This window comes from Lycorma delicatula, chromosome 2 (genome assembly GCF_047948215.1).
Source record: "Lycorma delicatula isolate Av1 chromosome 2, ASM4794821v1, whole genome shotgun sequence".
In the NCBI taxonomy this organism is placed as follows: Eukaryota; Metazoa; Arthropoda; class Insecta; order Hemiptera; family Fulgoridae; genus Lycorma; species Lycorma delicatula.
In genome coordinates, this window is record NC_134456.1 from 230,738,830 (window position 1) to 230,883,008 (window position 144,179).

General features: G+C 31.4%; 2 protein-coding genes across 3 annotated transcripts; one reads left to right on the forward strand and one right to left on the reverse strand.

Annotated features, from left to right (window-relative positions):
• Nucleotides 1-16,797: 16,797 nt before the first annotated feature.
• On the forward strand, nt 16,798-32,008 carry Spase25 (Signal peptidase complex subunit Spase25). Its single transcript, XM_075357318.1, has 5 exons — nt 16,798-16,953; nt 19,759-19,833; nt 27,856-27,989; nt 29,120-29,281; nt 30,945-32,008. The coding sequence occupies exons 1-5, from the start codon at nt 16,927-16,929 to the stop codon at nt 31,129-31,131; spliced, it is 585 nt and encodes a 194-aa protein (XP_075213433.1). The 5' UTR covers nt 16,798-16,926; the 3' UTR covers nt 31,132-32,008.
• Nucleotides 32,009-37,822: 5,814 nt separating this feature from the next.
• Nucleotides 37,823-104,930, reverse strand: LOC142320385 (ATP-binding cassette sub-family A member 17-like). 2 transcript variants are annotated; one of them, XM_075358090.1, is made up of 12 exons: nt 104,728-104,930; nt 100,477-100,621; nt 95,938-96,085; nt 86,337-86,476; nt 81,330-81,446; nt 73,303-73,425; nt 67,891-68,088; nt 56,334-56,468; nt 50,011-50,207; nt 45,955-46,195; nt 41,434-41,554; nt 37,823-38,057 (listed from the first exon to the last, which is right to left on the reverse strand). In XM_075358090.1, exons 2-12 carry the CDS (start codon nt 100,582-100,584, stop codon nt 37,909-37,911), a joined length of 1,677 nt encoding a protein of 558 aa, XP_075214205.1. In that variant the 5' UTR covers nt 100,585-100,621; nt 104,728-104,930; the 3' UTR covers nt 37,823-37,908. The 2 variants fall into 2 exon arrangements, with proteins under 2 accessions (XP_075214205.1, XP_075214206.1); XM_075358091.1 differs by lacking the exons at nt 100,477-100,621; nt 104,728-104,930 and adding an exon at nt 97,751-97,875.
• Nucleotides 104,931-144,179: the final 39,249 nt, after the last annotated feature.

Here is a 144,179-nt window from a genome sequence, read left to right on the forward strand (position 1 = left end):
TGCTGTTCACAAATAGAACTACCCTAACAATTTACGAATGAAATTTATTTAGTACATTATCTCTTTCACTTGTAGTCTAACAGTAACTCACCGAAACATTCTTATTTTCTGTACTGGAATTACTTGTGACATCACCTAATCATGTCGGATGTGTACACACTGACCTTGTTGCAGAATACTCTCACTTCAAACTTGTTTAATAACTCCCCTTTCATAGCACTCTCGCAGACACATCATAACGTCTTGCTTAGAGTGATTTTGCAGAACTCAAATCTCACAGACTGACATCATAACATCTTGCTCAGACTGATTTCGCAGAACTAATTTCAACTGGTCTTCATTGCATTCCTAACCTGGATCCGATAACTCTTCTCACGGAAGAACATCTGTTTACGTGTGTCAGCGGGCAGTATCTAAGAAACCCTTACTAAAAGGGTTCCTTTTAACCCCTTCCTGGATTCCTACCATTATTATATTTTCCACTACTTTCTTCTAATTGGTAGGAATCTGTTACTCAGGTCCATTATACTGGTCCTGTTACAATGTATGTCATCATCATTTTCAGTTCCCTTTAATCCAAGTTTCTTTGGATTGGGTCTTCTACAAAAATTTCTCCATCTCTCTTCCATTACTCTCACCACATCTCCTCTCTTGTGTACTTCCTCCATCACTTTATTTATCAATTTCATTCTTGGTCTACTTGCTGTTTCCTCTACATGCATCATCCTATTTGGTAATCTTTCCTCATCCATCCTTTCAATATGCCCGAACCACCTGAGCTTTGATATTCCATTTGACTCGACACAGCTCCCAAATTCAGTCCTCCATCATACTGTTCCATGTCCCTTCTTGTCTTCCCTAGAATGTTTCTCTCAAATGTCATTTCTTCTGCCTGTACTCTACCTTCCATCTTTCTGCCATACAGGTAAGAATTGGTATAAAGGAGGCATTATGCATAACTCTCTTACATTGGAAACGTACCCCTTCTAATCCCAGATAGCACTTCTTACACTGATTAAATCCACTTGCCTTCTGTACGCTTATACTTATACTCCTTAATCATTCTCTCTTTCTTAGAAAAAAACTGTTTCCAGATAAGTAACTCTTTACTGTTTCTATTTTTCTACCATTCATAGTTATGTCCATTGAATTTCCCTTTTTTCTGTCTTGCACAATCGCTTTACTCTTCTCAACACTAAACTGCCTACCACATTCTGAATTTTTTCGCTCCACACACACATTTATTATATACTCTAAATCCCTTTCAGACTCCTCCCACATAATCTGGTCATCTGCAAAATCAAGTTGCTCATTCCTTCTACTATTCCTCATTAATTTTTTTGACGATTCTATCCATAGTTATATAAACAAAATTGGAGATATCACATTTCCTTGTCTCAATCCATTCTCAACCTCAAACCACTCTGACCTTCCCAGCCTTGTCCTGGTGCAACTCTTACTCACCTCACATAACTTTGACCATCTGGATGTCCGCTTTAAAAGCAATTCTTTTATCTAGCACCTGCCACCTACACAACATCCATATCCATGCTATCATATGCCTTTACTATGTTCAGGAACGCCATTACTAATTTCTTATTATAATCTCACTTCTTCTCCCTCACTTGTCTCAACACAAAAATTGCATTGTTAGTGGATCTACCATTTCTAAATCTCATCTGTTCCTCTTCCAACCTCCCCTCAGCCTTCTTTCTGATGAGGTTCTACAATACCCTTTCAAATAACTTTGCCATGAGTGGAAATAGTGTAATATCTCTGTAATTCTGTCCCCTTTTTTGGGGGTTATTATTCCCTTTTTCCAGTCTTCTGGAATCACCATTTTTCATATACCTCTGAACAGTCAACCACAAACTCCTGTAGCCTTCACCATCTCGCTGCTTACCTCAATTCCTAGTGCTTTGCCTCCTTTCATCTTTTTAAAAGCATCCTCTATCTCCTTTGTTGTTATATAACATCCCTCTTCTGTCCTCATACCCCTCGCCACTGTCCTGTCCTTTTCCTTCCAATCAGTTCAAATTTAGGAGTTCACTAAAATATTCTTTCCATCTACAAAGTAGTTTTACCAAATGGATATAATATATTAATCTAATATATATATATATTTACAATCTACATAGGTTTATATATATAAAAATGTATTTTAAATGGCATCCTTCATTTTTAACATAATGGAGTTTTAGATTTTATTTAGCACTTAATAAATATTATAGTCTTTTAATATTATATTAAAAGATAATAATATTGTTCAATATGTGTACTACCTTTATTCCTTATTAAAATCATACATAATTTTTTCTTACTGTTAGAATTCTGTTCTGTGAGAAGATATTCAATGCTTCTATTCACAGTGAGGACCTACATTCCCCCATGTTATAAAGTTAGAACAACCTCTTTATAAACCTGCTTTTGTGACATTAAATTTTAATGTTACATTTATATTTACAATGATACAGATAATTAAAACTATCCAGAGTTTCATGTTAAATAAAAATATGGGTATTTATTCCTTTTTAAGGTTAAAGATTTTGTATCGTAAGTTGTATATGCAAATGTGTAGAAAGATTTGTCTAACGTTTTAGTAACACATCTTAAAATGTACACTAGAAATAAGTTAATATGAACACAGATCCAAAAATTTTTAACTTCCCTCATTTGTTTGTTTTTTATTTATTATCAAGATAACTTCATAAAATATGGTTCACATATCTAAAGTAAGAATCTGTAATAAATTTTTATTTTTTAAAATTTCAAAATGGCCACATGATTTACCATAAAAGGGTATATTAATTAGTTGTTTTACCCTATCTGCACCAAACTTATTACTATGCTGCAGTGAATTGTTTGAAATATGAAAGGTATTAAGCCTTGAATTCCTTTCTTGGAAAAAAATGATTTTAATTAAAGTCAGTATAATTACTCGGCGATAGAAATACCAGTTCATTCTGGATGAACAAAGTTAAGATTATTTCACTTACAGGTTTACATATCTTCTGCATTTCAGTTGGTTTACATATTTCAGTATACAGGAGTACAATAAAGAGTATTGGGGATTTTAAAGCTATTTAACACCTCTCTTAAGTTTGATTAACAGTAATGAATCACAAATAAAATGAAAGAGCAACCTTTACAGTATTTCCCTGCAAGTGTTCAATGTGAGCACCTTTTGCCACATAGCACACATCCAGCCAATAGGAGAGTCATCTCATACTTTAACCTGGAAAGTCTGGAGTAATGGAAGTGACAGCTGTTTCAATCCTAAGTCTCAAATCAAATGTCTACTTCATCTGATTTGTGCCTTTACTACTGTACAAGATCCTTTATAAAGACCCAAGGAAAAGACCACATGGGGTTAGATCTTGGAGGTCATCACAAACAAGCTCTGTAATTGTGTCCACATCGACCAATCTAGCAGTCCAGGAAAATGTAATTCAACCGATCCTGTAGTCATGCTAGTGAGGAGACACATCATCTTGTTAAATAAAATTGTCTGGTCTGTCTTACATTTGGTAGAGCCATGTATGCAGCATATCCAATAAGCAACTACTGTTACATTTGCTTCAGCGAAAAAGAGCAACCTGTAAACTTGCAATCAGGATATCCCACAGAGATTTAATTTTGGGGAGTCTCTTTCACATTGTTATAGTTAATGGATATTTTCTGAACCTAGACACAGACATTCTGTATGTTAACTTTTCCATTAAGAAGAAAGTACTGACAGCACTAAACAATACAATGAAGAAAATTGTCATCTTAATGCCACAACATTTCGATTGCAAAGTTGGCACACACAACAGTAGTTGGTAGGCTTCAAATTATGCAACAGCTGTAAATAGTATGGATGCATACATAAATATTTCCTTAAAATATCTCTTACTACCATCACCAATATAGTTCGCAGCTGGTATTACTTTCTTTTTTTTCCTGTTTAGCCTCTGGTAACTACCATTTAGATAATACTTCAGAGGATAATACTTCTCAGTTCGACCATACCTGAGATGTGTGGTTAATTGAAACCCAACCACCAAAGAACACCGGTAACCACGATCTAGTATTCAAATCCGTGTAAAAATATCTGTCTTTACTAGGACTTGAACACTGGAACTCTCGACTTCCAAATCAGCTGATTTGGGAAGACGCGTTCACCACTAGACCAACCCGGTGGCTTTAGCTGGTATTACTAGCAGAATTTTTATTTTTTTGTTGGAAAGGTTACTTGACAGCCTCAGTGTCTTCCTTTACGTAGACATCTGGCCAGATGTTTCAAACAACTGACTGATTATGCTATTGACAAACATTGTTATTTGGAAGATCACAATTTAACTATTTTTTATTTATTAATTTTTTGTTGTATTTATGAATTTTTTGTAAAGTTTATTTTACATTCATATTAAGTCTGCCTACTTCAACTGACTATTACATGTGTATAATTTATTTGTTGTGTAGTATAATTTGGTGCTATCTTTTTATGCTTGAAACGCATAGCAATAAAATAACTTCAACATGTATTATCCAAGTAAAATGTTATATAGATGTTCAGTACCATTTATTAGATGATTTCTGCCATAAAAAGTCTCTAAATATTTTTTGGCACTAAGCTGGAACAGGTAAGCGTGGGTTAGTCAATCAAGCTAACATTATTTAAAGAAAAAAATAAATAGGTAATGACATATCTCTTAATACACAAAAATAAATGATTAAATGAAATTCAATATAATAAACACAATTTAAATGGAATAAATTTATATTTATTATAAATAATTTTATATTTATTCAAGATAAATATAAAATTTTAAATACAGAAAACATACAACAAAAAATAAATTAAATGAAAATAATAATAAAATGATAAAGTTTTAAAAACACATCAGAATATAAATAAAAATTATGTAATTAATAAAATTTGGAAAAACAGTACAATAACAATTTTCTCATTCAGAAATAAACTTTGTGCTGTGTGCTACAACTTATTGCACTATAATAATAATAATAATAATAAAAAGAAAATTTATAATGAAGTTGTAAATTTACTTTTTATACCTACCTTACCTTAATGAATGTTTAGTTGATCAAAATTCTTCAGAGCAAATAAAAATGTTTTAAATGATATGATTCTTTTCTGACTGAAATTAAGTTAAGAATAAACTTATAATGCAGTTACAACAGATAGCATCAATCTTGATTAAAGTACTTTTTTTTCTATTTATATAAATTTTTTTTACCTTATATTTTTCTATTATTTTAAAACCTTTATCTGTGTCGCTGAATGTATGAATTTACTTATATAAATATTTTCATACACCAATTCTATAAAATAATATTTCATGTTCTTTAAATCTTGTAAAAAAAATTTTAGTCAGCAATAGAATATTATTAATCCTTGCAACTGCATTAACCATCTATGAGGGTAAGTCAAAAGTAAAGGAAAATTTTGATTTCCTTCCCAGTCAGATGTACGGCAGCAATGATTGTTCTGCTGTAACTCATAACCACTATCAGCTTTTCATTGAAAGTCTATACTTTCAATGTTAAGCTATTTAAGTTTCATTGTTAGCTATTTGTAATTGTGTTTCAAAGTCTGTTTAAAATGAGTGCTCCTTCGTCTGTTCACACCAAGGAAGATGCGAGCAGTGATATGTTTCCTCAGATCGGAAGGGGTGAAACCAGCATAGATTATTCATCAAATGCAGTCCTAGCAATATGGAGAGTTGTTTGAGTGGAAGCAAGATCTACAAATGGATTGATCACTATAAAAGTAGTAGGATTTCTCTCTGTGATGAACAGTGACAAGGTAGGCCTTCCATTTCAAAGACTAAAGACAGTATTGAAGCAGTTAAGCAAATGATTCTTGGTAGTTGACGAATTACAGTTGATCACATTGTGAATTGAATATAAGTCACGGTTCGTTCGTTTTCGATCATCCATGATCTTTAAACTTTTGAAAAGTCTGTGCTCGCTGGGTTTCACATCAATTGACCAGCATTAACAAAGAGAATCATTTTAAAATTTCCCAGAAGCTTTTGAAATGTTACAAGGATGGAGACTTATTTCTTAAGCAAATAATAACCATTGATGAGACATGGGTTCATCACTTTGAACAAGAGAGTAAATGACAAAGTTTAGTGGGGAAACAACCTTCATCTCCCACAGCAAAAAGTTCAAAACTCAGAAGTCTGCAGGAAGGTGATGACAATATTCTGGGATTAGAAAGTTCACTTTTGGTTTACTTCTCACCTAAAGGTCAATCAGTAAACAGTAACAACTACTGTAAACTACTGCATTTACTGAAGCAAAAAATCAAATCCAAAAGATGTGGTAAACTTTCTAAAGGCGTGATTTTGCTTCAAGATAACGCTTGACCTCATACAGCCAAAAAAAGTCCTTTGCCTTCAAGAACTCAGTTTTCAGATGCTGGAACACCCTCGATACAGTCCGGAGACCTGACTCCAAGCAATTTTCATCTTTTTTGCCCATTGAAAGAAGAATTACTAGGGAGTCATTTTCGATCTGATGAAGAGGCCATAGAGAAGTGGTGAAAAATTTTCTGCACACCAGACCGAAAACTTTCTTCCAGGAAGGAATTCAAAAACTCATTAAAAGATGGACTAAGTAGGAGGGGATTATGACGAAAAATAACGCATGCATCACTTATGTAGTAAAAATAAATATAGATATTTTGAATTTCACTTTACTTTTTGACTTGCCCTCGTGAAATATACATGTACAATACTCATGTATATACATCTACTCGTGAAATATACTTCTGAAATATGCATTCTCAAACAGCAATTAACAAGCATATTCAAGCTCCATTTTCCCTGGTAGTGTATTTCCTTATTGATATATCATGATGAAAGCAACCTCTGTGCTAATCACTTTCATATAAAAAAAATCCAAATGTGAATGCAACATGTGTATTTTTAGAGACATATTGAATTCCACTTTTCAAGAAGTTCACTCACCAATTCTACATAGTTCTCAGGCTTCTTTGCCCAGGAATAATTTAATAATATTTTTAAAAGATGTCATGCTGCTTTCTCAGATTTAATCAAACTCCTCTCAAGTCTGAAATCCTTCATTAAGCTACGTGTCTGTGGTCCAACAAATTTTTTTTTTGATTTTTCCCCCGATGAATCTCAGCCATTATAACCTACTGCATTGACAAAATTTTTCATCAAAACCAAGTTTATCTGTAATGATGGAAGATACATATTATTGAACTTGACAAAGAAAATTTTTTTTGCTCAGCTCCAACTGTCTCGCTTTCATCAGTTCTTTTTGATGTAATGGTTTTTCCTGTGTTCCACTATTCCACTTGCATAAGAAACAACATTATTTACTATTATAACCAATCTGCAGTCATAATAAAATGGTTATCACCTTTAGATCTTCACACATGTGCCAAGAATACTTGTCAAATAGTATCATTATCAATAAATATTTAATCTTTGCATATATCATTTGTGCTGCATAGAAAAGAAGAACTGATGGTTTGCCATTTTCACTGTGAAGAAGCAAGGGTTTCAAATTCATTTTAGATGAATCTATAAATAGGATTGCTCTGTAGGATTGTGACGCTGTCCTAGTAAATCCAATAAAGAGTATACATCATTGCAGTACACTATATTATTTTGTAAGAACAAGTTCTGAAATTTTTGGCAGAACAAGTTCTGTTTGAGTAATTTTGTGAAGTCAGTGGTCTTACCTTGAACATCTGGATTCTCTTCTCTTCAATACTTTCTAAATCATCATAACTTCTCTAAGCTCCATGTTCACAGCTTCACTTTTTGGAACTGGTATTACAGCTAAAAAAACAATTAACGACTTTACTAATGATATAAAAATAAGTATGTCAAATGATCCTCAGGTTCTCCCCACACCATAGAAATAGCAAAAGGCACATGTCATGGCCTCCTGCTTAGTCTGTGGCTTAATAAAGTTATGTAAGAATTACAATAGATATGAGAGGACTAAGATTTATCCTGATATATTTCATACTCAAAAGAGAGTTAATATGATTTTTTGAAGGAAGAAGTAATACTTCTTGTTTGAGATTTAAAAAGTTAATTCATCATATTTGTAGCAAATATAGTTAGGATGATTTACAAAAATTTAAGACATTTTTATATAAATTACTAATAGCATACAAAAAAGTAATACGGCTGATTCAAAGAAACGGGAAACTTTGAAAGTTGTGTTGGTAGCCGTGGGCGATTGGTACCACTTGATAAGTGGCGCCAACCTCTCTAGCCTAACCTGCCATTTAGTAGTCATGGATCCTTGGAGTGGTGTGCAACGTGAATTTGCTATCAAAGCGTTTTACAAAAACAATGACAGTGTGGAGGGAGCGCGTAGAGAATTTCACCGTCATTTTAATCTGTGACGGCACGACCGTGTTCCATCAGCACATGCAATTAAAACATGGATATCTAATTTTGAGGAAACTGGTTCGGCAATGAAAAAGAAACTTCCAGGACGTGAGCGAACCGTCCGTACACCACAGAATGTTCAAGCTTTACAAGATGCTGTCACACGAAATCCACATCGGTCAATCCGTCGTCTCTCAGCATCTCTACAATTGCGTAGTTCAAGTGTTCGAAGAATGTTAGTGAAGGACTTGCAATTCCATCCATACAAGTTGCTGATCGTCCAGGAACTGAAACCGTACGATGCAGTTGTGCGACCACTATTCTGTAATGTATTGCTTCAGAAGATAAACAATAACGAAGAGTTAGTTCACGAACTGTGTATGTCAGACGAAGCGCATTTTCACCTCAGTGGATTTGTTAACAAGCAAAATTTCAGATACTGGGCACAAGAAAATCCTACGCAGCTACACCAGCATCCGTTGCACAGTCAGAAAGTGACCGTGTGATGTGCTATGTCATCTTACGGTATTATAGGCCCTTATTTTTTTGAGAATGACAACGGTCTTGCGATTACAGTGACGTCGGCTCGTTACGTAGCCGTGCTTGAAACCTTTGTTGTGGAACAACAAAAGAGATTTCCACTAATTCTTAGCACAGCCTGGTTTCAACAAGACGGAGCAACGTCACATACTGCACGAATATCGATGGCAGCTGTACGCCGATTGTTTGGACAACGTGTCATTTCACGAAACGGTGACATTAGATGGCCTCCCAGATCGCCTGATCTCTCAGCTTGCGATTACTTTTTGTGGAGTCACCTTAAAAGCAATGTGTTCCACAGTAGACCTGCTACAACGGAAGTACTGAAGGCAAAGATCCGAGAAGCAATTGCGGAAATTCCAGTTGAGATGTTACGTCAAAACATGAACAATTTAACGAAGAGACTTCGTGAGTGTTTACGTAGAAGAGATCACCTGCAAGATGTCATCTTTAAAAAATAAACTAAAATATAAGTATCCTAAAATGGCAACATTTGTACAATTACATGAAATAAAATTCATTTTCTAAAAAAAATTTTTCATTAACGTTATTTAATTTTTTAAATTTCCCGTTTCTTTGAATCACTCTGTACTTGGCATATATAGACCTAGAAAAGGCATTCTATAACGTAAACTGGAAAAAAATGTTCAGCATTTTAAAAAAATTAGGGCTCAAACACAGAGATGGAAGACAAACAGTAATAATTGAAGAACATAAGAAAGAAGCCATAATAAGAAAGGGATCTTCTCTATCCCCGTTACTTTTTAATCTTTACATGGAACTAGCAGTTAATGATGTTAAAGTACAATTTAGATTCGGAGAGTAACAGTACAAGGTGAAAATATAAAAATGACACGATTTGCTGATGATATAGTAATTCTAGATGAGAGTAAAAAGGATTTAGAAGAAACTATGGATGGTATGGATGAAGTCCAACGCGAGAACTACCGCATGAAAATAAAAAAGAACAAAACGAAAGTAATGAAATGTAGTAGAAAAACAAAGATGGATGACTGAATGTTAAAATAGGAGGAGAAAGATTACGGTTGTAGAAGAATTTTGTTATTTAGGAAGAAGAATTACTACAGATGGACGAAGCAGGAGCGATATAAAATGCCGAATAGCACAGGCGAAACGAGCCTTCAGTCAGAAATATAATTTATTTACATCAAAAATTAATTTAAAAATCAGGAAAAACTTTTTGAAAGTATATGTTTGGAGCGTCGCTTTATATGGAAGTGGAACTTGGACGATCGGAATATCTGAGAAGAAAAGATTAGAAGCTTTTGAAATGTGGTGCTACAGGAGAATGTTAAAAATCAGATGGGCGGATAAAGTGACAAGTGAAGAGGCGTTGCAGCAAATATATAAAGAAAGAAGCAGTTGGAAAAATATAGCTAAACGAAGAGACAGACTTATTAGACCACATATTAAGGCATTCTGGAATAGTCGCTTTAATATCGGAGGGACAGAGGAAAAAATTATATAGGCAGGCCACGTTTCTAATATGTAAAAAAAATTAATAGGGATCTAGGAAGTAGGGAGAATACCGAAATGAAACGACTAGCACTAGATATGGAATCTTGGAGAGCTGCATCAAACCAGTCATATGACTGAAGACAAAAAAAACCGATTTAAAATGTAACACATTATGAGAGCCCGCTTATAACACATACAGTACCTCATTTACAGTAAGCACATTTACAGAGTGCTTATGATCCTTCCAAAGACGTCTGCAATTAACACAAGTCCAGCCGTCCACGTAGCATGCAGTAAGTAACATGCAGGATACTCGAAATAAAGCGTCATGCGGGGAATCGGCGTATCGAAAACGAAATATATTCTATGTCCTCGAAGAGACAATTATAAGTAATAATCCCCCAAAAAAATGTTCGCCAGGCCAAGCATGCCGTTTCTAGGCGTTTCAATTTTTTTTGGGTAGTGTATCTTAGATCAGGGGATCGGATAAGTCTAAAATGGTGTGCAACGGCTAGAAACGGATGGATTTAACGAAATGAAGATTTTTAGATGGTGGGAGGTAATTTTTGGGGTTTTTTGGAATTGGGGTCTATTATTTACCCCATACATAATATTGTTGATGTATATTTACTCCATACATCACGTATGGAGTATTTGTTATTTTCAAATTGTTTAATTGGTGAATGAAAAGTTTGCTGATTGAAAAAAAGCATATGACAACTTGTGGTATATTATAGTGGAGTTATAAGGGAAGAAATCTCTGGGCAGGTTCAGAAAGTTAACCCACCGGGTCAGTCTAGTGGTGAATGCGTCTTCCCAAAATCAGCTGGTTTGGAAGTCATGCGTTCCAGTGTTTAAGTCCTAGTAAAGTCAGTTATTTTTATATGGATTTGAATACTAGATCGTGGATACTGGCGGTGTTCTTTGGTGGTTGGGTTTCAATTAATCACACATCTCAGGAATGGTCAAACCAAGACTGTACAACACTACACTTTATTTACACTCATACATATCATCTTCTGAAGTAATATCTGAATTGTAATTACCGGAGACCAAACAGAAAAAACAAAAGTTCAGAAAATTACAATGAAGAAAAATTTGAAAAACTGGTCTGTAATTGTAAATATTATTTTTTTTATTAAGCCGAGATTTATTTCTCTCTTGTTTTATTGCAGTATACTGATAAGTAAAAAAGCTTATGTAAGAATTATACAGTAAAATTTGCTGAAATCCTTGTTTTTAACTAATTACTGTTTGAATTAATACTTTACAAACCAGAACTATAATGTACATTGACTTCTTATTTTGTAAGTGATTCAAAGAACTTGCTAGATATGTGATAAAAATCGTTTTTTACAGTCTTTGTATTGGTTGTAGTCTTCTATCAAATTTTTATCCTCATTACGCTCATCACCATGTACATTAGGCATTCAGTATATTCTACTATATATACATGCTCAAAAATACTTAGGAAGATGTAATTTTTTAAAGTTTTTGTAAATCTAAATTGTAAATGTATTGAATATATTTTAGATCCAGATTAATAAAGTACATTTAAATGTATCTAGCAATAGCTTTTAGAGGTTGTAATGGTATTTTCATGCTTGTTGATTAAATGAAATTAAAAAAATAACAACAAAATAATAATTAACAGATTTTAATGCCCAATTAGTAAATATTTTGAGGTGTATTTGAGCTAATTTAATACTATTTAAAGATCTGTATTTGAAAATTGTATCCAGTTAAATCATAATTAAAATTAATCTGAAAACCATCCTCCTATTATTCCTTTTAGATCACTAAGGTTGGTAGGTGTTGGGAAAGAAATTAGTGAGGTATGGTCCAAAAAATCACCCTGAAGATTAAGAATATCACTCAGAACCTGGGAATATAAGGTACCAACCAGGTAGGGCAAGAATTCATTTGTACTCTGCATGTGATGTGTCACTGCTTTTCAGAAGCAGAACGTTGTAAAAAATAATTTTTCAAAATCTTAACATTGTAATTCTAGGAAAGAATAGTGCCTGGAAGATTTTATAAGTTTTTGAAAAGAATATTCTTTTAAAATTTTTATTAAAAAAAGAATGATTTGAAACATCAAAATATTTCACTTATTATCAATTAAAGGGATTTTGATGCTTGAGGTATAAGCGATCCCAAAAATGTTCATTTTGACAAATTTTCTGTATGTCATTGAAGAAAGAATGTGTTTTGAAAAAAACAGTACAAATATCTCAACATTTAAATTAAGAAGGCTATTAAGAAGATTAAGGGGTTATTATGACATATTTAATAAACAATATTGACTAATTTACTTGACCTTGAAGATAGAGATTCATTTAAACAAAGGGTTTGAACGTAATATTTAAATTGGTATTTAAAGAGGGATTAACCTTATTTTTCACATGAATTAATGTAGAAAGGGTGTTTTATTAGAAAATAACATTTTCTAAAAGTTGTATCTTATTCTTTAAGATTTGACATAGAAATTTGAAAAGAGAAGTATCTACTTTATAAATATAAATATATTAAAAAATTATTGCATTTTTTCAGAATTTTTTTCGGCTGGTAATATTTTATACGATGAAGATGATGATTTAGAAAACAGTGACAGCGATGATGATACAGATCTACAATCTACCAGTTCTGATGAAAGCGATGTCATCAAAAAATTTTTTTCAAAGCTTTGTTCCCCACATTGAATTTAATTTTCTTCTAAATAAAATGTAACTTCAGTAAATTAATTTTTGTAAATTGAATAAATGTAATATGGTTATTACATTTTTTATGCAAGATGAAATTTTGAATTAATTTTTATTAGCTTTTGAAACTATAGTTTAGATAATATTTGTAAACTAGGTCATCTTTTATTAATTTGACAGGTATATATATATATATGTATTTTTTTTTTTTAAGTTTCTAACATTTAATAATAAAAATTAAAAATAAGAAAATAAAATTAATTGAATTAAAATAATTTATTTTTAATGTTTGCTTTTAATTATAAATATCTTTATTTATGTTTTTAGTTAACAGTAAAATAATAAAATTTTAATTATTAACTTAATTGGACTAGACTATATTAAAATGAATAGAAACTCATTTTCTTAGTTTCAATGATACTGTACAAATAATATTAATAAATTTTTAAAAATTAGTGCTTCTGTGAAGTGGAGCTCAATAGTGCTGTCAAGAAAAATGTGTTAATGAGCTGAGTGGATCTTGATGCGGGTGGGCTTGTTATACAACTAAAGATGAATGATTGCCCAACATGATATTTGGCTGATTTACTAAGGTTTTTTTTTAACTGATTTGGATTAAAATGTTTTTTATGCAGAATCTCTGTTGTGAGTCCTGATTAAATTATCCATTGCAATCTGAATTATGCTACAACTCTAGCTAGCTGTAACACTTGCCTTTCTGGAAATATGATAAGTCTTTACTATGCCATTTTGTCATTTCATCTTTGAATGCTTTTCTCATGTGCTCATTACTTATCTATTTTCACTTACAAAATAGATCTAGAGACATGAGAGATTGGCTCTTGTTAATTTTTACAAATTGTACTTTTAAAATTAATTACTAGTGTACGTAAGATTTAAAAGACAATATTAATGAGTCGTAGAACAATTGTAAGAATTCTTATTTTCTATCTTTTGGTCTACAACAGTCTGCAATGACTGGAGAATTATTTATGTTTTAATTTTTCCTTCAATTTACATTTTATATTGCATCAAATACACCAAATTTAGAAAAAAAAGTTGCATAATAAACAACCATGTATACAATATGAGATCAGTCTAAAAGTTTGCCATTTCACTCCATTAGCTATCATTATTTGGTAAATAATTATATGGCTAGTGTTTTTCTTCACAAGACATTTAAAACAATAGGAGAAAAACACACCTAAAAAAGCATTTGATAAATTTTTAACAGATCAGATGTATTATATTTACTTAAAGGGATTTTTTGAACATGCCAGTCAGCAGAATTTATATTTAATGCTGCGGTTGGAGAAGGTGATGGAATGGAAGAAGGAAAATTAGCAGAATTTTGCAAAGAGAAAAAATTATTTATAATCAACACTAGATTCAAGAACCATAAAAGGAGATGTATATATGCAAGTATCCCCTAGGGATACGGTAGACCAAATCTTATTAGGTATGGTAACAACAGAAATGGTAAGGAAATAGGAAGAAAGAAGGCAGTATAAGAATACACATAGGCAGGAGAAAATTAAACAAATATATATTCCAAATTAAGCAATGAGTAAGGAGGAGAAAGACAAAAAGCTAGGGAAAGGTGGTTAAAGGAAGATTACAATGATATTGAGGATCTAGAAAAGAAACGATTTGACGTTGAGAAGGTGAAGAGCATTCACTACTTTTGACAAATGTAAAGCAAATAGTAAAGAGAAAAAACGCTACAAGTAGAGAAAGGTGAAAGGAATAATTAGAGGACCTGTAAATTAAGGAAAAAACCTGAGGAACTAAACATAGAAAAGGAATGGGATCCAAAAGGGATAAAGAACCATTGTTATTAAGATGTGAAGTATAGAAAGCAATTAAAGAATAAAAAATCAACTGGAGTTGATGAACTTCCCATTATATTTTATAAATGCTTAAATGAGGAAGGAGTAGACGAAATGCAAGGAATATAGAGCACAGAGGAAAGAGTAGGTCTGTGGGTTATACTGTACAGTAGAGTAGTCTGTTACAGGCTACACAATACAAATTCTGAAGAAAAGTGGTACCTAAAAATATCCAGAAAATAGAATATTCAGTTCATGGTGTTAAAATAAATAAGAATTGTAAATTGGAGGATGGTAAGAATTACAGAAGAGAATGCAGAAGATTAACAGTTTGGCTTCAGGGAAGAGAAAAGAACCACAGATGCCACTGGGATGCTAAGGAAAGTTGGAAAGCTTCCTGAAGGAAAGAATGAATGAGTATGGAATTAAAATAAATACAGGAAAATGAAAGTAATGGAAATAAATAAAAAAGAGGGTTAGTGGTAAGGACATGTGAAGGTAAAATAGAAAAAGTAAAATATTATAGATATTTGGAGACAATGGTGGAGGGCTGGAAAAGTGCAATGGACTTAAAAGGAAAGATAACAATGGCAAAGCAAACCTTTAATTAGAAGAGGAAAAATCAATCTGAACTTAGAGAGGTTAGCCGAATGCTATGTATGGATGTGAAGCATGAATGATGAGGAGTAGGGAGAATGGCTGGATTGAGGCTTCATATTCGGAGAAGGATAGATGAAGTTCGGAATGAACAGTAAATAAAAAGTGAAAGAAGAATGAGCACTTATGAAGAAGGTATATAAAAGAAAAGGGAATTGGTTATGACACGTGGTTGAGGGAGTGGAATCTTGACAATTGCATTGGAAGGGTCAGTAGAAGGAGAAAGAAAGCGAGGAAGAAGTGTGAAGTTAATAGATGAGATAAAGTTCGGAAACTACAAAGGAGTACGAGCACTAATCTATATATAACTGGATAGAGTATCCCATGTATTGAAATTTGTAAAATTTGAAGCATAAACTAGCGCCACCAAATGAGTGGCTAGAAGTAAATAACATGAAACTGCGCATGCGCAGTAAAGAGGGGATAAAATCACGTAGTTAATATTATAATCGCACAAGCGTACAATAGTTTTATTTAGTTCCCAGCCATCCTAAATCCTATTTCAGCGCTGAAATAGGATTTCTTTATTTTCTGTTTTTAGCCATAGGAAACACTGTAAGATATTATTTCAGAGAATGATAACTATGAATGTAAATTAAGTGTATAGTCTTGTATTGATCGACCATAACTAAGATGTGTGGTTAATTGAAACCCAACCACCAAAGAACACCAGTGTCCACAATTTAGTATTCAAATCTGTATAAAAGTAACTGCCTTTACTAGGATTTGAACCTTAGAACTCTCGACTTCGAAATCAGCTGATTTGCGATGACGAGTTCACCACTAGACCAACCCGGTGGGTTGGGGGTGCTTCAATATTGAATTCTACATTATGCGTTAACAGGAAACATAGTGTGAAATTGAACCTCGGTAGTAGGAAGTAAATCTATCACAGATTCTAAGTGATTATTGTAACCATTACTGTTAAAAAAGAATGTATATTTCTCTTAATTACTTATTCGTTTCTGAACTGAAAAATTAGAGAGTTATACCTGCCAGAAGTGGTTTCTTTTATTGGATATGTTACATTTTTCCGTTTTGCGTGGTGTAAATGTTTTTATCATTTTACACTAAAGAAAAAAGTATTTGAAGATGGTTGTTCTATTAAACTAAGAACATATTTCTGCTGTGATCTTTATTTTTCCCCTAAAAAATGATTTCCGTTGGAATTGCTGTCAGTCTAATTGTTAGATTTACTGGAGTTCAATGGTCAAAGGTGTATTGCGTTAGTGGTGATGATATCTAGAAGTTCTTAGCTGTGTTGTAGATATTGATATCTGACACGTCTTGTAAACACGTCATTGTAGTTTTGTTGCAACTGAAGTTAGAGCTATGACAACAAAATCGAAAGATGCTACTGTGAGTATATTTTAACTTTGTTGTTTGGTATTTTTTGTTTGTTTTTTTAATTGATACTAATGATTTTTTGTTGATGAAAACGTCTGTCGGAGTGCTAACCTAAAACTATAGCATGGATAAAAACCGGTAGATTGGTTTTTTGTTGTAAATATATATATATATATTTTTTTTTTTTTCCAGTCCCGTTACATTAGATGAGCTTTAGATGCTGTTAGAGAGTTAAAAAACATTCTTAATTACCATCTTTACGATTATAATTATATTTACCACTTTGTAGGGTTACAAAATTAAACAATGGTTGTCTTAAATTAAAAATTAGTTAAGATGCCTGGTAGGGTTATAACCCGATGTGTTGAGTTCTTTAACATATGTAAAATAACCCAATTTCTGAATATCCAGAAATATGCATTCTAAATATTTTTTGGGACAATTGCTTCATCAACTCATTCGTCGTTATTATTTTAATATCAATGTATTAGCCCTTCAAAAATGTTCTTGTAAACCTTATTTTATATTCAAAAGATTAATTAAAAATATTTTATTATATTTTTAAATTATTTCCATTCTGATTTCTCAGGTATAATATTGTTTTCAGTTTATTTTCTTTATAGATAATGATTTATTCGTATTTTTAAATGCTTATAAAATATACAGCCAATGAAGTTTTTATAAAATAAACAGTTATTTTTTTTAAACATGTTAACTAACCTAACACTGATAGAAAAAAATTTTTTTTTCTAAGTGTGATACCATTTCTTGAATTGCTTTTTTGTATACATTACAGATCTGTAAATACAATTTTTCTATCACCCTTAGTTTTAAATAAATTTTACTTAAAGAAGTTAAGGGGAAACTTTTTTTTTGTCTTAAGTCATTTGACTGGTTTGATGCAGCTCTCCAAGATTCCCTATCTAGTGCTACTCGTTTCATTTCAGTATACCCTCTACATCCTACAGCCCTAACAATTTGTTTTACATATTCCAAATGTGGCCTGCCTACACAATTTTTCCCTCCTACCTGTCCTTCCAATATTAAAGCGACTATTCCAGGATGCCTTAGTATGTGGCGTATAAGTCTGTCCCTTCTTTTAACTATATTTTTCCAAATGCTTCTTTCTTCATCTATTTGCCGCAATACCTCTTCATTTGTCACTTTATCCACCCATCTGATTTTTAACATTCTCCTATAGCACCACATTTCAAAAGCTTCTAATCTTTTCTTCTCAGATACTCTGATCGTTCAAGTTTCACTTCCATATAAAGCGACACTCCAAACATACACTTTCAAAAATCTTTTCCTGACATTTAAATTAATTTTTGATGTAAATAAATTATATTTCTTACTGAAGGCTCGTTTAGCTTGTGCTATTCGGCATTTTATATCGCTCCTGCTTCGTCCATCTTTAGTAATTCTACCTCCCAAATAACAAAATTCTTCTACCTCCATAATCTTTTCTCCTCCTATTTTCACATTCAGTGGTCAATCTTTGTTATTTCTACTACATTTCATTACTTTTGTTTTGTTCTTGTTTATTTTCATGCGATAGTTCTTGCGTAGTACTTCATCTATGCCGTTCATTGTTTCTTCTAAATCCTTTTTACTCTCGGCTAGAATTACTATATCATCAGCAAATCGTAGCATCTTTATCTTAATCATTATCTTAATCTTATCACCTTGTACTGTTAGTCTGAATCTAAATTGTTCTTTAACATCATTAACTGCTAGTTCTGTGTAAAGATTAAAGAGTAACGGAGATAGGGAACATCCTTGTCGGACTCTCTTTCTTATTACGGCTTCTTTCTTATGTTCTTCAATTGTTACTGTTGCTGTTTGGTTCCTGTACATGTTAGCAATTGTTCTTCTATCTCTGTATTTGAACCCTAATTTTTTTTAAATGCTGAACATTTTATTCCAGTATACGTTATCGAATGCCTTTTCTAGGTCTATAAACGCCAAGTATGTTGGTTTGTTTTTCTTTAATCTTCCTTCTACTATTAATCTGAGGCCTAAAATTGCTTCCATTGTCCCTATACTTTTCCTGAAACCAAATTGGTCTTCTCCTAACACTTCCTCCACTCTCCTCTCAATTCTTCTGTATAGAATTCTAGTTAAGATTCTTAATGCGTGACTAGTTAAACTAATTGTTCTGTATTCTTCACATTTATCTGCCCCTGCTTTCTTTGGTATCATTACTATAACACTTTTTTTGAAGTCTGACGGAAATTCCCCTTTTTCATAAATATTACACACCAGTTTGTATAATCTATCAATCGCTTCCTTACCTGCACTGCGCAGTAATTCTACAGGTAATCCGTCTATTCCAGGAGCCTTTCTGCCATTTAAATCTTTTAATGCTCTCTTAAATTCAGATCTCAGTATTGAAAGGGAAACATAGTTAATTATAATTTTGTGGTTTCCTTGATGTTTTTCTTTTTTAAATAACCTCAGGCACATTCCTAATCCTGATACAATAAAATAGTGAAAAATTAGTTTTGAACTACCAAAACATAAGAGAACGCACTTACAAAATATGATTTTTTTCTGAGATGGTCTAGCAACCAATTTTTTTTCTGGACCACTTGGAATGGATGACCTCTATATAAATATATATATATATATATATATATTTTAAGTAATTGAAAAAAAATAATTTTATATTTTCAAGAACTTTTTTTAAGAAGTGCACATAATATAGGTTTAATATCCCTTACGTTGTTTTATTTTAATTTCTTACAAAACCTTTTGAAAATGACAGAATATTTCAAGTACCTTGTGTGATAATGTAATTCTTTGTTTATTTTTTAGGAGGCAAAGCCCATTAAAGTTAATAAGTGGGATGGATCAGCTGTAAAAAATGCCCTTGATGATGCTGTGAAAGAGGTATTTCAGTGTTTTTTTTTTTAAGTAAATAATGCATTTAAAATATTAACATATTTATATAAATAAACTATATTTTGTAATTTTGGATAGAAAACATTTTTTTTCCTGGTGATAGAAATAATAAAGAGGTCTGTATAGCTTTTGTATGTTATGTCATTAGATCTGAAAACATCAGATGAGATATATATGTTTTTATTTATTATATATATTGTCACCGAATGACTTTGACGGCACGTTGCATTTAATAACTTTGTAGTACCCCTGAGAAGGGCTGTTGTTGTCATTTGGCTTTGATGGCTTGTTGTAATTAATAACCTTGTGGTAGCTCTGAAAAGGGCTATTTTTGTTGTTAGCTCTGAGAAGAGCTGTTGGGTTTGGAAGCTGGTCTCCGGCGAAGTCAACTTGGCTGTAGTCAGGGAGCTCCAGCTCGACCATTGAAATGAGACCAGGCTACCACTCAGCAGCAGTTGGGTCCCCACTACAGCGTAGCAGTGGTGGCCCCCAGAGCCCTGCAGTGTCGGTCTGTGTTTGTTATCTTTTGCCGGTGCAACTGAGGCAGTTCTCCCTGAGCAATCCCACACCGGACTGGCTCCTGCTGCTGAGTCTGCTGGCCAGGGCGATTGAAGCCCAGCGAGCTGGAGCGGAAAGGTAGTGGGGCCGGCCAGGCCGATGGTCCAGCGGAGATGTTGGCATCCGCTGGGAGGTGCCATGTTGAGACGGCCAGGGAACTTCTTCTTCTTGGTCTTCTCCAGGTGGCGGTCGATGATGAATTAAAAAAATTCCCTCTCGTGCATGCTCTTTTATTGGAGCCTGAGAGTGGTGGGGCTACAGCGCCGCTATGGTGGGAGAATTGTGCAGTCATCTGCGCAGCGGGAGTGACGCTTGTACCAGCACTTACCTATACTGTGCTCCCGCTGACATCTGAGCTGTTACAGTTGTCGCCTGCCAATATTAAGTTAGGTCGTTGCCAATATATGTGGTAACAATATATATATATATTTATATACATACTATATAATATGTTATCTAATATATGCTTTTATTTATATGTAGGAATTAATTGGATTATCAGTTATCATGAAGATTTTTTACTTTGTTCAAATTGATAACAATTAATTGACAAATGAGATAAGATAATCAATGGATAATCCCATTTTTTTATCGTAAAATGTTTAAAATTTTTTTGTTCTCCTACATTTTTAATCAGTTATTGATGTTATCTTCATGAAACAGTAGTCAAATTGTCTGCTTTGAGTGTTTTTTAATTTCTTAACAATTGTCTGTTAATATTTTCAGAGAGTAAGGTATGTGGTAAAGCAATAAAAAAAGATTGAAAACTTGTTAAAAAACTTTTTCTGAATAGATTAAAATACTATTATGAATAAATTTAGATTTCATAATAGGTTCACTATTATGAATCGATTAAAATATCAATAACTGTTTTTAATCGTATTAATCCGAACAGTGAAGCTTGTATTTAGATATTCCTTTGGGCATTCTGTAATGCCATTGATGCCAGATTAGCAGCCATCACTTTCAAATTTCATTTGGTAGTTCATGGATTTATTTTTAAATTGACGTTACGTCAAATTTTTCTAATTCAGTTTTGAATATAAACAGCTTAGGGTACCCGTAAAAGTTTTATTTTGTTTAAGCGAGATATAAAATTCTATTCTACTTAGAAGTTTTGCTGCTTATTATTGTTATTAATATGGTCTAATAATATGTAACTCAGGTCTTGGGTTTTTCTTTTATAATAAAGCAAATTTTATTTATTCCACCTCCAAAATTATTCTGATGATATTTATAAATACGTTAAAACAGTATACCAAGAGTATGCTCTGTATTATTTTTCATATAAAAGCAGGAAAAGTGCACTTTTAGAGCTCTTTAACTCAATCTTCAGTTTCAGATAACATTGTCAGTTATTAATAAAGATTTAATTTGTTTGATACCCTTTTACTCGTTAGTTTTTGTGTACTTTTGCTACTTCATCCTTCACATTTATCATTTTATGTTTACTTTTGTATTTATAAATAAAATATTCTTCTATTGCTATTCTTTATAGCAGTAATATTTTTTTTTTGCAGAAAAAATATTTTTCTACCGCTTCTATTTTTCAATTCCTGGAAGAATCACCTTCATTATTTTTTCTGATGAAATTAAATTTTAGTATTCATAAGGAACAGTCAAATTCTGTATTGTTTTATATCGCATGAGAACAATAGCCTATCATCATATTAAAACTAGCCATATCTTTTTCTTGTTGGTCTATATCCATCTGTATTGGTATATATTTACAGTTGAGCCGGAGCAAATGACAAAAATGCCTGTAAAGGTTAATTTAATCTTGACACCAGCAGTTAAAAATTAATTCTTATAGCAGTTGTTGATTTTCTTATGCGACGTACTTTATTATATGATATATAACTTGTTAAAGTTATAATATTAGAAAATAAAATACATCACAAAAATAAAGTTTTTAAAGGAAGAAGAATTTCCTTTATATTTTCCTTAATGAATAAGGATAGTCTTTAGTGGCTGAAACATTTGCACCTGAAGTTTCATATCTAGTATTTTAATGATATGTGATCTAAACAGCGTCTTTTTATATGCTTTTATTTAACTCTTCTTCATGTATTGTTATTCTGTCGGGAGTGGGATCATCAAAACTTTGCCATCAATTTTTAATGTACTTACTACAGAATATTGAGCTCAAAATTGGCATTCACATTCATCGAGTATGACAATACAATTTGATACAATTTTCATGAATAAATTGTTTTCAATCGAAGTTTATTTGTTTCACAGATGTAATTTCAAATGTGTATAGTCGAAGTTGGCTGATAGAGAGAGTTCATGTTGTCTGCTAACATAATTCTTATGTGTTACTATGTTAATTGCTCAGTTTCTTGATTGTGTGTATTTATGTCGGCTTCATGTCAGCAGAGAAGTTCCATGTAGTTCTTCATGTCAATGATGTGTTTACTGGTTTTATGCTAAATAAGCTATTTTCTTGTATACCCAACCTGAGGTTGACATATTCTTTCTTTTGTTGAAAAGTTCTTCAAACAGTGTGTCTAAATTAAATTTTACAGAAAATCTGTCTAACTTGTGAACGATGAACAATCTCATTCTAATATAGCTTTGCATTGTTCTGATGTTCTGCTAGTCTTATTTATGATTGATGCTAACGATGACGTTCTAATTTTATCTTTATGTTTCCGTTTTGAGTTTGAAACCGCTGTTTTGTAGAAATATTGTCTTGAATTTTTTTATCTACTTTTGCATTGTGCATGTGTTCTTTTAACTCTTTATTCGTTTAGTCTTACTTTTTTTCTTCAAAACTTTAACATTTTTTTCTTGTCATTTTTGAGCTCTTTCTTATTCATTGTTGTAAAGTTATCATTTAATTTAATTTAATTTATTTATTTTTAACAGAAAATTATAATTGTAATTTACGGTTATGCTCTGATTACCACCAAACTTTTGTTGTAAAATAGTATTTTTAATTGAAACATTTTTTCATATTGAAAAACAGTTATTAAAAAGTGAAAATAAAAAGAGTCTGTTAGATAGATTTTTATTAAAAACTAGCAGACCCGGCAATGCTTGCTATGCTAGATTTGAGTATTTATATAGATTAAATGAACACAGTTGAAAGTTTGATAAAAATGAACAAATTAAACATTATGGAACTTCACAAAATTTAACCTTTCCCTTTCTCCCTTTTCCCCCTTTCTCTCTTTTCTATTTCTCTCTCTTGACCTTTTCACCCCTTTCCCCCATTTTCATTTTTACATATTGTCTTTCCCAGTTTTCTCCTTTTCATTTCCATCCCCTTTCTCCCTTTCCTTGCCCCATTTTTATTTTCCTTTTCCCGTTTTCCCCTTCTTCCCTAATTCCCTTTTCCACTTTTTTCCTCTTTCCCTTTCCCCCCGCGCGTAAACAGTTCAGCAGTTTTTTGGTCTATAGCGGACACACATATCGGAAACATTAAAATAGAATCGTAAAATATGTAGTATAGCTTGTGTTGCTTTTACGTCCAACAAATAGCACTGTTTTTTAAAAAAAGCATTTTTTACCTGTACGCGCGTATTCGAATGCAACGTTATGTCAAAATTTCAAAGCAATCTGTGAAGAACTTTCGTAGATTTAGGATTTTGAACAAACGAATATTTACATTTTTTTTATATAAATGAAATAATATTTGCCCTAAAAAAAGAAAAATAATGTAGCTTAAATTCAATGGAAGCAAAACATTAAATTATTTTCTTTCTGAAATTAATCTTAACTAATGAAAAATGTATATGAAATGACTTTCTTTGTGAAAATTATGTAGGTTCATTGAAACAAGAAAGTAAATAATTTTCTTTTACAAAATTCATATACAATTACATTCCGTGAATAGTAAAAACATTGGGCACCTAAATAACCAAATCTAATGATTGGATTGCATTACCTAAAGTACAAACCATCATCATAAATTTGATGTTTGCTTAAAATTAGCTAAGCATTATTTATTTAGAATACATCTGGTTAGGTACGTACCTATTTATGTACGAGAGATATCTCTAAAAACCATTGGGAAATTTCTCTCCTTAAAGTTGGCGAACCTGTGTCGTTCATGGCCTCGTTAGTAATGTATACGCTGCAGTGTTGTCTATAAGTTGTCGCGTTGTATTATCTTTGATTACGCATGAGTTATTATGTTATAAAATGAATAGGAAAATCGATGTTGCCGCCGACTATGAAATACGTGGAGTCATACGGTTTTTAAACCAGAACGTTAAGTTGGCTGAAATTCGTAGGCGGTTGTTTGCTGTGTACGGTGATAATGTAATGAATAAAAGAAACGTACAAAAATGGTGTGAAAGGTTTAGAAATAACAGAATTAATGCGCACGATGAAGAGTTCGGGGGAGGCCCTCGATAATCACCGAAGACTTGTTAAAACGCGTCGATGATGAAATAAGAAAAGATCGTCGCTCAACGATTTCCGATCTGGCCTTTCTTTTTCCTGGTACTTTAAGAGCTGTTATCAGTCGTATCGTTCCGTTTAGACTTTAGAAAGGTTTGTGCACGTCGGGTGCCGCATGTTTTAACGGAACTTCACAAAAAATCCGTATGGGATCTGCTTTGAAATTTTTTATGTGCTACACAGAAAAAGGTGATGAGTTCCTTAATTCATTTGTTACCGCCGATGAAACATGGATTTCGTATTACACGCCAGGGAGAGAATGGCGTCATCCTCAATCATCAACCAGACTGACAAAGGTCAAGCCATACCCATTTTGATACAAACTGATGGTCACAGTCTTGTGGAATCGGTTTGTAATACTGTAATCGATTTCATACCACATGGAATGACTAGATGTAGAAGCCTACTGTGAAACTCTACGTAAGTTACGGCGCACCATTCAAAATCGGTGACGTGGACGGCTGACTGACAGCATCATTCTGCCGCACCATAATGCATGTTCACATGTTGTGGGTCTGACACGTGATTTACTGAGAACATTTGGATGGGAAATTTACAATCGCCCACCATATAGTCCGGACTTAGCTCCTTCTGATTACCATTTGTTTGAGAAATTGAAAAACTTTTTGAGCTGTAAGCAATTCGCGAGTGACGGTGAAGTTTAAAATGCTGTTAATCAGTGGCTAAATGGACTGCAGAAGAATATGACAAGGGTATATTGAAGCTGGTGTATCGTTACAATAAATGTCATAATCCGTGTGGCAATTATATAGAGATAAGTAGTATAATAAATTTCTTAATCCATGTGGCAGTTATATAGAGAGTAGTATAAGGTGTGTAGTTAAGGAGAAACAAAATTATTTAAAAAGTTTTCAGAATAAATATTTTTACAATGAAATCGTATTTAGTTTAGAGATAACCTCTTGTACATACCACTATGTTTTGCTTTGCTAAATATTGCATCCATTTCTCATTTTACTTAAGAAACGTACACAAATGCATGAAAATTGTTTGATTAAATTTCATATATTTCTAATATTTGAAATAAGGATTAGATATTTTGAAAGAACATATAAGTAAGCATAAATGTAGCCATTCAGTATGATAAACTTTATTGGAATGTTTTTAAATGAACCAAATGGAAACATTGGAAAAAATCAGATACGTTGGAACAAATTTTGCCGATCATCATGCAATACGATTTTGGAAAAATTCAGAATTACTGTGGTTTATTTACATAAAATCAACTGTTGACTAAAAATGGAAGCTGTCCTAGACTTTTCTTATTTGTATAATGAAATTGTAAATGAATATTGTAAAGAAAATAATTCAAAACTTTCTTTCTATTAAATTAGATTAATTTTGTTAAGAAAATTTAATTGCTTGTTTCCATGAACCTAGATGATTTTCATTAAAAGTTATTTCATATGTAGTTTTCATTAGCACAAATGAATTTTATAAAGAAAATAGTTCAATATTTTGTTTTTGTTAAATTTAAATGGCTTATTTTTCTCTTTTTTAATGCAAATATCACTTTATTTATTTTAAATAAAAGGATGTTTAAAAAAATATTTTTTAAATATTTTTTTAAATTCTAATTCTAAATTGATCAAACGATCCAATTTCATGCACTTTCATAGAATGTTTCCTCAGTTTCACATCACTATCGTACTGTTGTCTGAAATATTGGCAATGCTCTTGCAAAAACAGTTCCCTGCTTAAGAGAAACTCAAGCTGATTATATTTGGTAATTTATACAATCCTTTAATGTTGTTTCTAGTTTTGATGTAGAATTTTCACAACCTCTATTTTCTTTAACTTCTTACTTCTTTTACATAATTTTTTATTAAAATTTTTGAGATAAAGTTCACAAAGCATGTTTGACAACATATGAAAAAAGTGAAATTTAAAAAAAATCTTTTAATTGCTTCTGTAGTAATGTTAAAAATCCTGTATTTGAGATTATAAAATGAAGAAATGAAATAGAGTGAAAGAAGAAATATTATTAGAAAAAAATATATATATGTATGTGTATGGTTGTACAAATACATGAAAGTATCCACAATCAGATGGAAATATCAGAATTTGACAACCAGTCCAGAGCACTCTGAGTCACTTGATGTAAAGTCCCCAGATCACCATCAAGCGCTCGAAGTAGGCACTCCGTAACAATATGTTTTATTATCTGGTCCTTTATTCTGCAGTTGCAGTCAGCAGTCTGGTGGAAACCCAGCTCTCCAAGGTGTAATCGCACCTCCCTTGACCTGTCCTAATGCGGTTTAGCTTCGACCAGGTTTGGCACAGTAGTTGGAATCTCAATCTTCTTTATTGGATCTTGAACCAGGTTAGCATTGTTGGGTGGACGTTCATTCCAGCATTGCCACCACTTGGAGGCCACGTCAACAGAATTGATACTTTCTAAATCAGCCCAGGCTGGTTTCCATGACCTTAGCCGAGTTGTTGGTAGTTCTTGTAGGGCATTGTACAAGGGAGAGTTCTTATGAGAAGTGATCCTCTTGAGTTATTGTCTAGCTGCTTTCCTCCTCAGATCTTGTGGAGCAATATTAGCCAGGACAGGCAACCACTGAATGGGAGTAGATGTAACAGTACCAGTGATAACCCTCATGGCCTCATTGAGCTGCACATCAATCTTTGTTGTGTGGGTGCTGTTTTCCCACACAGGGGATGTAATATTCACCAACCGAATACACAAGAGCGAGTGCAGCAGAGCGTAGAGTAGTAGTTTTTACATGAAGGTGCTGCTACACAGTAAGTATGCAGGAGAATTATTGGAATGCAAGAGATTCAATTGAAAGGAAAGGGCAAGTTATGGGCCAAGGAAATACTTTTATAATACTGTTGCAGGTACACCTATACAGGTAACATTAAATATACCTAGTCTTTGTATCAATCTATCACTTTAGTAAATTACATGGATCATTATCAGATTCCTACTTATATAAGTAGCTCTGACTTATGACTAATATACATATATATTAGCTATAAAACATCTTGTACATTCATTTTTTTTATTTGTTGCAGGTACTAACAGAAAAATTTAATTATGTCGAAAGTTTTGCATTAATGGATGGACGACTCATAATGTGCGGTTTATCAGTTGGAGTTGCTATGTTTGCTTTACTCTGGGACTGGCTTTATCCTTTCCCTCAGTCCAGGTTAGTTTAGTTCTTTAATAATTTGTCTTATAAAATGAGTGTTTGTGAAGAAAGGGCAGGCAGAATCTTTTGGAATGTTACATCCTTGAAAGCTTTTTGTTCAGTGAAAAATTATTGAATAGTCTAGCAAAATAATAGATGACAATTGCATAAAAAAGATACTAATATATACTAAACTATTTTAATTTTGGATTAGTTTGCCACTTTTATTACTTTATCAGTAACATAACGTACGTTGTTAGATATAACAGCTATGACGTCTGTTTTAAAAGTAATCATATCTTACCTTATACTTATCTACCCACCATAATATAGGACATATGTACAAAAATGTTGGAAAAATTTCCTCGGGAAACTCCCAAAAAATAAAGATTATTTCACGAGATTGTAATTGGAGACATTTATTTCTGTTTTCAGAGACTTACCTCTTACACTGAAAGAATTGGTAATGGTTTTACTCAGAATTAGTTGAGGGTGCTTTCCTCTTCTTTCCAGGTTTAGTAGGTCGCCAGTAGTACTGAAGTTGGTGAAAGCAGGCAAGATGAACTCTGCAGTTACACCCAGGACACCATTAAAGTATTTCTTTTATTCTACTTCAATTATCACGCAAATTTTGATCCATTGTTAATAATGGGGTAATTAAAAATTAGAAATAAATCAAACAAAAGGAATAAATAATCTGTAACAACCTAGTAAACCAAATGCGAGACCAGTAGTATACATAACCAAACAACATGATACAACAATTTTACGAACTCGTAATAATGTATAGGAATCGACTTTCATCTACTATCGAATAGTAATAGTGACGATAGCAACTGAAAGTTGATTGGTACCATAGCTTAACAATCCGATCAGATGATGTTTAATGTTACTTAAATCGATAATTGTTAATGTGCACATAAATGTTGCAATTATAACGATTCATTTAACAAACAACATATATCATTGTACTTGCGACGTTTGCCAGTTACAGGGTTAGTATAAATGTGTGTATAGTTAAATTTTAAGGCATGTAAATAAATGATATCTTACTTTTTCCTTTCTCAAAATGTTTAGTTTATATGCAGTATTGGTTTTATAAATTTTTATTTTTTTGTATTTATGTAATAATGTAATCTCTGTTTCAGGCCAGTTTTAATTATTTGTGTTAGTTTTTATTTTATATTGATGGGTCTATTAACATTGTACACCACTTACAAAGAGAAAGGTATTTTTGTTGTTTCAATACAAAAGGATCCGGTGAGCTTTGAACCAGATAATGTCTGGGAAGCAAGTTCTTATCTTAAAAAGTAAGCATTCCTTTTATTTAAAACTATTCAAATTCTAAATAATGTTTTTTTACATTAATTCTTGGTAAAGTATTTTTTTTAACCTGTTTCATACTGATAGTATTTTTGGCTAGTAATATTAATCATGTTTTACTAAAAATATTTACAATGAAAATTTACAATTTTCTTACTTTTTATTATTTTTATAGTGGCAGACTTTTTTCAGATTAGCAAAGTACATTTGCTGTTTCTTGTAAACCATTAGTTTACTGAAAAATTTAATTGTCAGTTTTAAAAAAAAAGCTTATCTTTATAAAACTGCAGTAAAGTATTTAGCCTTTTGGTGGGGGTCGAGTCAAAAGCACTGTGCTGTAGTTAAATTTGATGTGCAGATGATCATGAGGCAATCTTTTACTTGAATGACTTCTATATAATGATATAGGAGTCACTGAAGTTAAAGAATAGTACTGCCCAAACATTGGTAAAATGTGATCAAAGTTTTGGTTGACCATTGACAAGTGGAAGGGTCAATGTTAAAATTAAATTATTAATGACTTAATTACAAAAGTTGAACAGTAGTTAAGTATCATTTACTTAACCTAACATTCTTCATGATGGTAATTAACTACCATTGAATACCTGACCTGTGGAAATCACGTAACTGAAAACTATTTTCATAAAACTACTATTCATTTCTTGAATCTTATGCAGAAATTGTTAATAAAATTATTATTAGGTAGATTTCATAAGAAGCTACCTATTGTAATGGGTACCATGATTCAATTTCTGGAAAATTTTGACATCTTCACGTTTCACATACCCTAGATCCCAAAACTCCATCATTTCAAAAGTTTATATATATATTTATATATTTTTTTTTTTTCACTTTCTTGTGGACACGGTAACTGTTGTAATTTTGTGGCCCAAAATCTCAGTCGAGGGGCAAAATCGGTCTATGGAGGGGGGGTGTTTTTGAAAAAACAAAAAATATTGCTATAACTTTCTCATTAAGTAAAATATCAGATTCATTTAAAGTTCTTATTATTCTTTGGATAAGGGTCTAAAACTTATCTAAAATTTTTTGATATCACCTACCATTGGAGGGGGTGGAAAAAATGGGGTTCCAAAGACAAAAAAGAAATCATACCTCCCTTAAGAAGCACAGTATTGAATTGGTTTAAAGTTGTCGTTTGTTCTCTAAACATTACCTAAAACTTTTGTCCAAAACAATTTTTGATATGACCAACCCTTATGGCAGGCGATGACCAAAATGTTGCTGGAATTGTAAGAAGATGGGGCCTTTTCATATGCTAAATGTGTGAAACTTTTTACACATGCAACCATCATCGTATTGAGTAAATTTGAAGTTTTCCTTAACTTTGAGGTAGAAATCTTTTTTATCCCCTACTTAGCACTGGTGAAATCTACCTCCACCTTCTGGCATGCCAAAAGTGTTTTTTTATTATTATCATCACCATCTCCATCTGCCATCCACCACTAAAATTATATTCTTTTTTGCTAGTGTAGATTTCATAAAAAAATTACCTTCTGAGAGATTGTTGGTTTCTTTTTGTTTTTTTTATTTTGTAACTATTTTACATTAAAGGTGTTAAAAATGAATGGCTGTTATTATTTTATTTTGTTTGAGTACAGTTTTTATTAAATTATTGTTTTTTCTATTTAGGTACGATGATAAATATAACTTAGTATTGACTTGTCGTGATGGTAAAAGTGGAGCTGTTAGAGAAGCAACTATGGTTAGATCTGTTGCTAATTTTTTTGATGAGAATGGAGTTTTAATATTTGATCTATTGGAGCCTGAAGTGACTAGATTACATAACAGTTTACTTCTTGAAAGGAAAGATAAATAGCCTTATTTATTTATTTTTTGTATTTTACTTTGTGCTAATATAGGCACGATTCATGTTTTTCAACTTAAATGATCTTTTTTGTAAAGTTACAAATTATTTGTACTGAAACAATTGTTATAAAATGTATAATATGAAATATTTTAGAGTAAAATTTTGAAATATTTTAGTTTTTTTTTTTTGGAGTGTTAATAAATTATTGGTTATATCATTGAACTAAGTATCAACTTTGATGTGAATTAACTGTGAACCACAAAAAAACTAAACTTCTATTTATTAATTACAAGTGTATAGATTATTTTTTATGATAGAATATGATTTATAATATTTGTAAAATAAGAGTAACTTGTATAAAGTTCGGCTTTTTTTTCACTATTACGTATTGTTAATGTAAGTAGTAGTAGTACTAAAAAAATATTTATTATTTCTCTTGAAAAATATTAAAAAAATAAATTTAAAAAGTTATCTGTTGTGATATTAAGTAAAATTTTAAAACTGAATAATATATATATATATATAGTTTTGAATTTTTATTATTAGATGATGAAAACATTACAAATCTTTTTTCAGTATTTCTCCAAGAATTTATGAATAAGATTTTATGTATTATTTCTAATTGATGTGAGTGTTTATGAAAAACTAAATTATTTATTAAATATTATTTTATTATGTTTATAAATTCAGTTAAGAAAAGAATATGTAAGTAATTGGTATATTATTTCATGTGTGGTTTAATTATTTTACAAATGTGAGATACTGTCCTGTTTAAATAAGAAAATGTTACGCAAGAAAATTGTGTTTTTCATGTGAAATTAGAATATATTTTTTCTGTTTGTTATACTGGATGAAATCTACCAATAAAAAATTTTCAGCAACCTAATATCAAGAGAGACTCGTTTTGATTTTTATGTAATGTTCCAAATTCATTAAAAAGCTGCTTACAGTGTTGCTGAATTTTCCCAGGATTTTCATGGGACTTAAAATCCAATCTTTAATTTTGATAAATTTGAAAATTAAAGATTGTGCACTTTATTTAATTTATATATCCGTTTTATTATTATGTTATAATTAAAGAACAAAGTTTAAAATTCTAGAATAATTTGTAAATAGTTAAAATAATTCAATAAGAGGATTGTGATTTTCCCAGCTGTTTCATCATTCATTTACATTTCAACATAAAATGTTGAAAAATTAAAATCACACACTTTTTTGAGGGAGGTGAATGAAGGCAGTTTTTGCAAAATTTTTCTATGCTTTTTTTTTGTAATTGTCGCTTGTAAAATTATTAAACCAATTTTCTACATATATACAAGGTGATTCAAAGAAATGGGAAATTAAAAAAATTAAATAACGTTAATGAAAAATTTTTTTTAGAAAATGAATTTTATTTCATGTAATTGTACAAATGTTGCCATTTTAGGATACATACATTTTAGTTTATTTTTTAAAGATGACATCTTGCAGGTGACCTCCTCTTCTACGTAAACACTCACGAAGTCTCTTCGTTAAATTGTTCATGGTTTGACGTAACATTGCTTCTCGGATCTTTGCCTTCAGTTCTTCCGTTGTAGCAGGTCTACTGCAGAACACTTTGCTTTTAAGGTGACCCCACAAAAAGTAATCGCAAGCTCAGAGATCAGGCGATCTGGGAGGCCATCTAATGTCACCATTTTGTGAAATGACACGTTGTCCAAACAATCTGCGTACAGCTGCCATCGTATTCATGCAGTATGTGACGTTGCTCCGTCTTGTTGAAATCAGGCTGTGTTAAGAATCTGTGGAAATCTCTTTTGTTGTTCCACAACAAAGGTTTCAAGCACGGCTATGTAACGAGCCGACGTCACTGTAATCGCAAGAACGTTGTCATCCTCAAAAAAATAAGGGCCTATAACACTGTAAGATGACATAGCACACCGCACAGTCACTTTTTGATTGTGCAACGGATGCTGGTGTAGCTGCGTAGGATTTTCTTGGACCCAGTATCTGAAATTTTACTTAACAAATCCACTGAGTTGGAAATGCGCTTCGTCTGACATCCACAGTTCGTGAACAAACTCTTCGTTATCATTTATCTTCTGAAGCATTACATTACAGAATTGTGCTTGCACAACTGCATCGTTCAATTTCAGTTCCTGGACAATCTTCAACCTATCAAGTGGTAACAATCGCCCATGGCTACCAACACAACTTTCAAAATTTTCCGTTTCTTTGAATCAGCCTGTATTACTTTTTTGTATGCTATTAGTAATTTATATAAAAATGTCTTAAATTTTTGTAAATCATCCTAACTATATTTGCTACAAATATGATGAATTAACTTTTTAAATCTCAAACAAGAAGTATTACTTCTTCCTTCAAAAAATCATATTAACTCTCTTTTGAGTATGAAATATATCAGGATAAATCTTGTTCCATAGAGAGCTTTGAGAAGTTATGATGATTTAGAATGTATTGAAGAGAAGAGAATCCAGATGTTCAAGATAAGACCACTGACTTCACAAAATTACTCAAGCAGAACTTGTTCTGCCAAAAATTTCAGAACTTGTTCTTACAAAATAGTGTACTGCAACGATGTATTCTCTTTATTGGATTTACTAGGACAGCATCACAGTCCTGTGGAGCAATCCTATTTATATATTCATCAGAAATGAATTTGAAATTCTTGCTTCTTCACAGTGAAAATGACAAACCATCAGTTCTTCTTTACTATGCAGCACAAATGAAATAGGCAAAGATTAAATATTTATTGACAATGATACTATTTGACAAGTATTCTTGGCACATGTGTGAAGATCTAAAGGTGATAACCATTTTATTATGACTGCAGATTGGTTATAATAGTAAATAATGTTGTATTTACTATATTTTGGAATTGGGGTCAGGTGATAGCCGATGCCCGGATCGGTGGTGATCTGGGGTGGTTTTACTCTGGGACGAACAAGAAGTCAGAAAAATTACAAAAAGTGATCCTCCTTATAATTGTCTCTTCGAGGACATAGAATATATTTCGAGTATCCTGCATGTTACTGTGGCTAACACGTCAGACGGCTCGACTTGTGTTAATTGCACAATTGCAATCCTCCCAACGTCTTCGGGAGGATCATAAGCACTCTGTAAATAGTAAGTACTGTACTTGTTATAAGCGGGCTCTCATAATGTGTTTGGTTTTCAGTCATTTGACTGGTTGGATGCAGCTCTCCAAGATTCCATATCTAGTGCTAGTCGTTTAATTTTGGTATACTCCCTACATTCTAGATCCCTATTAATTTGTTTTACATATTCCAAACGTGGCTTGCCTGCATAATTTTTTCCTTTTACCTGTCCCTCAGATATTAAAGCAACTATTCCAGGATGCTTTAATATGTGGCCTATAAGTCTGTCTCTTCTTTTAACTATATTTTTCCAAATGCCTCTTTCTTTATATATTTGCCGCAACACCTCTTCACTTGTCACTTTATCCGCCCATCTGATTTTTAACATTAACCTGTAGCACCGCATTTCAGAAGCTTCTAAACTTTTCTTCTCAGATATTCCGATCGTCCAAGTTTCACTTCTATATAAAGCGACGCTCCAAACATATACTTTCAAAAATCTTTTCCTGATTTTTAAATTAATTTTTGATGTAAATAAAATATATTTCTGACTGAAGGCTCGTTTTGCCTTTGCTATTCCGCATTTTATATCACTCCTGCTTCGTCCATCTTTAGTAATTCTTATTCCTAAATAATAAAATTCTTCTACATCCGTAATCTTTCTCCCCCTATTTTAACATTCAGTCGTCCATCTTTGTTTTTTCTACTATACGTCACTACTTTCGTTTTGTTCTTTTTTATTTTCATGCGGTAGTTCTTGCGTAGGACTTCATCCATACCATCCATACCATCCATAGTTTCTTCTTAATCCCTTTTACTCTCACCTAGAATTACTATATCATCAGCAAATCGTATCATGTTTATCTTTTCACTTTGTACTGTTACTCTCTGAATCTAAATTGTTCTTTAACATCATTAACTGCTAGTTCCATGTAAAAATTAAAAAGTAACAGGGATTGTCAGTAACATCCTTGTTGGATTCCCTTCCATATTACTGCTTCTTTCTTATGTTCTTCAATTATTACTGTTGCTGTTTGGTTCCTGTAAATGCTAGCAATGTTCTATCTCTGTATTTGAACCCTAATTTTTTTTAAATGCTGAACATTTTATTCCAGTCTACGTTATCCAATGCCTTTTCTAGGCCTATAAACGCCAAGTATGTTTGTTTGTTTTTCTTTAATCTTTCGTCTACTATTAATGTGAGGCGTAAAATTGCTTCCCTTGTCCCTATACTTTTCCTGAAACTGAATTGGTCTTTTTCTAAAACTTCTTCCACTCCCTCTTAATTCTTTTGTATAGAATTCTAGTTAAGATTTTTGATGCATTACGAGTTAAGCTAATTGTTCTGTATTCTTCCATTTATCTGCTCCTGCTTTCTTTGGTATAATGACTATAACATATTTTCTGAAGTCTGCCGGAACTTCCACTTTTTCATAAATATTACACACCAATTTGTATAATCTATCAATCGCTACCTCACCTGAACTGCACAGTAATTCTACAGGTATTCAGTATCTCTTAAATTGAGATCTCAGTACTGTTTCTCCCATTTCATCCTCTTCAACTTCCTCTATAACATCATTTCCTCTGTATAACTCTTCAATATAAAATCGTTAGATGTTAAAATTCGGCAATTAATTGGGTAGGAGGCTTAGATTGCACATATTGAATTAGGCGATATCACCATGCGTAGGGATTTGGATGATGTCTTGTTGCAGCATCCTATGTTGTGTCCAGTAAACTGCCAGGTGTTTCTCATTGGAAAGATTTTATTTTGGTTCTGTTAGCGTGTCTAGTGCACTGTGCAGAAAGGAATTTCATTTGACAGTTTACAAACGATCATCAGGTTTTGTACATGTAGATGATGAGAACTTGCTCATCGTCATCTTGAGGTCTGGTATCATATCGTAGGTTTCTCAGGTGCCAGTCGATTCTTCCTTTGTGCGGATGGGAACACTATTCGGATGGCAGTGAATTCATTGAGATCTTTTTCATACAACATAATCTGCAGGTATATAAGGTACCTGGTATGTTTTCTACATTAGCAGGTATGGTGATGGAAGTCGGATTTTTGTTTGGATTAACGAATAAATGGAAAGCATTATACTGGGGAAGATACTGTAAAAGGGTTGTCTGAAGGGCAGTGTGTTGTTCAGTTATTGTGAGTGGTGCAGTTTGTTCACTTCTGGGGCTGAGGTTGCACAACGGGTGATGCATCGTTGCTTATGATAACGATTGTCTCCTGCTGGATAAGAGAGGCACGTGGAAGTGGGGTGACTTACATGCAGGATACACGATCTAAAAGGTCATCAACATAAGTCTTTTTTTAGCTCAGGAAGTACTCGATGGTGCTCCACAAAGTCCGTTTTGCTGTGAGGCGGCCAGTCGGCATATCGATGTTTCGAACACGAAATATATTCAAGTCCTCACAGCGACAATTATTAGGGAGATCACTTTTTCTAACTTCCTGTTCGTCCCAAACAAAAACCCCTCCCGGAACTCCACCGATCCGGGCCTCCGCTATCTCCTGACCCCAAATCCAAAAAACCCCAAAAATTACCCCCCACAATGTAAAAATATAGATTTTGTTAAATCCATCAGTTTCTAGCCGTAGCACGCCATTTTAGACTTATCTATCCCCTGATCTAAGATACACTACCCAAAAATTGAAACGCCTAGAAACGGCATGCTTGGCCTGGCGAACATTTATTGGTGGGAGGGTAATTTTTGGGGTATTTTGGAATTGGGGGGTCAGGTGATAGCCGATGCCCGGATCGGTGGTGATTCGGGGTGGTTTTACTCTGGGACGAACAAGAAGTCAGAAAAATTACAAAAAGTGATCCTCCTTATAATTGTCTCTTCGAGGACATAGAATATATTTCGTTTTTGATATGCAGATTCCCCGCATGACGCTTTATTTCGAGTATCCTGAATGTTACTGTGGCTAACACGTCAAATGGCTCGACTTGTGTTAATTGCAGACGTCTTCGGTAGGATCATAAAGTGGGCTCTCATAATGTATTACATTTTAAATGTGTTTTTTTTGTCTTCAGTCATTTGACTGGTTTGATGCAGCTCTCCAAGATTCTATATCTAGTGCTAGTCGTTTCATTTCGGTATACTCCCTACATCCTACATCCCTAACAATTAGTTTTACGTATTCCAAACGTGGCCTACCTGCATAATTTTTTCCTTCTACCTGTCCCTCAGATTTTAAAGAGACTATTCCAGAATGCCTTAATATGTGGCCTATAAGTCTGTTTCTTCGTTTAGCTATATTTTCCATATATATATACCGCAACACCGCAAAGGTATATATATACCTTTCTTTATATATTTACCGCAACACCACTTCACTTGTCACTTTCTTAATTTTTATTTTTATTATTAAATTCTCATTTTTTTATTATTAAATGTTAGAAACTTGAAAAAAAATACTTAAAGTTAAAGGTGTTTTTTTAAATTTATTGTAATATATATATATATATATATATATATACATACACACCTGTCAAATTAATAAAAGATGACCTAGTTTACAAATATTACCTAAGCTATAGTTTGAAAAGCTTATAAAAATTAATTCAAAATTTCATCTTGCATAAAAAATTTAATAACCATATTACATTTATTCAATTTACAAAAATTAATTTACTGAAGTTACATTTTATTTAGAAGAAAATTAAAATCAATGGGGGGAACAAAGCTTTGAAAAAAAGTTTTTGATGACATCGCTTTCATCAGAACTGGTAGATTGTAGATCTGTATCATCATCGCTGTCACTGTTTTCTAAATCATCATCTTCATCGTATAAAATATTACCAGCTGAAAAAAATTCTGAAAAAATGCAATAATTTTTTAATATATTTATATTTATAAAGTAGATACTTCTCTTTTCAAATTTCTATGTCAAATCTTAAAGAATAAGATACAACTTTTAGAAAATGTTATTTTCTAATAAAACACCCTTTCTACATTAATTCATGTGAAAAATAAGGTTAATCCCTCTTTAAATACCAATTTAAATATTACGTTCAAACCCTTTGTTTAAATGAATCTCTATCTTCAAGGTCAAGTAAATTAGTCAATATTGTTTATTAAATATGTCATAATAACCCCTTAATCTTCTTAATAGCCTTCTTAATTTAAATGTTGAGATATTTGTACTGTTTTTTTCAAAACACATTCTTTCTTCAATGACATACAGAAAATTTGTCAAAATGAACATTTTTGGGATCGCTTATACCTCAAGCATCAAAATCCCTTTAATTGATAATAAGTGAAATATTTTGATGTTTCAAATCATTCTTTTTTTAATAAAAATTTTAAAAGAATATTCTTTTCAAAAACTTATAAAATCTTCCAGGCACTATTCTTTCCTAGAATTACAATGTTAAGATTTTGAAAAATTATTTTTTACAACGTTCTGCTTCTGAAAAGCAGTGACACATCACATGCAGAGTACAAATGAATTCTTGCCCTACCTGGTTGGTACCTTATATTCCCAGGTTCTGAGTGATATTCTTAATCTTCAGGGTGATTTTTTGGACCATACCTCACTAATTTCTTTCCCAACACCTACCAACCTTAGTGATCTAAAAGGAATAATAGGAGGATGGTTTTCAGATTAATTTTAATTATGATTTAACTGGATACAATTTTCAAATACAGATCTTTAAATAGTATTAAATTAGCTCAAATACACCTCAAAATATTTACTAATTGGGCATTAAAATCTGTTAATTATTATTTTGTTGTTATTTTTTTAATTTCATTTAATCAACAAGCATGAAAATACCATTACAACCTCTAAAAGCTATTGCTAGATACATTTAAATGTACTTTATTAATCTGGATCTAAAATATATTCAATACATTTACAATTTAGATTTACAAAAACTTTAAAAAATTACATCTTCCTAAGTATTTTTGAGCATGTATATATAGTAGAATATACTGAATGCCTAATGTACATGGTGATGAGCGTAATGAGGATAAAAATTTGATAGAAGACTACAACCAATACAAAGACTGTAAAAAACGATTTTTATCACATATCTAGCAAGTTCTTTGAATCACTTACAAAATAAGAAGTCAATGTACATTATAGTTCTGGTTTGTAAAGTATTAATTCAAACAGTAATTAGTTAAAAACAAGGATTTCAGCAAATTTTACTGTATAATTCTTACATAAGCTTTTTTACTTATCAGTATACTGCAATAAAACAAGAGAGAAATAAATCTCGGCTTAATAAAAAAAATAATATTTACAATTACAGACCAGTTTTTCAAATTTTTCTTCATTGTAATTTTCTGAACTTTTGTTTTTTCTGTTTGGTCTCCGGTAATTACAATTCAGATATTACTTCAGAAGATGATATGTATGAGTGTAAATAAAGTGTAGTGTTGTACAGTCTTGGTTTGACCATTCCTGAGATGTGTGATTAATTGAAACCCAACCACCAAAGAACACCGCCAGTATCCACGATCTAGTATTCAAATCCATATAAAAATAACTGACTTTACTAGGACTTAAACACTGGAACGCATGACTTCCAAACCAGCTGATTTTGGGAAGACGCATTCACCACTAGACTGACCCGGTGGGTTAACTTTCTGAACCTGCCCAGAGATTTCTTCCCTTATAACTCCACTATAATATACCACAAGTTGTCATATGCTTTTTTTCAATCAGCAAACTTTTCATTCACCAATTAAACAATTTGAAAATAACAAATACTCCATACGTGATGTATGGAGTAAATATACATCAACAATATTATGTATGGGGTAAATAATTTTCTGTACACAAATTAAAGATACTTGTATTTTTATTGATATAATTAATTTACCAAGCTCCTAAACTCAAGTAATGATAAGGAAATGAACTTAAAATTCATCATGAAATGTGCTGAAATAACAGTAAGTTATTTTTGTAATCTAGACATAAGTATTGAAAGCGATCTTGGATCCAGTTTAGTTGATAAACATCATTCACAGAGTAATTGTCAACACTGAGCTATGTTAAATAATCAAGAAACTTATAATGTTCTTGATTCTATTGTACATTCGTCTAAATATGAGCAGAGTTGGAAAGGCATTACATTTTTTTGGACCAACTACAAGATTAAGTTTTTTTGTTCACCAGAATAACTCCTTTGAAATTAAAGAAATAAAACTTACAAAGAAGAAATTTTGTATGATATTTGCAGAAATCGACTTTCACTATCTTGCAGAATTAATTTTGTCAAAAGTACTAGAAAGTACAGTAAATTTGAAAAAGAAAGTTAATACCCATTAATTTTCAGAGTTGGAAAATTTTTCTTTAAATTATAATAATGAACTCCATTCCTGAATTCATACAACCATTTCAAAACATATTCACACAAACTATTAGCTTGCACTAGTGAGTCCTCAATCACGTTCAGAGCACAAACATTTGGCTTATGGAGTTTATTTTAATTTAGGTTACTTCTTCAATCTTTGATGCTAACTGCTTGGTTGCAGCTCCCTTATCACAGTAGTGTTCATAGCGGCCAGTAAAATAAGATCCTCATTCATTACTATGCAATTACTTACTCTTTGCAAAGCAGTCAGCAACTTTACTAGAGCTGACAAAATAATTTGCCAGTTTACTAACCAAATTACTGTAGATTGCTTCCAAATGCAGTTTTCATTTTACTGAGAAATATGTTCTCAATGCTAGGAATTTCAATCAAAAACACTCTATGGACTACAATATTGTTTATGAACCTAAAATCCTATTAACTTCTGTCTTACTTCTGATATTTTCATATTTTTTGGTGAAAAAACAGGTGAACATTAAAATTAAAAAAATACTTTATATCTGGCCAAACTAACAAGGAAAAAATCTACTGCCCTACTGTGCAAAGCAATTTCACCCAACAGCTGTCATTTGTCACAAGACAGCAACTGAAGTTAGTTAAATTAAACCGTAACACAATATACACCCATATTCACGTTCCAAGAACCTTTTGCCAAGCTTAGCATAGACTGTAGTGAACCTTAACACAATTGAATATCATCGATTGTAGTAAGTTTTTACATCTTATCACAGGAGCTAAAAACAAGAACTTTTGCTAATGACCATCCCTGAGAATCAAGATGGATAATTTAAAAATCACTTTTAAAGCCTAATTATCACAAACATTACAATTATAACAGATAAATTAAACTAAAAATATTAACTTACTTAAACAAAGAAGGAATGAACAACAACTAAGAAGTGTTGGAAAAATATGTTTTTTTTTATCTTCAATTTCATCATCAATTTGTACTGCTGTTTGCTGATCAATAATAATCTTTGTAAATACCTATAAAAAAAATTCAATGTTTCAATTCAAAGTTTCATTACACAAACAATTGTAATTATTAATTTATTATTTTTATTTTATACTTACAAAAACTAACATAAGTACAAAAAAGGCAAATGAAATGTCTACCACATAACAAAATAAGACAGCAAAAAATTATTCTTTTTAATTTTCTAAAACTAATTACTCTTATTTCATAACATACTTTCATTGCCTACTCAAACATTTTTTTAACCATAAAAATTCCTTTCTGTAAGTGCCTTCAAAATGATGGTCTGAGAATTAATTTTTTATACTGATTAATATGCAGAGTGATTTAGCAGGAGATATGCAGATACTTTTGCAACTCATTCTACATTTAAAAATAATGAAAAAAGTACATATAAACAAACATAGGTCCCAAAACGGTTCATTAATAAGTTACAGCTGATGAAAAAGTTTTCCCAGATTTCTTCTCCTCCAGTGAAATGAGGCCAAACAGAAATTCTTGGGATGTAAAAATGTAATCTAATCTGATACTTTCATATGAAATTCGATCTGACAAATTGCATTGTAATCGTCCCAAGAATTTCTGTATGCGTTCATTTCACTGAAGGAGATGAAATCTGAAAAAAATTTTTGTCAGCCGTAACTTGTTAACGAAGCGTTTTTAGTCCTATGCTTATATGTATTATTTTCTTTACTTTTACATGTAGAATGAGCTGCTGAAGTATATAGATATCCTGATAAATTACTCTGTATAAACTGTATTCTTAATTTATATTTATTTTAAAAGACTACAACTAGTATTTTTTGGGCCAACAAAAAATAAACTTATTTCGTAGCTGCCACTGTGCATAATGATACATAGATTGCAAAATCATCTATGTACAGTGAACACATGGTCTTTTAAATCTTGAAATTAAATTTATTGATACATAAAAGTCATTTTAGAAATAGGATTTAAAGTATAGAGTTTTCAAAAGAAAATGGTTTGGAAATTTCTGACCCTACTTGAGTGTAGGCATTTAGATATCAAAATGTTCTGCAATAGACTGAATAAACTTTCATTGATAGGAGATTCCTAGTCCTGTCTAACTTTCTTTACAATATGTTTTTTATAGAATAAAAATGTGAACTTCTAAGATGCAAGGTAAAAATCACATTATTAAGCATGAAGATGGAGCTTTGGAGAAGTTATGGATATCTTTTTTATAATGGATTTTTTCATTATGGGTATCTTATTCATAATGTGATGGGACATACAAATTACATATATAAAAAAAAAACAAAAACAAAATGCATATATATCAAAAGGAACGGAAATGGCGAGTAGTAACAATGCGAGAAAGAATTCCTACTTTGTTACAACTTAAAAAATTAAGTACTCACTCTTTCTCAGCTACTAGCCATTATGATGAGAATCATAATAAATATCTTGTTTTAAGGTTTAATGGAAATAAAGAATTACTGATTATAATCAATAATTTAATATCTCTATTCTATTAGTTATCGCTCAAGCATTCCGTTGTACAATGTCCATTTGTTTTACTACTCTTTTTTTTACTTCTCTATTTTAATACTTGATAGACAGATCTTCAGCACTTACATCCTTAAAGGATTGGGATGAGTCCCTGGAAAAGTTTTAAACTGCTGTGATAACTTTGATTACATATTCTTAAGCTTCACAAGTGAAATAGATCCTTGATATTATATATATATTTATTATTTTATATATAATTTAATATATATGTACAAGTGGTGGCCTAAAATATAATGCACAGTCCACTAATAAATATGCAAATGAAAATTAATAGTCAGATGAAACATATCTGGCACAAAAGTAGATTTTATTTGCTACAAAAACAGATTTATTTTTCCATCTACTCACCAATTTCAGCTACACATTTCTCTGCAAGGTAAACTAGTTTTCTTATTCCACCAATGAAGAATGCTTGGCGATCTTCCTTGATCCATGACATAACTGCTTTCTTTAGTTCATGATCCATAGTGAAATGAATACCCTTAATATCACTCTTTACTTGTGGAAAGAAGTGAAAATTGCATAGTACCAAATCTGGTGAGTAAAAAGTGTGGTTATATGCAGTGTGTCGCCTTGATGGCTGGATGAAATATCAAATATGGCACATACATCTCCTAATCTGTTTTAACGTCTCTATGTATCACATAGAATTTAAAAATCAACCTTGCTTCTAGGTGGTTTCCTAAGGTGTGTTATACTTCTAACCTTGCATACACTGTGAGATTCATCCCCAATATTCACTTTTTAAAAGCTTCTGATGCAGAAAATGTTATTTGCTCACCTACTCGTAGTACTACAATCGATGTTTCATCACCGTAAATGTTTTTTAGATGATGAAACATTCACTTTTAATTTTAATTTTTCAGCTTTAAGTTGCTGATTCTGCTTTAGATGTGTTAACACAGCAGGCATACTTGACTCCGTAACAATGGTGACTAACAGAAAATGAGAATGTACAGTCAACAAGTTTTGGAGAAAATGTTTTCATATATATACAAATTTTTGAGCAATGCGAGAAGTTCTCACATTATGTTCCATTGTGCAGTACATTTCATCTGCCCCTTGCATATGGCACAGGAATAATTATCAGGTGTCCAATCAGATGCAACATCTCAGATTGCACTGAATGAGAAGTCTAAATAATTAACATTCTTAAGTTTTTATTTATTTTATAAGAGTATATTTGGTTTACACACATATACATACACTGTAAAATATATAACAGACAAACCAAAAATGCACACTAAAAAAAAAGAAAATAATGAGGTTTACTTAGCAGAAATCTTTACATTTATCAAAATTAATAAAAAAAATTAATTTGTAGATTTAGTTTTGTAAAATGTGTAAGGAGTCAATAATGATAATGTAAATGGAATACAAAAGACACATTTTAAAACTATATACTGATTCTTTTAAAACATGTCAACCTGCCTTAGGATTGGTGTTTGTTTATGTGCTGCTAAGATACATAATTTTAAAGAAAGTACTTTAGTAGAATTAGATTTTTCCTTTCACTCCACGGCAGTAGACAGAATCTGATATAATTCTGACTGTCTCCTTGTTATCAGCTTCCACAACCAGCCCCCTTCTTAGTTTCTCTTACGTTTTGAATTTTCAGGTTCGATCTCTTTGATCAAAGAATGACATGAAATTCATCCCTCATCTCTTTACTAGTGCTGGTATGTTCCTCTTTCAAATTAATGAACAGGACCCTGGTTGTTTTTGGGACAAACTGTCCTCTCATTTGTTCTTGAAAACATCTTCATAATATTTCCGCTGGGCCTTAGGAGGCTCAGTAATCGGCAAAGGAACAGTCTCATTAACCATCACTTCCTGGTGATGCACTGTGAGACCATCAAGTGTATACATCTCACTACTGCCATAGACTGTCAGTCAGTGTGTGAAGTGGCTCTGTCTTATTGAAACTAGGCTTGTGAAGGTAAAGATTTGGAAGAGAATGGAACCTAGGGGCAGAAAATGTCTCTAGCACGTCGACATAAAGTTGAGATGTCACATTGACAGCAGAACCCTCTTTATCTTCAAAGAAGTAAGGACCTATCACCCCACAACACGAAACTGCACACCATACAGAAAGTTTAGCACTGTGTAACGGATACTGGTGAAGCTGAACAGGGTTTGCTTGTGCCCAATAATGGAAGTTTTGCTTGTGCCCAATAATGGAAGTTCTGCTTATTCATGTATCCACTTGCGTGAAAATGGGCTTCATTTGACATCCAAAGATTTTCAATAAGGTTAGCATTCTCACTGATTTTAGACAGCAGTTTTTCACAAAACTGCAGACGCAATACACAACTGTTAGGTTTCAGTTATTAAACAGTTTGAATGAAAGTTTAGGTTATAGAGTATTCTTCACATGCTCCCAACGTCTGAGTTGTAATAATGAGGTAATTTTCTGTAACCGAACTATGAGGACTCCTTACCATTACAGCTTTCACGGCATCAATATTTTCTGGCATACATATAGACATACATGCCCACTAGGTTTTTTCAAAGTCAAACCAGTCTTTTCAAAGTTACATACCCAAGCTTTGATTGCACGTGAAGAAGGAACTTTACTGCGGGGTGGGAACTCGTAGTGTTGCTGAAACACTCTGTGCAACTGTCACATTTTCGCCATGTCAGTAAAACACCTTTCAGCAACCCCACAACATTCCACTGTTCCATCACAACTAAATATCCGTTACTGCTCTACAGTTCAATATCTTTCTCCCATTTATGGTACACCTACAGGACTGCCAACATCAATTTCAAAATTTCACATTTCTCTGCACCACTCTGTATATATAAGTAACACGTATACGTAATAATCCATTATTATTAACTAATATTAAGAAATAAATTAATTATATTTACTAACATCTCGTATCTTGGTTTTTGTAATAAAATAATCACTAATCATTTCTCTTTCAATTGCTTTTTCCACAGTAGTAAGTGCAATATATAGTTCTGGATTAGGAATATGATAATGAAGGCAATTGGATAATTCATCTAGTAACAGACAATTTGATACATATTTACGAAGATAATTTTTCATTTTTGTAATTTTATTGACATTTAATGAAGAAATTTGAAGATTCATATTGTATCCTTCACCAAATCTGAAAAACAAAAATAAATATTACAATGATGACTATGAGAGTCAACAATTAAATTTTACATATATATATATATATTATATATAGGGGTGTTCAAGTCAATCCAGGACTATTAATTTTTAATAAATGTAAAACACATTTAAAAATGCTTTTATTTCTCAATGTAATCCCCTCCTACATTTATCCCACAGTTTTACTAGTGCCTGGATACCAACAGTGCAGAAAGATTTTCATTACATCAAAACCAAGATAGGACTGACTGCTTCACCTCATTGTTGTTCTTGAAATAGTTCCTCCTAGGAACTATTTCAAGGGTTCGAAAGGTTACTTTTGAACCTGCCACAAAGGTGTGTTACTGCCAGTAACACACCAAGATTGGCAGTAACTCCCAGCCAAGATCTTGTAGCATGCATGTCGTGTGGTGGTCTGCAAACGGTAATGCATTTTCCTACAGAAACAGAACGCCTTTATTGATCGCACCAGGTCGTTTTTTTGCACCAGGCATTGTTCACATCTTGAAGAACTTCACAGTAGTACTCATTGTTAATTCTGACTCGGTCGGGTAGAAAATCGATGTGAATGATGCCATTTTTATCCCAAAAAGTTAAGGCCATAATCTTTGTTGCTCTGAACCACCTCTACCATGATCATCAACTCATTAAAGTACGGCCTTCTTTAAAATGTTTGCACCACTCAAATGTTTTACTGCAACTATGAATCACATCATTCGGCTGGCTGTGCAAGGAGTCATGAATAAATCTCACTGGGTTTTACATCTTCATTCATGAGAAATTTCATTTTAATGTGCGGTTCCACATATCCATTTACTACATCAGACACCACACTCTTCAAGAACAACTATTGTGTTTAATATTGCATCATTCCAGTGCTCCATGCACTTGAACCTTATGTGTACAACCAACAGAATGAGCAGGAACCTCCATTTACATTCTAGTCTAACAAAAGTCCTGGATTGATGTGAATGTCCCTCTTATAAAGCATTCTTTAATTTTGAATCACGCTGTTTGTCCTAAACATATATTTATTTACCAACCTTAGCGTACTTTTACATTAATATTTTAATGAAATAAAATATCAGTAAATATCAATAAATGACAGTGTGACCACGTTAACACTACATGCAGAAATAGTGTTTGTCATACAATTACAAGTACAGACAGGTAGCAGGTGTCTATTGCAGCTGTACATATATTGTATATTATTAAGCACTGTTACTTTCTTTTATTATTTACTAATGTAAAATAATAAGAAGATTACTTCAAATGCAAGCTGCTGGTTCACATTTTTCTCATATGTTAAGTTGGTCCTGTTTTAGAATAGTTGTGATCATAGCGCTGTGCCAGTCAAGTCCAGATGCAATATTAATTTGGTCATACAATAAACACACAGTTACAATCCATTATAGTAAACACAGTAGTCAAATTACATTATAAATATAATAATAAATACAGGATTTATTACAACTGCAAATGTATACAAATACACAAAATTAAAATAATAAGAGGATATAAATTTTTCTTTACGTAAACAAATAATCTTCACTAGTTGCAAAGCTTACTCAAAAAAGTACTTACATGAATCAAAATAAAATCATCCTGTAAACATTTTACAAACAAGACTGGAACTGCTAAGTTACAGATTAGCATCTGAAAGTTTTAACAGACAATGATATCTGCTTCACAGAGATTTAAGGTACACATTATCAGTCCCTATTCATATAGTAGAATATTTTATTAATAATTTCCAGTTTACAAGAATTTAACTTCTAATAAAAATAAATTATATTTTTCTAAATTGCTAAATGTCAATATTTTTATTATTTTAAAATTCAGTGTGGATTTATTAATGGTTTTGTAATTTATTATACTGCACTATACTGCAAGTCTGCTTTATATTTTTCTACCTGTTTTTTCTCAAATAAATAGCTTTTTTTATTTCTCTATCATAGTTCATAAAATCCCTTTCACATTAATTTCTATACTCTTTTCTCTTAATTTACATCTACAATTTTTCTGATTCCTGTGTACTGAATATCAAACATGAAAGATTTTATCTCTCAAAGTAAAATGTAGTGGTAAACAATATCAAGTGAGTTCTAAGCAACCCATATACTATAATATGTATGTACACAGGTTTAATTACATACAGTTTTAATTTATTATAAAGGTTTTTTACCACCTTATGGAAGAAACTTTTATGATGAAAAAGATAGTTTTTTTTTTTGGGACTCAACAAGACACTGAAGACCAGTTTTTGTTAGATTTATCTTCAGTTATTCTGTCTTTACCATGCCAAAACAAGTTTAACCCTTTGTAGTCCTTTTATAGTAAATTACCAACTAACCTGAAGTCAATTTTTCTTTCACTGATTTCCCAGCCAGGTCCAATTTTTATAGCAAGAGATCTGATATTTCTGTCTTGCCTGAAATTTAATTTCTGTGCAATTCCCAACATTTATTTTATTACATTATGACACTCGGAAGTTTCATTTTAAGTAAATAAATTTATTTATATTTAAAAAATTATTTTATTTTACTTGTTAGCAAGTGACATTTAAAAAATAGTATAATAAAATTGAAAAAAATCATAAAATAATGCAAACTAGTTTTACAAATAAAACGACGATTTATTGTTTATAAAAAATGTATGCAACATACAAAAAAATATATTTAGCCATATTTTTTAACACAGTGATATTTCTCAAAACCATATATAGAATGGATATTTAATATAGAATATTACCTAAGCAGCATGACTTTTACTTTTTCTTCTGCATATCAATAAGTTTCGACAATAATTTCAGACAATAATGAATCTCAAAAAAATAATAAACTACTGCAATTCAGTTTTCACATTATTGTTTGTTATACACTGGACCACATCGTGGAACTGTAAATGGAAATTTGGGCAAATCACTATCAATTACATTGAATTCTTCCTATAATGCATTATAACAAGTATCACCGAATGGCCCATTTCCCGAAGGGATATCGATATAATATCAAAATTATCTGTTTTACTCATGGAAATATTTTCAATATTAGCACAAACCGGTACATCACTAACCCCAAATTCACTATCACTCTCTGATCCTGAAGGCGAATTATGAGTATTTTCATTCATTAATTGTTGGATCGCTGTCACTACCGTCACTAAACAGACTTTCTGAATCGTCACTAGAAAACTCATTCATATTTTCCATTTCAAAATCACAAATACGATTACAACGAGAACTTACAATCATCTTTTGTGGCTTAACTTGTTTATTTACCATTCAGATAGGATGTTGGAACACAGCCTACTAGAAATTTTATCGCATGCGAGTTTGTTTACTGGTAACAGATTCAGATTCAGATTAAATAGAATACGATGTCAACCGAGAACTATCTAAATATCGAGCGATGGTCGGTTCAAGATTTACTGACGTCTAAACATTGTGTGTTGAGCGTTGCACGACATTGGACTGTTACGTGAATTACTTAATGTCGACTGGTTTATGCCACTTTACCTGACGTGAATTACTGAATATCGAGAATATTAGGTTAACCTTTCTGACAGCCAACAATAAACTAAACATCTTATATGGTTATCAATATAAACATACATTATGGACAAATGTATCAACACAACAAAAACAATTATGAAACATGACTTTTACACAGCCTGGGAAATTTAAATATTCTGCGTATTTTCTTATCAAACCTCGTATACATTCAACTTAATATCCTGTTCTGAATAAAAATTTTAACTTTCAAAATGTGTAATGACAATAAAATCAGATACTCTTTTTGTACTCACTTATTTTTAAGATTATTAACAGTACCAATGAATTTAAATCTTCCATGATTAATGATAGCAAAGCGAGAACATAATATTTCACACTCAGATATTGAACGTGATGAAAAAATTATTAAGTGTTTATCAACTTGCATACTTTTCAAAATATCCCATAACTGCTTTCTTGATATGAAATTCATTTCTTGAGATGGTTCATCCTAAAAAAAAATAATTTATTATCAGTCCAATAGAGAATAAATCAAATCTATAACATAGAAAAATGCTTTAACAAATATTACAAAATTCAGAAATGAAAATTTATTTATTTTACTTTATAGAATAACGCAAAACTTAATCTAAAAAAACCTTTGGTAATTATTTAGTTGAGGTGCCTCACCCCCACATCACAAAAAAATTCATTCAAAATTAATATACTCATTTAATGATGTATTTTGGGTGTCGGAAAATAGAAAATTAGTAAAAATTTACATAGTGATACAAGTAACACATAACGCAATGAAAATCGAAAAAAAATACTTATATCACAGTGAAACATTATATTTAAAGATATAAACATGAAAATAAATTAGAAATTCTTAATCTGAATCAGATTGCGATACTTCTGCAGAATCATCACACACGCGATTTGCCGAATCAATGTGTATCTCACTTATAATTCGCCATAATTGTGAAATCGTGTTTTATAATCACAATACTTCCTTTTAAATAAAAATTCGGCCATATGTCCGTGTAAATGGCGTTTGGAATTTCCATAACAAACATTGCTTCTTACTTCCCTCCATTCGATTGTCTGCGTATGTGCCCCAGTATCCGGATCTATAAAATTGTATGTATGATTTACAGTTAAGTGTTGGAAGCCTGCTGTTTCTAAACAATCATAAGATTTCCAACAGTCACTAATAATTATAGTATCTGAGTGCACGTAGTCCTTTATAATGCAGAGCAAAGTTTCCTTATCACGTGTTGGTACTAGAACCGTGAAAACTTCTTTTGTGTCTCGTATTCCACCAAATATCCATTTTCCATTTATAATTCTGCCGTAATTATATTTCCGTTTACAGATTTTGGCTTCATTGATTTCTACAACTTTGCCTACTCCTCCAACCTTTTTCGAATTAGCACACAAATATTCAAAGCAAACATCCCGAAAATAATTGCTCCATAAATTTAGCTCACTACACAACATTATCAAAATTGTCTCACATTATCAACCGACAGAGAATTTAATATGTGTAATAAATATAAATTCACAATTTTTACACATATATTTCAGGTCCAGCAGATTTTTTTTCATCCATTGTAGTTCACTCTATTTACTTACTGAACACTGTAAATTCTATAAAGAAAACAAAGAATAATTAGACGTCATGTGAGAATAGCAGACAACAATGTAATATAATGAATACGTTATAACAAAAATATTGTAGTGATTAAGAAGGAATTCTACATTATCCAGAGTTGAGAATCTGCATTATCGAGTGTATCAATATTCAAATATCTACTTTTCCGACACTTCATTTCCATCATAAAATACAATTCAGAAGATTTTACAATGATTTGATATGTTTTTTTTTGTGATTTCGGGGTGAGGCACCATAATTAAATAATTACCAAACCTTTTATTCCATTCAGCAAATTATGTATATAAGTATACAGAAGAATGTGAAATTTTTCTACAGATTAGTGATATGTGAATTGCAATAGACAGGAGAAAAATAGTTTGTGTTAATATTCTTTGCAGAAGCAATTCATTTCACAAGAGAATTAACCAAGGATGAAGTTAATAATGCTTGGATTCAACTAGACAGTGCTAGAGCCAGGCAGTCATGAAGTTGCTGCAAGAAGTTTTTAGAGATCAAATCTAAGAGCCTCTTCCTTCTCTGTACTTAAAACCAACAGAAAGTTTTACTTCTGGGGATATACAAAAGGTAATGTTTATCGAGGAAACTCCCACAGCCTTAACGAATTTCAAACTGCTACTCATGATTTCACCAAGAACATTCCATATTGAACAACATACACATATATCTGGATATTATGGGGATCATTTCCGATAACTACTGTAAAGTTACATTAATGTTACTTATTGTTGTACTAGTGTATGATAGTTGTATAGTAATTTTTTGAGCACCTGTATCTACCTTAACATTATTTATTTCATGTGCTTTTTTTTAAATAATTAACAAGAATTTAAATCACATGTATTTTGTGTTATATAATTTATATTTTTTTATGGCACTCCATCTTAATGATGTGATCTATTTAATGTTTTTTTTATTTACTGATCAGAATAAAAGATTTATTTATTTGTTAACATAATTTAATACAAATACCCTACTAACATGCATTTAAAAATATATGTGTGGTATAAATATTAAACTAATTTTAACATGCTTCACAAAACTTCTAGTAAACTGGTATTAGAAAATTTAATATGAACTGCTACTAAAAATTCTGAATAAAAAACCAGAAAGTTGATTTCTAATGAATGAAGATTGATTTAATAAATAAAAATAGTGCCATTTAAAAGATACGGTTAAGTTGTAATTTTTTTCCCCAAAATTGAAGAAAATAGGCTTTCAATTTTTTTAATCCTACAGCATTATTATTTACAATGTCTTTAATTTATTCCATCACCTTTATCAATTTTTAACTGATGGTTCCATGATGCTGAAAATCAACTGCAGGATCTTTCTTGTAGAGGGAAATTACTGCAAAAAATCCTCAAGTAATTTGAGATATTCTATTAGTGAAAGATTCATAAACTTATTTTATAGGGCAATAGTAAGTAGCATTTATAATAAATTTACAATTTATTAAATGGTATGAATTTATACTTCGTTACAGTTATTGTTCAGTTCACATGCTACAGAATCGGTGACAGTCAAAAAATATTATTTTTATTATGTATAGTTATTTGAAAGATCTTCTGCAAAATAAAGCTGAAGCAACTATTTGCGAAACATTTACATCTACCCAGTTAGCAATGACAACTGCTTGCTCATGTAGTCTTCGCAGTGTGCAAAGAATATTTGCCAAATCCTGCGAGAGTTTATCTGCTGCATCTATAATCAATGAAATTTGTAATGTCAATGGTCAAACAAACTCAGTTTCATTTAAATATCATAATGAGTAGGTTATCTATGTAGACAGTTTTGATCAGGAATGTATTCGCCAAACAACAATGGTGTTTTTCAAACACAGTGAGTACCCAACTTGCAAAAACGTGTGTGCAATTTTACAAGAGTAGATTGTGTTTATCAGAAGCATAAAATCTACATGTAAAGTTATGAAGAAATTGGGATATAAATCCAAAAAATGTAATGATGGTAGGCAGTTCTTATTGGAACGTACAGATATTGTATTATCACGTATTAAATTTCTACGAAAAATGCAGTCCCTGAGAAAAACCTTTCTTACGACTGAATATTTACCTTGAAAAGACATAGGTTTACCAAAACCATGCCAAAAAATTCATCTGAAGTTTTTGTCTCATCATTTAGCAATGGGCAAAAGAAAATGTGTGTTTAATGTTAACTTGCAACAGAAATACAAATTTTTGAAATTGTGTAATGTCAGTAACAATGAACGTGTTTATTGCACACACTGTACTAGATAATTTTCTGTAGCACATCAAGGAAAGGGTGATACTGAAGACCACATAAAAACAACTAAACATAGGAGTGCTATTAATGCTACTGCTTCAGTAAACATAAGAGATTTTTTTAAAGCCAAAGAGGGGAATAATAATAACAGTGATCTGGAGTTTGCTACTAAAGAAGCTACATTTTCATACCACACTGTTAAGACACAAAATCACTTTCAAAATATCAGAATGCACATTTAAACTGGTTAAAAGCTGTAGGACCCAAAATTTTCATTTGCTAGAACCAGAACTGAGGTAATTATTGTTAACATTATTTCGCCTTTTGTATTTGATAATATGTTGCATTCTTTGGAAAATATTAATTATATAACAGTAATGATGGATAGCTCAAACCGAAGTGAAGTAAGACTTGTTCTGATTGTTGTTAGATATTTCAATCTGGAATAGGGAATTCAAGTTAAATTTTTAAATTTTGATAAAGTGTCAGGTGGAACTGCTCAAATTTTTACTCAGTTTCTTTTGCAGTGTGTGAAAAAATACAAACTTGAGAAATGTTCGTTTGTTATACTGCTGATAACAGTAACAGTAATTTTGGTAGTGTGAAGAGAAAGGGAAATGAAAATGTGTTCAGAAAAGTTCAAAGTGATTTAGATAGACTTATTTTAGAAATTGGTTGTTCAGCCCACATTGAACACAATTCAATACAAATAGCATGTGATTCTCTACCCCTGGAAATAGAAGTTATTGTTATAAAAATTTATAAATATTTCCACATATAAACAGTAAGAGTAATGAAACTTAAAAGAGTTCTGTGAATTTGTGGAAACAGATTTCAAAAAAGTATTATCTCATAACAGCACAAGGTTCCTTAGTTTGTTACCTGCAATAGAAAGAATTCTTTCCATTATGATTAAGCCTAAAATCATAATTCTTATGTTGTGACAAATCCCTAAAATTATTATTTGATTTTTTTGAAAACATAGAAAGTGAACTGTTTTTGAAATTTTTATATGGTACTTTTTTATATGGTATTTTGGTATATGGTAGTTATTTAATAATGTAGTTGTGAAATTGGAAGCTAATTCTATCATAGCAACAGAAGTATTTTAGACATGTTCTAAATTAATCTGTCAACTTCAGGAAACAAAAACCCACAAATTTTTACCGTCTTCTGCCAAAGAATTTCTATGCGCAAGAAAATAATGTTGTTCAGGAACAAAAATTCTTCTCAACCATAGACAATTTTTATAATTCTAGTATCCAATACTTAAGAGTTGTGGAGAACCAGTTTTGATGAAGTTAGTAAGTTTCAGTGGATAAATTTACGAACTGAAATTACCTGGTCTGATTTAGAAGAGAGTGCACAAGTTGTTAATGAAATTATAAAGGATTTCATAAACATTGATGACCATTCGATGGACGTACATTATTGAACCAGGTAATTCAAAACCAAAGGGTAGGTTGTGGTTCAGGTTCTGAAAAAGTACCAGATACTATTGAAGAGAAGTGGAAAGCAATTTTTAAGTTGTTTCAAAAGACTGATATTTCATGTTGCAATATTTCTTAAATTGCTGAGTTTGCGATGTCTTTGTCTATGACATCTGCTCCAGTTGAGAGCGTTATTTCAATTACAGGGAAATTTGGTCTGCAGAAAGGAGTAGACTTTCAGTATCTACTGTTAAATATCTGTGAAATGTTAAAATTAATTCAGAACTTTCTTGAGAATTTTATGATGTAATGAAAACAAACAAACCATTTCTGAAAAAAGTCATGTCTAGTGAAAATACAACTGAATAAATAATTTAACACTTCAGTAAACTGCTAAGACTTTTAAGTAATTTCAAAAATATGTCCTGGGTTGGACCCAAAAAAATATGGTAAGCCTACTCATGTACCACCTTTGTCCGCTGACCTTGTTGAGCTAAGACTTCATTCAAATTAACACCACAGGTGCAAAGGTAACGCTCAACTTGCTGGCTACAGTCTGGAATGAAATCGACTTCAGGTGGGATGTATATCACATTAGAAATGGAAGAAGTATCAAATCAAAGTGAATAATTTAATAATGTGTTTTTCTATGAAATGAGATCTCAATGGAATGTAAGTTATGTCAATAAACTTTCATATGCTTTTAAAGTAGTGAAGTCCTTTTTGAATCACCCATTATAGTAAACATTGATAAATATAAATATATATTGACAAATCTTTCCACAATCAGCATAGATCATAAAAAGATCTACTAAAACAAAAAATTGACAACACAAAAAAATATAAACTACACTAAAATAAATCAAGATAGGTTTTTTTTTTGTATTCACACTAAAATTGACAAAGTCATATTCAAAAACTTCTCAACATTGTAGTGGATAGTGATTCAGTCAAGTGGATTTAAAATCTTAACTTTTATACATAATAATTACAAAGAAATTTCCAGATGAAAGCACTATCTTTTAAGTTTTTTTTTTTTTAAAGAGTATACCAATTTCATTAATGTCAATATGGTTGTTGCAACACTGGTAATGATTCTTAATGGCAAAATTCTTTATTGCACAAGCTTCTTATCATATTTGTTTTATTGTTATATCAAGGAAAAAATTAACTAGAAGTAAGTTGAATTAATAATATGAACAATGAAATATATATTTTAAATGATTTCTTAAAGATAGAAGATAAAAATTTTAGATTAAGATATAAAAAGAAAAACTGCAACACATACCAGCAGCAAAATGGGTGGTTTCCCTAAAATAGTCATTGCAATACACAAATTTCTTTTTTCACTTGCAGATAGCTTTCCAACAAGTGTATTAGCTGAATTGGTAAGGTTAAATTTAAACAGGCAAAATGATATATGCTAGAAAAAATAAAAGAATTTCACAAGTTTTAATTTCACAATATTTTAATAAATCATTCATTCAAAAAAAATAAGTTATTACAAATTAAATAAGTTAGGGATTAAATAATTTCCAAAAATAAATTTTATTAAAATGTTTAATGTAAATATAAGTAAGTTTTTACAAATATGAAAGCTTCGCTGCAAATTTTCTTTATCACTCTGAAGGATTATTGTGTCCTTGTAACTTTGGCAAATATCCTTCCAACATTTGTCATCAAACCACCTTTGTTTAACCTCAGAACTTTATTTATGTCCTTATTTAATATGTTAGATGCTGCCTCAATTATAAGATTTTTCATGTGTTCTATACCTTTGTTAGACCCACAGATGAAGGAGGTCAGAGAGTAAATGCAAACTATGCAATCTTTCACTTAAATAATTTTTTATTTCTTAAAGGTAATTCCAGAAGACTGGAAAAAGGGAATAATCCACATATTTAAAAAAAAGGAGACAAGATGTTTTATAGTAATTACAGAGTTGTTACATTACTTCTACACATGGCAAATCTATTTAAAAGGGTATTGGGGAAAATCAAATCAGAAGGAAGATTGAGGGGTCTTGAACAGATGGGGTTCAGGTATGGTAGATCCACTACAGATGCAATATTATGCTTGAGTGAGAAGTAGTATTATAATAAGAAGTTATAAATGGCATTTCTGGACCTAGCAATGGCATATGATAGCATGGATAGGGAAGGTGTGCGGTGAGTGCTAGAAGAAAGATATGTGGATAAAGTGGACATCCAGATGGTTAAATTTATGTGTAATGGTAGCCAAAGTTGTGTCAACAAGGTTGCAGAGGTCAGATTGGTTTGAGGATAGTGAATGGGTTGAGACAAGGACATGTGATATCTCCACTTTTGTCTATAATAATTACGGATGGAAGCTTTAAGAAAGTTAAAAATGAAATAGTTGAAGGAATAAGCAACTTGTTATTTGCAACTTGTTGTTTTGCTTGAATTGAGGAAAGATTACCAAACAAAATGCTGCATGCAGAGGAAACAAGTGGAAGACCAATGAGTAGACCAAGAATGAAATTGACAAATGCAGTGATGGAGGAAGTGCGCAAGACAGGAGATGTGGTGAGAGTAATGGAAGAGAGATGGTTCATGGATTGAGGGAGGTGGAGAAATTTTTAGAAGCCCAATCTAAGGAAACTTAGATTAAAGGGAAATGAAAATGATCAACCAGTTTAGGTTTGGAAGGAGTGGCAGGATCTATCCATCATTTTGTTCTAATGAATGGTAGTAAACTTTGAGCACAATCGGCATATGGTCTGAAGAAGTATTGCTCCCCAACCTAAAACATACAAGATATCAAGGAAGGCACATCCAAAATCGAGAACAGATGACCCCCTATCACCTACAAGGTCTACTTGCCTTCTATGTCACCCAAATTCTACCATACAAAATAATAAAATTAAAAAATTCATAATACATAAAAATTTAAAATACATAATACAATAATTATATTTCCCTTTTCATTGATAAAAACATCCTTAAATTGTCTTTTTTCCTGAATTCTTCCTTTCAAGCTAATTTCTTGTGGTGTTGTTTAACTCTTAGATATTCTCCCATTAATATACGATACATGCATTATGTCCTGTTTCCTTTAGCATGATCAGTAAAGAGAAAGTCTCCCACACTGCTTCATTAAAACTACTGAGATATATCGCAATAAAGGCCAAAAACCGCCTTTTAAATTTCAGCTAAAAAAGATTCATACCTCTCATTTTTATACAGCTTACACATTTATCAATGTTTAATTTAAAACATATGATGGTGCATCCTTTAGCCCTACCAAATATTGGCTCTCTAGATAGCATAAAGTATCCCTTAAAAAAAAACCTTCCCAGCGCTCTCAATGGCTTATCTTTTATATTGATCTCTGAGGGGAAAAAACATCAAATTTAGAAATTAAATTTAAAGATTCTATATCATATTTTTTATTCCTTAACCCTGCTTTATAAGTCAATATTTTAAATATATCTGGACAACAAAGTAATTATTCTGGCAGACATTTCATTCCTATTCATTGTTAAAATTTATATTCCTTATTCTTGTTGTAATTTAGCAATCATCAAGGCCATCTCATCCCTGCCAAACACTGCTGACAGTTCTTTGATTCCCTTCTTATCATTGCATCTCAAGTCATTTCCATCTGCAATTTGGGTAGATATATTCATGACTGGGTCAACCACCACCAGCTTTGAATTTTAGAATTAATTGCTTTCTAGATTTCATTTTACCTTCAACCCTCTTAACATTTCTGAAAATGTACATGATATCTTCATCTCTTTAGAAGATGGGCTATTATGGTGTAGTTCAAGCTACAAGTACATGGGCATAATAAATCCAAATGTTTTTCTCTAGTTATTAAATGATAAACATAACATTTTTTAACTAACTCTTTAACGTTATATTTTTTATAGTAGAATAGCAGTTCATTAAAAATAATACAGTCTCACCTACCCATATTTTTAATATTGTTTTAACTTATTTTCCTCCCTCTGTCAATCATGAAACCTTGCCGTTGGTGAGGGGGCTTGAGTGCTCAGTGATAACAGAATAACTGGACCGAAGGTGCAACCATAGGTTTCTGTTGAGAACCAGAATAAAGAATGATTCCTGAAAGAGGGCAGCAGCTGTCAAGGGCATAAGTCAGAACGACTTAACGGCCATATCAACATCAGTCAATCCTCTGAGTACTGTGCAGCTGAAACCAATGGAAAACTACAGCTGCTTTTTTTCCAAGAAAATGTGCCCACCTCTGGGTGGTGACTACTAAGGAAGGAGTCACCAGAAAATTAGAAAATAACATTCTACGAGTCAGAGTGTGGAATGTTAGAATTCTAAAAAAGGTTGGTAGGTTAGAAAATTCAAAGAGGGAATTGGATAGGATAAATGTAGATGTAGTAGCAATTAGCAAGGTTCGGTGGGAAGAGGAAAACGACTTTGGGTCAGGTGATTTTAGAATAATTAACTCAGCTTCGAATAATGGGCAGGCAGGAGTAGGTTTCATAATGAACAAGAAGATAGGGAAGAGAGTAGAGTATTTCAAAACGCATAGCAATAGAATCATTGTAATAAGGATAAAATCAAAACCTAAACTGACAACGATTGTTAACGTCTATATGCTTACAAGCGCCCATGATGATGATGAGGTAGAGTGTGTATACGAAGAGATTGATGAAGCAATTAAACACGTAAAAGCAGATGAAAATTTAATAATAGTTGGAGATTGGAATGTAAGTATTGGAAAAGGCAAGGAATGAAAAATAGTGGGTGAATACGGGCTGGTCAAAAGGAATGAAAGAGGGGACAGACTTATACAGTTTTGCATGAAGTATAATTTAATTATTGCCATCTCCCAGTTTAAAAATCCTAATAGAAGAATATATACACGGAAAAAGCCAGGTGATACTGCAAGGTATCAGACAGCAAGGTATCATGGTTAAGCAAAGATTTAGAAATCAACTAGTCGACTGCAAAACTTACCCTAGAGCAGACATTGATAGCGACCATAATTTAGTGTTGATGAAATGTAGATTGGGGTTTAAAAACCTGAAGAAAAGGAGTCAGATGAATCGATGGAATTTAGAGAAGCTTGAGGAAGAGGAGGCAAAGAAAATTTTTGAAGCGGACATCGCAAGAGGTCTGAGTAAAAAAGATAAAGTAAAAAATGTAGAAGAAGAATGGGAGTATGTTAAAAAGGAAATTCTTAAATCAGCAGAAGCAAACTTAGGCATAACAAAGAGAACTGGTAGAAAACCTTGGCTTTCAGATGATATATTGCAGTTGATGGATGAACATAGAAAATATAAGAACGCTAGTGATGAAGAAAGTAAAAGGAACTATCGACAATTAAGAAATACTATAAACAGGAAGTGCAAACTAGCAAAAGAAGAGTGGATTAAAGAAAAGTGTTCAGAAATTGAAAGAGAAATGAACATTCTTAAAATAGACGGAGCATACAGGAAAGTTAAGGAAAATTTTGCGATACATAAATTAAAATCTAATAATGTGTTAAACAAAGATGGTACACCGATTTATAATACGAAAGGAAAGGTCGATAGGTGGGTGGAATATTTTGAAGAGTAATACGGAGGAAATGAATTAGAAAATGGTGTTATAGAAGAGTAAGTTGAAGAGGATGAAAGAGGAGAAACAATACTGAGATCTGAATTTAAGAGCATTAAAAGATTTGAATGGCAGAAAGGCTCCTAGAATAAACGGAATACCTGTAGAATTACTGTGCAGTGCAGGTGAGGAAGCAATTGATAGATTATACAAACTGGTGTGTAATATTTATGAAAAAGGGGAAGTTCCGTCCGACTTCAAAAAAAGTGTTATAGTCATGATACCAAACAAAGCAGGAGCAGATAAATGTGAAGAATACAGAACAATTAGGTTAATTATCCATGCATCAAAAATCTTAACTAGAATTCTGTACAGAAGAATTGAGAGGAGAGTGGAAGAAGTGTTAGGAGAAGACCAGTTTGGTTACAGGAAAAGTATAGGGACAAAGGAAGCAATTTTAGCGCTTAGATTAATTCTAGAAGGAAGATTAAAGAAAAACAAACCAACATACTTGGCATTTATAGACCTAGAGAAGGTTTCAATAATGTAGGCTAGTATAAAATGTTCAGCATTTTAAAAAATTAGGGTTCAAATACAGAGATAGAAGAACAATTGCTAACATTTACAGGAACCAAACCGTAACAGTGAAAATTGGAGAACATAAGAAAGAAGCAGTACTGCGGGGGATGAGGTCATGGGCATGCCAGAAGAGGGATGTCTGTGGTCTTTGTCGATACCATGGGGACCCCATCGGGAGAAGCCCTAATAGAAGGGCCAAGCTAGGGGGTGGTAGTCTGCTGCCACGGCATGCCTATGGGAACTGTGTTTGCTTAACGGCGGGGACCAGTTACCATAGGGGTGCTTAAAAAGAAAAAAAAGGAAAGAAGCTGTAATAAGAAAGGGAATTTGACAAGGATGTTCCCTATAGCCGTTACTTTTTAATCTGTACAAAGAACTAGCAGTTAATGATGTTAAAGAACAATTGAGATCCGGAGTAACAGTACAAGGTAAAAATATAAAGATGTTACGATTTGCTGATTATATAGTAATTCTAGCTGAGAGTAAAAAGGATTTAAAAGGAATAATGAACGGCATGAATGAAGTCCTACACTACTACCGCATGAAAATAAACAAGAACAAAACGAAAGTAATGAAATGTAGTAGAAATAACGAAGATAGACCACTGAATGTAAAAATAGGAAGAGAGAAGATTATGGAGGTAGAAGAATTTTGTTATTTGGGAAGTAGAATAACTAAAGATGGACGAAGCAGGAGCAATATGAAATACTGAATAGCACAGGCGAAACGAACCTTCAGTCAGAAATATAATTTTTTTACATCAAAAATTAATTTAAACATTAGAAAAAGATTTTTGAAAGTATATGTTTGGAGCATAGTATATTATATGGAAGCAAAACTTGGATGATCAGAGTACCTGAGAAGAAAATATTAGAAGCTTTTGAAATGTGGTGCTGCTATAGGAGAATGTTAAAAATCAGATGGGTGGATAAAAATATAGTTAAAAGAAGAGACAGACTTATAGGCCACATATTAAGGCATCCTGGAATAGTTGCTTTAATATTAGAGGGACAGGTAGAAGGAAAAAAGTTGTGCAGTCAGGCAGCGTTTGGAGTATGTAAAAAAAATTGTTAGCGATGTAAGATGTAGGGGATATACCGAAATGAAACGACTAGCACTAGATAGGGAATTTTGGAGAGCTACATCAAACCAGTCAAATGACTGAAGAAAAAAAATCTTATTTTCAACTAATTCCTGTTGGGCTTTCAGATTTTTATTTCATCTCTCAATAAGTAACTGCTTACTTTCTTTAACAAGCTGCACAGTAGTCGCTTTAAGCACTTTCAGATCCCCTTTCATAGTCTGTATAGCTAGTTTATCATCTAATAATTTGGACAAACTGTCCATCCATTCTGTTTGACTGCCTGGCATGTCTTGTGACACAGCTTTCTTTCCAGGATGTTTTAGGGTCTCAGGTGAATTTCAGAGAGGTGACATTTTGTCTCCCTCTTATTTAGGCATGCTTTCACTGATGCAAATGTTAAGCATTTAAATTATCAATTTTATTTAAGTGAATAATCTTAGGTAAATCAAATTACAACATTAAACATATTAAGCTTGATTTTAAGCTTTTTCTATCCGTTTTCACAATGAAATCAATGGATTGGATGCACAGGAATTTCAGCTAAGAGTGCCAAGAGAGAGTTACCGTGGTACTGGGTTTACAGTGAAGCTTCTGGATGGCATTATCAAGGATAAATGAAATAAGTAAAACACAATGTAAGGCAAGTGTAACAAGACAAAGAATTAATTATTATTTAGGTGAGATTAGTTTGCACGGGAATAAACTAATAGATAATGAATTATAAACAAAAGTCACTTGTCAATGAAATTATTTACTACTACTATATTTGTAAAATATAAATAAAAAAATTTTGTAGGCGATCATGATCCTGAATTAATTTGATATATTCTGGCCTTGGTTAAATTAAAATTTTATTACAGAAGTGTTTTTTGAATAGGTATTATTCAGCAGCAAAGCGTATGCCACAAAAGCATCTCTGTTTCGGTCTGACACAAATGGTGCAAGTATGAACAAATCACTATGATATTTGCCAAATATAATACTTTAAATGATGTGCTTAGTCACTTGTTTGTGGCATTTAAGTAAAGCAAACAAGTTTGACATTTTCTTAAATGTGGATAAAATTGAAGTTCAAGCAGTTATAAATTAATTTGTTTTTAAAAAAATTTAAACCATTCAGCAACTTAGAGAATAAATGCAAATTTATTCTCTAACTGATATGCTACTTAATAATTGCAGAGTTTGTACTTCTAAAATTATTATGATTCCTCAAGAAACTAGATATTGTACATTACTTGGATAGTGTACTTCATTATACCTTGTTTAATGAAGAGCATTCCACAAAATTACATTGTTAAACGAAACTATAAAGCTATGAATAATATTGGCTTGTACAAATTTATTGCATGTAATACTAATCTTTTTACAATAACTCTTCTTTCTAAAATTAGGTCTCATTTTGTTATCTACATCATTCAAAGATCTTTTCAAATATTTTGCTGTTAATATTTTTTCAGTAGAAACTTTGTCTACCGGTCTCAAAAATTTATCATTTTTTGGACTTGTTATTCACAAGTTTTTCTGAATCTTCTAACTAAAAATCCTTTATCTTCTGCTTTTAATAAATTGTTTACATCTTCTTCCATCTATGAATCCTATTAAATTAAACATCTGAATAATATCATTTTTAATCTCCTGAATATTCTTCATTTAGCACAGCTTGTAATAATTAATAAATAAATGATGATGATAATGATAATATTTAAATACAATAATAAAGTTATAATATTATTTTATTATTAATATTAATAATAACAATCATAATTTGCGCCAAACTCCATTTATACATTTTTGAGCAACTTCTTTCCAAGAAATATGAATGTTTTTTCAATTGCATCTTTAATGGTGTAATTTTTCCAAAAATTTTTTAATTGACATTTATTTTTTATCTTCTAATTCAATTAAATCCCTTAATGTACTACGCAAAAACACAAATAATACATTTTAAATGTTGCTATTACTCCTTGATCCATCGGTTGAATAAAGAAATTGTTTTGTGGAAAAAAACAATTTTAACAGGAATCATCAAGAGTAGTTGAATGACTGGGAGCATAATCCACCAAAAGAGCTCTTTTTTCCAAATTATTGTCTTTGCAATACTATTTCATTCTGGAAAAAAGGTCGACAAACCATTCAGTAAATAATTCCTTAGTTATCGATGCTTTTTTTATTAGCATCCATTTTTTTTTTTTGGATAGGATAAATTAGATGTTGGATTTCTTTTTAATGCTCTTTGATTTTTTTTATGGTAAACCAATAACAATTTTCATCTAAAATCCAGTTACATTTCATTCAAAAAGTAATGTTAAGTGATTTTTGACTGCTTTGAAACCTGATGATGATTTTTTCTTCAATAGAAATGAAGCTCTTTGATGTTATTAGTTTCTGGAACACACTGCTTTTGTCTACATTGAACACTACTTTGGAGAAAAATTTTTTGTTCCAATTATTTTTTTATTTTTTTGGAAATTTATGATTTTAAATGATTAAACAATAACACTTTTTCTTGAATCAATATTTGAGTTCACGCATATGTCATTGTGACATATCATCTATCCACAAACTTACTTTTTTCAAGTTTTTCTGAAATTGGACTCCTCATTTTGCTGCTGTAATATCTATACAATTTTGAGCAGACTGCTTTATTTTTCCTGATCGGCCACATATAATTGTTACAGCTGATTGAGCTAATCCAAAGTAATGTGCCACAATGGATTGTTTTCACCTCCTTCAACATGTTCTACAATTTTTAATTTAGTTTCTAAAGAAATTAGTTTCGTTTTTCTTGATTTGGATATTTTAACAAGTAAAAAAATTACAATAATTAGATCAGATCACTTACATCATTTATATTAAATCTCAGTGAAACATAAGATACATTACAAATTTACATGAAATAAACAATAACTGAATTGTGTTAAAAATCTTGACAAGGCATGCTGTTAAAACAACGTACACACTCTCAGGAATATATACCATGTCAGAGAAGTTCATTACCTGAAGAATGTTGAGCACAGAGTGAAAGTGTAAAGGAAAAATCCTTTATTATTTCTTACACAGCCTTTCATCAACTACCAATAAATCGTTTTTAATGTATTGGTGTACTGTTGTTATAAGAAGTTTTACTGTAACCAGTTGCAACCTTTCTCTAGATTAGTTAATCTTGTCATGTTATCATGTGTTTAGACTGAGGAACTCTTGAGTGACATTAATATAGCTAATCTGTATTTCTAAATACATATAAGTTTTAATTATGTTTATTAGTTTATATTTTCAACTAATAAATAATGTGTTTGTAAAAATGTTCATTGTTCTACAGTGTTTTATCTTCATTTATCCTTTAGCAATGTTTGCATCAAATAGGTTTTTAAGAAATAACCAAATAGATTATAAATTATGGAGTTTGTTACATCAAAGCTTCATTATCAAAGATAACGTTAAATGAGGTATGACTGTACTTCTCTAAATACAGGCATTGTTATCTGGTGTACATTTGTTGCTGTCCAATAGTCCTAAGAGTGAAGGTAATGGAAATGGTCTATAGCTGAACATCATTTTCTTCCAAACAAAGGAAACGGGTATAGTTTAGTTAACAAACTACATAAATTGCAAGATAAATATTTTGATTCTCAAAATCTTCCACTCAGGATCATGCACCTTGAACATTCCATTCTACTGTTATGAAACACGTGGCGATTTTTCTTTAGGCAACCTTAACAAATTTTTAAGTGATAATTTTCTTCATCCACAAGTGTGTGCTACTTCTTGGGACCAGACCTGCTTTGAATATGAATACAACCCCAAAGGGCAGGGGAAATTCATCCCCCATCTTTGTATGGATTCTCACAAACAACTTCAACATTTCATGTATGTGTAAAGCATAATCCCATGATGTTACCAGGGATAAGCAAGGAAAGTTCTGTCTAATGGCATCTCTGTGCTGCAAGAACTGAATGCACTTGAACATTGTTTGTCCTGTGATAATTTATTTGCATAAATTAATGTTAAAATTATTTAGTTTCACTATTTTTATTTGATTTCACAGTAAAAAAAAATTCATAACCTTGATCACCATTATGTCAATCACTGTCTAATTTTCCCAAAATCAGTAATGTAAAAAGAATAAAGAATTCTTATGATTAGAATCTATCTCAATAGTATGAAAAAATATCAGGAAATTATTTCCTAACAAAATATTTAACACAATTTGCAGCAGTAATTTTTAAATGAAGATGGGATAATATTCATCATTCATTTTTTCACTCAAAATTTTCAGGATAACCTTACTGATAATATCAGAGTGCAGTGAAATTCTTCTTCTTCAACTACATTTTACACACCTTTCTATCAGTATATAACCTTATTCTACCTTCCTTTTACAGCCAGTAACAGTAATTTTCAAAAAATTGTGTTCTAGATAGAATCTTTTAAAGTGTTGTAACAAGACTGGAATAACATATCTGAGTAACAGATTCCTACCAATAAGAAGAAAGTGGTAGAAAATATAATAATGGGAGAATCCAGAAAGAGGCTAAAAGAAACCCTTTCAGTTATGGTAACAGGTACGTTTAACAATCATCCTTTGGAATACTGCCTACTGACACCCCTAAACAGATGCATTCCGTGAGAAGAGTTACCGGACCAGAGTAGGAATTTCATGGAAATGTGTGAGGGCAGATGATCATTCTCATGCTTTGAGTTGGGTTCAGTCTAGCAGGTAAAAAGGATAGGAGTATAAGTACTCCGGGGAAGACCAGTTGACAATCAGTCTAAGCGAGAAGTTATGATATTAGTCTGTGAGGAGAGTTCTGTGAGATGTCAGTCAGAGAGAGTATTCTGCAAGGAGGTTAGTGAAGAAGTGAATTTCTAGTGAATTAAGTTCACATTAGCGTGACATTACAAGTGATTGCAGAACATGAAAACAAGAAATGGTTTGGTGAGTTACTGTTATAAGTGAAAGAGATAATGTACTAGATTTCATTCATAGATTGTTAGTAGTTTTTTTTGTGAACAGCAAAGGTATTTGCAGTGAAAGAATTTTATACTTGTCTTATCTATTGTACTATTGTTGTTAACATAAGGCTAGTGGTTAAAAGTGGTTAAAAGACTAGCGGTCATGCTAATGTCTTTTGTCAATGGAACTGAATTCTGCTATTCATTATTTATCTACCTGTGAATAAATCCTAATAATTACTTTAAATTCTGTTTTGTATGTAATCACTGTTTTTTATTATTATTATTGTTGTGGTTGTGATTACTATGATTAATGTTTATTATTGACATTTACTATTATTATTATTATTATTTTTATTGATTTGTCTTGTTTTACTTATGTTTTTAAACCAATATATTGTATAATTATATAATCATTTTCATTTGTCCATCTCTCAATATCTTGACCAAGCTATGAACATGTGAGAGTATGAATCAAGTTAATACTAAGTTAAGTTAGTATTATCAAGTTAATGAATTTCATACTAGATTTAATTACTAAACAGATCCTAAAAAGATGTAACACTAAATCAACCAGAATCTGAGAATAAATTATTATTTATATATATCATTTTATCAATTACAACAAAAAATTGCATAATTGTATTATGCAGATGTTTTGTTAAACATCTGGTAAATATTTTTACCTGTTTAATGTTGTTCTTTGGGATATTTTTTAGGTGAGAAAAATACTCCAGATATTCTTTTGGTGTAAGGAAAGGATTAAAAAGGACCTTCGTAGGACAAAACCCCACATAAGCCTGGATCATTTTTAAGTCTTTCTTTAAATCCAATCCAAGTACACGAATATTACCACTGCTCGGGTTTATTAAACCCGCCAACACCTGTTTGAAAAAATTTAACAGACAACTAAAATAACAAAAAATAATGGTTTATTTTATTAAATAAACATTTAACAAAAACTAAAATGATAATCTTATTTCTAGTTATCTGACTAATTTGTTAAAGAGACTTGATATGCAAATTTTAATCATCAACAGATAAAGATGTTACGATTCTTATTACATAAAAACTGTGAAGAATATAATAACTTTCCTTATAAATTTCCTCCAGCTTTTTCTTAAATCTACCATCTACATATTTTATTATAAACATGGTGTTTACTCTTACTAAATATCAGTAAAATAAAACTTTCTTTTCTATTAAAAAAAAGTATCTACAATTGATTTATAATAAGGCAAATATAAAAGCATTATATTTTAGTATTACTTCAAATAAAATTATTTTTTTATATATACACTTGGAAAAAGCCAGGCGATACTGCAAGGTATCAGATAGATTAAATATCATGGTTAAGCAAAGATTTAGAAATCAACTCGTTGATTGCAAAACTTACCCTGGAGCAGACATTGATAGCGACCATAATTTGGTGATAATGAAATGTAGATTGGGGTTTAAAAACCTGAAGAAAAGGAGTCAGATGAATCGATGGAATTTAGAGAAGCTTGAGGAAGAGGAGGCAAAGAAAATTTTTGAAGCGGACATCGCAAGAGGTCTGAGTAAAAAAGATTAAGTAAAAAATGTAGAAGAAGAATGGGAGTATGTTAAAAAGGAAATTCTTAAATCAGCAGAAGCAAACTTAGGCATAACAAAGAGAACTGGTAGAAAACCTTGGCTTTCAGATGATATATTGCAGTTGATGGATGAACATAGAAAATATAAGAACGCTAGTGATGAAGAAAGTAAAAGGAACTATCGACAATTAAGAAATACTATAAACAGGAAGTGCAAACTAGCAAAAGAAGAGTGGATTAAAGAAAAGTGTTCAGAAATTGAAAGAGAAATGAACATTCTTAAAATAGACGGAGCATACAGGAAAGTTAAGGAAAATTTTGCGATACATAAATTAAAATCTAATAATGTGTTAAACAAAGATGGTACACCGATTTATAATACGAAAGGAAAGGTCGATAAGTGGGTGGAATATTTTGAAGAGTAATACGGAGGAAATGAATTAGAAAATGGTGTTATAGAAGAGTAAGTTGAAGAGGATGAAAGGGGAGAAACAATACTGAGATCTGAATTTAAGAGCATTAAAAGATTTGAATGGCAGAAAGGCTCCTGGAATAGACGGAATACCTGTAGAATTACTGCGCAGTGCAGGTGAGGAAGCAATTGATAGATTATACAAACTGGTGTGTAATATTTATGAAAAAGGGGAAGTTCCGTCAGACTTCAAAAAAAGTGTTATAATCATGATACTAAAGAAAGCAGGGGCAGATAAATGTGAAGAATACAGAACAATTAGTTTTAACTAGTCATGCATCAAAAATCTTAACTAGAATTCTGTATAGAAGAATTGAGAGGAGAGTGGAAGAAGTGTTAGGAGAAGACCAATTTGGTTTCAGGAAAAGTATAGGGACAAGGGAAGCAATTTTAGGCCACAGATTAATAGTGGAAGGAAGATTAAAGAAAAACAAACCAACATACTTGGCATTTATAGATCTAGAAAAGGCATTTGATAACGTAGACTGGAATAAAATGTTCAGCATTTAAAAAAAATTAGGGTTCAAATACAGAGATAGAAGAACAATTGCTAACATTTACAGGAACCAAACAGCCACAATAATAATTGAAGAACATAAGAAAGAAGTCGTAATAAGAAAAGGAGACTGACAAGGATGTTCCCTATCCCCGTTGTTTTTTAATCTTTACATGGTACTAGCAGTTAATGATGTTAAAGAACAACTTAGATTCAGAGTAACAGTACAAGGTGAAAAGATAAAGATGCTACGATTTGCTGATGATATAGTAATTCTAGCCGAGAGTAAAAAGGATTTAGAAGAAACAATGAACGGCATAGATGAAGTCCTATGCAAGAACTATCGCATGAAAATAAACAAGAACAAAACAAAAGTAATGAAATGTAGTAAAAATAACAATGATGGCCCACTGAATGTGAAAATAGGAGAAGAAAGGATAATGGAAGTAGAAGAATTTTGTTATTTGGGAAGTAGAATTACTAAAGACGGATGAAGCAGGAGCGATATAAAATGCCGAATAGCACAAGCGAAACGAGCCTTCAGTAAGAAATATAATTTGTTTACATCAAAAATTAATTTAAATATCAGGAAAAGATTTTTGAAAGTATATGTTTGGAGTGTCGCTTTATATGGAGGTGAACTTGGACGATCGGAGTATCTGAGAAGAAAAGATTAGAAGCTTTTGAAATGTGGTGCTACAGGAGAATGTTAAAAATCAGATGGGTGGATAAAGTGACAAATGAAGAGTTATTGCGGCAAATAGATGAAGAAAGAAGCATTTGAAAAAATATAACTAAAAGAAGAGACAGACGTATGGGCCACATACTAAGGCATCCTGGAATAGTCACTTTACTATTGGAAGGACAGGTAGTAGGAAAAAATTGTGTAGGCAGGCCATGTTTGGAATATGTAAACCAAATTGTTAGGGATGTAGGATGAAGGATGAAGGGGGTATACCGAAATGAAACGACTAGCACTAGATAGGGAATCTTGGAGAGCTGCATCAAACCAGTCAAATGACTGAAGACAAAAAAAAAATAAAATGTTATATGTAACATTTATTACAGTGTTAAAATACTTAAAGTGGTTTTCTTTACTAACTATATATATATATAATGAACACTTTTACTCCTGCTACAACAAAGCAGTATACTTTAATAATTATAACATTGAACAGAATGATGAAATATGATAATGCTTTAAAACACTTTAAATTATAGAGAAATAATCCTTTTAAAACCTTTTTTAGCTAATTATCAGTATTTGCCTCAATGAGATAGGACTGTTAATGGCATCCATCCTAAAAAGCTAAGGGAACTCCCTTTAGTATGTAATAGAGTAGTAATATATTTGAGCTTTGGAAATTTTTATTAATTCAGTATCAATATGTTTATTTCTATTATTAAATACAATGGAGCATATAAGTTTTAAGATATTTAAATTTATTGATTTGATTTTTCCATATTTTGTATTTAGAGATTTTGTGGAATTCTTTGATATCTGGCCATATCATTAATCTTATTTATATTCTACTCTAAATTGATTATTAGTTAATGAATAAAAAATTATTATTAAATTACATATCTAAGGAGTTTTCAAATCATCTTAAAATAACCCATAAACTATGTTCCAAAAACTCTAGTGAAGAAGAAAAAAGAACCCCCTTTCATATAATTTGGAAGTGGATCGTTTGCAATTTTTAATAATTTTAATAGTTTAAAATTATTAAACAAAGTATTATTAAAATAATTATAAAAGTTAAACAAAATTATTATTTAACAAATTAGAATCCAGGAAAATGTGTGTTATTGACGTTAAGGATAGTAGACTTGCATTTATTTATTCTGTTACTTCTTAGTTATTAAATATCATTTTATAAGTTGGTAGTACAGATTATATATTTTTTAGAATAAGAATTTTTTAATATATATTAATTTTAAACTCTTAATAGCCAGTGTAATATACTCCTGCATAAAATAGGGTACATTTTCTATAACATTATTTGAAAAAAAACAACAAAAAAACAACTCTAGATCTTATAACAAATTACTTAGAATTAATCATAAAAAATTATTCTTTTCTGTGAATGTTTTTACATGTGCACAGGCAATTACATAAATTTGTAGGTTTTCCCATCAATTTTTAATGGCTAATTAGAATTTCTCACTTTATCCAATCCATTAATATCATACAATCTAAATCCTGCTTTTTGTCATGGAGTCTCATTACTCCAAAGGCTGAAGAGAAAACTAAACAAACACTACCTACCTACAAACTTGTGCTCAAAATAGTCTGTACCGTGCTTCATTCTAAAGATGTCAGTAATAAGGATCTCCTAAAAATAATGGTTGTGTTTCTTCATTCAGATCAAGAGATCAACCAAACCATCCACAATTTTCAAAGTTATACTAGTGTTCTGCCACAGTTTCTATATTGCATTTTCAATGAAATATTGAAAACTGGACTTGTTGGCTTGCAATATGGCATTTACCATTCATTTCATCTTTTAACTTTCCCTTTGAATTCCGTATCTTATTTCCTGTAAAGCAAATGCATATTTTTGATTTAATCTTTTTTTTTTGTAAATCGTCTGGCAATTTGCATCATCTGAAATGTTATACAAAAAGAAAGCCTAGATCCTGTCTGCCATTTTCATAGTCCAGTCTCCAAACTGTCCTTTTAAAGAATTCATCACATGACATGCGCGCCTGAAATCCCTTTTGTCCTAGTTTTGGAAAAATTCAATCTTGCAATTTCTATATAATTTGTTTACTAATTTTTATTAACCTAAATTTCCCTTTACTGCAGCTTTTTAGCTACATTCACATCTGAATGATAAATATTACTCAAGCTTCCACCGATTTGTGAAATTCATTAACTTATGTTCTATCAATAATTTATTATTAACTGTAATTTATGTTTAATGTTTTGGCTACAGTTTAGAAGCCGCAAAAAAATATGGAAAAGTTAAAAATTTTAAATCCAAATAATTAAATTCTTCTCCAGATTCCTAAATAAAAGTTGTTAGACATCTCTTTGTGTACAGTATTTGTCCTTTTAATTAATTTTAAAACTTTGTAGTTAACTCTAATCATAAATAAGAAAAATAATATTTCTAAAAAATATAAATATCAAAGGCTTATTGAGGTAAACAACAGTTTTAAATTGTAAAAATGGAGTTAAATTAGATAAAAGTAAATAAGTAATATGACAAAAAAAAAACTAAATAGCAACTAATGTCATAGGAAAAAAGAACAACTATTGTTATAAGAAAATGAAATAAAATTCTAATAGAAGAAAGGAAAATCTTATATGTAGAAGAAAAAAAATCTCTTCAAAGAAGAACAGATTCAGAAGAAGACAGACAAGTAGCTTGGTTACTAAAACATCTACTCATAATATTAGTTCATTCATTCATTCCACTTTTGTTCTAGGAAGAACAAACATTCAAAGATGTTTAATAATGATATACGTAGTACACTTGAACAAAATTATACCGAAAAATAGACATAAAATGAAAGTAGATTCCTTTTAATAAAGATAACAAACATTTACCTCAACAATTGCAGTTTTACCAGAATTCTGTAGACCCAAAATTCCGAAGCAATCTCCTTGATTCACAACAAATGAAACATTATTTACAACTTCAGTTTTCTTTCCAAAACCGTGTTGATAAAACTGCAACAATAAAAGCATAAAAGTAATTTTAGATTAAAAGGCAATAAAAAAGTTTTATTAATTTTTTCTACATTTTAGAAGCAGCTAAGAGATCAGATTCATTCAACTGATAAGTTAAACATGATCTGGGATAATCCCACAGGTTAAGTTATTTCCCTATTGAACTCCAATAGAGTTCAAATTTAATTAAGTAGGAACCTCTTTGTGTAAGCACTGTTTCTAGTAATTACACATTTTTGATAAGCAGACGGTGTTAGAGCATAAAGCATACAGAGTGTTCCGGAACGTATTAGCCGAACTTCAGGTTCAACATCATATTGACAAGTCCTATTTTGCTTTGTTTTTCTTCTGGACGCAATTTTGTGATTTTCAACAAGAAAATTATTTCTCAGGAATAACATACATTCTCCATCGCTCCGATCCGGTACGCAACGAAAAGAGCGTCCTTGCAGCTCGATCATGTATGTGTAATATAAATCCATGCACGGTGTTGCGGTCGCATGGATCCATGCGGATCAACAACTGATCTCAAGGTCGGTTGTTGAGAACTATTCTGCTTCAAGAGAACTATCAAAATAAATTACGGCGCTTTGGCCGATTTATTTTTTTCGAATGCGGCTCACGCTGCAGACAGACGCATTCAAAACAACGACAGCATGCAGCATTTTGACCTTTGACCCCTTAATATGATATTGCAGACAAATACAAAAAAAAAAAAAAAACACAGCGACAGCAAGCAATTGCGACTAAATGTTTGCAAAAATCAAGCCAATTTGAACGAACAGTATTTAGAGGTTTATGAACAAATTAAAGAATCTTTCGAAAAGTTTAAACAAATGGGTAGCGGTTGGGTAATAAATAAAATATTGAGATTACATCTTTCACTATCAGAATTCAATCTACTTTACGGTGAAAACAATACATATTTACCATTACCGAAAGCTTTATTTAAGAAAGAGGCTGTAATAAATATAAAGAATGATGATCAAAAATGTTTCTTATGGTGTATTCTAGCCCAACTATTCGACAACGGATATAATTATCGTATTTCATTCTATAAAAACTTTGAAAATTATTTAAACATGAAAGGAATATAGTATCCTGTTTCGGTAAAAGATTGATGAATTTGAATCTGAAAACCCAGATATTGGTGTAAACGTGTTATGATATCGAAAATGATAATCAATATTTAATTTTAATAAAGTATATGTAAAACGTGTTGGTAATAATAATCAAAGAACAGTAGGATGGTTGTTATTATTAACTGATCTTATATTAATAAATCGATCTTCTACTTTAATAAACATGATAAATGGATATAACGGCTTATCTAGATTGAGGGGTAATATGAATAAAAGTTATAGAAAATGTGAATATTGTCTCTATTGTTTGTACTGGTTTAAATCTCGCACTAGTGAGACGGAGGCGAAAAACGAATCGAAATACATATTGAAGATTGTAAGCAGGAAAAGATTCAGAGAATTAGAATACCGAAAGAATGGATCGGCGTTGGAGAGAAACGTACCCGTGGTAATAGTATCATTCAGAGATTATTATTCAACCTTACGCGCTCCTTTTGTTATACATGCAGATTTCGAATCGTTTATCATTCCAAATCAATTTACGAATCCTGAACCCGCCACCACTAATACAACAAAAACACTCAAACTGTCTGAATATTGTTTGTTATAATAAATGAAAATGAATGTGTTGTAGAGTCAAAATTATACCGAATAAGTTTTTTTTTTTTTTTGTCTTCAGTCATTTGACTGGTTTGATGCAGCTCTCCAAGATTCCCTATCTAGTGCTAGTCGTTTCATTTCAGTATACCCTCTACATCCTACATCCCCAACAATTTGTTTTACATACTCCAAACGTGGCCTGCCTACACAATTTTTCCCTTCTACCTGTCCTTCCAATATTAAAGCGACTCCCACCGAACCTCACTAATTCCTACTATATCCACATTTGTCCTACCCATTTCCCTTTTTAAATTTTCTAGCCTACCAACCTTTTTCAAGCTTCTAACATTCCACGCTCCGACTCGTAGAATGTTATTTTTTAATTTTCTGGTGACCCCTTCCTTAGTAGTCCCCACCCGGAGATCCGAACGGGGGACTATTTTACCTCCGGAATATTTTACCAAGGAAGGCGCCTCCATTATTTCTATGTGAAAATGCACAGAGCCACATTTTCTTGGAAAAAAAGCAGCTGTAGTTTTCCATTGCTTTCAGCTGCGCAGTACTCAGAGGACTGAGTGATGTTGATACGGCCGTTTAAGTCGTCCTGACTCACGCCCCTAACAACTACTGAAAGAGCTGCTGCCCTCTTTCAGGAATCATTCCTTAGTCTGGCTCTCAACAGATACCTCTCCGATATGGTTGCACCTTCGGTCCAGCTACTCTGTATCCCTGAGCACTCACCAACGGCAAGGTCTCATGATTCATAGAGGAGGACCGAATAAGAACAGATGATAAAATATTTGAAAAGTTTCTCATTGATTTATGTGAAAAGTACGAGTATTTCGAAAAGGAATTAACAACTAGAAAACGGAACCCTTTTCTAGTTGTTAATTTCTTTTGACTATGACCGCAGAAGATCAAGAAAAATTTTAAAAAGACACTAAATGTGTTATATGTGGTGATGAATTTTACAGTGACGAGAATCGTGTGACATCATTTTCATACTGGTGGTAAATTTATTGGTCCCGCACATGAAAATTGAAATTGAAATTTTAAACTCATAACATTTATTCCAATAGTATTTCATAATTTATGCCGTTACAATAGTGCAAAGCTTCTATCTATAACACTCAAGAATAAAATATCGTATCGATTTATATATTCATATCAATTTCTATCTTATAGTCTTGACGAACTAGTACAAAATTTATTTCATAGTTGTTGTGAATTGTTAGACGGTCACATATCATACGCATTCTTTAAAACAACTTATTCACAGTTTCAAAGCGATATAAAAAACCATTATCGCGATAATAAAATCCATATATGTAAATTAAATCGGCATCTGTTTTCAATGAAACACAACTACCACCCATCGAAGAGTTTTATGATGATTTAAAGCAACAACACATCTTTGATTTGAATTATAAGCATGCGAAAAACGTTTGGATATTTTTAAAATCAACACGCTCGTTTGATTTTTTATATGAAATTGAATGTCATGTTGTTGGCTGATGTATTTGAAAGTTACCGTAATGAAATGATCGAAATAAATAATTTAGATCCGTGTGTATTTGTTTTTTTGAAAAAGGCATTCGTGGCGGCGTGTCAATGATTCCCCCAATCGTTACGCCATGGCGAACCATCTGAATTACGAGGAAAGTTTCGATAAAACATAAACCGATAAAATTCATTAAATATTACGATGTTCTATTTTTTTAGGGACGATCTATGATGAAACCGTTGCCTGTAGACGGATTCAGATGGTGTTATGAAAACGAACTTGAATATTTATTCGTAAACCGTCTGAACAATGTGAAAGATGATGCAGAAACGGGTTATATTTCATAAGTCGATTTAGCATATCCTAAACACTTACATGAAACGCATAGAGATTATCCACTCGCGCCAGAGAAAAAATCCATTCCATATAGTACGATTTCTCCGTTTGTGTGTGATTAAAAACGTGTAGCGTGTAAAAAAAATTATTCAGAAATTTGGAAGATAAATACAAATATGTTTTACATTAAAGAACGTTAAAATTGTATTTTTCAACAGGATATGGTGTTGTTGAAAATACGTAGAACCGCTTGTTTTAATCAATATCCATGTTTGAAAGATTATGTTGAGAAAAATTTCCATGAGTGGTGTAAAACTAAAGATAAGATTAATGCGTTTAAACTTTGAAATCAAAGTTTAAAAAATTAAACGCTGGTCCAAGAGCTAGACATTTTTATATTTACGGAAAGGATGTGGTTGGATTATCAATGTTGAAGAAAAATATATACTTAAACAAACCCATATATGTGGGCTTAGCAGTTAGAAGGCAGTTAGTTCAGTAGGCTTAACAGATTTAGAAAAATCAGTATGATTGTAGTACCCCTATTTCCACACTACTGACTATCACTACAATAATCTTTTACCTAGTTACAGGTCATGAAAACATAAAACGTTTAATGGCAGTTACAGATTAGTTATTATACTCAATTACACCAACAAAAGATGAACATTTTGAGGAATTTTGGGGAGGATTAACATTTAGATGAAGAGGTTGAAATTTTTACATATAGAATAAATACGATATAGATCGTTTAAAAGATGAAATGAATGGTCATTAATCTATGAATTTGTTGGGTTAAGAGCTAAAATGAATTCTTTACTTTCGGGTGCCACCGAATATCATTTACAACAAAAAAAGACAGCCAAGGAGATTTCAAAGGGTTCTCGTATATTCGATAAAGATTATAATTTGAAATTTTTAAATCGTGAAATGTATAAAGATTCTTTATTCACAATAGAAACATTTCATATTCCATATCGAAATCATTACGTAGTTTTAATCATCAAATTTACTCGAATGATCAACGTAAGAAGGTTCTCTCTCCATACGACGATAAAAAATTCATATTAGAAAACCTTACAGTTATACTTCCATGCGGTCATAAAGAAATCGATCAATATATGGTGAAAAGAAGAAAAAAAATAGTCTATCCATTCTATACAACGCGATCGATTTCTTTAATTAGACTATTTTTTTTAGCTTAATTTAGTTTCATTACAAACTAGATAGTATTTTATTTTTTTCAACTACAGCGCAATTACGCGATGACGTTCTAAATTTACATTTATTACAAAACGACATCTCTAAAGTGTATACGACTTAATATGTAACTTCAATACCGCGTTTAAATTCTACGTCGTGATAATTATGACCAGTCTTATTTACCCCTTATATACTACATAAACTTCTTTAGAATTATTAATTTCATTCAAATGTGATTGTGTAAGATCATTAAATAGTCGCGGTAAAAATATTTTCCCAAACCAATTTTTACCAAAATTGATGCGACTGTGGATTCGTCATTCTTTGTTTCTTTAAACTCCATTTATTTTCAAATATATATGGCTTATTATAGTTCGTTTCACTAATATTTTTAATATTGTTACAATAATTTAAACTGTTCAATTTATCAGAAATATCACACATTTTTATAGGTCTATATTAAAAAGTGGCAATATTTAAAATCAACATTATATTGTTGTTAAGAATCATCGTTTTATTTACATAGATACAAATGAGTTTAATCGGTGTATGTTACGAACAGATCAGACAACTATTCATACGGTATCTTTGGTGATTTTAAGCTAATTATCAATACAAATACGGATTTTTTTAATGCAACAAAATTATGTCATGATGGTGGAAAACGATTTGATAATTGGTTTTGTAATAAAGAATCAAAAGAATTAATTGAAATTTACAATAAAGCCGACCCTCAGATTCGAGAATCGACTTTCAACTGGGAAAAAGCCGAAGCCGGAATCCCGACTGAGGCTTTTTATGAGGTTACGGGTGATAATAAAGATGAAACAACTAAAATTATTACTGGTACGTATGTTTATAAGAAATTATTACTTGATATCGCTTCGTGGTTATCAAAAGAATTTTACGATAATCTGAAATATCTGGATGAATGCCTTCCCAGACGATGGACTGGCCATGCAAGTGAGAAAAACATGGTGGTTAACCGTTGGTCACCGCGTAATCCAGAATTAACACCTTACAACCACTTTTTATGTAAAGACAAAGTTTTTGTAGCATCCCTTCCTGTTGTCGACGACTTTAAAACAATGCACCGATATATGCTTACACTTGTTTGTGACGAATTTGACTACTATGTTGATATCTGTCGTGTTACAAATGCAGCAAACATATAACATTTGTAAATAAAAATTTAAAGATTTCTTCTATATAATCATGTAAGTAATCATCTCTACTCTTAAAAAAATACATTTTTAATAAGCTATCTAAAGTGTATATTTCATTTGTAATCACTCTGCATATTCCACATCATTCCGTCATTGTTCAACAATGTCTACCATTGCTTTTAGAGTTAAAAATGGAATAGAAGAAAAAATACAGTATAAATGAATCTAATGTCTACTTAGATGATTTAAAAACATTTTTCTCAGAGTCAAGGTTTACTTAAAAGTTAATCGAGTAATATTAATATTTTATCTTGTGAAATTAATTATTGGATACAATGAAATTCATTCATTAAAATCAGGATACAAAAACTAAATAACATGTAGATCACTTCAATTCAAATCTTTTATGATATAAAAATAATTTCAATGAAGGTTTGGATAAAATAGAAGTAATTTTTATTAACAGTTTTTATTAACAATTTTTCAGAAAATTTAGTTTTTTCTTAACAGAATCGTATATGCATAATAAAGTAAGGAGAATTTTTATTAGTTTCATTCACAAACCATTCAATGCTTTCAACTAGTTAACTTTCAGATATAAGATCAGACTTTTGTTTTTGGATCTAAGAGTATCAAAATAGTCTTAATTCAATTTTATTCAATGATGAATCTATTTTTTTACCAGAAATGCATTTAGAATGGTAGAAGTACAAAGCTTTGGGTACCAATTTTTGAATCCTTAAAAAAAAATTACTTAAAGCCACAAAATTCACACCTTCCATTTTTGGCATCAAAAAAGATCTGGTGAAGTATTAATTTATATTTAGACAATTGGAAAATAAAAAAACTTTCAAACCTGGCTTAGTTAATTTTTTTATTTATATATTTTTACCTATAGAATGCGCTTCTTTAATATAATCATTTTCTCATACGACCCATGATGTAATAATTGCTTTTGAACTGTTGAGTAGATGGCCAATTCTTGAATTTTACGAACAGAAGAAAATCAGATGCTGCCAAATCAGGGCTATATGAGGGATGATTGCCACTCAAACTTGTATAACATACTATTAGTAGTAGCAGCAGTGTGAGGCTGTGGAATACATCTAAAAAAATTATCCCCTTTGTTAGCATCCTTTGCCATTTATTCTGTTTCACTCTCCTAAAATTTTTATTTTGTGTGTGTGTGCTTGAGAGAGAGAGAGAGAGAGAGAGAGAGAGAGAGAGAGAGAGAGAGAGAGAGAAAGAGTGAGTAAGTGAGTGTGTGCACCTACTGTTGGAACATTCTTATGTCTCATTGCTGATGAATCGAATCTGTTTCTAGTGCCTAGTAGCAATATTGTTAAGAGATTCACTTCCTTTATTCTTTTATTGCTAAAGAAAAGTCAATGCTGTTCCCATTCTTTTCACTTTACTTACAAAAGGTACTTACAAAAAGTCAATCTGTCTGTAAAAATCCCATTAAGAGTGAACCTTGAAATTTGAGAAAACTTTCCATGGCATTTATCATAAATGACAAGTTCGATTTTTTCAAAAGTTCATCTCTCTCACTATGGAATGTTGCCCATCCTCTTCCTTCCTTATTGTGAAGATTAGTTTGCCCTTGCCTGAATTTCCTGCACCATTCTCTCACAGAACCATCACTTATTATTATTATAAATGTCACACAGCCAAGAATGGATCTGGGCTACAGATGTGCCCAGATCCAATGATGCTACATACCTCACACAAATGGTGGAAGCAGCAGCAATCACCTCCATATTTCACCATGTACTACTCAAACGGTAAAGAAAAAAATAGCAACTGACTGTATGTGTGATGATATTTAAGATAACTGATGTCTCCTGCACATGTTCTATGTCGCTCTGAAAATCTGTTTGTTTATAACACTCAACCAAGATTAATTTATATAAACAGCCTATGTATCAGTAACAGAAATATTCATTCTCAAAATTAAACATGTTATACACAAATAAAAAATTTACTGGTAAATACAAACTTTAAAATATTTACCTTACACAAATTACTGACTAATATGTTTTGTTTATTCAACAAGACATCTCTGTTAAAAACACGTTCTCTTTCTTGAATAACGTCTTCATTTTCTTTTTCATTAACAGTCGGTTTTATCTGTAATTCAAATGAAAGCATTAATAAGATTCATAACAATAAAATAAAATGAGACCTATGCTAAGTCATATTATCATACTTTGTACATAGTAATGTTGTATAGACTGATCTGGCATATAAAAAATATCAAAAGTGACTGGATTCCGAACTTTGAACCTTTTGAATGAAATGATCCATTTTTCATGTTTAACTGATAACACACTAACAAACAACAAGGGACATTAAACAGAATGTAATTGGGAAATATCCAGAAAAAATGAATAGAGGTCATAAAGATAATTGGTCAAGCAGGGTATGTAGGTAGAATCAAATGACAAAAGCTGTGTGGAGAAAAGCACATGCCAGAAGAATATCTACAGGATGTTTATTATTTCTATTCATAAAAAGGTTTTGATTATACTGAAGTTCCATTCACTAAAACCTTTTAATAGATATTAGATAAAATAATTCAAGAAAAAGTGGAACACCAGTTGAAAAATGTAGGTTCTGGAATGAAAGGTCAACAATGATTTGGTCTTTGCATGTAGCAGGCAATTAAAAACAATTTGTAGTAAGGAAAATATCAGAATATAACCCTTAAAAATATAAAAAAAGTCTAAAATAATATCCACAGAAAGTGTGGAAAATATTAAGCACAAAAGGGTCATTCCACTTATTATTAAAGTGAAAAAAGACATGTACAAATTTACGGAAGTACTAAGGACTATAATGGGAAAGGAACTGTAATTTTTTCAGTGGGAACTGTCTAAGATAAGGTAGTGCAATGTTATCTTTATTTTCAATTTTATAGATGAGACTGATAAAAGAAGTGAATAAGTTAATAACACTGAAATGGAGAATGCAGTCCAACTCACCTTACCGCTTGGGTAAAAGAAACAGAAAGTGTTTATGATGTAAAATATCTAAAGAATGGAAAATCAACATTCTTAATTCGTTTATAACTTTAGGATGTTTAAGGTATCTTATAAACTTCAAACATACAACTTTATGTTTATCTTATAAACATAAATCTGCATATAACTTTAAACATAGTTCTAATAAAAACACCTACAAGCCAATATAAAATATCTGGCAACCTCTACATTTTTTAATTGTGTCATAACTTGACCCAAATTTCCATTCAAATTTGCTAGGTAGTTCTCTTTTTCTGAAGGAGATAATGAAATATTTTCAAGATTCTGCATCATAATGAGATGATTTTAAAATTATCAAGACTATAGGTAATAACATCTTCATGAATTTGGAATTTCTACAAATACAATGTCAAAAACACGGTAAAAAATACACAGTCTTTTAAAGGTGCATATTACATCATATACGTCACAAGATTTTCATTTAGAAACCTAATCTTTTATAAGGTGCTGTTTAATATCTATTAACTTTAAATTATTACTATTGACCAAATCTCTCTAGGAGCTTAATGTCATTCCAGGAAGATTGAGCAGAGGACAAAATTCCTAATTCCATGTTATTGGCTGCAGCATTACTTTGATCATAACTTTCAATTTCAGAAGAACTAGATTTATTCAATGGAACATTTAAAATAGCATGCAAAATAATCCGAATATAGGGGATTTTTTTTTATTTCTATGTTGTGGCTACACTGCTTGGCCACATCCATTCTTTAAGTTCTCTGAGAAAAGTGAATCGTTGTTTGGTTATTTAGCCATTTTCATATCATAAATAGTATTTTGTGAAAGTTTATTTCATTTTTATTACAGAAACATATTTTTGTATTTTTTGTTTTATGTCTTGAATATATAATAATGTACATAACTCCAAGAAAGAGTTGGAAAATTTTTCTCTTTCTTTACATACCAGTATGACACAATGACAAATAACTTATGAATGTGGTATTGGAGTAGAGACAGTAAATGCTATTTTAAATTAATTTAAAGAAAATGGTTCCTTTTCACCTCAAAGGAAAGGCAAGCGCTGCTATAAAAGAAAAACTACTCAAACATACGATCTGTTATTACTGCAAAGGGTTCCATATATTAGAAAAGCATAAGATGAAAATACATCACCGGCTCGTATCCAAAAATCAGTTAAACATCTCACAGAAAAAAATCTGAAACTAGAACCCATCTACTGGAAGTAATGACTTCCAGTAGATGGCAAGTTAAAAAGTGATGGATATATCAACATTCTGAAGTAAAGGGTTGTAACATAACTTTAAAATAAATTCCTATAAGGCAATGGAGTATTCAAAAAGGATTTAGTACCATGCCATAGTGCCAAAAAAAAGCCAAATTTTTGAAGAATGAAACATTAAAGTGTTTGTGCGGCCAAGTAACTTTCCAGATTTAAACCCAATTGAAAATCTTTGGGCAAGAGACAAAAAAACTATTCTCAAAAATTAATTATACCACAAAAACTGACCTTATTAAAGCAATAATATCGGTATGATTTCATGATGAAGAAATAAAAAAAAATATATAGTACTTGCCAAATCGTGTATGTGAGTGTTTAAGAGTAAAGAAGGTCATATTAATCACTAAATATTCACAAAATGTACAGATATGAGTTTTTTCCAAATAAAATTATTTTTATTAAATAACATCTGTGTTTACATTAATTTGCATGCTACTGTATTTTTTTTTAAATAAAATTAAAGTGTTTTTCAACTGAGCAGGAAGTTTGACTTTTATTTACTTTTACAACATCCATATCCCAGTCAATGTCACACAGCAAAACATGCACTGTATTTTTTTTGTCTTCAGTCATTTGACTGGTTTGATGCAGCTCTCCAAGATTCACTATCTAGTGCTAGTCGTTTCATTTCAGTATACACTCTACATCCTACATCCCTAACAATTTGTTTTACATATTCCAAACATGGCCTGCCTACACAATTTTTTCCTACTACCTGTACTTCCAATAGTAAAGCTACTATTCCAGGATGCCTTAATATGTGGCCCATAAGTCTGTCTCTTCTTTTAGCTATATTTTTTCAAATGCTTCTTTCTTCATCTATTTGCCGCAATACCTCTTCATTTGTCACTTTATCCACCCATCTGATTTTTAACATTCTCATGTAGCACCACATTTCAAAAGCTTCTAATCTTTTCTTCTCAGATACTCTGATTGTCCAAGTTTCACTTCCATATAAAGCGACGCTCCAAACATATACTTTCAAAAAATTTTTCCTGATTTTTAAATTAATTTTTGATGTAAACAAATTATATTTCTTACTGAAGGCTCGTTTAGCTTGTGCTTTTCGGCATTTTATATCGCTCCTGCTTCGTCCATCTTTAGTAATTCTACTTCCCAAATAACAAAATTCTTCTACCTCCATAATTTTTTCTCCTCCTATTTTCACATTCAGTGGTCCATCTTTGTTATTTCTACTACATTTCATTACTTTTGTTTTGTTCTTGTTTATTTTCATGCGATAGTTCTTGCGTAGGACTTCATCTATGCCGTTCATTGTTTCTTCTAAATCCTTCTTTCCGCTAGAATTACTATATCATCAGAAAATCGTAGCATCTTTATCTTTTCACCTTGTACTGTTACTCTGAATCTAAATTGTTCTTTAACATCATTAACTGCTAGTTCCATGTAAAGATTAAAAAGTAACGGAGATAGGGAACATCCTTGTCGGACTCCCTTTCTTATTACGGCTTCTTTCTTATGTTCTTCAATTGTTACTGTTTCTGTTTGGTTCCTGTACATGTTAGCAATTGTTCTTCTATCTCTGTATTTGAACCCTAATTTTTTTTAAATGCTGAACATTTTATCCCAGTCTACGTTATCAAATGCCTTTTCTAGGTCTATAAACGCCAAGTATGTTGGTTTGTTTTTCTTTAATCTTCCTTCTACTATTAATCTGAGGCCTAAAATTGAGGCACTGTATATAAAACTCATTTTTTTCATGCATAATTACATGATTTTAAAACTTGAAATTACTCATCGATACTACATTCAATATCCTTAATTATCTGTATTTACTTTGTTCTTACTTACTTTATTTTGTTCTCTTACTGTACCTGGCTTAAACCACAAAGCACTTGTTCAAGGTCATAAGAAATACAATACTGGATAAATAAAAAAAAAATGTTTTTAATCAATAGGAAGGTAAGTAATAGAAAGAATAAATTACCTTAATGATAACTGCTGTATTTTATCTTTGAGTCAATGATAATAATTTTAAAATATACTGATTATAAATAGTGACCGATTTTAATGTCCATTAATATTATATTATTTTTTTTTTAAATTATAAGGTAAAATTAAATAAATTATTGCCAATTTTAAAACATCTAAGTTCAATGATATCCAAATAATCACAAATTTATACTGGAACCGACATAGAATCATAATGGTTGAAGGATTTTTTTTAACAATATTTGCAGTACTATGCACTGACTACCTCTTCTTATCAATTTACACTCAGAATCCAAACATACTTTTTGAAGGTTTATGTAACATTAATTACTACTGAATCAAAATCAGCAGAGTACAAACTGATAACAGATAAATATTATTACCTATGAACAGCATTAAATTACATAAGTTTTAAAAACTTATTTCTTAAGATTATAAAATGAAAAAATTCAAAGAAATAAACATTTAGAAAAATCTTATTCTGATATATCCATTTTTAGATCAAGGATAAAATTATTAGTACATTTTGATATGATGTGGGAAAGTTTATTTTTTGTCACAGGCAAACGACAGGGAACTGGTAAAATAATATAACATTAAAATTTTGCAATTATTTATTTTAAAATTGTAAAAAATACATGATCAATGAAATGTACATCTCAGCCGGAAGAAAAATTTTAGTAATGCCTGGTGAAAGGATAAGTAAGTAGATCAGTATTGTCTTATCTAAAATATACAAAAAAAAGTAATGATACTAAATAAAAAAAATAAAAAAATACTTACGATTTTTCTACGGAATAAACTGCTGAACAATGATTTCTCTAAAATTATTATTATAATCAAAATCACCAATCCATATAAAAACATACTAAAGATATTTATCATTTTTTCCATAACTGACACCTTACCTCTAATACTTTTACCTAAAAACAAAATGAAAATACACAAAGATTAATCGTGGAAAGAAAACACATACTTAGGTTTCAAAATTATTCTAGCAAAATATTTTGACAATTAATTAGACACTTTAGAGAATGAAGTGGACCAGTCAAAACCTAATTCATATACATAAAACGTTGAGATGCTAAATACTTAACTAATAGATATGTGTACCTCTGTTCTTGCAGCAATTTTTCTATACACATTTTACAAATTCTTTAAGAACAGATACAAAAATCTAGATAGCATAGAAAAACCCGTAATTGCAAATCAGTTGATTTCGAAGTCGAGAGTTTCAACATTCAAATCCTAGTAAAGGCAGTTACTTTTATACAGATTTGAATACTAGATCGTGGATACCAATGTTCTTTGGTGGTTGGGTTTCAATTAACCACATATCTCAGGAATGATCAACCTTTCTTTTCTGTTTAGCCTCTGGAACCATCGTAAAGCATTACTTCAGAGGATAATATGTATGAATGTAAATAAAGTGCAGTCTTGTGCAGTCTCAGTTCGACCATTACTGAGATGTGTTGTTAATTGAAACCTAACCACCAAAGAACATCGGTATACACGATCTAGTATTCAAATCCGTATAAGAGTAACACTGCCTATAATAGTTTTTGAACCTCAGAACTCTCGACTTTGAAATCTGCTGATTTGTGATGACGAGTTAACCACTAGACCAGCTCGATGGGCTAGGATCGGTCGATCTGAGATCTGTACAAGAGTACACATCACTTACACTCATACATATCATCCTCATTCATCCTCTGAAGTAATACCTTATGGTGGTTCCGGAGACTAAATAGAAAAAAGAAAAGAAAAGATAGCATAGGAAAGACATATTAAGCCTTAAGTTAATTAGTTATATAATATATAAATCTATTTTTACAGGATTCACAACAGCTAATAATAAAACCAGCGGCGGCTCGCGTATAGGCACTGTGAAACTGCAGCACCTCCTATTTCTACTTCATATTATTGATAACATTTAATATAATGAGTCCTTTTTTTTCTTTAATTCCTTCTTTATACGTGTTCATTATTTAATCCTTAAGCTTAATGTAAAAAGCCATCCCCCAGTTTATAAAAGGATACAAAAATCTTTGCACGGGACTGTGCGCGCGCACATAGGAAGCTATGTGCGCGTAGCTAAGCTGCGCGAGGCTGCGAGGGAGAGAGAGCCGACTCTGGCGTACTCGTGGAAGGTTTTTTTTTTTACTCGTGCTTGTATGGAACGTTCCCTTTTCTAGTTTAGTCGGTGGAAGTATTATGAAAGTGGTTCAGTTGTTTTTTCAGTAGTGATCAGAAGATGACGGAAAGCAAGGGCTCTTTGATTGCCAAATCAGTCGAAAAACACGCTGGAAGGGCGAAAGAGAAGGTAATTAGTAAAAACTAATTATGTATTTGTTTCTGTGTACATAGAGATTTAAATTAAGTACCGTTGAACTAAAATGTTTTTAAGCGGACATTTTATTAAGTTATTATGTAATAATACTAAAAAATATTACCTGTATTCACATTTTATTATTTATTCGGTTAAACCGAATACGGTTTTTAAGCACTGTATGCTTAAAAACCGTGTATCATATTCTTGAATGTGATAAAGTGTAGAATTAGATTATTATCCTGCTTCCAGCTATTCTACTTGTTCATTTTTTTCGTTTCTTTTATTTTACAGAAAACTTTAACTTAAACTTTTTCTGGAGCAGCACTCTCGCTAATTTTAGCTACGAGCCGCCACTGAATAAAATTAATATAATAATTAACGTTCACTGAAAGTGTAATAACATACCTGGAAAACTGTAATGATTTACAATTTTTATTAAATTAATGTGGTAAAATTACAACACGGAATATTTAAGAGTTCAAAGAAAATCAATAAGAAACAACTGGGATGATTTGGTAGAAATATATAAAAAACTTTTAAAACTCGGTCGGTTTCACTTCCATTTTCTAATTATGATGACTATAATTACTAAAAAGAAGTATGAAAAAAATCACAGCCTTATATATTATATACATAATACATTTGCCTAAAAATATAGCAGCCAAAGGATAAATGCATAAATAGATTAGACACCGGACCACCCTAGAACTTAGTGATCAAGGGGAAAATTGGCCACTCACAAGCGGCGAGTCAATGTGGCGACAGCCGCATTGTTGGATCATGTGGGAGTTCCTTGATGCAGTTGCTTTGTTCAAGCGACATCTGTAGTTTACCTAAGGGAAAAGACTCCTAGCGCACTGCTGTGTGAAGCTAACCACCAGCCAATTAAGACTCCAAGCGCTTTAATATTGTGGACAGGTACTTGCTGGAATTCAGCGACCTAGACGTGACAGCTAATTGCTGTCTAGATGAAATAAATTTTAATTTATGTCACATATATTTTTAATAGTTGACGGGATGCGCCTACCCATTTTAGCAAATATATGACACGTGAGCGGTTGGTAAACGTAAGCTGGTGGTGTATGGCACCGCGCTGGGTTCGCTCATGCTGTTAGGTAAGCTCTAGGAGCTATTTTGGATACTGGTCGCTAAACTGTTTGTACTCAGTTGCCGTTTGTGGCACAGATATTCCGTCTTATGCTTTAGGGCGATCGAATAGAGTGGCGGCGGAAGAAATTCCAAGCAAACCAATCATCTCGATGGAATTCAAATCGGGATGATATGGGGGTAGGCGAAAAACAGGGAACCGCCTTCCTCCAATATCTTATCTATCTTATGTGTTTTCAGATGATCTTTATTTCTTTTAATTGTTTCATACAACTGAACTTTCGTCAAATTTTCATTGAATGGTATGCTGTTAGTCTGCAACCAATCAATCATTAATTTTTTTGTTATGCTGAATTCGGTGCTTGGTTTTCTTCAGTATTATAATAAGAAGCATTATCTTTCCATACTGTCAAGCAGTTGGAAACGAATTTTACCACCGGTGTGGATAATTATTATCCTTTATCCTTTTGAAATTGGCACAGTAAAACACTCAGAGCATTTGAAGGCTGCCAACATTTCTGTTGGCAATGAGAACTTAAAATACAAGTCTCATCGACATAGTAGATTGGTCTTCCTTTAACTTTACTCAAATACACAAACCGTTTTTACTGAATATTATGTTTTTCAATAAGAATTGCCCTGTTATTTCTGATTCTCTTTTATTAGAAGTCCATGCTTAGCAAAAGTGTCCGCAAGCTACTCTTTTTCCCATTAAATACCCTATCAAAGGTATCAAAGGTTATCTCTAAGTTTCCTTAGAGAAGGCAAGCAGCCCTTGCTTGGTTAAGTAAAATTTTAACACTACGTCGTATAGCATTCCTTTTAGCGTTTTATTCCTTTGCGAATTTTTTCCGAAGCTATTTCACAAATAATTCCTTAAACTATTCTTTTTGAGAATCCTATGGCACACGCAATACGTTCTACAACTTCTTTGGGATCACTAACAAACATTCCAACTGCAACTTTTCCTGTCATGTAATTAAAAACATTGTGTATAATTTCTTTCCCTTGACAGTGAATATCTTTTCCACGTAAATTAGACATAATATGCAAAATAATAAAATCAATTCACTACCATATGAATAGAGCCGACAAAAATTTACTAATTTAATTTACTAATTTTCGTACCGTATACATACTGCGTTTAATCGAATCTATTATAAAACCGTGCTCGTTAGGCATCAAGGTTTATCTGTTTATCAGATCTGTGCCAATTCGGCTTGGACAAGCTATGTAAACATGCGTTTGTTAAAAAAATATTTGCCCAGTTGGTCCAGTCGGATATTCAAGATACAAATTGTACACACTGAAAGCAGAGTGGTCACGTATGTGCTTACCGCTAGATTAGGCGAACTGATATCGGGTAGGTTTTACGAGCATGAATTGGCAAAAACAAAATACCCTGATAAAAACCTGATAGATAAGATCTACGCTGCAAGGGTGTGGTTAAAATAGTTAGGTATGGACAACACGTATAACTCATGGATGCACAAGTCTGAGGTTATAAATATATACGTTATTTAATTAACGAAACCGAAGCGAAAGATAAACATCATGCCCAATTTCGATACGGTTCTGGTATAGACTATAAAAAGAAGACACAGACCTTTATTATGAAATGCAGTTCGTTCGATCGTATGCGGCATAAAAATTTGTACGTAACTCGAAATCGCTTCACAAGCCGAAATATTAATTGTTATGTAACTTAATGAAAATGTATCGGAGGGATTGTATATTTCGTATATGCTGATAACGATCAAGTTATCCCACCACAAGAGTCTAGCTGGCATCCGTAATGTTATTCGACGATTCATAATATAATCGAAATGTTCTTCAGTATGGGCCGACACAAATGCATAGATCATTTTTAAATGACGCAATCGTATTTTGAAACGCCGATACGATTGAGTAGAAACAACTGTAATTTTTTTTATATTATTCAAACAGTCGGGTAAAGATGTATAACATCTTTACCTTTTTCAATTCTACACAGCAAGCCGCAGAATGCGGCTTGCTGTGTAGAATTGCAAAATTTAGACTCTGCATTTTCTCCAACTTTGCGGTGTATAAGGTACAGATTAATAGGACGCGTATCCAGCTCACCAAGAGGCGAAGCAAGACGCGAAGAGGTGGCAATGAATTCTAGTCGTAAGCTCCCGTCACAAGTAAGGGAATACTCCCTAGTCCTACTTGCGTTCTTTTCAGAACGACGGCAGTAATCCGTCGTTGTACTCTATAACCAATCCAGAAGCGGCTAAGAGATACGAAGAGTGACAGGGAAATACAGAAGGTCCCCAGCTGTCCGTGGCTCGCTGCGGACAGTAGTCACATTTGTGGGCTTGTCCAAATTTCAGTAGTAGGAGGAAGACAGCGATCATGTCGAAATCCCACGGTAGTGTACCTAGGGTAACTCTGGCCATGCTAGAGAACCAGCTGTTAGTTAGGCCTAGGCGGAAGAAGAGAGCGAACATTTCCCGTTCTCCTGGAGTTCAGAGGACGAAGGCTCGGACATGGATGTAGGGACATCCACCCGGAAAGTGAGAAGCGACCCGTTGATCGAGGAATTCAAAGCGGCACAGATCAGACCTGGCAGTTCTGTCGCGATATTTTAAATAATAATTAAAGTTTACATAATCTTCTGAATTTTGTTGAGAGTACTCGCAGCGTCAGTGCAGGGGCGAGGTGCAAAAATTATCACGTCTTAGGCATGTAAGGAGAGTTCGTTCTGCTCTGGGAGATGGTTTTGAGAAGTTGGCCTCCAAGCTCAAGGAGGTCAAGGTGGTTCAGGTTCTGGCGCCTGCTCCCAAACAGCCGAAGCGTTACACTGACGTTGCGGGGCAAGCGCGATGCTAGACAAACCTCAAAGCAGCCCGAAGTGTTATTCATCAATAAGACTTAGTGGTCTACTAAGCCTAGTAGACAACACAAGAAGGATTTTCAGGTTGGTCTTTGCGGAAACCGGAAAAACCTAAAGATTAGGGAAATTTAGGAGACCAGCAAGGGTCTGGTAGTGGTTGCGAATGACAAGGAGACAATCCAATCCATCTCGGAACCTCCTGAGGTAAAGAAGCTCGAGGTTAAGGTCGACCCGAAGCAAAAACGTAGGCCCCAGGTCATTGTCTATGATATTGACCGGCGGCTATCCGATGAGAGCACTGAACCACCTGGTGAGGTGGATCAAACATCAAAATTTCCAATATCAACAATTGAACCAGCTTTGTACCATGCATATTGATACTGCATATGTCCATAAACATCATAAATATTTTTAGCAGCCTGAGTTGCATTCTTCCCAAATTTACTTTTTATTTTCACTCATTTTCAAGATGATTTTCCTTTTAAATAAATACGCTAATATAATTAAAAATATTCAGCCATACATAACTTTTCAAAAGCACACAGTGTTGGCCAGATTTGCAGAGTTATGTGATGCATCTACCAGGAGAGTATGAAGAAACATTTATCCCAACCTCTGCAATGCATTCTAAGCATATAAATGAGAGGACAGTTTTTTTATGAGAACAATGAATTTTTTAATATCAAAAAACTGTATCTTTAATTTAAAAAAAAATATTCTTTGGCTGTAAGAAATGATCACAATAATACATGAACTTTTCATGGGATGTGTACTAACTGCAATTTATTGAAAAGAGTAGCTGAAATAATATGAAAGGTCTTGCCTTTGGTGTTTCTATCGTTTGGATTGAACCAAAAGATCATATTACAAATTAATATTGTTGTCAAACCAAACTACTGGAATTTCTATGAAATTTTATGTATACAGTCTGTATATCTCACCACCATCCATCATTAAATCTGCACTTCCTGTATAACAAACCCGTAATTGTCAATATCCAGAAAAGGTTTTGTTAATTATGATGAAGAGAGAGTTATGAAAGTCAACAATAATGTTGAAAAATAATGAATATTTTAAAACCAATCCAATGAGAAATTTCTGTTATGTAAAGGACCTCTAAATGATTTCATTAGATATTTAAACTTATAAAACAGCTGAATTTTTACAGATTACAAAGTTGGAATTTACTGACCATAAGAAAGAAACAACTAGGTACTTTGCTGAAGAAAATATTCTTGATTTTTAATTTTTGTATGAACATTGACAACCTTATGCCACAAAAAAGCACAAGGTTATAATATGCTATGTAAAGGAGTGAAGCCTTTTCATAGATTTATTAAAATTTACTTCAAAAACAGTTTTGCTTCATAATAATAAATATTCCTCTCAACCAGTCTGCTACAAGATTAACATGAAAAAGATATATGATATTATGAAAGCAGCTATTGGAAAAATAAATTATTAGTTTTAAGATGTGGATGAATTTATAAAATTAATTAAAGCAATAAGGTCTTACATATGCTAAAAATTCATTACCTTTATTTACAACTAGATTTCTTTCTATCAAATCTTCAAGCACTGTTCTTTAATGAATGGTTAACTACAAGTGAAGTTTGTTCAATAAAAAATATGGAGGATATTTTCAACAGAATATTTCACTGATGAATCAATACAAATATTAATTGACACTAAAATGTTAAAATATACAATTAAAATTAAATGTTAAATGAAATAAAATGATGATTTCTCCATGATGCCTGACAGTATGAAGCCAAAAGGTGAATCAGAGCATCACAGGAACCTTTCCAAATACAAAAATAAAAGAAAGTATTTTTTGGAACACGTATTAATTCTTTAATCAAAGTAGGAAAACTTAAACAATTTACCACAGAACTACTCAGACTGAATATCTCTCGCAATACATGCACTTCAAGAAACCATTTTCTTACATAAGATACTTTTGATACACACAAATTAACACACACAATTCTGAAAATAATGATAATAAAACAGATCCAGAAAAAGTCAAAAGCATTCTGGGATGAATTGGAAGAAGAAATTCTCAAAATTCCAGTAAATCACATGAAACTTTTGCTGGATTTTAATGCTCAACTTGGTTCTGAAAGAAAATTTTCTAACATAATTGGTAAAGATCCAGCTGACTAGAGATCAAACAAGAATAGTGAAAAACTAGTCAACTCAGTGAACGCCTGAACTTAAAAATCATGTCACACATTTTAAAGCCAAGCCGAGCAAAAAGAAAACTTGGGTTTCCCCAGATCCAACGCTTGGTGAATTTGAACTTGATCATGTAGCCATCTCTTGAAATTGCCAAAAAGTGATTCAAAACATCAAGGTCAGAAAAGCCATAAATGTAACCTCAGATTCAAATTAAAATGAATTTTATCATCCCTTATGAAATTACACTAACATAATAAATAAGAAGTCGTAATAAGCATAATAAATAAGCAAACAAACATAATTTTCATCATCAATAAGAAAAATAACACTAACATCAAAATTCCCAAAATTAACAGAAAAGCCCTTTTTAATGAAGAGAAGATAGAATTTTAAAATAAACTTCACACCAAAAAATTGGTACAATATCATTCAAAATTTAATTAGACCTGCCAAAGAAACTGCACCAAAACTTTCACAAAAAACATTCCTGGTGGAATGAATAATGTGAAAATGCAATTTAAAAAAGGCTTCTAGCCTGGAAAAAATGGAATGTAAACAAAACTCGTAGGAAAATTCCAAAAATTAAGAAAAATAGCACACCAAACACTAACGATGATTAGGAGAAAACATCAGAAAGAACAAATAATATAAATGTAAGAAAACTTCATGAAAAACAGTAAGTCTATTTAATAGGACATTTAAGAATAGAATCAGTGGTTACTCAGCTCCAAGTTTTAACTTTAAAAGAGAAAATTGCATACTAGCCTTGAACAACAAGGAAAATTGTGAGATTCTACCTGAATATTTTAAAAAGTTTATTAAACTACGAAAAACCCAAAGAAAAACTGAACTTAAGCTTTACAACACAGCATCCTGACTATAATCCACCAGACAAGGAAAAAAATAAAAATGTGATCTGATCAGCTTGCTCAACAACAAAGCATCAAGTAAGGATGGTATAATCACAGAATTATGGAAGCTTGTAGATGAGAAATTCATAACAGAAATAACGGAATTTCCAGAAAATTTGGACAAAAGAAAAAATTATAGATGATTGGCTTGCCACATTAACTCATCCACTGTGTAAAAAATGCTCAAAACTTGATGTCAATTACTACAGAGGAATATCACTATTACTTGTCATGTATAAAATATTTCCAAACTACTTCGTTATGGACTTGAACCCCAGATCAACTCAAAGCTTGCCAAATATCAAGGTGGAATCAGAAGAAATAGATCTTTTACAGAACAAATCCTCAGCCCAAAATTAATATTAAAATATTACAACATAAGAATAAAAGACATCTTTATTCCATTCATTGATTTTCAAAGGACTTACAATTCAGTATCATATTTGACACATTAAAAAATACAAAGTAAACCAAAAAACTATAAATTTAATTAAACTTACTTTAGCTACCACTTTATCTAAGTCAAATTTTGAGGTAGTCAGTGAACCATTCAAAGTAAAAACAGGACTAAGACAATGAGATGGCCTTTCACCAATGTTTTTCAACTTTGTTTTGATACAGAACAGATAAACTAGTGATTGAAACCGAAAAACACAAATTATAACTAAATGTTTACACAAAAAATATTTACAATAAAAAGAACCTTTCTATAAATGCAAAATTAAGGCATTACAGCACAACACCAATAATCTTGTACTGCATGGAAACCAAAGCTCAAACCCATCCTGAAGCTTTATATATAATTTAACTATTTTCACTTACAACAGTAGCAAGCTAAAAACTGTTTTTAATTTGTCACTGATTTTTTTTTTTTTTTTAATTATCAACTGGTATCCAATTTACTTTCCTAAGCTGGATATCTACAATTAATCTCTCTAAAATTCTTAATGATCTTACATTTAATGTTTTATGTTAGTGAAAGTATATACTACTGACTTGTGAATATCACCCTTTCAACCATTTGTCCACGTTCTATTATATCTTTTCTCATAGACATAATTTCAATACTGATCATGCCATCTCCAAGGCAATAATGTGGTAACAATAAAAAAATCTTACTGATATTTCCAGAAGTCCAGCCAAACTGTAAAAAATAGAAACAAAGCTGTGGAATGATTATATGTAACATATCTTGTATATAAATCATAATTCCCAAAAGATTCAGAAACCTGCCAAAATATATGGCTTTGCTGCCATCACCATGAGAGCCCACTAAGAAATCATACTTAAGAAGAAGGGCATCTGTCATCTGCCTAGTTATGTTCATGTTAATGTTAATTTATATGTAATTTCACATTACTCGCATGACAACATCCATTCTTTTATGTTTAATGACGGCTTGAATTTTATGTTTTATGTTCCCAGTGAACTTTTTTTTATGAAAAGATTTCAAACAGACAGAACGTAATTCTAGGAATAATTTAACTATGGGTAAATATGGTACAGATACAAAGAATGATAATGGAAGGGTTGGGAATATTTAGAAGAACAGAATGTAAAATAAATACTTTTCTACCCTTAGGGACACTCAATATAAAAAAACTAGTAGAATTTTGAGCAATAATATTCACAAGTAATGTTTTTACCCTAAAAATGTGAGTAGAAAAGCCCTGACAGATATGACAGGGGTTAAGGGAATTGTACAGTAATAATGAATTTGTAAAAACCATGTTTTTATTAAAAACATGGACAACGTTCCTATATTATTCTATGGAAGAACGCACTAAGAAATAGACACAATTCAACAAATGCAAAGATAAAGATAAGGAATGAAATCACAGACTTTATTCAAATTGTACTTTGGTGCAGTATTAGAAAAACGGCATGCTGGAAGAATAGAATCATGGCTACAAAAGGCAGAGATGAGTGCACTGTTTACAAGTACTACATTATTTATTAGATTGTTTTAGTCAATGATATGAAAGACCTAAATTATATTGTGCAGAAGCTCCAAGAATAGACTTACATATGAATCTCAACTGATTTGAATAACTAGGTGTAGAGCAAAAAACCAGTAAATAATATATAGTTCGGAAAGTTCCAGTAAAGTCAGAAGTTAATAAGGCAAGGTATTTGGGGTATAATCCAGTAAGGAAAAGGATCATAATACTAAAAAATGTGTACAATAACTGTGAATAGAATGATTGTTAGAGCTCTCAATTCCATTTCATAGGATAAAAAAATAAAAATGTTTTTAACAATAGAAATGAATGGATAACTGGTTAGAGATGGTATACAAAGCAGTGTGTATACAAATAGAAATTTGAATCAGTAGAAGTTGTTATAGTGATTTGGCCAAGTAAATGAAATGTGAAAAAGTACAGAAGCTATAAAGCTGTAACAATCTGCTAAAATTAAAAGTAATCATCTGAAATTTTTGGTTGTAACTTACATTACAAATATATGCATCTTTTATTAATTTAAGCTAATCAAAAATTATTTAACCATTGTTTTAATAAATTATTTTTTTTTTAAATAATTAAAAATTTTTATCCATTCATATTTAAATTAAAATTTTTCTAAGTTGTATTAAACAATATTTTCATTAGTAAATCTTTTATTTTTTAGAACTTTGTTTGTTGAAATAATTACCCAAAAATAAAAATAACATGATATTCATACTGTGAACCACAGATATTCAACCAAAGTATTTTTTATTTATGACAAATTTATTCCATAAATAATAAATAAACTGAACAATACTTTCAGAAAATAATGGAAATATGTATTTGATAACTTTTCTACAAACCAGAAACTCAAATATATTCCTCTTGCTTCTGACTGATATGCTTATCATTAAAAGATCATCACAGCAACTTACAGTATATGAAAAGATTTGCAAGCTAAAAGATTTAAAACTTAATTTACAGTGAATTATATTAAACCCAACAGATATGCATGCAAATCTGTTTGTATTACTGCACAGATGTCATAGCCAATTTAAACAGTGATAGTGATTTGAATTAATTTTATTTATACCTTCATGATTACTAAAGCAATATTAATGCATTGGAGCAAGCCTGTAGTGACAAAACAAGTGAAATGTATTGAATATACATTTTATTTACGAGTAGTAAACTATTCAAATCGTGAATAAATTGTTTGAAACGATATTTAACTAAAAAATAAACTTGAGGAAAGTAATAAAATATGATGGAAATTAAACTAATATAAAACAAAAAATGCTACAAGAAAGGACTTTTAACTCTGCTGAAATAATCTATTATTATGTCCAAAACATTAGAATGAAAATGTAAAGTTAATGAGGTATGATTATAAAAAGTACAAAACAGAGAGAAAAGTACAAAAAAGAAAATGTAACATTTCAAACACAATCTTGAAAATTAAAAATATATTTTTGAATACATTTCATAACTTGAGAATTCATATTGACATTATAAAAGTATCAGTGTTAAAGACCTTTAGCAGAGAACAATAAACTAGTCAATATGTATAACAGATGAAGAACGCTCATTCAAGTACACCAAATTTTTAACCTTTAATGATTTAGGTCAATAACAAAGAGTAAAACCATTAAATATGAATTGTTTCAAATCTTGCAGATTTATTAAAAGAAACAAATTATATTATTTTTAAACAAATCACCATGTATATTGAAGGAAATAACCAAACATAATATTTGTGAGGAAAGCTAAGAGAAAATAAAAAATGATAAACCTTTAATTATTTTTTTAATTTATTAGTAATCCCATTTGTGACAAATTTCTGTGATATAAGAGAACTTTTTTTCCTCTTTTATATTATGGATGGCTCTTATGTATCTCAGTTTATATTCTCCCTAATAGATGGGTTAATGCAACTCCACACTTATGTCTGTGACAGACGCACTCATTGTGAAAGTTTCTAGCCAAAAAACATTACTGAATATTGTCAACCACTTATTTAGCTGACTTATATTCCTACGATTTCTGGTTGATTTGGTTTCCAAAATAATTAAACATTCTAGGTTTTAATTTTTCAAATATTTTAAAGTAAAAATATTCATAGAGTAGTGTAGAAAATAGAAGGACCATACTCCTCTCTTGGGTTCAGAGGACAGGTAAGTATTTTTTTCTACTTTTTTTTTTTAATATAATGGTTTCAGTAAAATTTAGACAAAGGAGTGGGTTGGCTCCTTAATGGATTAGGGATTACTATGTTGTTTCAGATGAAATTTGACAGAAGTGTAGTTATTTTTAACTGTTATTAGTTGTAATAAAAATATCTGAAACCAAACCTTTAATTAAATTTAAAAAATCTATCTAAATGGAGTTTTAATTTTTTTTGACATGTTAATATCCTTTTCCTTTTCCCAAATGTTCATCTTCATTACTTTTTAATACAATGTTACAATTTTGGGAAAGGAGAGGCAAGGAAAGCTTCACGACTTCATTTGTCAGTTTTTTAAATGAAATAAATATATTTCATTTGATAATGTCATTTGATTTAATGTCATTATTCTATAAACACAAATTCATAAAACTATAAGCAGTGGCAGCTCGCATATAGGCACTGTGGAACTGCAGCACCCCCATATTTCCACTTGATATTATTGATAACATCTAATATAATTCTTTCTTTATACTTGTGCAATATGTAATCCTTAAGCTTAATGTCAGTAGCCATCCTCCAGTTCATGAAAAAGATACAGAAATCTTCGTATGGAACTGTGTCTTTCACAGTTCCAGCAGGGGTGGTGTTTGGCTGTTGTGCACTTGCATACATAGGAGAGATAGAGAGCACTGTTGCTCCCACATTGCCGACCCCCCCACAGTGGCGTGCTGGTAGAAGGTAGATTTTTTTTTTACTCCGCGTGTGATAAGGAGAAAATTATTGATCTTTTCACACAAATTAAAGCAAGAAGAATGGACTTCATTTTAAATGAATAGGTAAAGATTGAACTGCAACAATTTAGGTTAAAGTACTTAGATGTTTAATTCTGTTCTTTTAGGATTTTATCAAGTTTCTGAATAAATTTTCTTTTTATACATGGTTTGTTTTCTTTTTATACAATTTTAAAACAAAAGCTAAAAATTTTCTGGAGCAGCACACTATAATTTTAGCTGTAAGCCATCACTGACTGTAAGCTAATGCGGATCATCGTTAATGCATAAAATCTTCCAACATGAGAAATTTGGCTGAAACGTATCACAGTAGATTTTTAATGAAAAGTGTTTGGCAACATGTAGTAAAACCCATTATCGGTTCAAAGTCAATTCACATTAGTTCACAATATCCAATATTAACATTTGTTCAGTGAAATGACAGCAAGTAAAAGCTTTACAACGACAGCAAGTAAAGGTTTAAATAACAGTAAAATAAAGACTTTTTTATCCTAAATGACATAAAATTTACTGACGAATATATTTTATAGATAAACATGTATTTATTGAGTGTACTAAGTAGATTCATCTTGATGACAAAAAAAATAACATCATTAAAGGCATTACTTTCCAGATTATTCTAAGTACTTACCAAATGTTTTGTATATGCTAAATAATGGGCCGTGACATTACTGAAAATGGTAGCCGTAAAATTAATCAGTAATGACGTAACAAATATTACATCTGAATTGGTGAACATAAAACTAAGTAAATATGCTTCTAAAATACATGCCCATCTGTAAATAAAAAGTTTATAAATATAAAAATTAATAATGAATTTGTTATTCCTGAAACAGATTTTATATTTATGCCAGTTTTACATTAAGACAAGTGTAGATTCTTAATTTAGCAAATTAATAAATATATGGCAGATAACAAGTAAACAATGAGAAACATTTTAACACTTATCTAATAGACAAGACAATAAAAGTAAATGTGCTAATACAAAGATTATAATGCCTAAAAATGATTTAATATGACTTTTTTAAAAAAACTATTTTTCCCACAAATTATAGATGAAGTGTAGCTATCAGAATGAAAGTAACTAATATGTATTTTTATTCATAATTGTTACCTTTGAAAAAAAGCTGTCTATTTATCTTCATAAATAAAATTAACAATACTAATCTCAGATTAACAAAATAACATAACTATATTTTAATTACAAAATACAATTTTGCCCTAGAAAAAGGACTTACACTTATCCTAGCTATAGAGAAGTTATATGAATGTATAACTTGAAGTTAAATGAATTCTTATTTCAGAAGTTATATAAATAATTTCTCAAATACACAATATAATTTTTTTTAATGTTAAGTTATACTGCTCTCTTCAATTTATCAGTATTGAGGCAGTTATTAATTTTAGGGGAGTAATTTGTGCTCATTAAATGTCATAATTGACACTTTACAATTATTATAAATTGTGAAATTAACATTTTTTTATTTTTTTTTTTACTTATGAAGTAAATTAAATTGCATCTACATTTTTTATTACTCAATTACACTTAAATAGATGTTGAATTGCTGTACATTTAAAACAGTATCTATGTTTAATACATTCGTTAGCACTAAATGAATTGACACTTGAATGAATTATTGACAGATACAGAAATATTCAATGAATGTTCAGGTCATTCTATTCATAAACAACTTGAATACATTCATATTTTATACAATCATAACAAAAAAGTGTTTTAATAGACAAATTTTTATTTATTATCAATTCATTATTATATCTTTATTATTTTATTAGATTTTTAGAGTAATGTTGAATGTAGATATTTTTTTAAATTAATATCTCCCCTAAATCCATTATTACTAATTTGCTTTGTATTACAGTTACAAGAATGTATTATTATTTATTACTATTAATATAATTCATGGCAGAGATGGCATTTTTCACACACTTCAAAATTATTCATTCATCAATAATAGCACTGATAGACAAAAAAATATTTTTTTAATGTTTCTCTAAATGTGATACCATTTCTTGAATTGCTTGTTTGCGTACATTACAGATCTGTAAATACAATTTTACTATCACCCTTAGTTTCATAGATAATGCCAAAAATAATAATTATGGCCATGCAAAATTTATAATTTTGTATGGCCATACCTGTGTTAAAATGATTTCGCTAATGCTTTTCTTTTATAATTAGCCTCAGGCACAGTAATCAGCTAGTATATTAGTATTCCATTTCCCTTTATAGCGGCTTTCCATCATTAAATGTCTTGGTGGAAACATTCACTGTGTTTATCACTTACATCTCCAAGGTTTTCCAGGAAAAATCCAAATGTGAGTGGAGGAAATGTATTTTTAAAGAAACCATAGCTCTGTATGAAGTAAAAAGTTGATTAACAATATTGTGATAATTGTCAAATTTTTGTATGCACAGAAAATTTTTGCGTCTTTAAATGAAACCCAAGCTGTACTTTCTACATTATTTAATATTGAGTTAAATACATCCTCTTTGACCACTTTCTTATCTGAGGACCAAAAAATATTCCTTCATTAATTTTTCTTTCACTTACATTCAGAAATTTCTGCTGATATATAAAATCCAGGACCATCCTTTTTCATTGCTTTTACAAAATTTTTCATTAGTCTTAGCTTGATATGGAGAGGGAGTAAAAATATTTTTTTGGTTTCAACTAAAGACTCATGAATAATATTTTTCCCATTTGGAGTGTCTCATTTTTTCCACTCTTTGGTAACATAATGTTTATCCCTAGCTTGGCTGTCCAATCCGCAAAGAAAACACATGTACTTAGTGAAGCCTAACTGCATGCCTAACAAAATAGCTTAACTTTCAGATCACCACATAAGTTCCAGCTATGTTTTTGTAATTTATTTTTTCAAGAAAGTCTTTCATCACATTGAATGTCTGTTTCAAATTAATACCATAAGCGATTGGTATTGAAGGACATGTGTTACCGTTGTGTACTAGAACCACTTTTAAACTATACTTGGACGAATCTATGAAAAGGTACCAATCCTCAGGTTTATGAACTTGTCCTAAGTGTAACATAAGCTCATCAATATTTTTGCAATAAACCAAATTATTTTCATCAATAAAGTATAATAAATTCCAAGCTAACAGTTCAGCTTGATTTTTTGATAAATTTAAATCCCTAACCATGTCATTTATGGCTTATTGGACGATAATTCAAATCATTCTTGTCTTCTTCAGTACTGTCTGATTCTTCATTGCTACTTTTGAAACAGACGTCACAGGTGGCTCAGGGAACTGGAATAATTTCACTGTGAGGTACAGGTCTAATTGCAGATTTCAATGAAGGATATACAGTATGTTTAGATTTTTTAGAAATTTTAAAACAAAAGTAACAATCAGTTACATGATCCTTTGGTTCATGCCAAACCATAGGTACACCAAATGGCAAAGGCTTCCATGTATCTTTCAGCCATCCTCTTAAATATACAGAACAATTACTGTGTAGTACATGAGGAGCCCACGTATTATCCTGATCATCAATTTTACACTGAAAGTACAAATGATATGCTTTTTTAATTAATGGTGTAATGTTTCTCTATTTGATTTTACGGTAAACTCGCCACATACATAACAAAAGGCATCTACATCATTTACACAATTTCGAGGCATTATGACACTGTTACACTGTTAACAAACTTAAGACAGCAATAAGGCTGAATAAAATTAATTCATTCCTAAATCCAATGCTTAATACAAACAACATAGCTGTGTTTTCAGCTACATGTTTTGACCTGCACAGACATGATTAATGTTGCCTAAGAAGGCTCACTCTTCAGTATTAGATATGACATCATAATATGTGACAATGATATGATTTAATTCTTTGTCTAGTATTGTTTATTAAAATTTAAAAATAATGGTGGGTGATAGAAAGATTCTGAGTTCATATTCATTTTCACCATCAAAAAGCAGATTAAAATCATGTATCACATGCTAGGAAACAAAAATTATGTTTATCAGTGTAATTATTGGGTATCAGCCTGCTATTGCTGTATGGAGATAAGTAAATAACTTTTACAATTACTGAAATATTAAACATCAAATAAATAAATACCCAAAGAAAATAATGAGTGCAAGAAATAATAGAATAAATCTTTCTGATAGGAAACTTTTAAACCCAAAAAAGAAGAAAATCATAATACACAGCAAAATACACACTATATACTGAACCTGTAAAAAAAATTGCATAATTAAAAATGTTAGTAATTACCAAATCAACAACAAAACACATTGAAATTCCATCTAACCAAAAGTTTATCTTCTTAATTACACAGTTTAAATGTCAACTATATCTTAAGTTTAAAAAACTCTTGGTTTGTTCAGACACATATGCATATGCACACGTACACACACATACATGATATAAAATTCATACTTTCATAGTGATTCGGTTGCCTCTTTAAAATAATTTTGTCCTATGCATTTTCTTCAAAAGGATATAAGTTCGATCTGAGCTTATATTGATTGCACTTGTTACCCGAGACAAATAGATACTCAGTTGAAAGTAACAAAGCTCCAATTTTAGCTGAATTACACTTCAGGAAAAGATTGTTGAATGAGCCAACCTGACAGACAAAATTTTGCTCTTTAAGTTGTATTCTCCATAATGAACACGCATAAAAAATTATAAATTTTGTATTAATTAAGTGCAGACCCTTCACTAAACTTTACTTAGAACTACAAACAATAAGTACTTTGTAATTAAGCATTTTCTTTCTATTAACATATTACATATATTATGATTCATAAATCAGAGAGAGAAAATGAGGACTATGTTTTAATAAAATATTTTTTATAACTATAAGATTTTAAAACAATAAACCATACCAGATATTAATAAAACAATTCTTCAATTAGCTGCTCTTGCAGCTATCTTCAGTGGTATATGCTGCTGTTCTTATTCTGGCTTGTCCTACTGTTATTGCTGACAGATTTCTTTTTAATTACACAGACATAATAGAATTTAAATGTGAGCTGAATTTGAATTAAATCAAACTGCATATTCAGAGAGTTTAAAAAATACTGCTGTGTACGGTCACATTTCAGTGGTACTAATAAGTAATTGCAACTTCTGTCAAGAGATTAAATTGCTGTTTTCAAAATGATGTCAGTATTTATGAATGCAGATGCACATCATGATAGTGTTACCATAACATTATACTATTTATTAGCTTCATTTAAATTAATTTCATATTAATGAATTAATTGATGTCATTTTAATTTCAATGTTTAATAATAAAACATCAGTTTTTCTTCTGCTTAATTGCAGCTATTTTTGTATAAATAATGAATTTTATCTTTTGCCCTGTTATTTCACAATAAGAGCAATTGTTTTCTTATCAATGTACAAGACACAAACACAATGCAAATATGTACTAAAAAAAGTATATACAAGTAAAAGTATAAATTTCTTACATCAATTGTTTTGGTTTAAGTAATGATATTTTGACAATAATATCATGTCATAGAATAATATAGATATTATATTGATAATAATGTCATAGAATTATAGGTTACAAGTTTAAAATAGGCAGGTAACAACATAACCTGCCTATTAACCTGCCTAAATAAGCATAACATAATTTGCAGACCTGTTATTACTAATAAAAACAAAATAAGAATAATCTATTTTAAATGGACAACACTTCTTTAGAATGGATTGACAAGCATATCATTTTATTCAGTAGGACTCAAGCCCAGCCTGTGCTGTTGTGTTATACCTCTATCTCTGTCTATAGGCAAAGAAAACAACAGTGCTGTGCTACTCCATGAATAAGAACTTTACTTTATCAATAGTATTTTTTTATAAATTACATAAAGCTTAAGCATGTTAAGAAATGGTCCTTTCACACATTATACTAAAGTTATAATCAGTGCTGGTGGATTTGTGATTTGATCATAAATGATACACCTTGATTTACATTATGTAGTTTATAAATCAAATATCTTTCTTATATCAATAAAATTTTTCAACTTTTTCAGTTTATAAACAAAACAAAAAAATACAATGAACAGGAAGCTATTAAATATACAGTAATTTTAATAATAATAAAATTTTAAATAATACTGATAAAATTAACAAGCTTGGACACTGCAATAACTGATAAATTATAAAAGTTGATCAATTTAGAAAATTTGATTTTTAGTCATATGCTGGGCAGCTGTTATAAAAAGCTTTTGTTTTAACATTCATTTATTTCATGTTTTTTTAAAAATATATCAAATATAATCTTATAGTAGTTACTGGACAGTTTTATACAACATGTAATCTAAGTTTTAGCTAATCAATGATGAAACATGTGCTTCAAAATATGATTTAGCCAATAAAAATTAACTGGATTGTATATATGGTTCATAAATACAAGTTTTATAATTTAAGAATTACTTGAAGACATCAAATTATTAAACAAAAATTAATTAAATAATACAATATACATACAAAATGACATATAAACATTTTAATCCAAAATATGAAAAGACTTAATCCATTTCCAACTTCAAATGAGTGAAAATTACTATTTCTAGTTGTAAATGCAATTTCAGTAAATGAAGCAAAGAGAAGACATAGAACAAGAAGTAAGAGAATTATACGAATTTTGAACCATGGAATCATTATCTTACTGTAAAAATATAAAAAGATTTTATTAGTATTACAAAAATAGTTTAGTAGTTTCCAATGTATTTTATTGTTTGACATATATATAGATATAAACAACCTATTTAGGGATAAAATAGAACTCACCAATTTGAGAGAGTATTCATCTTCAGAATCATCGTATTAATTTTTAATTATCACTAAAATATAAAAGCCTTGATTTGTGCTTTCCCAGCTACATAGATATGCTGTTATACAGTGTAATATTTAAGAGGTAGAGTACTCTAATTTTAGATGTTGGGGTTCTTGCAGATTTGATGTTTCATTATCACCTCTTAAAACACAATTTTAGAATTGAAAAATTTTATATATTTATGTTGACCTGTTTTCTGCTTTATATATCCAGACTGGATGGAACTTGTCATGATGATTTCTACATATGGGACACTGATGACAAATTTTGCTCGCAATTGGTTAAAGGATGATATATGGGTGCTATTAATTCATAATTGTACTCAAAAGAATAAGTAAATTCATATAATTCAATGCCCCTTTGTAGCCAAGGTACTTTCTGATTGTATTTTATTCATTAAGAGGTGGGGACAAAAAACACATTTTTAATTTTTGTCAATTCTGAACGCAAACACACATTCTTGTACTAATTAGGTAATTCCATTATATTAGTATGTCACTTTGTCTATTAGGGCAAACTCATTCAGTGGATAAATTTCATATGTATGAAATTCATTCTTATCAATACAACAATATGAATTGCATTCCTATTTTATTCATTAAGGGAGATTAATAAGCCTAATTCTTTTGTTTGATAACTTCAGACTGGATCAACCAATTTTAATGAAATTTTCTAAGATGACTTCTGAATGTGAGTTGCTGATGCCATTTAATTTTGGTTACAATAGGTCAAGGGGGTGGAAACCCAGAGCCACAATGAGTACCCCGTATCTCAAAATTTTATTTCTCTTAGGATGCTTATACACTTTTGATTTGTGTTATGTTTCATTGGATCCTGAATTAAAAGGTTAAGAACAAAGAACTTTTTTCACTTTTTCTAAGAATCACAAAAATTACTTAATTATTGATTAAAATAGATTACACATTTAAGAAAATTTTCCATAAAATGTGTTTATAATTATAAAACTAGTTGTGGTTTGATTTCTTAAATTGAATATTCCAAGCTTTGCCAAAAAAATTATGTAACTCTTTGCTGGCTTTTAACTGTTTATAAATACCAGTAATTTAAAATTTAAAAAAAGTATAATAAATGAATAAAAAAATAATTTTGTAGAATATACTAATAATGTACCAACAGATGTAAAGAAATCAATTGATAATTTTTTTTATTTTTTTACATTAAATATTATAATTACTGAATTGTGTTACATTTGTACCACACATCACATGTAAATCACAAGACTATAAATTTTGGTTTAAGCAGAGGAGGTCATACACATACTTGAGTTTTCGTTTCTATTGCTGAAGGTTATTTATTAAAAGCCTACATAGCACATATACAATGGTCAGTTTTTATGTGTCTGCAGTTAAAAGCTTTTTCTACAGAATTTTTAAAATTTTTACAGTATTTTTAAAAATCTTAAGTAAACCTTTTTTACATTTTATTATTCGTAATGTTCTGATGTTTGTATTCAAGTGCGATTTATTTTTCTGCTCTAATTACTATAAAAAAAAATTATTTAAAAATACTTTTTTATCTTATGATAAAAAATTTCTTTCATTCTTGCTAGCTCTCTCTCACTCTCTCTCTCTCTGTCATCTATTACTGTCTCGTTTTCAGATTTTATTGTTATCTGTTTTTGTAATCGTTTCTGAATTTATTTTATTCAGTATAATGTAAAATAGAAATATTGCAATACTTAATATTCTTTTATGAATATTCTAAAAGATTTATTTCTCTAATTTCCTTCTTTGGAAGAAAATTTCTTCCTAATCATAAAATTATAGAATTTTTTATGATTGGCATTGTTTTAAATAGAATTTTTGTACAACTGACTTACAACTGTTCACTAAAGTGAACAGCGGGATCTGGCTGTTCCCAGAGGTGAAGAAGGATCTGAAACAGCAAAAATTTGAGACAAATCTAGAGGTCTGTCAAAAGATTTTTTTTGTTTTTTTTTGGCGAAAAACACTTTTGCGTTAAAAATTTAATTTTTAACACTTAAGTGTTAAAAATGGCTAGGGTTTCATCTTTGAAAAATGGATCAAGCGCTGGAAGCAATGAATGAACTGCACTTAAGGAAGACTATTTCAAAAAGAATAATGTAAATGTGGATTCAGAATTTTTTTAAACTATAGCTATTATCTCATTACTTTTTGGATCGCCCTTCTACAAAGCTAATCTCATACCACCGCTAAATCCACTTCATAAAAATAATTCCAAAATGCACAAATATCAACAATCTTACATACAGACAACTGAATATGCAAACTTGTCATATCTGAGCAACACACAAATAAATATTGCAACAAGACTACAAAAGCGGATACCTACCAATTAAGAAGAAAATTTAATAATGGAAGGAATCCAGAAAGGGGCTAAAAGAAATCCTTTTAGTAAAGGTCCTTGTAACAATCATCTTTTGTAAGTAATACGAAGGGCTCGATCGATCATTCTCACGCTCACTAGATACTGGTCCTACAGGAACAGAAGATATGAGTACAAATACTCAGGGGAAGACCAGTTTAAATGAGCACTGCAAAATCAGTCTAAGTGAAACGTTATGATGTCAGTCTGTGAGATGTAAACCCACCGGGTTTGTCTACTGGTGAACGCGTCTTCCCAAATCAGCTGATTTGGAAGCCTTGAGTTCCAGCATTCAAGTCCTAGTAAAGCCAGTTATTTTTACACGGACTTGAATACTAGATCGTGGATACCGGTGTTCTTTGGTGGTTGGGTTTCAATTAACCACACATCTCAGGAATGGTAGAACTGAGACTGTTCAAGACTACACTTCATTTACACTCATATATATTATCCTCATTCATCCTCTGAAGAATTATCTAAACGGTAGTTACCGGAGGCTAAACAGGAAAAAAGAGAGTCTGTGAGATGTGAGTCTGCGAGGAGAGTTCTGTGAGATATGAGTCAGCAAGAGAATTCTGCGAGAATACTATTTGCAGTTAAAGAACTTTATACTAACTAGTCTTATACATTTTACTATTGTTGTTAATGCAAGACTAGTGGTTAAAAGTGTTAAGACTGGCGATTATGCTAATGTCTTTTGTCAATGGGGCTGAATTCTGGTTTTCATTATTTATCAATCGGTGAATAAATCCTGATGATTACTTTAAATTCTGTTTTGTATGTAACCACTTAAATAATTATTATTATTATTTATTAGTAGGACAGAATGGGGATACTACATCAAAATCCAAGATGGCTGTCCAAGATGGGCGTGACCACCGCCATCTTGTGAATATGTTTGATTGTGACGTTATTGATGCAGTAGCCTGTCACCACCATATTGGAATATCCCTTTTTCCCTGTGGGAATTTCCCTTTTCCCTTAGCGGGATATTTGAAATTCTGCAGGGATACCAACTTGAGAAATATATTTGCTTTGAATATTATTTATAATAATTAATTCAAAGATTAGTACCGCTGTTGATCAGCTGTCGGTTTGAATTAAATAAATAAATAATATTCGAAGTGAAAAAAACTTGGTTGGCTAGGACACGACTGACTGACGCCTTAAACCAGTCGGCTGCAGTGACTCCCTGACGTAAACAGTGAAAAATGTTCTACATAAGCTGAATCTGTGAATCATAAGCTGTGAATCTTAACGTCATATCAGTCTGTACACACACACACACACACACACACACACAAACATACATACATACATACACACAAACACATACAAACATACATACCCTACCCTACCTACCTACCTTCCTACCTATACACACCTACACCACCCCTCCACCGCTACCCAATCAACCCACCTACACACCCATACCCCCACCTACACACCCACCACCACTGCCAACCTACACCCGCAATGGTGGACTATTTTGACAGTTTCGGTAATTTGCGTCCCCCTAACGAATTGATGCGTTATTTTCCATCCCATTCAATTATAAAGTTCAACTACAAAGCCAGACAGAATATAAACTGCGGACATTTATGTCTTGAATTTCCAGTCGTAGTTCGTCAGTCTACAAGTAAACATCATCATCATCATGTTCTGCATAAATCGAAATACGTCGTTATTACACGCTACATTCTTTCCACCATTGCATTTGTCTGATGGCGAATGGGAATTGGCGTTGATAAACCTAACATCATATAACTCGATTCCGAATGTCGAAGAGAGAATCAACAACACAATTATTGTCGTTTCAAATAAATTTCTAAAAACGATTAAGCTGACACTACCGACCGGATCGTACGAAGTAGATGATATCGCTAAACGTTTGAGCGATGAACTCAAAGACAAACACCAAATGCAGTTACTTATGCAACCGAATAACAATACGTTAAAATGCGAACTTAAATTCAGTGCCGAGATCGATCTATCATCAAGAGATAGTTTGGCACCGCTGTTGGGGTTTGATAAAACTAATCTAGCGGCAAATATATGGCACGAGTCATCGAAGCTGGTTGCCATTAACAACGTGAACACCGTACGGGTCGAATGCAACCTTATACGAGGCTCCTATATGAACGGATCAGAAGGACATGCGTTGCATGAATTTACGATAAGCGTACCACCTGGTTTCAAAATAATTGAATCGCCGAAGAATATAATATATCTACCGGTAAATACAAAGAGCTTAGACGAGATCGCTATAAAGTTAACCGATCAAGACGGAAAACTGATAAATTTCCGCGGTGAAACCGTAACGGTGAGATTGCATTTAGAAAGAAAAGGAAAACCGACCGACCGATGGGAATAATATACAATAACGATGGTGGTAGTAGTAGTAGTAGTAGCGAAACGATACGCAGATTGGTCGGTCGACGTACAAACACCAAAGCGTTAACCATCGCGTAACGTGTTGTTTCTTCAAAAACTTGGTTTTACAGTTGTCGTGAACCGTAATGGCAGCAATAGGGGCGAATATGTTGGACGTTGGTGAAAGTGTTTCTTTCGACAACACGATCACCCAGTACGAATATCATACTCATCTACTACCGTACGCTTCATCGACTTTCAACAACAACGATGAAATTCGGATACCAATACACCAACAGGATGTGTACACGATACCGCATAAAAGCTTTTTGATGGTCGAAGGGCTGCTAACTACTAAGGAAGGGGATAAAATGGCAGCAGAATCGTGTTTAACAAACAACGCGATACCATTTCTCTTCGAGGAGATACGATACGAGATAAACGGAACGGAGATGTGTCGTGTACAAAAGTTGGGAATAACAACAACGATAAAGAATATCCTATCGTTGTGTAAAAGCGAAAAAAATATTTTTTTCGCTTTATGTTTAACGAAAACTTCGGGTCGAACTTCGGGTGGAAGTTCGATGTGACGAATAAATTCGATTTGGATGAAACCACGGGAAGATTTTGTTTCTACGTACCGCTGCGTATGCTGATGGGGTTTTCCGAAGACTACAAACACATAATATTGAACGTCAAACAAGAATTGGTTTTGCTTAGATCTTCCAACGACGTGAACGCCCTAGTGTCTTCCAAAGAGGCACCCGATTCCAAGTTGAAAGTGACCAAGGTAGCGTGGAAAATTCCGTATGTTCACGATGCGATTGCAATTGTTGAAGGTAGTAGAACAAGATAGACCGTTAGCGATAGCTTTTCGTTCATGGCAAATCCACGAATATCCGGCTCTACCACAAACAAACATACATTCATGGACGGTAAAGACATGTGCGCAAACGGAGAAACCGAGATACGTGATATTCGGTTTACAGACAAACAGAAAAGAAAAAGCTACAAAATCACTGACACTCTTCGATATGTGCGGATCGGTTAACGTTCGTCTGTATTTGAATTCGCAATACTATCCGTACGACAATCTACAGAGTGATATGAATATGATGTATGAAATTTTCGTCAGCTTTCGGTCCGGTTATTACAACAAACCGGAGGACGAGTGTCCCGCATACAGTTTGGCAGATTTCAAGACCAGTGTACCGTTAATAGTAATCTACTGTTCCCGTCAGAAAGATTCGCTTAAAATAGGAACCGTAGATGTACGTATCCATTTCGAGACCAAAAACAATATACCAGCGCACACAACCGCCTACTGTCTCATTATACATGATACCATCGTCACATACACTCCGCTTACGGGAACAGTGAAAAAGGTTATGTAATGCGGGAGGTATTTAAAATCTAACTATTAATGGGAGACTTTTCGCACGATACCGATACAATGTAGACTATTTTTTCTGCACCATCGCCGGTTAACATTCCGTTAATATGGTGTAATTCATCAACGGTGGAAGCGGTGACCATTTAAAAAAAAAGTCTGCTGACACTGTTAGCAACATTACAGCATTGTTACCTTCAGAAAAAGCAGAGGTTAACATCACCAATACGAGTTTATCATTATGTAACGTTAATTGAAGAAAACCGTAATGGACGGTATATACATAACGTTACATCTACATGATGATGATGATTATGATATTGCTACGTTAACATAACGATAACATAACATTAACATAACGATAACGTTATGTTAACATAACGTTATATGTGCATAACGTTACATCCACATGATGATGATGATAATGATAAAATTACTACGTTAACATAACGTTTCATAAAAATTATGATGTTACTACGTTAAAATAATGATGATGGATTTTTTGAAGAAAAAGCGGAGGTGGTTACCACCACCACGTCTACGGTGATAAAAGAAAGTTATATTTGACCACACGTTCGTAGTTGAGCAACGGTCATGGAAGGAGTTATCGAATATCACGGCTTCCTCGACAACCGAGGTGAATTTGTAGTTAAGCTTGCTTTGTGGATAACATATAATCATTCGCAAGAAGAAAAAAAGTATAAAATAGAAAAAAACGATATAAAAACGAGTTCGAGTGTTTTATAGTAAGCCTATAGGGAAAAGATTTCACTCATGTAAAAAAAAAATCTCAACGCGCCGCGGTTGCTACCTCCAGGGTGGTGTAGAAATGCAATTAGTAAATAGGTACAGTTTCAAGATGGATGTTGATATAGACGCATCGGTGCGGTTAGTTCGTTATTTCTTCTATCGTCATCTGATTAAAATTGTAAACGCGAAGTTCAATAACCTTTGTTGGATTTAGCATACAGTAGTAGTAACATCTCGACAAGTTTTGTAGAATTACATGATGTGCCATTTCCGGTTACATACGCTATTAAAAGTGCTGATTATGCGTGGTCGTTTCTTAGAATTTCACGATTAACACTGTTCAAGGTGGTGGGAGGGAGGCTTTGGTTTGGGGGAGGGGGTGGTGTAGGTGTGTGTATAGGTAGGTAGGTATGTTTGTTTGTGTGTGTGGTATGTATATATGTATGTGTATGTATATATACAAATGTGTGTGTGTGTGTGTGTGTGTGTGTGTGTGTGTGTGTGTGTGTGTGTGTGTGTGTGTGTGTGTTAGTGTACACACTGATCTGACGTTAAGATTCACAGCTTATGTAGAACATTTTTCACTCTTTACGTCAGGGATGCGACGACTGCTGCTTAGTTTCAGGGTCATACCCGTACACCCATGTCTCATCACCGGTTATGATGTTGGAGATGAAGTTAGGGTCATCTCTTGCTGAATTTTTCAATTCACTACAGATAGCTACGCGATTTTGTTTCTGGTCGCTGTTCAACAGTCTCGATACGAATTTTGCAGCAATGCGTCTCATATTCAAATTATCGGACAAGATGCGTTGCACGGACCCATATGACATATGTACGATTGCACAAACATCATGGATTGTTTGTCTACGATCTGCAACAATAGCCTCTCGCACTTTCGCGATGTTTTCCGGTGTTGCGCTTGTTGATGGTCTTCCTGAATGCTCATCGTCATCGACTGTCGTTCGTCCATCTTTGAATCGTTTGTACCTCAAAAAACTTTTACTCATAGCATTGTCACCAAATGTTTCCACAAGCATGCGATGTGTTTCCGCGCCAGTTTTTTAAGTATATAGCAAAATTTGATGCAGGTTTTTTCTCTTTAAAATCTGCCATTTAGAACTTCGCCGAAGCAGTAAAACACAATGTTACAGAACCGCACGAAAGTCAACAATGTAATCTCACAGTCACAGCTGTTGTAACAATGATTCACAAAGAGTACTTTTAGCCACATCTAGCGGCAGCAGGTCGTTCCAGTAATAGTCCGCGCTCAAATTCAAATTCCCCGAACTTTTGGGTAGCACCTCATTTATGTTTCAAGTCAAGAGCTTGGTTAGTATACGTTTGACAGCGTTTGGAGCGAGACGCCCTTGTTACTCTCACAACAATGGAAAAAATGGAAAAATACTTCCATTTGAAAGGTTTAACGTCATTTGAAACTAAACAAGAAATGGATTCAATAGTAAAAGCTTCTTGTCCAGCATATTCGACGATAAAACAGTGAGTTTAAAAAAGGTCGTAAGACCACTTAAGACGAACCATGCTTCGGATGCCCCGCTGAGGTGACGATTCCCGAAATAATAAAAAAGATCCATAAAAGTGTGCTGGAAGACCACATGTTAAAAGTGTGTGCAGATAGCTGAAACTGTTAAAATATCAAAAGAACATGTAGGTTAAAAAAGAAACATATCTATTGAAAAAAGTTCTGTTTTACCATGACAATGCACCAGCACATTCGTTAGTCGTTGCAATGGCTAAAATCAATAAACTAAAATTCGAATTGCTTGCTCATCCGCCTTATTCGCCAGATTTAGCACCCAGAGACTACCAGCTATTTTCTAACCTCAAAAAATAGCTTGGGGGGACAACAATTTAAGAGTAATCAGAAAGTTATTGATGCTGTAAATGTGTATTTTAAGAAGCTCGATGAATCTCATTATAAAAATGGTATAACTAAATCAGAGCACCGGTATGAAAAGTGTTAAAAATTAGTCTTTGTGGGGATTATATTGAAAAATAAAACATAAAAAAACCCCAAAAATTTTGTTTTCTTTATCAGGAGAGAACCTTATCAGCCCACCCTCATATATAGAGTAAAAACTGTTAAGGAAATTAGGGATAAAGATTAGCATAAATTACAACACAGAATGTGGAAAATAATGTAATTAAATAAATAAATAATCAAAAACCATAAAAAAAATGTGAATAAATTTAAAAAATTCTCTTACCTCATAAACCTATGCCTTTCCTCAGGAACTTGTATAGCATGACTAGTGAGAAGTATACCATGGTTATGAGCAGCAGTTAAGGATTTACCCATAAGTTTTCTATAAATTACATTATTAATGGCATTTAGTAATACTACAGCGGATTCTGGAGCTCTGTTATTAAACCACACCTATTGGGGAAAAAATAAAAGATACTTATGTTAAAGTTACAACTAAAACAAATATATTAGATAAACTAAAGTAAAACGACTTCGTAAAAAATCTTTAAGTTGACTAGTGTTGATAAGGAATTCTTCTGCTTCTCCCTCCTATAACGATCATATTTTTCCTACAGCAGCGAATTTAATTGCTTCTAAGTTATATGTATTTACAAACAGCCAACCTTGCATTTATAAAAACTTTTGAAGCATTTTTTTATTTCATTACTGAAACCTACATATTATCATCATCATCATCATCCGACTAACTGTTATCATCTCTGCAGTTTAAAAATGTGTCCATTTTGTTTCTGAATCATCTTACGACTATACTGTTGAAAGCAAATGGCTGATCTATCAACTTATTCATTAAGTTATAAATGATATGGCAGAAATAAAGAATAGATACACCCTTTTTACTTCCTTGTACGAAGTAAAGGAAATACTGTGATCGCAAAAATTTCGGTTTTCAAATTTAAACGGAAATATCCATTTTGACCAGTTTCGTCGTGATATCTGTACGTATGTACGTATCTTTCACAACTCAAAAACGATTAGCAGTAGGATTTTAAAATTTTGGATTTAGGACTGCTGTAACATCTCGTTGTGCACCTCCCCTTTTGATTGCAATAAACTAAACCAAAAATGCCCAAAATCCAAACAAATTTGAATTTTGAACTTTTTCTTAACTGCAATAATAAGCCCGCCCTCATTGAGAACGTTTCAACGATAAATCGTAAGTAATACTTATTTTCATTGGTTGCAGAGTCATGGACAAATGAAATTTTAACTAATGGATCTTACAAGGGCACATCGGTTCGAATTAGACTTCATCTTTTTTTTAAATTTAAGTATATGATTTATTAATAATTATTAACCTTCGATTATAAAAAAGTTATTACGATAAATAATTTTCAATAACAAAATATATATATATATATATATATATATATATATATATACACTCGTATATATAAAATATTCGAAGTTATTAATGAAATAAAATTTTATCTACTTTTCATTTTAAAAAAAAATGTGTATGTAATTTAATAGGCGTACAAGTAAGTCATGGGGTCAACATCAATTTTTTTTTAACAATAATTTTGTTTATAGTGTATTCTAAAGAACTAAATCGTATAATAGTTGATGTAAAAATTTGCACCTAAATTATGAAAATACTCAGTAGTATTACTTCTGTTTATGACAAAAAAATTGTTTTAAAATGTTGACGAGTGATAATTCTTTTTCAGTTTTATGATAAAATTATCATTATTTCCCATTACATTTAATGCTTTCATGCTGGCATTTTTCAGTGCTAGAATATCTCCAGTGCATTAATCTCAAGGCCGAAATGTCAATAGTAGACTCAAGCAGAAAAATGTTAAATGGATAAGCATATATATTAATTTACGTTCAAAAATTTATGCAAAGCAGAAAAGAAAACATTTGGTTATTGCAGTGATTAATGATGATGCTGGAGCATGAAGTACACCAGTTTGTTAAGTTACCTTGAAAGATACAGGATTTGGCAGAGAGAAAATACAAAAATAATTGCGAAATTTTATTGGAAAAATTTCATCAAGTAAAACATCTATCACAATATCTTCAATAATATTTTATTACACTTGAATGCTTTTTGCTTCTTTAATTACATGTTGAATACAATTTTTCCAAACATTTGAATCTACTCCAGTAACACGTTTTATCATTAGACTTTTTATATCATTTAACTAAAATGATGTGTGTGTTAATACCAATGTAGCCTTTAACTTGTACTCATATCAATTCTATCGGATTAAAAATGCAGTAGTATGGAGGAAAACGCAACACAACAATTTTCTGATTTTGCAATTTCATAATAAATTTATTTTTATTTAACTCATTTTATTATTTTTAAAAGTTCTACTTTTAACATGTCGTTGTTGGCGATTTTCTTCGAATTTAACAGTTTGGAAATTTCCGATTTGTGGGTTAAAGCGTCTGTAATTTTTTCGGTTTTAGGCAGTGATACGGCGCATTATCTATTACTATGATGGATCCTTCAGCAGCTATTTCCACAATTTTTTTAAACCATTGAATAAAATTGTCACCATTCATTTCATCGTGATACTCTTGGGAAGATCCGGATTCAAATAACCATAAACCCGGTAAAAAAAAAAAAAAAATCCCATTTTCACTTCCTACGAGCGTTACTATTAATTGTTTACCCTTTCCATCCTGGATTTTCAAGCCAGTTAACAAATTTTTCACAAAAGCGTTTTAAGTGTAATGCACTTATAGAAAAAAATCGGCAATTCAGAATGTACAAGGCAATTTTGTACAAGTTAGGAAGCTCGTTATTGAAATAAAACGAATAAACTTTTTTTCTGATAGAGGTTTTAGTAAAATCGTCCATATTTTCAATCGCTTTCACACGCTTTTAAGTCTTTTTAGGGCTAACATGTATACTATCAATTGTGTGTTTCTTTATCTACACTAATATTATAAAGAGGAAAGATTTGTTTGTTTGTTTGTATTGAATATGCTCCGAAACTACTAGACCGATTTGAAAAATTCTTTTTCCATTAGAAGCCGACATTATCCCTGATGAACATAGGCTACTTTTTACCACGTTATTTAAGCAACATATTTAATTTTTCTATTTTTGTAATTCAGTAACTAGCAACTGTCCGTCGTCGTCGTATCTCTCTTGACGCTCGCGTCCCCACCACCGCCTGCCTCTGCACCATCACCCGCCCACACCCCGCTCGAATAGCTAGGCAGCAGCATGTGACCTAAGCGTCACTGTGGTGCGGGAGGGGAGTCAATGTCACAAAATGAAGTGCTGCGCGGCTCATTCGACCGGTCGGCTTCCTACGCAGCGGTTGTGTGCGATATCGAATATTTTTCCTTGAAAATATTTTGAATTTTTTATAATTTTTTAATCACCACTTCATATACAGGCTAATTCCTGTTCAACATGTAAGCAAATAATTTAATATTAGTTGATATAGTATTCAGTTTTTTTTATAATTTCAAAATGCCCAAAAGATTAAGATCTCAACTTTCTAGAAATTGTTTACAGGCTAGGGCAATAAAAATACGTCATGATAGAGAATCTCCATCAGAAACTGAAAATTAATGAATTTAATCAATATTAAAAAATTTTTATTTAATCAATATAAAAAATACCTAATTAAAATAGTAACAAAAAAAATTTTAATATCCTAGCTTTTATTTAGGTATCTCTTTTTTAGTAACCTCCTATGCAAAATAAGGGTGTATATATGTATATGTATCTAAATAAAAAATGTGAAAATAAAAAACAATAAACATAAATCAACAAAAAAAACATAAAAATACGTAAAACAACAAAAAAAAAAAAAAAACACTTAGAGAATAAGAATAGGTGTATAGAATAGTAGCTGGATACAAATAATAAAATAATCATGAAATTTATTATATCCAAACCTTCTTTTTTAGTAACCTCCAGTGCAAAAAGAAGGGTGTTATGTATTATGTAAGTAATTTAAAAAAAAAACGAAATAAACATAAAACAACAAAAAAAAAATACAAAATATACTGAGAGAATGAAAATAGGTGTAAGTATACAATAGTAGCCATAGGTAAGCACAAAAAAATTACAAATATAACAAAAATATTTGTACTGTAGATACGCGCATAACTCTGAACGACTGCAACAAATATCTTAATTTTTTAAATGGGTACACCAACCGTGCGAAGCCGGGCCGCTATATTCAATAAATTAAGTGATTTCGACGCGGAAGAAGTCGCGGGTTTCAGCTATGTATCATATAGTCGTTAATTTTTGCGAATTAATTTTCACAATGAAGTACTATTTGTAACGATTGAATAAATCCCACACGGACGAAGTCGCGGGCCACGGCTATTGTTTATATTTTTGAATTTCGATTTTTTAAGGGGTGCGACAGTGTACGGCGCGTCGGCTCAACCAACACAACCACTGTTACTGTATGTGCGACGCGACTGGCTACACCCGCCTCCGGTTACTTGACTAAAAACCAAGAAAGAAAAGTGATTAAAAACTTTTTTTAAAAATGGAAAACGAAGTACGGTCACCTCTAAGTGGTGTTTTTTGAGTAACGCTAAGGACCGGGAAAAATATTTTTATCCGTACAAACTACAGGTAAGCAGTTATAACTAATATTTTTAAGATGGAGGCCGACTGTTTTGAAACCAACATTCTTGGATCGCTCAAAGTTTCTGGTCCTGTACTGACCTAACTGTTGCTCTAAAGGAATTACAATGCACTGATATATTTTTATAAATCGAACAGACTTCAATTTTTATTTATTATTATGATTCTACAAGCACGAATTTAATGAACACAGCGGAGTCCAAGGGGCAGAGTCCTCTGGCTATAAGGGTACGGAAGGGAGAGCGAAACGAGCCATGACCGGCTAAATATCCCCTGACCGCGACGGGATACCCAAGTAACCATATACCGCGGGCGAAGCCGCAACGGGGATGCTAGTTACTTATATATTAAAATTGTTCTTTCGCAAACGCCTGTTGCACTATTCCTTTCTGAGCGACCTCTGACTGCAGTTTCAGGTTTATCTTGTTTTAAGGTTATATATACGTAGCAGATTTTTCCCGGTTTTTTTTCATGACAGAATCACTCACGTTTAACACCGATTGGTACAAAAACATAGGGTACCATAAATTAAAATTAATGAAAATAAAACTAAGTGAAATAATGAAAAATGTAAGTGAAATAATGATTCAGTCTAAACTACGAGATATTTCTCATATATGCTGGTGAATTCATATTTATATCTGCTGCACGGTTTCGTGAGACAAGAATTTCATCTTTAAATGTCAGCTTTAAGATGAGTAAATAAAGCTTCTAATTTTTTTTAAATTCCATTTTTGTGTAAGTTAAATAAACATGCATTATGGTTTTACAAAATGGCAATTTTAAATTTTTGGTTTTGTTTCATCACTGTTAACACACTATTAAAGAAGAGATTGCAATCACTCCCACTGAATTAATGACAACTGTTCTAGTGTTATATAGAGGCTAGTGTTATATAGAGAATACTCTGCATTTTGAGTGGGAACCAATGTTTAATTACCTTCAATGTGTAAATTATTTTTCTTGCTCTAGAGTAACAACTGTTAAACTACCAAAATGTGCTTATACTCCTAATATCAGCAACCATTAAAATAAAATGTATAAATTACACAAGCCTGCAATGGTTGTTTTTTAGTTTTTGATAATTGATTCTTATGTATTTTTAGCGCTGAGTCCGTAAATAGCTTTCATTTTTTCCATCACGTCAGGATTTTTAGTAATCACTTATTTCAAAATTTTGTAAAAGTGAAAAATTGCAAAAATGTGATACAATAAAACATGTAAAACGGTTTCTTTTTATAGTAAATTAATATAATATATTCACTTTTTTGGCTTATACTATGCACTCATAGCTAAACAGTTGAATGATCTGAAGAGGTGGGCAGGGGGTCATTGACTCCTTAATTTCTAATTAAAATTGCCACAAAATAAGCCTAATTTCTATTGTAGTGCATTTTTAAATTTACTTAATCTACGAGATACGTCGTGCCTTTGGAATCCACACCTCTTCTTCACCCACGCTTAATGACAAAGTTTGTAAAATACTTACAATTTTATTCCATGTGTTGAAGTTTTCTTTGAAGAGCTTATACTCTGCTTTGCACTTTTCCTTCTATGTTTCCTATAGGGTTCATCTCAGTGTAATTTCCAGCAGTAGTAAACTACGAGATATTTCTCATATAAGACAATCATCATTGTAGTAGTCCATATTCCTTGATATCTCATTTCCATTTTTTTTCATGTCCTGATGAAATCTCTCACCCATCTCTTCAGGAAAATAGTCCATGTGTGAGTTCAGAAAGTAAACCTTCAGGCTCAAGCTACAGCCTAAATTTTTGTACTTCTGCAACATGTTCTTGACAATTAATGTGAAGTTTGGATCCTTGTTATTGCCCAGAAACTTGGTTACTATGTCTTTAAAGGCTCCCATGCTTCTTTTTCTGCAACTTCCATTTGTTTCTCAAAATTACCATCTTTATGAAGTTTTCTAACCTCAGCACCAGTAAAGACATCCTCTTTTAGTTTGGCGTTTGGTAAGACTGTATGTAAATTTGTCACATATGTCTTTAAAACATTTATTTACCTTCTTTTGGTAAGGCTTTGGCAAATTGCTTCATCAAGCCTAACTTGATATGCAGAAGTGAGGAGACCTTTATTTGGATCTATCAAAGCTTTTTGGAACACATTTTTGGTTCCAGGTTCTAATGAAGCTCTTTTTGGCTAATCTTTCCTTATCCAATGATTTTCTCTGTCTCTGCTATCCCATTCACACAAAAAACAAGGAAACTTTGTATATCCTCCTTGATGTCCTAGCAGCATCGATATATTTTGAGATCGCTGCACGTAATCCAATTATGATTGTCATATTTAATTTTATCAAGAACAATTTCCGAATTATCATAACCCTCTTTTAAATGGACAGAATGTTTGACGGGCATTGACGGATACATGTTCCCATTGTGAAGACAACTCTTTTGAGGCTTCTTTTGAACGTACATCAGTGCAGAAACTTCTCCTCCAGACTAATTCTTCTTCTGAAAAGTATGGAAGAAAATCCTTTTCTCTGTACCTGATCTAGAAAAATGAGGTGCCAGCTGCTAGCAGGTTCTTCTCTTCAAGTCTCAAAGCAAGCAATTCCGAATTTTCTTTGGTCAGATTTAAGTATCAAACCAAATCACTTAGTTCAGACTGTAAATAAAGCTCTGGTTCATAGCTATTTCTAAGTTCATACTCTTCGATATTATTTTCATTAAATCACTTGTGGAACCAGGCGTAAAGTGGATGGCATATTTAGATAGATGATTTTTTTTTTTTATAAAAAAAATTTTAATTAGGGCAAAGTATTGGACTCGCAACAGGTTCCGCTAATTGTTATTAAAGTGCATATGTATGCCTGCACCCTACCAACTAAACCTTACCTTGACTCTCCATCTTGGGACTAGATCTGCAATCAAGCAGTACACAGCCCCAGGAGGTGCCTTTGGGCAAGGGGGAATCCAGAATCGCCACACCATTGGAACTCAAAATCTGAATACTTCTTGTTTACCCTTTGACCACCGTCTAAGTCCTTCAACACAAGTGTAGCAAACGTAATGGGATGTCCAAGTTTTGTCTTGATCTCCTATTTTCACTTCGAGTACACTTTTTGAACAAAACTTGTTATATTTCTTTTTTGCCTTTCCACAAAATGAATCTACAGAATTTCTGCAGCCTCTTGAGACCATTTTGAAAACTGAAAGTTTGCTTTAAGGCCTGAAATATATTTTACACCAACAAAAACGCATTTGATCACATAGGACAGAAAAAAATTAATTTATAAGCGCTCATGAAACAGCAGACAGTAGTTGCACAGTGAATGAATGGTGTGGATAGCTGCCAATAAACATGTTACATCTTGTTAAGTCTTGTCACAATTTGCTGACCAAGCTCTCTCACTATATTGTCATCTTCAACCAAACCCCCCTTTTCCTAATCCTCTTCAGACCACTCAACTGTTTAGCTATAAGAATGCATAGTACAAGTCAAAAAAGAGAATATATTATATTAATTTATTACAAAAAAAGAAAAAATGTGTTTTTATGGTATCACATTTTCACAATTTTTCAACTTTACAAATTTTGAAATTTGCAAATTGCAAAAAATCCTGACAGATTGAAAAAAAATTAAGGTTATTTTCAGATTCAATGCAAAAAAATACATAGGAATTAATCATCAAAAGTTAAAGAACATTCCACAACCCAAATTTTGCAGGCTTATGTTATTAACACACAACAATTGGAAATTTTATTTTAATAATTGTGTTTCTCTCATGGTGATAATAAGCACCACACAACCTACCAAAGATTATGTAGGGTACATTGTTCAACCTACATTTATATTTCATAATAGTGTCTACCTGATGTCATATCAGGAGACACTATCTGTTCTGAGGAGTAAAAATATCATAGTCTGAATACTGAGGATATTTCCTTAGATCACAAACAATGTCTTTAATGACTATAAATAAGATCAAAGAATGTTTCAAAAAAGGTTCCTTGGAATTCACCAGGATATTTTTATATTCTAGGAATATATCAAGGAATGGTTCCAGCTAGGATATCCAAGTGCAATGCTCAGGATTTCTTTTTGCTGTGAAAGATAAAAATAGCTATTATAAAATTGTAACAGTACTATCTTTTTAGATTGTAAAAAATAGTAAACAATCACCTTTATTCCTGTTTTAAGTTCAGTGCCCGCTAGACCAGCTTTAAGATCATCATACAATGTTTTAAAATTGAAATCTTGACCAACTGGTTTATAGCCAAAAGTAAAACCTCCTAACCTAATTAAAAAAACAAAAAGCATTATGTTGCTTAATAAAGTGAGTCTACATACTTGTAGAGTGTGAAAGATGGAACTTCCTTATATTTCAGATAAAATCAAAATGTATAATTTTTCAATTTTCTTCAATAAGTACTGATTTTTTTTTTTTTTTTGCTTTTAAAGAGTATACAACAAAATAGACAAAGGTTGAATAAATATAATAACAAAATCCATAATACGTCTTAAATAGCAAACATTTACAATATTTTAAAGAAAAGCTGCTAGAAACATAAGATATAATTCTTTTATGTATGGCATGCAATTAAGCAGTAAATATGAAAAATTTTTAAATATATAGGTACTACAACTTAATTTTAAAGAATTTTTTAATGAAAATTAATGTTTACTTTGAAATAATAATAATTACATGTTATTCAAAATATTGTCCATTATTAGTTACAACCTTTTTCCATTTTTCTGGTAAAAGGCAGATTCCTTGTCAGAAGAACGACTTTCTTTTTAAGTTATACATGAATCGAGCCATTTTTTGATTATCTTTAAAGAACTGAAGTGCTAGCCAGACGTAGTTCTGCGTGGATCAAGACAAGTGGAAATCAGAAGGAGCAAAGTCTGATGAATAAACCAGGTGGGACAGAACATCCCAGTGAAGCAGCTCTAGCGTTTCCTTGACTGGTTTAGGGTACATGTGATGAGTGTTGTCATGTTGGAAAATCACTTTGTCATGTTTTTTGGTGTATTCCGGTCATTTTTCTCTTTTAGTTCTTGGTTTAACTGCACTAGTTGTTGTTGGTGATGGTCCCCAGTAATGATTTCACCAGATTTTAGCAGCTCATAATAGACCATAACCTTGTAATCCCACAAAATACAGAACAATTCCTTCAAACAACAGATATTCAATGTTGGATGTTGATCTTGTCTGTGCTTGCACCATGTTTTCTGCACTTGGGATTATCATTATGTATCCATTATTCATCACCAGTGATAATACAATGCAAAAAACCTTTCCTCTTCTGTTGAAGCAGCAATTCATACATGAGAAACTGCCTTTCGATATCCTTTGGGACCCAATTTCCTTGCTTTTGAACCAGTCCTATAGACTTCAAAGATTTATAGTCACATTTAATGCTTTTGCCAATTCTATAAGCATTTGACACTGATGTTTCCAATTCTTTGTCTTCAAGCTATTTCAGCTGGCCAGGTGCTCCTTGTCTTCCAGATCAAAACTTCCATTTTTGAATCTTCTAAACCAGTACTCACACACTGTAATTAGCTATTATGGACCATAATATCCTTAAGCTTCAGTCAGCAAATAAAGTTTTTCAGCTGCCAATTTCTTCAAATGGAAAAACCTCTTCCTGAAAATTATGTTTTTTGGCACAAAATTTAACATTCAATACACTAAAAAAATTTTTTTATACTTCTACCAAATTATACATTCTGATTCTTAGAGCGTAAAGATAGGATTTTTATATGCAGTTGGTTTTAATATGAACCGAAACCATCAGATGCTAATTATGCAATTTCTTTACAAAAGATTGCAATTGCACAGTTTCTTGTAAAGCCTTTAAAGTTGAGTTAATATCTACACACACACATATATATATATATAATATAATAATTTATATTATTATATAGAATAATAAATTATATAATAATATATATTTATTAGATCAACCCTAAGTACAGAACAAATGAAACAGGATGACTTACCTTATTTCATTATATAACAAAAGTGCTTTCGTGAATTTTATTCACATCATCAGCTGCGTACATTATATATATATATATATATATATACATATTACAAAACCATCAAAGACTTGCAATCCATAACAACATATTGCCCATTCACTTATAATTTTATATTAAAAATATTTTTAAACTAATTACATTTTTTTTTTAAATTAAATTTAACATCATATTTTAAAACTATACAAAAATTTAAAACCTTTTATTTAAACTAAACATTTTAAATTATAATCCCAACAAGAGATAAAAACATAAAATAAAAAAATGTAAAAAAATATTTAAAATTATAAAGATAAATTAATTAAAATTAACAAAGTCAAAATTAAAATGTAAAAATGTCTACACTATACTAAAAAATTTTAAACAAGCTGTATAATGATTCTAATTCGGTACATGATTAGCTATACTGACTGAAAGGAAACATCTAAGCTGTCAAGATATAGTTTTAGGCTTAGATGTATGACTCAGATTTAGAAAAAAATCAAAATATTACTTTTCAAGTTAAATAAAACAGGTAGATTTTTAGGTTCAATTTTAGTTGGCCTAATCATGCGCACAATAATATTAGAAATTCAGTTGATCACATTGATATCTGAAATTTAATTGACCAGAATGCTGGTAAAACTACTAAGTACTGTTAATTTATTACATTAAATTTTTATTATTTATATTTACTAAACGGGTAGAAAGTTCTTAAAAATGAAATTTCTATAAAAACTAAATGATCTGAATAAAAAAATTAAATTAACTCATCACTGAAACAATAACAAAAAATGACTTTCTTCATTTATTTTAATATATTCTTCATTCCTTTCTGTTATTGTTATCTAAATTCTGTCATTTGTTATTTAAATTCAACTCATCATCAGGTATCCAAAAAAGTATGATGCAGTTTTAAATTAAATTTATTACATTTACAATAAAAAATGTATGCATTTTGTTACTTGAAAGTACAACAACTAATCTGTTTTTAATCGTTTAATGTAACTCAATATGAGCCCCATTTACAGCCCTGAAGACATCAATCAAATTGATAATCACCCTCATTCCACACTTTGGCAAGTATGTCTGCAGAATTGCTTCTATGACTACTGTGTTATTCTTCGTTTCAAGTGGTCAAGAGAATGAATTTTTCTTGCTAAACCATGTAGCCTCAAAAGAAGAAATTCATTAACATTAAATCAGAACTTCACAGTGGCCAAGCGGTAGGAGCTTCTCTGCTTAACCAGCCTTCTTGCAACCTATCATTAAGCTCAGTCCTCGCAACTTCTGCATGATATAGAAGGGCACTATCCTGTTGAACATGCACTGTCCTTACTCCATGAACATGAAATGTTGCTTCATCAGAAAATAAAATGAACTGTAGGTAGTTTTCATCAACAGAAATTGAGTCTAAATTGGTCATTACAAATTGAATTCTTCATGGTTTATCGTTAAATTTAATTTCATGGAGTAACAATCATTCATGGTGCAATTTCATAAGCATGAAGTTTCAATTCCTTGAGAACATTCTGTCCAAAGTGTGTCATCTTTGTTGTTGAAACAATTTTTGAATTCGGTGCAAGTGCAAAATCCTCCACTTTATGATGAACAGTAAGCTCTCTGGGAACCCACCTTGCTCAAGTCTTATAGTTCAGTTTGTTTTGAATGATGGAATGAGTTGTGCCAACACATACTTGACATTTTTCAACTGTAAGTCATTGGTCTTCTTGGACAAGTGAATCAATACAAGAATGTAACACCAAGGTCAACACTGTTTCGAACGCCCAGAGTGGTGCTTGTTGGTCATTCTTTTGCAGCCGCTTTTAAACTTTTCCACGCATGCATTAAAACCTACACAAGTTCATGGAACTACTGCCGTATTATTTGTTCATCCGAGAGAATATTTCTGACGGTTGTACACTTTCTGAAAGTAACGATCAAATCTCAGAACGTTGTTCTTCCAAAGTACTTTCTTCAAGTGGACATGCCATCATAAGTAAGACTTTAGAGGTTATATTTACATAAATATTAATCAAACAGCTGACTAACACACTCTTCGCAAGGTTCCCATCTAACACTTACAAAAGTTTCAGTTGCCTGCATAAAGCATTTCCTTTACTAAAAATGTTTGTTTGTTTAATAAAATACAAGGGTATCTCATTAGTAATCTCAATTCTATATGATAGTCCTTGGTTTTGATGTTTTGTTTCCTTCATTCATCTTTCATAATTTTACAATTTGAAAAAAACAAAAATTCTGTGATTTTTAATATATTATATCTATCTAATTAACAGTTACTTATTCATTAACCTCCTTTCAGTGATATTTCATTATCAATATTTTATTCTTATTTATTTGGAAATAATATCTCTAACACTATAAATTCATGTTATCAACGTTCCTTCAATTTTTGTATTGCTTTTTCCACAACAAAATAAAAATCAACAAAGAAAACGTTTCTTATCTTCACTGGCTTCTGTAAATTCTACTCTTACTACAGCTACCCAATTCTTTTACAAACACAAAAATTGTTTTTATTTTACATTTCAGTCTAATTTTCATTATAAAATTCCAATATTTTATCTTACTTTACACAATTGGATACCTTTTCCATTTTAATAAATAAGATCATCCATGTAGTAGACAAGCTAATGAAAAATAAATTTCGTCTATTAAGATTTACTATGACTACTAAAATACATGAAATCATTTAGGTCAGTTTTCTCCCATTCTTTTTCTCCTACTTGTAAAAAAGAAAAGAATAAGCAATTCTGAGACATGCCTGAAAATGACACAACCAATTTTAGTGATTAACTGTGGCATTATTTACTTGCCAGGCATATCATATATAATTCTCACTAAAAGATCTGTTGTAACTTGTAGAACAACAGCCTATAAAACCACCTGTTTAAAAATTTCATCTCAAAACAATATGCTTTTTATAAAAAGGAATACTAATTTAATTATAAAAAAATAAATAAATAAAATTGTTGAACCTGCCAAATTCCATTTTATGGCTTGTTGTCAATATCCAGTCTCTTAAATTACTTTGGGTAAGATCATACATTTTTTCTCCTGATGACAACTGAAATAAATTGATTACATAAGTTTGGTAATAAATTATTTTTTTACAAAAAAATAAATAAAATTTTAACAATTTATCATGTTTAATCAAATACTCTTTACTAACTACAAAATACCAGGGTTGTTTGGAAAGTTCTCATCAATTACAAAGATGGTGAAAGTATAACCAAATGACTGTATTTGTCAAGGACGATCTTTATATGGCATGCTGCAAAGTTTCAGATGCGTGCATTAGTTGCTTGTTTGTTTTGATTCAAGTTTTTGACATTTTAAGAAGAAAACTGCTTCAACCGATGAAATTGTCACAAAAATCCACAATGCCATATTAAACAATCATCAACTGAAGGTACGCAAGCTCATTGACATTGCAAACATTTCAATCAACCATGTCCAGTACATTACAAACAAAGTTTTGTGTATGAAAAAGCTCTCTGTTCAACGGGTACCATATTTGTTAACAATCAAATAAAAATGTATTTGACTGATTACTTCTCAATAATATTTAGACTTATATAAACATGATTCCATTGAGTTTCTTCAACATATAATATAGATGAAATATTGATACACCGATACATGCCAGAGATTAAACAGTGGGTGAGAGCAGATGAAAGTGTGCCAAAGGAAGCGAAAATGGTTTCATCTGCAGAAAACGTTATGACTACCGTTTTTTAAGATTTCATGATGCGGTTTTTAAAACTGTATATATATATATATATATAAATATATATAAGGATAAGGTTCTTATAGACATTTTAGACTTTGCCTAGGAAAAAGGCTGATCATTACTGGGAGATATGCTTCACTACTGGGCCAATTAAAGTGTGCTAGTCAAGCACATCTGACCAAAAAGAAAGTGTTTTTTGATTAAAAAAAAATGCACCTGCACACATATTGGGCAGTTGTTGAAAGATTCCATGACATATGCTTTGAATTGCTTCTGTGTGCACTGTACTAAGCAGTTTGGCTACCAACATTTATTTAATCTTCCCAAAAAAAAAAAAATACTGGGGGATGTGAAACGCAAAGATATGTCAAAATTTTTCAGAAGTTTAATCATGGTACCCATTACAGTAGGCAGCTTTCTTGTAAAATCTACCTAATTTAATTACTCATTGCCCTCTACTTTGTCACACTTCATTTATTTATTTTAAAATTTAATTTCACTACCCGAAATAAATTCATCCCATTCAGAATTTTTTCTAACTCAACCAACAAACTCTCTTAAAAAAGAACATCATCAAATTTTAACATTTTTATGTTTCCTCCTCAGAAAGTACCCCAATGACAAATATACCTTTCAATTCCTGATTACTTCTATGTGGTTGAAAAGCATCATCTTGCAAGTTCATGCACACCTGTGGGAAAATGTGCCTACAGTATGATTTTTAATTCATTTTGAATAAACCACACTTTCAATGCTACAACTTTGGGAGGTATTTCCAATGTGCAGAAGGTGTTATTCAAAGCTACAATTATTATCGCAATTTCAGGTAGATTTTTATAAATAAATAAATGTGGAAAGTACTCAGTAAAAATAAGTTTATTTCATAATTACATAATTTGTATAGTACAGAAAAAACAAAATGTCTTGTACTTTTAAATAATAGAATATAGTGTAAAAAATACAACATTTTATAAATTTCTTACTTTAATTACATGGTAAAAGGTAAAAGAAGAATATTATACAAAAAAGTACAATACGATACAGGAAGTAAACACTAACCTAATAACTAAATGAAGTACTGCCTTATTGTTTATTAAAATAAAATCCCATTATGGTTTTTTGCTTCTGATACCTGTTTTCAAAGTTCTTTTATTGATAAGAGTTCTGCTAAAACTGTTGATCTTGTTGATCTAAATAATTCTAATTTTTTCAAAATGGAAGTACCTCTGCATGGTTATTTGTCATGTTGTCCACATCATCATTTAAACTAGTGTCCTCATCTATGGATTGTTTAGATCAATAAAAAATTTTCATTGGTTAACAACTAATACAAAAATTCACCTTTATTCAAATGTATTTAGTCATCTACATCTTCCTTATTAAGTTTTAATGCCTTCAATGTCTTCAATTCACATTGGCATTTTTAAACTTTTTTTACAAATTTCTCAAAGTATTTTGTTTAATTTCTTCCCATGCAGCCGGAAACCTATAAACGACATTTAATATTACATTGATTTTCCTAAAATGGCCATAAGTTCTTTTGACATCTTCATTTTCCTCAACTATTTTCCTTAACATTGCCTTTCGATACCTCTGTTGGAATTCTCAAAAACAAACCCTAGTCCATCAGTTACATGAGAAAGTTTTTTCATGTTTTTATGTCTTCCACTAAATGTAATGAAAATTATTAATAATAAATAATAATAGTAAATCAACAAAAATTGTCAGCTTGCATTATGGTGCGCAAGCATACTGCCAAGTTAATTGTATATACCCCACCGGGTTGGTCTGGTGGTGAATGCGTCTTCCCAAATCAGCAGCTGATTTGGAAGTCGAGAGTTCCAGCATTCAAGTCCTAGTAAAGCCAGTTATTTTTACACGGATTTAAATACCAGATCGTAGATACCGGTGTTCTTTGGTGGTTGGGTTTCAATTAACCACACATCTCAGGTATGGTCAAACTGAGAATGTACAAGACTACACTTAATTTACACTCATACATATCATCCTCATTCATCCTGTGAAGTATTATCTGAACGGTAGTTACCGGAGGCTAAACAGGAAAAACAAAGAAAGAAGGTTAATTGTCTACAACTCAATTGTTTGTCAATGGATATTTACAAATTATGTGTAAAAAAAAATGCTCAATAAATTCTGTAAAAGTTAAAATTTTATCAAATAAATAATTACAACAATACTGAAGATTAAAAAATTAAGATGGCTGCCATTTTGAAATTTTTGAAAGTGACTTTTCAATATTTTTCATTTTGAAAAGAATATAACACTAGTCTTAGACTTGCCAAATTTAATTAATGTAGGTTTACCCATCCCTGAGAAATAATATTTTTATTTATCACAAAACGGCATCCAGAAGGCAAACAAAACAAAATAGGACCTATGTCGATATTGACATTTTTTGCTAATTTTGGTGTCCTGAATCAGTACCTGAAATTCAGGGAATACATCCTGGAACATTCCGTATACATATAATTAAATTAAATTTAAAAATGTTCAAAATATTGGCTATACGTGAGGTGATTTAAAATTTCAAAAAATTGTGTTCTACGATCTAATAACACCACAATACATCTAACAAGGCCCAGTTGCTCTTAGGTATTGAATGAAGCAAATGTTATGCTGAAAGCATGATTCGAAGTGTGGCTGTTGCTGTCGTGGTACCAAGCATCAAGATTGGTTGTACCACCTATAAATTTACCTAGAACACCTAGAATAATGAATTTACCTAGAACACCTAGATAAATAATGGTGATTCAGTTGTTTAAACAAACTGGTTATAGGTTTCATAAGTTACAATCAATATCTAAATAAGGACACTGGAATCAAGAGCTCTAAAAACATACCGTACTTTATTTACCTAATATATTCTTCTAAAAAGGTTTGCCTTTTTAAAGCCAATATTATAACAAATAACAACTGACCTTATACATGGGAGGTACTAAATTTTTAGGAATCGGATCACATTTCAGATAATTAGTGGGACAGTCACAATTTTTTCCAATTTTTTTTTTTTACTCCACAAATATGACATTACTTTATATGATATGACACCTATTATAGTAGGTATCCCAAATGTGACTGTACATCTAAACAAAAGCATCTACAACTCAACCAGTTAATATAATTTAACCTTTATATATATATATATATATATATATATATATATACATTATCAGCAGACAAACTAACAGAAGATTTTCTTCACAGCTGATTTCCATGTTTCATTGTTGACAATGCTTTCTATATTCATAACTAATGAAGCTGTTATTTACTCTTTTGTTTCCAGTATGTGACAATGATTTTAATACTTGAACCTTGTATTTTTTAAACTGAAAATGTGTTTTGTTATGGAGATGAGTACACAGAATAAGTGAAGAAAATGTTTCATCAAAGTTTTTCCAGACATCAATGATCCATATCACAATACTGTGTAAAAAGATAGTTAAGTTCTCATAAACTTATCTATCAAATGTTTTGATTGATTCACTCTCTGAAAACTGAATCTGTCAAGATGTGCCTAAGTATGGAAGACCACCAACTAGCCTGACAGAGAAAAATTTGGACAACATTTGTGATCATATAACTCTCAGTAAAAAAAAGACATCAGAAAATCACAATAAGCATAAATCTCAAGTAGTACTCGCAGAGCAATATTTAAACATTTGAAACTACATTCGAACAAAATAACTGCAGTAAATCAGTTATACAATACTGATTTTGCTAAATATTTGAATATTGTCAATGGTTTTTGAATTTTGTAAATAAAAAAAGGAAGACATTCTTGATATAAAATTATTTTTGGACAATATGTGATCTCAATTATCAATCCGTGTCAACAATCGGGTGAAGTCTGTGAATAATGCTCATGAGATCTTGGAACAACACGACAAAAAAAAATTGAGTTTGGTGTACTATCACATAAGTGTTGGTTATCTAAATAAGTGGATAATCCATTCAGTTTCCCATAATACAAAAAACTGTTTTCAGTTAAACCTCAGGACATTAATGTAATAAAGTCATTTATCCTTTCATTGGCCAACTAAATTCAGAAAAACTTGCTGGTGGATACTAACAGTGCACATTTCCAATGTTTCACTAAATTTGCTCTTTGAAGTTTTTAGGGATAGGCTAATTTCAAAGCACATATGGCCCCAGAAATCACCAGATCTTACACCTACACATTTTTACACAAAGAAATGAAAGAGCCTTTTTAAAAGAACCCTCATATCCTGAATGAACTGAAAAATAATATAACTGAATTTTTAAATACAATTACACCTTTGGTATTTCAGTCTGTATTTTCAAATATATTGAAATGAATCCAGATATATCTGGAAGCAAATTGTGACCATATTAATTTTTTTTTTTAATATGTCCTGAAAGTAGAAATTCATTGTAGTGCATATTATTCTTATTTAAATATAATAAATGAAATGTTATATATTATTACATACATATTATTTACATAACTGTAAATAATATGTAACAAATTACTATTACCTGGAACAAAGAAATGTTAGTTTATTTTTTAGTCGCAATATATATTTGAACACAGAAGTACTTTGAATTAAATAATAAATTTGTTTACAGCATAATTTCTTATCCATTCAATGTCCTTAACAATTTAACAACAGCTAATAAAATAAGTGAAAACTCAAAAATAGGTACTACAATATTATAACAAATAACAACTGACCTTATACATGGGAGGTACTAAATTTTTAGGAATCGGATCACATTTCAGATAATTAGTGGGACAGTCACAATTTTTTCCAAATTGTTGTACGTTCGTAGCTCCTTTTATTAAAGTGGCTGATGAAGGACAATTTTTCCTGGAAGAAATATTAAAATCAAAACATAGTTATTTAAATCAGAAACGTTAAAAAAAAATTATTGTACTTAGTGTAAAAGATTGAAGTGCTTCAATTATCGATATTTTAATATTTTAAAAAATTTTGCAGTTTTTTTTAAGCTTTTAAAGATTATTATAGAAAAATATAATTAGTAATATTTGAACAGACATTTTTATTTTTGTTTTATAATTCTTAGCTTCACGATGAAAGTAGAATGTTCTAATCAAGACTGAAATTTGGTAGCATTCTTATTGACTTTTTAACTCTAATTTTTATTTCCTTTATAACTTAATTGCTTGTTTCCTACTTTTGAATTGATCAAATTAAAAAAGTGGGAAACAAGCAATCATTTATAAAGGAAATGAAAATGATTCACTAGAGAATTAAAAAATCTCTCATTGAGTTGGAACTATATCAGGCCATAAAAGACATCTTTAATAAACAAGAATAAAGGGTTTTTCTTTGTTTACAAAATTCAGTTAGTTAGCATTCTGTAAAAATTTAAAGCTAAATTTCCCAAAAATTTCTTTAAAAAATGTGACCACTCATTCAAGCCAATAATAATTAGATTGAGAATAAAACAATATTCTTTTATAATGATTAATAAAATTCGGAATAACTCATTTTATTAATTTTATGCAAAAATAATTGTGTGTGCGTGTGTTTATGCTGTGTGTGTGTGGGTAAGAACATTTTACCATGTATACATCATTGCTTTTCATTTCTAATGAATTCACAATTCACCTACACAGTAAAAGTTTAGATTCTTACTTTACATTCAAAAAACATGTTTTCTAAGGTACTTCCATCACTAGCTCATTGTTAAAAAATAATTAAATATATTTAAATCACACAGAATGCAAGTTAAAACAAAAGTTAATTTAAAAGAGCTGTGTTACTTTTTTGCCAAATTTTTAAATGTATAACTGAATTTATAAATGCAATGTATTTGTAAGTGTTAAAACTTATTAAAATTACTATTGCAAAAATTATATATTGTTTTTTTTTACATTAGTTATGATGTGCTTTTTTTACGAAGTACTGTTCTATATTAGATTTATATTTTTACATGGCCTCGTTTGTTTTAACTGACTTGCTAGTTATTTATTCATATTATTCACACTTTATTTTTTGAACACAACATTTAGGTTCGTTATTTATATTATTAATAGGTCTCAAATACTTTACTGTATGACTGTTAGGTTTAAATTTCATGCTAGAAAGTTTATTATTGTTTATTCTTCTTACAAGTTTGACAATGTTTTATTATTTTATTAATGTGGTTTATCTGTTATTATGCTCTCTAACTGCTTTTTGTAACCATGGGTGGTGTAAACTTCAAAATATTTTTTTAAACATTAAAACAATTACTCTTTACTAAAATCAATGTGCATTTTCAGTTCTTAAAATTCAAAGTAACAGTCAAATTAAGGAATAGTAAATAATAGTTGTTTGAATCAATATTATGTCAATATCTAATAGTTACGATTTTGAGAAGAATTGAAAATATATTACTTTTTTTAGCTTTTAATGCATTTTATTTTTGTGTTAAAGAGGTGATAATTCCCCATATCATTGATTACAAAATTTATTGATGCAATTACAGATATAAACCTTGTAAAAAAATAATTTTTTTTTTTTGAAAACTAAATCAAAAGGACAAATTATGTACCAGCTGTTCTGTTTTTCTTACAGTTAAAAAAAAAATTGGCCTATGTACTAACAATAAAAGAAACATCTTAGATCAACAGCATATTCATTATTATTAGTAAATACTATTCCAGTAAAAAATATATTTAATAATTGGATAGTACATCATCATTTGTTATTGTCAATGTATATAATATATATATATTACATATATATACTGTTGCCAAATGACTTCAATGGCATGTGGAACTTTAAAACTTTATGGTAGCCCTGAGAAGAGCTGTTTGAGGATTCTGGAGTGGTGGCCCTGAAAAGGGCCGGTTTTTTTTGTTAGCTCTGAGAAGAGCTGTCGGATTTGGAAGCTGGTTTCCGGTGAAGTCGGTGAGTTGTGGCTCGTACATTGAAATCAGACCATGCTTACCCTCAGTGGTAGTTGGGTTCCCACTACACTATGGCAGTGATGGCCCCCAGAGCTTTACAGTGTTAGGTCAGCGTTGGTCGTCTTTCGCTGGTGTGGCCAACATGGTTTTTCCTGAGTGATCTCACGCTGGGCCGGCTCCTGCTACTGAGTCAATCGGCCAGGGTGACAGAAGCCCAGCGAGCTGGAGCAGAAAGGTAGCGTCTGCACCCAGCAGCTTCCTCGGCAGGCCGGCTGCTCCAATGGGGATGTTGGCATCCGCTGGGAGGTCCCACGTTAAGGCAGCCAGGGAACTTTGTCTTCTTCCATCTTCTTCTTCTTCTTCAGGCAGTGGTCGATGATGAATTGATAATTCACTCTGGTGTATGCTCTTTTATTGGAGCCTGTGTGTGGTGGAGCTGCAACGCTACTATGGTAGGAGATTATGCGATCAGCTACATGGTGGGAGTGATGTTTTTTTGCAAGTGCATACGTATACTGTACTCCCACTGACATCCGAGCTGCTAGTGTGTTGCATCTGCTGATGTTAAGTTAGGCATATATGTGGTAATATATATGGTGTACTGGCCGTCCAAATGTTTTAACTGGTGACAGTCTGCAGACAATAAATAAAACACTTCTTCATTCTCCAAAAAAAATCTCTTCAAAAACTTGTTCATAAGGCTACTAATGTTCTAAAATTACATCCATAATTGGATGTAAGTCATCAACTTCAAGAATCAGATAAGGAGAAACGAATGCAGTATGGTCAGTGGTTTAGAAGTTTCATTTGAAATAACATATCTGTTCTGGACAAGGTTTTTTTCAGCAGTGAAGCTTGATTTCATCTTAGCATACATGTTAACAGTCAAAATTGCAGAATATGGTCATCAGGAGAACTCACATGTTTTTAATGAACAACCATTACATTCGCAAAAAAATTGGGGTGTGGTATGGTATATCTCATCATAGAATTGTCAGGCTTATCTTTTTTTGGAGTCCATCACAGCTGAACGGTATCAAGAAATAATCATGCAGTTTATAGCTTTGCTACATGTTGTTGAACGAGAGTGATAGCTACAAGATGGAGCAACTGCACACATGGTGAACAGTAGTATGCAATTCTTGTGGTCTATGGCCTCCTCGTTCACCAGTCCTGAGTCCTCCCAAACTTTATTTGTGGGGCTTTTTGAAAGATAATGTGTCCTCAAACAATCCGCATACACTTGATGAACTTAAACAAAATACTGAGGACTGCATATCAAATATAACTGCTGTTACATTGAAAAAGATCACGTATAATGTAAGAAAACGTGCTGATGCATGAAATGCATCAGAATGCATTTGAAAATCATGGAGGACATTTCCAGCACTTATTATAAATTTGTAAGTAATACTTTTGTAAATGTTAATATTATTTTGTAAATTAATAAAAAGGCTTTAATGACAACAATTTATTGTCATTTTAAGTAACCCAATGACAGCATTGTTGTCATTTGGGTTACATGATTTTACAATCAACATATATGTGGTAGTTTGAAATTTATAAAAAAAAAGATTAATTTACTAATTTACCTTCTTTTTGGTGATATATTGCAATTTGGACCGATCCCATCAGCTTCAATCAAAGTATCAAAGTAAATTTTGAATTCAACATTGTCCACAGATGAAAACAAATATTTATCTGTACTGTATAAGTCCGTTATTAATACCAGTTTCATATCTCGAAGAGAAACTAAATGACCGATAATTAAAAAAGCCATAAACAGTAAGGGAAGAAGAAGTATCTGAAAAAGCAAAAAAAGGAAAAAATAAAAGTGGAAGTGTATAGAAAAAAATTGATGTAAAATTTGTATGATGTATGCATCTTAAAAATGCATTTCATTACAACATAATTTTCCTTAACAAAAACTTGTCTTAAATCATCAAAAAAAAAGAAGAAAATGATGGGCACTAAGGACATTTAAAAGTCAATTTTCAGATTTACTGTGCAACATACTCACAGACTAGTCTGTTTCTCAAATTATAACAAGTCTTATCAGTTATCTTCCTTAATAATAGAATTAATAAAATTTTAAAAAAACACGTTATGCAAATGTCAGAAGTGAAGAATTATAATTGTTGGATTCACTACTGATTGCTGTTTGTAGCATCATTTGTCATTATTGTTTTAAAATCTTCAGTTTTTTTTTTTTTTTTTTCTACTGATCTCTATTGTGAAATCTATTATAGTTCTAATTCTTCATATGAAACAAGTTATAACTCATTAGTTGATAATGTATGCTACTTTAGTGATTAATAGGTTTTCCACTCTTTGGTTCCACTTGTAACCATTTTTTGGTTGAAAACTTATTTTGGTGACATGTTGAACGTGTTTATCATCTCAATTGCTGCTTATGTCAACTTTAATACTCCAGATACTACTTAGTAAACAAAATTTTCATACTTTTATATATTGTTGTACCCTCTGATTTTATTTAATACCTTGATATTCTGAGCCTGTTCTTATTTAATTTCTTTTTTATATTCCACAATTTCTTTAATTTATTAAGTTCCATTCATATCATTTTCTTAAAAGTCAAATGAATGTGAACTCCAGCTATTTTCTTTTTCAACTATTAATTTTGAATAAATACTGTTCTTTTACTCTTGACTTTTAAATCAGATAAGAGGGATATTTAAAAGAGACTGATGCAATCAGCTACACTAAGCAGCTGTCACATCAATAATAAATAGTGAAGTATATGTCAACCATATTTTTACAAATGAACTATCACAATCTTTTAACAAGTTTCAACATGCCTGTTACTTTTACGTTAACACATGTCAGTTACTTACACATCAACAACAAAACAAAGTTAGTACTTTAAGGTAACTTAAATTGAAATTAAAATAAATAATTGCTGATAGTGAACAACTTAATGCCTTCAGTAATTGCTTACAAGTATTAATAAATGTTTATTTATGTAAAATTAAGTAATTACCTCCAATTGGATGCTCATTTTTATTAATTTTACTTATTAAGTAATAAATCACGTGAATGTAGGTTATGTTATTGTAGTTATTGTCAGTGTTTACAGTTACCATGCAAATTGTATGCAGTTATTCAAATAAAAATCATTGACTAATGTACTCAATAATTTAAACAATATATTTAATAAACTTCTCATAATATAAGCATACTTAAGATAATTAAACAACGAATCTAGGACAAGGAAGTAACTTCATACAAGGTCTGTTCAAGAAATACTTACGACTATTTGAATTGCTTGGGTCCAGCAGTTTGTTCCAGTCAAATCCTCTTGGTGTCGCCATGTTTGTACAGATCAGGCAAATGGTTCGGGCAAATCGACGTCTGACCATCAGAAAGCTTGCTGAAAACTGTGGGATATCAGTTGGATCATGTTATGAGATTTTGACCGAAAAATTGAAGATGCACAGTGTTGCTGCAAAATTTGTTCCACGCCTGATGATGGATGACCAAAAAGCCCATCATATCCCAGCTTGTCAAGAATTGCTTGAATTTTCAGAAGAAGATGAAAAGTTCTTGTTGAGAATCATAACAGGTGATGAATCTTGGGTGTATGGTTATGACATTGAAACACAGGTTTAATCATCCCAGTGGTGGGTGAAACATCTCCCAGACCAAAAAAAAAACTCGCCAAGTTCGTTCCAATGTGAAGGTGACGTTGACAGTTTTTTTTGATGCTCTCAGGGTGTAGTCCACCACAAGTACCTCCCCCAAGGCTCCACTGTGAACCAGACACTGCATTGAAGTTCTTAAACGTCTGCAGGACGCTATCTAGCAGAAAAGGACAGAAATGTGGAAGAGTGGTGACTGATTTTTCATCACAATGAATGCTCCAGCCCATTCAGCCCTCAGAACTCGCGAGTTTTTGGCCAAACAGTCCATCATTTTTCTTTCCCACCCACCCTACTCACCTGAACTTGCTCCTTGTGACAACTTCTTGTTCCCCAAACTCAAAAGCCCTTTGAAAGGAAGAAGATTTGAGATGATTCCCGAGATTGAGGCAAATGTGACAAAGGAACTGAAGAACATCACAAAGCATTCCAGGGCACTTTCCAAAAGTGAAAACAAAGTACATTTTATTTTATGACATTAGTCTATGTATTTTTTTTAACAAACCTTGTATTAAAGATAAGCTCAGAAAAACTAAATAAAATAGGATCAAATACAAAATTAGTTTTTTAGTAATGGCCGAAATACTGATTCCAGCTTCTTCAAAAATATCCATCAATATTATTTTCAATGATACCAATATTAATTTATTGATGTAAAATGAGTCTGAACAAAAATCTCTTTTTAAATGTTCCTAACAATTCAGTAAACCACAGAAATGTTGAAGTTGAATTTAATCAGGAAAAGATGCAAAGTTAAAGAGATAAGATATAATGCCAGTGAATGATAGCCATCAACAGTTAAGCTGCTATAATAGCTGCAGACTCTTTACATAATAAGACAGAATGTTGAAATGTGATCCAAAGTAACATCATGGCATCCATGAGATTTGAAAAGACCAAGTGGAAGACCACCATATAGACGGGACATGGATATCCTTAGACGAAAACTCGCATAAACTAGCAAAAAATATCATATAGCACAAAGGAAAGGAAGGGTTAGAGAAGGAATATAATGATGACTTTATAATGAGTTAAATATGGTTCCTCCTATAAAGATTGTAAACTTCATAATAATATCATAATTGTTATTATATTACAATAATTTAATTTCTAATATAAACTTAATCCAAATATTGAAAAAATGAAACTCACTGGTAATGTTTTCTTAATTATGTTCCTTTTCCAACTTAAAAAATTTATTTTAAGTAACGCAAAAAATTGTCTCCGTAAATTTGGCTTTCTAAATTCAAATTGTGGAGGAATTGTATGTGGCAAATGATTATCATCTAATGGACTAAAATCTGAAAAATAATATTTTTAAAAAGTATTAAGTTTAGACAATAAAATTTTTCGGATTAAAAATTTCCAGACTTAAAATTAAGAAAATTTTAAATCTGGAATAAAGATTTAAAATTTTCCATTTAAAGGAAAATTTAAAGTATCTTACTACAGATAAATGTGTATCTCACTATTTAACAATTATAAATAAACTGTTCATGAAAATTAAAGAGTAAACAAGAGTAAAGTGATGATGTAAGTGTAAGAATAAAAAAATTATGATACAAACATCAAAATTTATGAAAAAAGTAATAAAACATCCTAACACATAATGGCAAGGGAAACATTCAAATCTTTGTGATTTCATAAATCAGATTTGAGTAATAGATATTATCTGAGGTTCATAAATGAAACTGGTTTTTATTGAACAGTTTTCTAGGTCTACAGTTGGTAGAATTTTAATAAGAAACTGATGACTTGTACAACAATATTTTGGAGGGTATTGATTAAATGCTTTGATTCTAAACAATACAATATTGTACTAGTATTAATTAATAAGTATATGATATATTAGGTAATATTATATATTAATAAGTGCAGTATATGTTTCATAATGTTCTTAGGAGTTACAAAAATTCAGTACAAAAAAGTATTTCACTTACCAAAATGAAAGTTGTACGAGGTGATGCAGGGACTGAAACAGTTTTTGTTAAAATCTATAAATGTTCAATATGTGCTAACTGGTAATGGGTGAATCAGTTTTGTACAGTTTTATTACATAACTACTTTTGTACATAACAAAAGTCAGTCAATAAAGCGGCTATCCAATTAAGGGTTAAAAGTCATTTTTCTGTATGCTTACAAACCTAACCTAATTTTACATAAAAAGGTCATAAAATATAATGTACACAGTTTTAATGACATGATTAATTAAAACACACTAATCTAACACTGAAAAAACAAAAAGAAAAACTTATATTCACTGTCTTGTGTTTTTGTTTTAGCAGTTCTATTAAATACATTACTGTATTATAAAAAGATACAGAACAAGTACCAAAAAGTGGATGTTTTATGCAATAAATTAAGTAAAAACTTATCAGTAACTTAAAAATATACTGCAGAAATTTCAGTTACTCTGTATTTCCATGTAACTGCATCTTTTTTTGAAGTAAGTTTTTTTATAGTGTTCCAAGGCTTCATTTTTCACTTTGTAAAAATCATGGAACTGTTCTAGTCTTCCTCCATGTAATTCTAAATTTTTCCATAAAACTGATCCAATTATTTCTTTTTATGGTGATGCTTGCGACTGAATTTCCTCTGCTTCTTCAATCTCATCTTCTTCCAGCCCTTCATTCATAATTTCTGACACAATTTCATCTTCAGTAATAAAAGCACTAACAGGAAATATTCTCATCAATAGATTCACTGATTAATTTCAGCCATACACATCTTCAATTGAACTTATCAACACCAACCAGCTTTTTTGAAACAGTTTTGAATGGTTTCAATTTTTAATTCATTCCAAGCTTTCCATAACATACGAGTAGCATCTAGAAGTGTAATCTTTTTCACTATATCATCAGTCTTTTCATGTTCAGCTTCATCTCTTGAGTTATCATCCTCCACATATTTTTACTACATAAAACTTTTAAGGATTTTTACAATTCCTTGATCTAAGGGCTATATTAAAGCCGTTGTATTTGATGGTAAAACAAATAATTTTATGCTTTTTAAATTATAACTTGCTGATATATGTGCTGTACAATTGTCTAAAATTAAAGCTATTTTTCTTTTCTGACAACAAATCAGACATCATCCACAAATTTTTTATTGAATTATATAGTTTACAGGCAAGGAAACACCATGGAAATATTTCAAATTTACACCCAGGTCGTCAATTTTTTTAAAACAATGAAAAATTAGGAAGTGCTCTAAAATACAAACTCATTGCAATTGTAGATGTCATCAGGTTTGAAGTTTTTAAAATCACAGTAATGGACAGTTTTTCACAGGATGGTTTCTTGTGAACAATATTGTTTCTCTTTTTCCAATGAGAGAGCCAACCATCTGTTGGTTTAAAATCATGATCATCAAATTTTTCGGCAAACTGTTTGGGTTTTACTTTTAAGATTCCACGACTGATGGATGCATTTAATGTTCTTTCCTCAGTAAACCTCTTTAATGGTTTTAAAGGGTGTTCAAACATTTTCATTCATACCATCTCATTTCCTCTTTCTATTCACTTTCTCATTTAGGGCAAGTGCAGTCTCCAATTCTTTGCGGCTTTCAATGATACGAGAACGTGAAGTCTGAAAATATCCCAGTGTCATTGCAGCTTTTTGCTGACTACATTTGAGAAGTTTATCATATTTTTTAAAAGTTTTAATTTTTCACATAAACTTGAATACTTACGTTTATGTGGCATGGCTTCGAAATTAAAAAAT

What these genes read in the sequence shown, in the direction of transcription:
- LOC142320385 (XM_075358090.1), bottom strand. Translation starts at nt 100,584, where the DNA reads ATGTTCACCAATTCAGATGTAATATTTGTTACGTCATTACTGATTAAT. An exon ending in GTAAAACTGCAATTGTTGAG is followed by an intron (nt 68,089 to 73,302) that starts GTAAATGTTTGT and finishes TTTTTCAAACAG; the next exon opens with GTGTTGGCGGGTTTAATAAA. An exon ending in CAAAAACCAAGATACGAGAT is followed by an intron (nt 41,555 to 45,954) that starts GTTAGTAAATAT and finishes TTTTTTTTATAG; the next exon opens with GTATTTACAAAGATTATTAT.
- Spase25 (XM_075357318.1), top strand. Translation starts at nt 16,927, where the DNA reads ATGACAACAAAATCGAAAGATGCTACT. An exon ending in TATCCTTTCCCTCAGTCCAG is followed by an intron (nt 27,990 to 29,119) that starts GTTAGTTTAGTT and finishes TCTCTGTTTCAG; the next exon opens with GCCAGTTTTAATTATTTGTG. An exon ending in GCAAGTTCTTATCTTAAAAA is followed by an intron (nt 29,282 to 30,944) that starts GTAAGCATTCCT and finishes TTTTCTATTTAG; the next exon opens with GTACGATGATAAATATAACT.